General features: G+C 42.4%; 4 protein-coding genes across 10 annotated transcripts in view; 3 read left to right on the forward strand and 1 right to left on the reverse strand.

The window, feature by feature from the left end:
* Nucleotides 1-44,571: 44,571 nt before the first annotated feature.
* wdr25 (WD repeat domain 25) lies at nt 44,572-110,327 on the reverse strand. 7 transcript variants are annotated; one of them, XM_082955610.1, is made up of 7 exons: nt 89,431-89,597; nt 88,601-89,251; nt 76,764-76,911; nt 72,641-72,771; nt 70,556-70,726; nt 69,035-69,175; nt 44,572-46,788 (listed from the first exon to the last, which is right to left on the reverse strand). In XM_082955610.1, the coding sequence occupies exons 1-7, from the start codon at nt 89,476-89,478 to the stop codon at nt 46,747-46,749; spliced, it is 1,332 nt and encodes a 443-aa protein (XP_082811736.1). In that variant the 5' UTR covers nt 89,479-89,597; the 3' UTR covers nt 44,572-46,746. The 7 variants fall into 7 exon arrangements, with proteins under 7 accessions (XP_082811736.1, XP_014065445.3, XP_082811735.1 ...); XM_014209970.3 differs by lacking the exons at nt 44,572-46,788; nt 89,431-89,597 and adding exons at nt 67,647-68,256; nt 96,474-96,607; XM_082955609.1 differs by lacking the exons at nt 44,572-46,788; nt 89,431-89,597 and adding exons at nt 67,647-68,256; nt 89,643-90,569.
* On the forward strand, nt 51,692-60,305 carry LOC106610589 (brain-enriched guanylate kinase-associated protein-like). Its single transcript, XM_082956538.1, has 4 exons — nt 51,692-51,706; nt 52,708-52,815; nt 55,639-55,722; nt 58,474-60,305. Exons 1-4 carry the CDS (start codon nt 51,692-51,694, stop codon nt 60,019-60,021), a joined length of 1,755 nt encoding a protein of 584 aa, XP_082812664.1. The 3' UTR covers nt 60,022-60,305.
* On the forward strand, nt 102,925-113,275 carry LOC106610587 (tryptophanyl-tRNA synthetase 1). The gene is given in 13 exon segments (XM_045723343.2): nt 102,925-103,243; nt 103,858-104,138; nt 108,105-108,207; nt 108,469-108,585; nt 108,961-109,143; nt 109,818-109,918; nt 110,198-110,241; nt 110,243-110,305; nt 110,743-110,864; nt 110,866-110,914; nt 111,973-112,113; nt 112,755-112,792; nt 112,794-113,275. Coding segments are annotated over 12 exon segments (1,344 nt in total). The 5' UTR covers nt 102,925-103,243; nt 103,858-103,864; the 3' UTR covers nt 112,903-113,275.
* Nucleotides 113,276-135,348: 22,073 nt separating this feature from the next.
* Nucleotides 135,349-144,179, forward strand: part of LOC106610586 (mitochondrial basic amino acids transporter) — a 9,609-nt gene continuing 778 nt past the window's right edge. Inside the window, exons 1-4 of the mRNA XM_014209966.3 lie at nt 135,349-135,771; nt 137,266-137,309; nt 143,027-143,110; nt 143,902-144,179. The exon at nt 143,902-144,179 is cut by the window's right edge and continues 778 nt beyond it. Coding sequence (XP_014065441.3) covers nt 135,732-135,771; nt 137,266-137,309; nt 143,027-143,110; nt 143,902-144,179 — 446 coding nt within the window. The 5' untranslated portion in view covers nt 135,349-135,731. The remainder of the gene's footprint in view (nt 135,772-137,265; nt 137,310-143,026; nt 143,111-143,901) is intronic.

The following is a 144,179-nucleotide window of genomic DNA, read 5'->3' on the forward strand; positions in this document are numbered from 1 at the left end:
GGTAGGTTCATTTGAACAGTGAGAGACAGAATAACAACAACAAAAATCCAGAAAAATACATGTCAAAAATGTTTTAAAATGATTTGCATTTTAATGAGGGAAATAAGTATTTGACCCCTCTGCAAAACATGACTTAGTACTTGGTGGCAAAACCCTTGTTGGCAATCACAGAGGTCAGACGTTTCTTGTAGTTGGCCACCTGGTTTGCACACATCTCAGGAGGGATTTTGTCCCACTCCTCTTTGCAGATCTTCTCCAAGTCATTAAGGTTTTGAGGCTGATGTTTGGCAACTCAAACCTTCAGCTCCCTCCACAGATTTTCTTTGGGATTAAGGTCTGGAGACTGGCCAGGCCCCTCCAGGACCTTAATGTGCTTCTTCTTGAGCCACTCCTTTGTTGCCTTGGCTGTGTGTTTTGGGTCATTGTCATGCTGGAAAACCCATCCACGACCCATTTTCAATGCCCTGGCTGAGGGAAGGAGGTTCTCACCCAAGATTTGACGGTACATCGTCCCTTTGATGCGGTGAAGTTGTCCTGTCCCCTTAGCAGAAAAACACCCCCAAAGCATAATGTTTTCACCTCCATGTTTGACGGTGGGGATGGTGTTCTTGGGGTCATTCCTCCTCCTCCAAACACGGAGAGTTGAGTTGATGCCAAAGAGCTCCATTTTGGTCTCATCTGACCACAACACTTTCACCCAGTTGTCCTCTGAATCATTCAGATGTTCATTGGCAAACTTCAGACGGGCATGTATATGTGCTTTCTTGAGCTGGGGGACCTTGCGGGCGCTGCAGGATTTCAGTCCTTCACGGCATAGTGTTACCAATTGTTTTCTTGGTGACTATGGTCCCAGCTTTCTTGAGATCATTGACAAGATCCTCCTGTGTAGTTCTGGGCTGATTCCTCACCTTTCTCATGATCATTGCAACTCCACGAGGTGAGCTCTTGCATGGAGCCCCAGGCTGAGGGAGATTGACAGTTCTTTTGTGTTTCTTCCATTTGCGAATAATCGCACCAACTGTTGTCGCCTTCTCACCAAGCTGCTTGGCGATGGTCTTGTAGCCCATTCCAGCCTTGTGTAGGTCTACAATCTTGTCCCTGACATCCTTGGAGAGCTCTTTGGTCTTGGCCATGGTGGAGAGTTTGTAATCTGATTGATTGATTGCTTCTGTGGACAGGTGTCTTTTATACAAGTAATCTCAGCTCGTTACCTGTATAAAATGATGGAGCACTCCCTTTAGGAGTGTGCTCCTAATCTCAGCTCGTTACCTGTATGTAAGACAACTGGGAGCCAGAAATCTTTCTGATTGAGAGGGGGTCAAATACTTATTTCCCTCATTAAAATGCAAATCAATTTATAACATTTTTGACATGTGTTTTTCTGGATTTCTTTGTTGTTATTCTGTCTCTCACTGTTCAAATAAACCTACCATTAAAATTATAGACTGATCATTTCTTTGTCAGTGGGCAAACGTACAAAATCAGCAGGGATCAAATACACTTACAGTAAGGGAAAAAAGTATGTAAACTTCAGACTTCAACAGTAGATGAAGATCAGATCAAATTTGATGACCAATTTATGCAGAAATCCAGGTAATTCCAAAGGGTACACATAGTTTTTCTAGCCACTGTAGCAAAAAAGTCTCTCATTTTTTTATAGACTTTTCCGTTTTAGCTATTAGCTATCCGACTCTTCGAACGCTTTTAAAACACGGAAGCCAAACGTAAAAACTATGGATACAACTTACTCTGCGCTCACGCAGTATTGTAACATTATCGAAAAGTCCTGACAAAATACAACATATTACTGGCCTGCTAATATGCCTTGTCCTTGTAGACTAAACTGCAGAGAAATAACACATAACTGATCAAAAATGGTTGCCCAATCAGGTAGGCCAGATGCAGTTATTTAGAAATTAATGCAAGGATACATTCAAAACGCCAGGCTTTTGAGTGGAAATTCAAAGGACATAGGCTATTCACTGTAGTTTAAAGCCTAGACTAGAGTGTTGTGCTCACTTGAAAACAATAACATTGTTGACTGCATTGTGTTGTTGTAGCCTAGGTAGGATACATTTCTTGTCCCTAAAAAAATGTAAACATATGGTAGCTTTTCCAGATGCATACCAGGGGACTAGATATAGATACAGTCAGAAGTTTAAATACACTTAGGTTGGAGTCATTAAAACTAATTTTTCAACCACTCCACAAATTTCTTGTTAATTAACAAACTATAGTTTTGGCAAGTCAGTTAGGACATCTACTTTGTGCATGACACAGATTTTTTTTACAACAATTTTTACAACAATTGTTTACAGACAGATTATTTCACTTATAACTCACTGTTTCCCAATTCCAGTGGGTCAGAAGTGTACATACACTAAGTTTACTTTGCCTTTAAACAGCTTGGAAAATTCCAGAAAATTATGTAATGGCTTTAGAAGCTTCTGGTAGGCTAATTGGCATAATTTGAGTCAATTGGAGGTGTACCTGTGGATGTATTTCAAGGCCTACCTTCAAACTCAGTGCCTCTTTGCTTGACATCATGGGAAAATCAAAATAAATCAGCCAAGACCTCAGAAAAATAATTGTAGACCTCCACAAGTCTGGTTGATCCTTGGGAGCAATACCCAAATGCCTGAAGGTACCACGTTCACCTGTACAAACAATAGTACACAAGTATAAACACATTTTACATTTACATTTTAGTCATTTAGCAGACGCTCTTATCCAGAGCAACTTACAGGAGTGAATGCATACATTTCATAATTTAATTTTTTTCCCGCACTGGTCCCCATGGGAATCGAACCCACAACCCTGGCGTTGCAAACACCATGCTCTACCAACTGAGCCACCAAACACCATGGGACCAAGCAGCCGTCATACCGCTCAGGAAGGAGAAGCGTTCTGTCTCCTAGAGATGAACGTACTTTGGTGCGAAAAGTGCAAATCAATCCCAGAACAACAGTAAAGGACCTCGTGAAGATGCTGGAGTAAACAGGTACAAAAGTATCTATATCCACAGTAAAACGAGTCCTATATCGACATAACCTGAAAGGCCACTCAGCAAGGAAGAAGCCACTGCTCCAAAACCAATCATAAAAAAGCCAGACTACAGTTTGCAACTGCACATGGGGACAAATATCGTACTTTTTGGAGAAATGTCCTCTGGTCTGAAGAAGCAAGAATAGCACTGTTTTGCCATAATGACCATCGTTATGTTTGGAGGGAAAATGCGGAGGCTTGCAAGCCGAAGAACACCAAAGTTGTGGCAAAATGGCTTAAGGACAACAAAGTCAAGGTATTGGAGCGGCCATCGCAAAGCCCTGAGTTCAATCATATAGAAAATGTGTGGGCAGCACTGAAAAAGCGTGTGCGAGCAAGGAGGCCTACAAACCTGACTCAGTTACACCAGCTCTGTCAGGAGGAATGGGCCAACATTCACCCAACGTATTGTGGGAAGCTTGTAGAAGGCTACCCGAAACGTTTGACCCAAGTTAAACAATTTAAAGGCAATGCTACCAAATACTAATTGAGTGTATGTAAATGTCTGACCCACTAGGAATGTGATGAAAGAAATAAAAGCTGGAATAAATCATTCTCTTTACTTTTATTTCACAATCTTAAAATAAAGTGGTGATCCTAACTGACCAAAGACAGGTAATTGTTACTAGGATTAAATGTCAGGAATTGTGAAAAACAGAGTTTAAATGTATTTGGCTAAGGTGTATGTAAACTTCCGATTTCAACTGTATACATTCACTGCAGTATTAAGCCTAACATTGAACTGATGAATTGTGGTTTAATATAATATGCCTACGCTTCAACTTACGCTATAAGCTACATCTTGAGCCATCTTGAGCAAACCGCCATTGGAGGTCATCCATATTATTATCAAGTAACTGTAGAATGGATGTAAGAGGTGGCTGGTTTTCCCTTCGCCTTGATCTCACCAGGATCCCCTCTCTCTTGCCTCCGTAACACCGGCATTTCCTCTTGGGTGGCCCGAAAATTGGGTTGGAATTACAGAGAAAGCCCAGGGCAGATGAGTCGAAGTAGAAGCCGGAATTGGGGTAAGTAACTGACGATGTTATGTTCAAGCGTTCTTGTCAGCTGTAAAAAATAATAGCGGATATATTTAATGAAAATAGAGTAAAAATAACCAACAAAATAGATAAGTTGGGTCGGAGCTTGCAAAACAGCGGCCATCCAGTACGGCGCCATCTTGTTCATTTATTTTCCTATAGTAAGTCTTAACACCGGGCTACATTCTGACAAAATACCTTTCTTGTCCTTCTAAACTGTTGAGAATGGACCCAAACTGATCCAAATGGTTGCATAATCAGGCCTAGGCTGTAGGCCTATGCGGTTATTTCTGCATTTAACAAAACAGGACGTTTGAGCAGTTATTCAAATTGGCCTAAATCACTGCAGTTTACAGCCTATGGAAAATAATTGTGTACTCACTTGATAACAATAATACATTCCTCGTTGCACTGTGTTGTCGTTGCCCAGAAATAATAACTGTCTTGTCTAAAATGTTGATATGTCTAATCAATAGTGGAACTTTGTGTCCCCGGGGACCACAGAGCGCAGCCTGTTGGAACACACTACAGATTTGCCATTTCATAACCTGTTAACTATTTTTCTTGCACTTTGACAGGTACAATTTTTGCCTATAACTCTAATATTTAGCCAATGAATGGCCTAATATCTAGCTAATATTTAGCTTCTTACTTCAGCGCGACGTATGTTTGTTGTTGTTGAACGCTGTCGAACGCCGAAACTGAAACCTGTCGAATGCTGAAACCTGAACTATAAACCTTGGTTTAAAAGCTGACCGTGTTTATATATACTTTTATTTTATCTTGAATCCTGCAGGTCTGTTGGGCTAAATTGCTGTGAGCGCTGCTATCTGTCCCGGGATCCAGACAGATTCCGTATAGGGGGAGAGACGTGAAAGCCCAGCTAGCCTAGCTGGCTCGGCAGACTCAAATGGAGGCCGCTATTGAACGTTTCCAGCGTTGCAGGAGCTGTGTTTATTTTGCTTTGTTCCGGGACAATGTGGACCGCGCTGACATTCAATGTAGCAACTGCTTGCTTGCGGAGGACTACAGGAGCGAAGTAGCTACTCTTAGCAAGCAAGTAGCAAAAAAAGCTACTAGGAAACCCATGCCCACCAACGTTTTATTTTTCTTCCACCCAAGTAGCCGGACGCCGCTCTGGTCTGGTCGGCTCTCCACAGCCGACTGGCCGGTGCTAGGCAGGGTTCCATCCCCAAAGGGGTCTCCCCCTTCCCTGGAGAACGGAGCTGATCTCGACCCAACCAACCAGCCGTGGAGGTACGCCACTCGCCATGGAAGTCGAAGAAGGCGTCCTCTGGCAACAGGGTTCTCCATGGAGATGTTGAGCCCGGAACTGACACAGACCAGAGGTTCAGGCGCCTTCGTCCTTGGTGGCTTCCTAATCAAGATCGGATCCGGAGGTACCTGCGTCTTCGTCCTCGGCCATGTCTCCCTCTCCGGTGGCTTCTACCTCGGGTTTAGATCCTCTGAGCTCCAGTCCGTGAGGCTGCCTGAGAGACCGGCCCATTTAACATCACCAGCTGTCATCATAGGCAGCTCTATGGTGAGAAACATCTCGGTCCCCAAGGCAAAAACCTTTTGCTACACAGGAGCACAAGTACAAGGACATAACAAGGCTGCTTCCGACTGTTCTACCACAGATGCCGGGAGATGACACTATCGTAGTCCATGTGGGGGTCAAACGACATCAGGCGGGCTAGCTCAGAACTGATTTTAGCATTAAAAGACTAAAAAAAAACTGCCAATAATTTCAGGTCCAGTACCATTGTTGGATCGCGGGCGTGACAGATTCAGCAGACTGATGGCATTACACATCTGGCTAAAATACTACTGTAGGTCTGCTGGAGTCACTTTTATTGATAACTTTGACACCTTCTGGAAACAGAAGATACTCTACCGGAATGATGGATAAATCATCTTGGCTCCTGGACTCTGTCCACGCATTTCAATGCTGCGTTGAAACAATGACTGGTAAATGATCTAAGACCAGCTCTGTTAATCCCTACCATTGTGACAATGAGTCATCATAATGCTGCATCAAATGTACATGATCCTTGGGGCATTGGCAAACACAAAGTAAGTCATTTAATGTATGTACCCCAAATTGCACCGAATACATCTGTTAAACCTACAGCTATTGTAAGCAGTAATCATGAGCCTATAAACCAGAGTTACACCATTAGCACTGAGGCGGTGTGCAACAGCAGGAAGACCGCTTTATGCAGCTCACCCTGCACTATCAGCTCCAATGTAAATTTCATGAGTAAGTCTACCTCTGATAAGCTTCACAGTAAAGCATTAAAAACAATCAAGCAACACAGAAAAGTTCTAAAAATAGCCCATATTAACATATGTAGCCTAAGAAACAAGGTTTCTGATCTTAGGGGCATTGGCAATAACAATGTAAGTCATTTAATTTATGTACCCCTAATTGCACCGAATACATCTGTTTATCCTACAGCTTTCTAACCTTGATCAGGTTGTCAGTCAACCTACCAGGGTAGTTACAAACAGCACAGGAATTAAATCAACATGTACTGATCACATCTTTACTAACGCTGCAGATATTTTGTTTTAAAGCAGTATCCAAATCCATAGGATGTAGTCATCACAATATAATAGCCATATCTATGAAAACCAAAGTTCCAATGGCTGGGCCTAATATAGTGTATAAGAGGTCATACAAGAAGTTTTGTAGTGATTCATATGTTGATTATGTAAATAATATTTGCTGGTCTGTGGTGTGTAATGAGGAGCAACCAGATGCTGCACTTGACACATTTACGAAACTACTTATTCCAGTTACTAACAAGCATGCACCCATTAAGAAAATGACTGTAAAACCTGTTAAATCCCCTTGGGAAATTTTGGGGGAAAAAGCCAACTCGGCTCCTTCATTCATTGAATCAGACGGCTCATTCATCACGAAGCCCACTGATATTGCAAACTACTTTAATGACTTTTTCATTGGCAAGAGAAGTAAACTTAGGCATGACATGCCAGCAACAAACGCTGACACTACACATCCAAGTATATCGGACCAAATTATGAAAGACAAGAATTGTACTTTTGAATTCTATAAAGTCAGTGTGGAAGAGGTGAAACAAATCAACAACGACAAACCAACGGGGTCTGACAATCTGGATGGAAAATTACTGAGGACAATAGCAGACAATATTGCCACTCCTATTTGCCACATCTTCAATTTAAGCCTACTAGAGAGCGTGTGCCCTCAGGCCTGGAGGAAAGCTAAAGTCATTCTGCTACCCAAGAATAGTAAAGCCCATTTTACTGGCTCAAATAGCCAACCAATCAGCCTGTTACCAACCCTTAGTAAACTTCTGTAAAAAATGGTGTTTGACCAGATACAATGCTATTTCACAGTAAACATATTGACAACAGAATTTCAGCAAAGACACTCAACAAGCACAGCACTTACACAAATGACTGATGTTTGGCTGAGAGAAATTGATGATACAATGATTGTGGGGGCTGTCTTGTTAGACTTCAGTGCGGCTTTTGACATTGTCGATCATAGTCTGCTGCTGGAAAAACGTATGTGTTATGGCTTTACACCCCCTACTATAATGTGGATAAAGAGTTACTTGTCTAACAGAACACAGAGGGTGCTTTTTTTCAATTTTTACTAACAACATGCCACTGACTTTGAGTAAAGCCAGAGTGTCTATGTATGCGGATGACTCAACACTATACACATCAGCTACTACAGAAACTGAAATGACTGCAACACTCAACAAAGAGCTGCAGTTAGTTTCAGAGTGGGTGGCAAGGAATAAGATAGCCATAAATATGTCTAAAACTAAAAGCATTGTACTTAGAACAAAACACTCACTAAACCCTAAACCTCAACTAAATCTTGTAATAAATACTGTGGGAATTGAGCAAGTTGAGATGAGTAACACTAGATTGTAAACTGTCATGGTCAAAACATATTGATGCAGTAGTGGCTAAGATGGGGAGAAATCTGTCTATAATAAAGTGATGCTCTGCCTTCTTAACAACACTATCAACAAGGCACGTCCTACAGGCCTTAGTTTTGTCCTTGACTACTGTTCAGTCGTGTGGTCAGGTGCCACAAAAAAGGACTTGCAATTAGCTCAGAACAGGGCAGCACGGCTGGCCCTTGGATGTACACAGAGAGCTAATATCAATAATATGCATGTCAATCTCTCCTGGCTGAAAGTGGAGGAGAGATTGACTTCATCACTACTTTTAATTATGAGAGGTATTGACATGTTGAATGCACAGAGCTGTCTGTCTACACTACTGGTACACAGCTCGGACACCCATGCATACCCCACAAGACATGCCGCAAGAGGTCTCTTCACAGTCCCCAAGTCCAGAACAGACTATGGGAGGCACACAGTACTACATAGAGCCATGACTACATGGAACTCTATGCCACATCAAGTATCTTGAGCAAGCAGTAAAATTACATTTAAAATAACATAAAAAAACACCTTATGGAACAGCAGGGACCGTGAAGCAACACAAACATTGGCACAGACACATGCATACATACACACATACACACACACACACACACACACACACACACACACACACACACACACACACACACACACACACACACACACACACACACACACACACACACACGGATTTAGTACTGTAGATATGTGGTAGTGGTGGAGTAGGGGCCTGAGGGCACACAGTGTGTTGTGAAATCTGTGAATGTACTGTAATGTTTTTAAAATTGTATAAACTGCATAACTTTTTCTGGACCCCAGGAAGAGTAGATGCTGCTTTGGCAGCAAATCAAATCAAATGTATTTATATAGCCCTTCAGCACCTAATGGGGATCCATAATAAATACAAATACTAGCCTCTCTTTTCCAGCTGTTCCTGTGCGCAACAGGCTATAGACTAAGGAAGCCTCTCCGCAATAGGCTATTCCTCTTTTCGTGAAATCCCAGGAACGCTATAGGCTACAAAAGTTATAGGACATTTATTTGTATCCTTTTTTTATCCTAAGCCTAATAGCCAATCCGGTGAAAGAAGCAAGCTTGCTTTTACTAATTGCTCATGTAAAACAGTCCTAGAGTATAGAAAATGCATTTAGGGAAAGTTGAGGAGAGAAAGTGCATTGGTGTTATAATTTCTGGCCGGTTATGATAACATTGTTGCACTGATGTATTGTAAATAGTTGCACAGGACAGACAGAGAGATGAGAACAGTGAAAAAGAACAACCAAAGGAATTGAAAACCACTAGAAAAATGGAAATCACATACTTGCAAACTACTTGAGCAACACTAAACAGTGTTGTTGAATTGCTACATTTAAATACAAGTTACTATACTATTTTTCATTAGGCCTACATTGAAGTATTATTTGCAGTTGTCACTATGACAATGAACACACCCTGAAAGCACTGAATGGTCTGAACTAGTATTTGTGTGTTAGAGACCTCATGAATGGTCTTGTGTTACCACCTTAATAGGCAGCCTGTAGTAGGATGGGTTGATCAGTTGATTGACAGGTGCAGGACTGTAGAACGATAAACTATCCTCTAGTGTGGATGCTCACCAACTTTTTATAGTTATGTAGCCTATAGTTTATAGTTATCGTTATAGTTATTGGTTTGGTGGATGGCCTTAACTCTTACACGACACAACTAATGTAATTATCACAACAGAACTACTAGTATGTCTGGCTAACGTTAGCGAACTTGAATGAAATACATATAAATTACACTTACACTTGTTTATTTGACTTTTATACTTTAGAAATTGACTCCTTCAAATAATTTACTCTATCAAGTTTACCACAGGCACGATGTAGTAGGTAAGTAAAGCAGCAGTTGAATCCATCCCTTCCGTTATTTGGCTGTGCCCATAGCAACATTCAAAAATTAGGTGGATAGCTAGCTTAAAAACAAAAAATTGATTGGTGATGCTATGGTAACAATGGCAGCTTGCTAGCAAATCTATTGATAAACTCAGCAAAAAAAGAAACGTCCTCTCACTGTCAACTGCATTTATTTTCAGCAAACTTAACATGTGTAAATATTTGTACGAACATAACAAGATTCAGAAACTGAGACATGAACTGAACAAGTTCCACAGACATGTGACTAACAGAAATTGAATAATGTGTCCCTGAACAAAGGGGGGGGGGGTCAAAATCAAAATTAACAGTCAGTATCTGGTGTGGCCACTAGCTGCATTAAGTACTGCAATGCAGCTCCTCCTCATGGACTGCACCAGATTTGCCAGTTCTTGCTGTGAGATGTTAACCCACTCTTACAACAAGGCACCTGCAAGTTCCCGGACATTTCTGGGGGGAATGGCCCTAGCCCTCACCCTCCAATCCAACAGGTCCCAGTGTAATGCTAATTTCTTCGACGATAAACGCGAATCCGACCATCACCCCTGGTGAGACAAAACCGCGACTCGTCAGTGAAGAGCACTTCTTGCCAGTCCTGTCTGGTCCAGCGACGATGGTTTTGTGCCCATAGGCGACGTTGTTACCGGTGATGTCTGGTGAGGACCTGCCATACAAACAGGCCTACAAGCTCAGTCCAGCATCTCTCAGCCTATTGCGGACAGTCTGAGAACTGATGGAGGGACTGTGTGTCCCTGGTATAACTCGGGCAGTTGTTGTTGTCATCCTGTACCTGTCCCGCAGGTGTGATGTTCGGATGTACCGATCCTGTGCAGGTGTTGTTACACGTGGTCTGCCACTGCGAGGACGATCAGCTGTCCTTCCTGTCTCCCTGTAGCACTGTCTTAGGCATCTCACAGTACAGACATTGCAATTTATTGCCCTGGCCACATCTGCAGTCCTCATGCATCCTTGCAGCATGCCTAAGGCACATTCACATTCACCCTGGGCATCTTTCTCTTGGTGTTTTTCAGAGTGAGTAGAAAGGCCTCTTTAGTGTCCAAAGTTTTCATAACTGTGACCTTAATTGCCTACCGTCTCTAAGCTGTTGGTGTCTTAACGACCGTTCCACAGTTGCATGTTCATTAATTGTTTATGGTTCATTGAACAAGCATGGGAAACAGTGTTTAAACCCTTTACAATGAAGATCTGTGAAGTTATTTGGATTTTTACGAAGGGACGTTTCTTTTTTCCTAAGTTTATATATTTTCCTTTGAGTTTGTTTTTGTATTAACTCAATGTTAGACAAATATTTTCAAAAAATGTGACACTTTCATCAGGAACTCTGCTGTTGCGGTTGTTGCTGCTTCAAAATTCAGGAAACTCTCTCTCTGTCTGTCTGTCTCTCTCTGATGGGAATGCTGACTCCTCCATTGACAGAAGTACAGAGGCTTCCCTTTACCACAACCTCCTCCCCCCTTTCCCCAGCCCAGCACAGGGCTCGTGTAGGGGGATTTATCCAGCTGTGGATACCCGACCTCTGGATTGGGCTGATAAAGGTAAACAGGCTTTTAGGTAAAAGCCAAGCTTTTTCTGAGGAGCCAAATCTGAATGTTATGCACCTCCGCTGTGCTGTGCACAGGAGATACTGGATGCCCCCACTGTGGTTGTTAGCTAAAGCGTGCATAGCTGTCTCTCTTTAGGTTTTCAGTATCTTTCTTTTGTTATTGGTGTGCAGTAAGTGTAATTGCCAGCAACAATGCAGGCTCGATTTGGGTGGTCCATTGACAGGACTTTTGCTGCGAGCAAAGGTATGACACGACTGGTGTTGTCTTGGCAACCTCAAGATCAGGAAGAATTTTACACAGCATCAAATCTCTCAGGTTAGTCCGCATACAGAGGCAAGTAAAATTTTCACCTTTCTCCAAACCTGGGTATGAAATGAATTACCGTATTTATACAGAATATGTTGTGATGTTTACAGGGGTTTAAGCTTGCTTGACTAAGGTGTTGTCTTTTTAAGCCTGCTTATTTGAGATATTGTGTTGTAAAGGTAAAGAGGGCAGGGAAGGATGAACTAAGGCATCATTGTACTCTTTTGGCATACTGTAATCTGCTCCCCCACTTACATAAACCAGCACTCATGTGGAAAAAGTGCATCCAAGACAAAGAGAGAGAGAGAGAGAGAGAGCGCTAGCAAGGTGATCCACTATGCTATCAGGTAGACTCTCATTAAAAACAGCCTAATCAGAGCATACCCCAATACCATTCACCTTCTCTGCACCTACCACCACAAAACACCAGACTGTAGAATGGGACATTCAACAGGGATACAACAGGGATATATATATATATATATATATATACACACAGTGCATTCGGAAAGTATTCAGACCCCTTGACTTTTTCCACATTTTGTTATGTTACAGACTTATTCTAAAATTGATTAAAAAAAACATTTCCAACATCAATCTACACCCAATACCCCATAATGACGAAGCAAAAACAGGTTTTTGGAAATGTTTGCAAATGTATAAAAAAACTAACAGAAATATCACATTTACTTAAGTATTCAGACACTTTACTCAGTACTTTCTTGAAGCACCTTTTACAGCCTCAAGTCTTATTAGGTATGGTGCTACAAGCCTGGCACAACTGTATTTGGGGAGTTTCTCCCATTCTTCTCTGCAGATCCTCTCAAGCTCTCAAGCTGCACCGCTATTTTCAGGTCTCCAGAGATGTTCGATTGGGTTCAAGTCCGGGCTCCACTCCTGCTTTGTCTTGGCTGTGAGCTTAGGGTTGTTGTCCTGTTGGAAGGTGAACCTTCACCCCAGTCTGAGGTCCTGAGAGCTCTGGAGCAGGTTGTCATCAAGGATCTCTCTGTTCTTTGCTCCGTTCATCTTTCCCTCAATGCTGACTAGTCTCCCAATCCCTGCCGCTGAAAAACATCCCCACAGCATGATGCTGCCACCACCATGCTTCAACGTAGGGATGGTGCCAGGTTTCCTCCAGACGTGACGCTTGGCATTCAGTCCAAAGAGTTCAATCTTGGTTTCATCAGACCAGATAATCTTGTTTCTCATGGTCTGAGAGTCCTTTAGGTGCCTCCAAGCAGGCTGTCATGTGCATTTAACTGAGGAGTGGCTTACGTCTGACCACTCTACCATAAAGGCCTGATTGGTGGAGTTCTGCAGAGATGGTTGTCCTTCTGGAAGGTTCTCCCATCTCCACAGAGGAACTCGAGAGATCTGTCAGTGACTATCGGGTTAATGGTAACCTCCCTGACCAAGGCCCTTCTCCCCCAATTGCTCAATTTGGCCGGACATCCAGCTCTAGGAAGAGACTTGGTGGTTCCAAACTTCTTCCATTTAATAATGATGAAGGCCACTGTGTTCTTGGGTACCTTCAATGCTGCAGAAATGTTTTGGTACCCTTCCCCAGATCTGTGCCTTGACACAATCCTGTCTTTGCGCTCTATGGACAATTCCTTTGACCTCGTGGCCTGGTTTTTGCTCTGACATGCACTGTCAACTGTGGGACCTTAAAAAGACAGGTGAGTGCCTTTCCAAATCATGTCCAATCAATTTAATTTACCACAGGTGGACTCCAATCAAGTTGTAGAAACATCAAAGATGATCAATGGAAACATGAAAAAACCAAACCTGAGCTAAATTTCTAGTCTCATAGGGTCTGAATACTTTTTTTTATTAATACATTTGCAAAAAATTCTAAAAACCTGTTTTCACTGTCATTGTGGGGTATTGTGTGTAGATTGCTGAGGATTTCTTTTTATTTAATCAATTTTAGAATAAGGCTATAACGTAACAGAATGTGGAAAAAGTCTGCATACTTTCCGAAGTCACTGTATGTGTTCTTCTTTACAAATTGTGCTTCGATATGAATATTCTAAAGGGTCAGATGCTCAGAATATCACTGAATACACTGCATGACAAAGTGCTTTGAAATGTCACTATGTGATACTATAGTGCTGCAAGTAGCTCCAAGGCTCAACACTCAATCTGTGCCTAGTCATATGGAGATGATGGCTCCAGGCAAAATGTTAAATTCTGAGTAGACAAACTAATCTTGATGCTGTTGGAACGTTGAAACCTCGTTTGGGACCAGTACTTTAAAAGCTAACCAATCTCAGAGTCACAAGCTCCCTCAGGAGAGGTCTCAGAGACTGATCCTTTCTACGATCTGCTTGTCACGTAAACACTGTATTGAAGTAGTGTAGGAGCAGAGTATGGCACACACATGAACGTACACACACATACACACTATGCTGTGTATACAGGGTCCCCAAGGCTTCTTCTCATGTGGCTCCCTGGCGTGATCCGATCAGAGCGAGATTTGTGACTCACCTGGAATAAGGCCAATGTTGATTGAATTTCTGTTTTTCCCTCCTGTGGAGGCCAACACACACACACACACACACACACACACACACACACACACACACACACACACACACACACACACACTTTCACCTCGCCTCAATCTGACAGACATGCTGTTCCAAGGCCAAGGATGAGGCATGAGGGAGTAGAAGTGAGTTTAGTGATGAGTCATCTCACAACAGGGGAGAACTATTCATTATGAGCTAAATAATGTAAATAGTCCTGGTGGCCATTTAATGAATTGTTCAGCAGTCTTATAGCTTGGGGGTAGAAGCCTTTTGAACCTAGATTTTGTGCTCCAATAAATGCTTGCCATGCGGTAAAAGCGAGAACAGTCAATGACTTGAATGACTGGAGTCTTTGACAACTTTTGCGCCCTTCCTCTGACACCGCGTAGTATATAGGTCCTGGATGGCAGGAAGCTTGAACCCAGTGATGTACTGGGCTGTTCGCACAACCCTCTGTAGCGCCTTATGGTCAGATGCCGAGCAGTTGCCATATCAGGCAGTGAGGCAATGGGTCAGGATGCTCTCTATTGTGCAGCTGTAGAACTTTTTGAGGATCTGGGGAATAATGCCAAATCTTTTCAGTCTCCCGAGGGGGAAAAGGCATTGTCGTGCCCTCTTCACGACTTTCTTGGTGTGTTTGGACCACGATAGTTTGTTGGTGATGTGAACACCAAGAAACTGGAAACTCTCAACCCGCTCCACTACAGCCCCGTCGATGTGAATGGGGGTGTGTTTGGCCCTCCTTTTCCTGTAGTTCACGATCATCTCCTTTGTCTTGCTCACGTTGAGGGAGAGGTTATTGTCCTGGCACCACACTGCCAGGTCTCTGACTTCCTCCCTATAGGCCGTCTCATCGTTGTCGGTGATCAGGTCTACCACCGTTGTGTTGTCAGCAAACGTAATGATGGTGTTGGAGTCGTGCTTGGCCACGTAGTCGTGGGTGAACAGGGAGTACAGGAGGGTGCTAAGCATGCACCCCTGAGGGGCCCCCATGTTGAGGATCAGCGTGGCAGATGTGTTGTTTCCTACCCTTACCACCTGGGGGTGGCCCGTCAGGAAGTCCAGGATCCAGTTGCAAAGGGAGATGTTTAGTCCCAGGGTCCTTAGCTTAGTGATGAGCTTTGTGGGCACTATGGTGTTGAACGCTGAGCTGTAGTCAATGAACAGCATTCTCACATAGGAGTTCCTTTTGTCCAGATGGGAAAGTACAGGTGGAGGGCAGTACTTCCTCATTAGTAGTTATGGTATGCAGATGCTCATCAAGCATAATCATCGTCCAGCTGATGCACAAGTAACTAAAGTTTAAACATGGCCAATAAACTTGGCCAGGTGTGTCTGGTGGGTGGGGTTTGCACTTTTGGAACTATGCCATTGGTTCCATTGCATTCGACAAGCTCAATCAAGCACAGCTAAAGAATTAGAAATATTTAAAATACCATTTGAACCCAGGTTTGCAATTGGCAAATCAAGGACCATGATCAGATAAGACAGATGATGCTGGCTGCTTGTCTTTGCTACACAAAATAACATTATGTTCTTCTTCTCTACCTCCGGACTAGAGCTTTCTGTGAAGATATCATTTCCTCAGAAAAACAGATAATTTAAGAAAAAAAGAGACCTTTTGGGATTTGATTTTTGGGTTTGATTTTCCCCTGTAACTGCACGGTTCCCTAGTCTCATTTTGTTGATTAGTAATTTACTCTGCTTACAAAATAAAATTGTTTGGGTTATGGGCATTTCTATGTAAAAGGATCCATTAGCACCAACATTTTGTCCTAAATACAAAGAATTATGTTTGGGAAAATTCAACAAATCCATCACTGAGTAGAACTCTTCATATTTTCAAGCATGGGGTAGTTGCATCATGTTATGGTTGTGCTTGTCATCGGCAAGGACTAGGGAGTTTTTTTTAGGATTAAAAGAAACAGAATACAGCTAAGCACAGGCATAATCCTAGAGGAAAACCTGGTCCAGTCTGCTTTCCAACAGACTGATAAATTCACCTTTCAGCAAGCAGATGAAAGGCACAACAGTGGGCCCCAGGATCTTGTCACGGTATCTCTGTGCATTCAAATTGCAAATACCTTCGTTGTCCTTAGTTTATGCCTGCTTATACCTAAACCCCACCGCAACCATGGGGCATCAGCTCTGGTGGACATTCCAGCGGTCAGCATGCCAATTGCACACTCCCTCAAAACTTGAGACATCTGTGGCATTGTGTTATGTGACAAAACTGCACATTTTAGAGTGGCCTTTTATTGGCCCCAGCACAAGGTGCACCTGTGTACTGATCATGCTGTTTAAGCAGTTTCTTGATATGCCACACCTGTCAGGTACCTTTGTGTGTGTCTCTTCACAGTCCCTGTTGTTCCATAAGGTGTATTTTTACCTGTTTTATTCATCTGATTCTACTGCTTGCATCAGTTACCTAATGTGGAATAGAGTTCCATGTAGTCATGGCTCTATGTAGTACTGTGCACCTCCAATAGTCTTTTCTGGACTTGGGGATTGTGAAGAGACCTCTGGTGGCATGTCTTGTGGGGTATGCATGGATGTCGGAGCTGTGCAGTTTAAACAGACAGCTCGGTACATTCAGCTTGTCAACACTTCGTACAAAAACATGTAGTGATGACGTCAATCTCTCTTCCACTTTGAGCCATGAGAGATTGACATGTATATCATTATTATTAGCTTTCTGTGTACTTTTAAGGGCCAGCCACGCTGCCCTGTTCTGAGCCAACTGCAATTTTCCTTCTTTGTGGCACCTGACCGCACAAGAGTAGTCTAGAAGCGACAAAACTAAAGCCTGTAGGACCTGTCTTCTTGATAGTGTTGTTAAGAAGGCAGAGTAGCGCTTTATTATGGACAGACTTCTACCCATCTTAGCTACTGTTGTATCAATATGTTTTGACGACGACATACAATCCAGGGTTACTCCAAGCAGTTTAGTCACCTCAACTTGCTCAATTTCTACATTATTCATTACGAGATGTAGTTGAGGTTTAGGGTTTAGTGAATGATTTGTCCCAAATACAATGCTTTTAGTTTTGTAAATATTTAGGACTAACTTATTCCTTGCAACCCATTCTGAAACTAACTGCAGCTCTTTGTTAAGTGTTGCAGTTATTTCAGTTGCTGTAGTAGTTGACGTGTATAGTGTTGAGTCATCCACATACATAGACACACTGGCTTTACTCAAAGCCAGTCGCGTGTCGTTACTAAAAATTGAAAAAAGTAAGGGGCCTAAACAGCCACCCTGGGGAATTCCTGATTCTTCCTGGACTATGTTGGAGAGGCTTCCATTAAAGAGCACCCTCTGTGTTCTGTTAGACAAGTAACTCTTAATCCACAACATAGCAGGCGGTGTAAAGCCATAACACATACGTTTTTCCAGCAGCAGACTATGATCGATAATGTCAAAAGCTGCACTGAAGTCTACCAAAACAACCCCATCAATTTCTCTTAGCCAATCATCAGTCATTTGTGTAAGTGCTGTGCTTGTTGAATAACCTTCCCTATAAGCGTGCTGAATGTCTGTTGTAAGTTTGTTTACTGTAAAATAGCATTGTATCTGGTCAAACACAATTTTTTCCAGAAGTTTACTAATGTTTGGTAACAGGCTGATTGGTTGGCTATTTGAGCCAGTACAGAGGGCTTTACTATTCTTGGGTAGCGGAATACATTTTGCTTCCCTCCAGGCCTGAGGGCACACACTTTCTAGTGGGCTTAAATTGAAGATATGGCAAGTAGGAGAGGCAACATCGTCCACTATTATTCTCAGTAATCTTCCATCCAGATTGTCAGACCCTGGTGGCTTGTCATTGTTGATAGACAACAATATTTTTTTCACCTCTTTCACACTCATTGTACTAGAGGTTGACCGAATATGATTTTTCAACGCCGATACCAATACCGATTATTGGATGGCCAAAAAGGCCGATACCGATTACTCTGCCAAATTTTATTTATTTATTTATTTGTAATAATGACAATTACAACAATACTGAATTCATTTAACTTAATATAATACATCAATAAAATCAATTTAGCCTCAAATAAATAATGAAACATGTTCAATTTGGTTTTAATAATGCAAAAACAAAGTGTTGGAGAAGAAAGTAAAAGTTCAATATGTGCCATGTAAGAAAGCTAACGTTTAAGTTCCTTGCTCAGAACATGAGAACATATGAAAGCTGGTGGTTCCTTTTAACATGAGTCTTCAATATTCCCAGATAAGATGTTTTAGGTTGTAGTTATTATAGGAATTATAGGACTATTTCTCTCTATACCATTTATATTTCATATACCTTTCACTATTGGATGTTCTTATAGGCACTTTAGTATTGCCAGTGTAACAGTATAGCTTCCGTCCCTCTCCTCGCTCCTACCTGGGCTCATAAGACGCATTGAATACGTCCATAAAACCACAATGAGGACATAGCAAATTTTCATTAATCATTGGGTACATCATACGAAAAACATCAGAGTAATCTTAAATAGGGACATATTTCAAATTCACAACAAACATACATAGGCATTTCATCATTAAGTCCTTTAGGAAATAATGTCTGGAGGGTGAAAATCCAAAAACATTCTCTTTTGCTCAGAATATCACCTCCCCTGTCTGATATCTTAACTTTCTCTATGCCACAAAATCTAAAAAGGTAGAAATGTCATGCTTTAGGTCATTAAAATGATGAAATGCCTATGTATGTAATGTTGTGAATTTGAAATATGTCCCTATTTAAGATTACTCTGATGTTTTTCGTATGATGTACCCAATGATTAATGAAAACTTGCTATGTCCTCATTGTGGTTTTATGGACGTATTCAACGCGTCTTATTTATACACTTTTGTAGTATTTGTGAAATGCATATTGTTATGTTTGGTAGCACTTAGTTATTTTTCCTTTGCCTCCAACCCCTTTCCATGCATGGAACGGATGTGGGTGGAGCTAGGTCTACATAGAGGTGCTGTTTTCAGAAAATTCACAAAAGCTCTGACGAAGGCCGTTAGGCCGATACGTAAGCTTATTAAATATCAGTGATACTATCAAGAGCAGTGTGCGGTTTCCTTTTTTCCTTCATCATGTCATAATTACGAAAAATTCTGGCAAATTAGTTCGCAACGAGCCAGGCGGCCCAAACTGTTGCATATACCCTGACTGCGTGCAATGAATGCAAAATTACACAATTTCACCTGGTTAATATTGCCTGCTAACCTTTTAGCTAAATATGCAGGTTTAAAAATATATACTTCTGTGTATTGATTTTAAGAAAGGCATTGATGTTTATGGTTAGGTACAGTCGTGCAACGATTGTGCTTTTTTCGTAAATGCGCTTTTGTTAAATCATCCCCGTTTGGCGAAGTCGGGTGTCTTTGTTAGGAAGAAATAGTCTTCACAGTTCGCAATGAGCCAGGCGGCCCAAACTGCTGCATATACCCTGACTCTGTTTGCAAGAGAAGTGACACATTTTCCCTAGTTAAAAGATATTAATGTTAGCAGGCAATATTAACTAAATATGCAGGTTTAAAAATATATACTTCTGTATTGATTTTAAGAAAGGCATTGATGTTTATGGTTGGAGCAACGTGTACCTAAGCGATTATATGCAACGCAGGACAGGCTAGATAAACTAGTAATATCATCAACCATGTGTAGTTAACTAGTGATTATGATTGATTGATTGTTTTTTATAAGATAAGTTTAATGCTAGCTAGCAACTTACCTTGGCTTCTTACTGCATTTGCGTAACAGGCAGGCTCCTCGTGGAGTGCAATGTAAAGCAGGTGGTTAGAGCGTTGGACTAGTTAACCGTAAGGTTGCAAGATTGAATCCCCGAGCTGACAACGTAAAAATCTGTTGTTCTGCCCATGAACAAGGCAGTTAACCCACCGTTCCTAGGCCGTCTGTCACGTCCTGACCAGTAAAGGGGTTATTTGTTATTATAGTTTGGTCAGGACGTGGCAGGGGGTATTTGTTTTATATGGTTTTGAGTGTGTGTTTATGTAGAGGGGTGTTTGATTTATGTATTCCGGGGTTTTGGTCATTGTTCTATGTTTGTATATTTCTATGTCTATTCTAGGGTGTTTAGAGCTTTGTTTAAGTAATTGGGATTGGGGCCTTCAATTGGAGGCAGCTGTTTATTGTTGCCTCTGATTGAAGGTCCTATAATTAGGAGTATGTTTGTTTTGGGTATTGTGGGAGGTTGTTCTTTGTACTGCTGTGTGAGCCTACAAGACTATTCGTTCGTTTATTGTTTTGTTTATTAGTCGTGTTCACAATAAAAGTTAAGATGAGCACTCAACCCGCTGCGCCTTGGTCCAATAACTACGACGTCCGTTACAGAACCTCCCACCACAAACGGACCAAGCAGAGGGGAAAGGCGCAGCAGGTGGACTATCGGGAGTTTTGGACTTGGGAGGAGATATTAGCCGGAGAGGGACCGTGGAGAAAGGCCGAAGAGGACCGGGAACGCTACAGGGGAACACGGCTGCCAAGGAAGCCGGAGAGGCAGCCCCAATGATTTTTTTTTGGGGGGGGCACACGGGTAGTTTGGCTGGGCCAAGGGTGAGCCCTAAGCCAACTCCCCGTGCTTATTATGGGGAGCGTGTGGTGAAGAGAGCGCCGGTGTATGCGGAAGTGCGCACGATCTCGCCCATGCGCACGCACAGTCCAGTGCGAGTGATCCCAGCCCCTCGCAAGTGCCGTGCTAGAGTGGGCATCCAGCCTGGAAGGAGGATGCCTGCGCAGCGCATCTGGCCACCAGTGCGCCTCCTAGGCCCAGGCTACCCCAGGCCTGCTCTATGCCCGGCAACCATCAGGCCTTTGCACAGCCCAGTTCACCCTGTGCCAGCACTCCGCTCGTACAGGGCTACTATGACCATCCAGCCAGGACGGGTTGTGCAGGAGGTGCGCTCGAGACCGCCAGTGCGCCTCCACGGCCCGGTATATCCAGGTCCCGCTCCACGCACTAGCCCTGAGGTGCGTGTTTCCAGTCTGGCACATCCACAGCCAGCACCACACACCAGGCTTCCAGTGCGTCAGCCCAGTCCAACTCGTCCTGTTCCTGCTCCTCGCACTTGCTTTGGGGTGCGTGTCTCCAGTCTGGTACATCCACTACCAGCCCCACGCATCAGGCTTTCGGTGCGCAGTCCCCGTCCAGAGCTTCCGACGACAGTACCCCGTCCAGAGCTTCCGACGACAGTACCCCGTCCAGAGCTTCCGATGACAGTACCCCGTCCAGAGCTTCCGGCAACAGTACCCCGTCCAGAGTGTCCGGAAACAGTGCCCCGTCCAGAGATGGCCCAAAGTCCGGAACCAAGAGAGACGGCCCACAGTCCGGAACCCAGAGAGACGGCCCACAGTCCGGAACCGAGTGAGACGGCCTACAGTCCGGAACCGAGTGAGACGGCCCACTGTCCGGAACTGAGTGAGACGGCCTACAGTCCGGAGCTCCCAGAGTCGTCCTACAGTCCGGAGCTCCCAGAGTCGTCCTACAGTCCGGAGCTCCCAGAGTCGTCCTACAGTCCGGAGCTCCCAGAGTCGTCCTACAGTCCGGAGCTCCCAGAGTCGTCCTACAGTCCGGAGCTCCCAGAGTCGTCCTACAGTCCGAAGCTCCCAGAGTCGCCCTACAGTCCGGAGCTCCTAGAGTCGTCCTACAGTCCGGAGCTCCTAGAGTCCTCCTACAGTCCGGAGCTCCCAGAGTCCAGTCCAGGGTCTACAGTGACAGGCTTCAGGCCGAGGTATTCAGTGGGGGTGGACTGGTCAGGTAGGGAACTAAGGCCTGAGCCTAAGCCACCTCCACTGTAGGAGGTTTGGGGAGGGGGGGGGGTGTAGCCACCCTCCCTTCCCTCCCTTTAGTAAGGGGTTTATTTTTGTAGATTTTTTTGGTTGTCAGGTGCATCCGGGGTCTGCACCTTTGGGGGAGGGGGTACTGTCACATCCTGACCAGTAAAGGGGTTATTTGTAATTAGAGTTTGGTCAGGATGTGGCAGGGGGTATTTGTTTTATATGGTTTTGAGTGTGTGTTTATGTAGAGGGGCGTTTGATTTATGTTTCCGGAGTTTTTGGTTTAGTTCTATGTGGTATAGTTCTATGTCTGTTTCTAGGGTGTTTATTTCTATGTTTAGTAATTGGGATTGGGGCCTTCAATTGGAGGCAGCTGGTTATCGTTGCCTCTGATTGAAGGTCCTATAATTAGGAGTATGTTTGTTTTGGGAATTGTGGGAGGTTGTTTTGCACTGCTAGGGTTAGCCTGCAAACTGTTATGTTGTCGTCCATTTTCTTGTTTTCTTGTTTTTGTGAAGTGTTCGTGGTTATTTATAATAAACGTCAAAATGAGCACTCAACCCGCTGCGCCTTGGTCCAATACCTACGAAAGAAGTGACAACTGGAGAGTAAAGAGAAAAGAGGGGGGCAGCTAGCTACAAGCACAATTCCTCACTCCAGCAACTTTTCTCTGCAGGTTAGAGAGAAGACCACAGCTAGCGACCGTGTTCAGTGTGTATCCTGGCTCCTTTTTGTTTTCTAGCAGGCAGTGTGAAAGGGAGATTAAAAAATAATAAGTAGTGGTGTCTTTGGAGCGAAAGAGACAGGCGACGAACATTAATTTTGCTGCCTCACTGTTGTACAGCAACTCTGTTCTGCAGGGCCCCGATGAAGTGTTACTGCAGCTCTTTTGGTATTTACATTGAGGCTTTGGCTCTTAAAGCACAGTGATAATGCTTCCCCACAGATATGTATAACTTCCTTGTCATGTTTTTATGAGGTTAATAGGTGCCTACAGCTGGCAGGAGGACCGTTTATAGGGTAAATTGCTAGACATTTACAGTATCTTTGCCTATTTTGTTTGTGCCGGTCTTTCAATAAGATGCTATCTGAATGATGTTGAATACTCTGTGGAGTCACAAATTGACACTTGAACTGTTCATCTAAAAGAGTTTGTTGTATGATTAATGGGATTGAAAGTTTGTTTAGTATTTCAAATTCATTTATGCTCTCAACCACTTTAAAAGCGATCATTAGTGGAGAGATTTTCTGTAAAATCTGTCAAAGCATGCAAAGGCGAAACGTTCCTTTTGACTAATCACTCAGCATAGGCTAGATCCTTGGAGTGAGGACAAGCCTGCACATAAAGGCCTCTAATCCCTTTCAACTGTTGCCATAGTGAATTATTGACAGCCTGAAGTTTCTCTTTCATTTTAGAGGATGTTTAGGAGCCAATTGCTAAGATGTGTCTGAACTCTGTGGGGAATTAGAGTTGGTACAGATTCATCACGGTCTCCTATGAGTTTGAATGAGAGAAATCAGTGTTAAGTGAATCAGTTACGGAGAAATCAGTGTTAGAAAAAAATATGTGTTAGATTAGTGTTGGAGAAATTAATGTTAGGGAAATCAGTGTTGGAGAAATCAGTGTTAAGAAAGTCAGTGTTAAGAAAATCAGTGTTGGAGAAATCAGTGGATATGAGATGTCTGATCACCTCCCACCCTTCAAGCTTTTCTTTTTCCTTTTTTCTCAAGAGCTCTGATAGAGCTCTAGAGTTCCTCTGCAGCACTCCACCAATCAGACCTTTATTGTAGTGTCAGACAGAAGCCACTCCTCAGTAAAAAGGCATAAGACAGGCCGCTTGGAGTTTGCCAAAAGACACCTAAAGTCTCTCAAACCATGAGAAACAAGATTCTCTGGTCTGATGAAATCAAGATTGAACTCTTTGGACTGAATGCCAAGCGTTATGTCTGGAGGAAACATGGCCCCATCCCTACGTTGAAGCATGGTGGTGGCAGCATCATGCTGTGGGGATGTTTTTCAGCGACAGGGACGGTGAGACTAGTCAGGATTGTACAGAGAAATCCTTGATGAAAACCTGCGCCAGAGCGCTCAGAACCTCAGACTGTGGAGAAGGTTCGCCTTCCAGGACAATGACTTTAAGCACACAGCTCCCCATCCAACCTGACAGAGCTTGAGAGGATCTGCAGAGAAGAAATGGGAGAAACTCCCCAAATACAGGTGTGCCATACCCAAGGAGACTCAATGCTGTAAATGCTGCCAAAGGTGCTTCAAGAAAGTACTGAGTAAAGGGTCTGAATACTTATGTAAATGTTATTTCATTCTTTTATTTTTGTTTTAATATAAATTAGCAAAAATTCTAAAAACTTGTTTTTGCTTTGTCATTAAAAAGTCAAGGGGTCTGAATACATTCCGAAGGCACCGTACATTTGTAACGTCCCTCAGTCAAGTATTGAATTTCAAGCACAGATTCAACTACAAAGACCAGGAAGCTTTTCGAAAAGCCTCATAAAGAAGGGCAGTAATTAGTAGATGGGTAACAATAAAAAATCCTCTTTAAGCATTGTCAAGTTAATGCATCATCCACAGCATAATTATTAAACCTCCCAGACACATAAAAGATGAAGGTTTCCTTCTGAACTGAGCTGCAGGACAGGAAGGAAACCACTTAGAGATGTCACCATGAGGTCATTTTAAAGTGATTTTAAAACAGCTACAGAGTTCAATGGCTCTGAATGGAGAAAACTTAGGATGGATCAACAACATTGTAGTGACTACAATAATGACCTAAATGACTGAGTGAAAAGAAGACAAATATACAGAATAAAACTATTCCAAAACATGCTTCTTGAATGCACTGACGTAATACTTTAAAAAAGCAAAAGGAATACACTTTTGAGCCTAAATGCAAAGTAAAAATTGTCTGTCTTCGGTTGCAACACTCACTACTGAGTTCCAAACTGCCTCTGGAAGCAATGTCAGCACAAGAACTGTTCGCTGTGGGCTTCATGAAATGGTTTCCATGGCCGAGCAGCCGTTTCAGCATGATAATGCCCCATGCACAAAGCAAGGTCCATACATAAATGGTTTGTCGAGATTTCCTTCAATGGCGCCGGAGGAGATGGCTGCCGTTTTATGGGCTCTTAACCAATTGTGCGCGTTTTTTGTAACTTATTTTGTACATAATGTTTCTGCCACTGTCTCTTAAGACGGAAAAGAGCTTCTGGATATCAGGACAGAATGACTCACCTAGTACTGGACGAAGATTTTTTCTTTAACGAGTTGGACGCAAAGGATTTACTTCAGACACCCGACAAGGCCCACATCCCTGTCATTCGCAGGAGAAAGAGACGGAGATATCGGGGACATATGTTTGGGTGCCTTGTAAGGATCCGACATCGAGTGAGAAATCTGCCTCTACCATCAGTCCTATTAGCCAAAGTACAATCATTGGATAACAAAATAGACGAGCTATGATCACGAATATCCTACCAACAGGAATTAAAAACGAATATTTTATGTTTCACCAAGTTGTGGCTGAACGACGACGTGGGAAAAATACAGCTGGCGGGGTTTACACTGCATCGGCAGGATAGAAAAGCTGCCTCCGGTAAGACAAGGGGTGGTGGTCTGTTTTTTTTGTAAACAACAGCTGGTGCATGAAATCTAAAATGAAGGAAGTCTCGTGGTTTTGTTTGCCTGAGGTAGAGTATCTCATGATAAGCTGTAGACCACACTATTTACCAAGATAGTTTTCATCTATATTTTTTGTAGCTGTCTATTTACCACCACAAACCGATGCTGGCACTAAGTCCGCACTCAATGATCTGTATAAGGCCATAAGCAAACAGGAAAACGCTCATCCAGAGGCGGCGCTCCTAGTGGCCAGGGACTTTAATGCAGGGAAACTTAAATCAGTTCTACCTAATTTCTACCAGCATGCAACCAGAGGAAAATAAACTCTAGACCACCTTTAATCCATACACAGACATGCACACAAAGCTCTCCCTCGCCCTCCATTTGGCAAATCTGACCATAACTCTATCCTATCCTGCTTACAAGCAAAAACTAAAGCAGGAAGCACCAGTGACTCGGTCAATAAAGAAGTGGTCAGATGACGCAGATACTAAGCTACAGGACTGTTTTGCTAGCACAGACTGGAAAATGTTCCGGGATTCTTCCGGTGGCATTGAGGAGTAAATCACATCAGTGACTGGCTTCATCAATAAGTGCATCAATGACGTCGTCCCCACAGTGAACGTACGTACATACCCCAACCCGAAGCCATGAATTACAGGGAACATCCGCAGTGAGCTAAAGGGTAGAGCTGCCGCTTTCAAAGAGCGGGACTCTAACCCGGACGCTTATAAGAAATCCCACTTTGCTCTCAGACGAACCATCAAACAAGCAAGCGTCGATACAGGACTAAGATTGAACCGTACTACATCAGCTCCAATGCTCGTCGGATGTGGCAGGGCTAGCAAACTATTACAGACTACAAAGGGAAGACCATCAACACCATTATCCCAGAAACTCTAGACCCACTCCAATTTGCATACCGCCCCGACAGATCCACAGATGATGCAATCTCTATTGCACTCCACACTGCCCTTTCCCACCTGAACAAAAGGAACACCGATGTGAGAAAGCTATTCATTGACTACAGCTCAGCGTTCAACACCAAAGCTCATCACAAAGCTAAGGACCCTGGGACTAAACACCTCCCTCTGCAACTGGATCCTGGACTTCCTGATGGGCCTCCCCAGGTGGTAAGGGTAGGTATCAACACATTTGCCACGCTGATCTTCAACACAGGGGCACCTCAGGGGTGCGTGCTCAGTCCCCTCCTGTACTCCCTGTTCACTTATGACTGCATGACCAGGCACAACTCCAACACCATCATTAAGTTTGCCGACAACACAACAGTGGTAGGCCTGATCACCGACAATGACGAGACAGCCTATAGGGAGGAGGTCAGAGATCTGGCTGTGTGGTGCCAGGATAACAACCTCTCCCTCAACGTGATCAAGACAAAGGAGATAATTGTGGACTACAGGAAAAGGAGGACTGTGCATTTGACGGGGCTGTAGTGGAGCAGGTTGAGAGCTTCAAGTTCCTTGGTGTCCACATCACCAACAAACTATCATGGTCCAAACACACCAAGACAGTCTTGAAGAGGGCATGACAAAGCCTATTCCCACTCAGGTGACTGAAAAGATTTGGCATGGGTCCTCAGATCCTCAAAAAGTTATACAGCACCACCATCGAGAGCATCCTGACTGGTTGCATCACCGCCTGGTATTGCAACTGCTTGGCCTCCGACCGCAAGGCACTACAGAGGGTAGTGCGTACGGCCCAGTACATCACTGGGGCCAAGCTTCCTGACATCCAGGACCTCTATACCAGGTGGTGTCAGAGGAAGGCCCTATACATTGTCGAAGACTCCAGCCAGCCTAGTCATAGACTGTTCTCTCTGCTACCGCATGGCAAGCGGTACCGGAGCGCCAAGTCTAGGTCCAAAAGGCTTCATAACAGCTTCTACCCCCAAGCCATAAGAATCCTGAACAGCTAATCAAATGGCTACCCAGACTATTTGCATTGTCCCACATTGCCTCAACTAACACCTAGCCAATATCCAATGGAACAGCATGGCGCGAAATACAAAACCTCAAAAATCCAATAATTTCAATTTCTCAAACATACGATTATTTTACACCATTTTAAAGATACACTTCTCCTTAATCCAACCACATTGTCCGATTTCAAAAAGGCTTTACAGCGAAAGCAAAACATTAGATTATGTTAGGAGAGTACATAGACCAAAATAACCACCCAGCCATTTTCCAAGCAAGGATATATGTCACAAAAACCCAAAACACAGCTAAATGAAGCACTAACCTTTGACGATCTTCATCAGATGACACTCCTAGGACATCATGTTACACAATACATGTATGTTTTGTTCGATAAAGTTCATATTTATATCCAAAAATAGCATTTTACATTGGCGCATGATGTTCAGAAAATGTATTCCCACCAAAAACTTCTGGTGAATTTACAAAAATACTCATCATAAACGTTGACAAAATACATAACAATTATTTTAAGAATTATAGATACAGTACTCCTTTATGCAACCGCTGTGTCAGATTTTAAAATAGCTTTAAGGAGAAAGCACCTTTTTCAATATTCTGAGTACATAGCTCGCCATCACAGCAAGCTATACAGACACCCGCCAAGTTTGGGGCCACCTAAACTCAGAATTAGTATTATAAATATGCTCTTACCTTTGCTGATCTTCGTCAGAATGCACTCCCAGGACTGCTACTTCCACAAGAAATGTTGTTTTTCTTCGAAATAATCCATATTTATGTCCAAATACCTCCGTTTTGTTCATGCGTTCAGGTCACTATCCAAAAGCATGATGCGCGAGCGCAATTCGAGACACAAAAAGTCAAAATGTTCCATTACCGTACTTAGAAGCATGTCAAACGTTGTTTAAAATCAATCTTTATGGTATTTTTAACATAAAATTGCGATAATATTCCAACCGGACAATAGCGTATTCATTCAAAGAGAAAAAGAAGGAACAGTGTGCTCGCAGGACCGCGCATATCCAATCCCTTTGTCCCCAGGCAGTCCACTCAGTGAATGAGCTCCTATACTCTGCCCAGTGACCGGAGAATGCTCAAACCACTTTCTGAAGGCTTTTGACAACCAATGGAAGCCTTAGGAAGTGCATCGTGACCCCACAAATACTGTAGTTTCGAAAGGGACTAGAAAGAAGAACTAGAATTCTCAGAACCTCCACTTCCTGGTTGAATTTTCTCAGGTTTTTGCCTGCCATATGAGTTCTGTTATACTCACAGACACCATTCAAACAGTTTTAGAAACTTCAGAGTGTTTTCTATCCAAATCGACTAATAGTATGCATATTCTAGTTTCTGGGCCAGAGTAGTAACCTGTTTAAATTGGGTACGTTTTTCATCCGGCCGTGAAAATACTGCCCCCTAGCCTTAACAGTCTGATGGCCTTGAGATAGAAGCTGTTTTTCAGTCTCTCGTTCCCTGCTTTGATGCACCTGTACTGACCTCGCCTTCTGGATGATAGCGGGGTGAACAGGCAGTGGCTTGGGTGGTTGTTGTCCTTGATGATCTTTTTGGCCTTCCTGTGACATCGGGTGGTGTAGGTGTTCTGGAGGGCAGGTAGTTTGCCCCCGGTGATGCGTTGTACAGACCTCACTACCCTCTGGAGAGCCTTATGGGCGGAGCAGTTGCCGTACCAGGCGGTGATACAGCCTGACAGGATGCTCTCGATTGTGCATCTGTAAAAGTTTGGGAGTGTTTTTGGTGACAAGCCGAATTTCTTCAGCCTCCTGAGGTTGAAGAGGCGCTGCTGCGCCTTCTTCACCACGCTGTCTGTGTGGTTGGACCATTTCAGTTTGTCGGTGATGTTTACGCCGAGGAACTTAAAACGTTCTACCCTCTCCATTACTGTCCCATCGATGTGGAAAGGGGGTTATGTTTCCTCTGCTGTTTCCTGAAGTCCACGATCATCATTTTCAACCAGCACAGGCGTCACAAAATCACAAATAGCAATTAAATAAATCACTTACCTTTGAAGATCTTCCTCTGTTTGCAATCCTGTAACGCCCTGGCCATAGAGAGGGGTTTTTGTTCTTTATTTTGGTTAGGCCAGGGTGTTACATTGGGTGGGCGTTCTATGTGCATTTTTCTATGTTGGTTTGTTTCATTGATTTTGACCGTGTGGCTTCCAATCAGGCACAGCTGTAGAGTGTTGTTGCTGATTGGGAGTCACACATAAGTGCCTGTTTTTCCATTGGGGTTTTGTGGGTAATTGTTTCTGTTAGTGTTTGCACCTGACAGGACTGTTTGGCTGTCAGTTTTCTCGTTTTGTTTTGTATAGTGTTCTTTCTGCTATTAAATATTCAATGATGAACACTAACTCCGCTGCACCTTGGTCTACTCTCTCTCACGACAGCCCTTACAAATCCCAAGGGTCCTAGTTACACAATGAATGGTTGTATATCCAAAAAAGCCAAGCCAATGATCTCAGTAATCCACTCGTTCAACTTCCATACAAACGAATCCAAAAGGTTACCAGTAAAGTTTGTCCAAACAAGTCAAAGGATGTTTCTAATTAATCCTCAGGTACTCTAATATCTAAATAAACGATAATATTTAAGACGGAGAATAGTATGTTCAATAGGGAAGATAAATAACAAAGAGTGCGCACCTCATTCACGCACCAACAAGACTACTTTTCTAATGAGAGACACCTTGTAGTTTTTCCAACTACTACAACTACCACGATTTCTTTTTAAACAAGCCTGAAACCCTTTCTAAAGACTGTTGACATCTAGTGGAAGCCATAGTAACTGCAATCTGGGTCCTATCTATTTGTATTTCCCATAGGCTAGCACTGAAATGGCCTGTGACCTCAAAAGAACATTTCCGGATGGATTTTTGCCTGCCATATCAGTTCTGTTATACTCACAGACATTAATTTAACAGTTTTAGAAACTTCAGAGTTTTCTATCCAATACTACCAATTATATGCATATCCTAGCGTCTGGGCCTGAGTAGCAGGCAGTTTACTTTGGGCACATCAGTCATCCGAAATTCTGAACAATAACCAGTCTCCCAAAGAAGTTTTAATGGGGAAAAGTCTGTCTATAATAAAGCGATGCTCTGCCTTCTTAACAACACTATCAACAAGTCAGGTCCTACAGGCCCTAGTTTTGTCCTTGACTACTGTTCAGTCGTGTGGTCAGGTGCCACAAAAAAGGACTTTGCAATTGAATTTGGACTTTGAAAATTGCAATTGGCTCAGAACAGGGCAGCACGGCTGGCCCTTGGATGTACACAGAGAGCTAATATTAATAATATGCATGTCAATCTCTCCTTGCTGAAAGTGGAGGAGAGATTGACTTCATCACTACTTTTATTTATGAGAGGTATTGACATGGTATTGACATGCACCAAGCTGTCTGTTTAAACTACTGGCACACAGCTCAGACACCCATGCATACCCCACAAGACGTCTCTTCACAGTCCCCAAGTCCAGAACAGACTATGGGAGGCACACAGTACTACATAGAGCCATGAGTACATGGAACTCTACTCCACATCAAGTAACTGACGCAAACAGTAAAATTAGATTAAAAAACAGATTAAGAAAACACCTTATGGAACAGCGAGGACTTTGAAGCAACACAAACATTGGCACAGACACATGCACACACGATAACATACGCACTATACATACACATGGATTTAGTACTGTAGATATGTGGTAGTGGTGGTGGAGTAGGGGCCTGAGGGCACACAGTGTGTTGTGAAATCTGTGAATGTATTGTAATGTTTTAAAATTGTATAAACTGCCTTAATTTTGCTGGACCCCAGGAAGAGTAGCTAATGGGGAACCATAATAAATACAAATGGCCATGATTTTGGAATGAGATGTTTGACAAGCAGGTGTCCACATACTTTTGGTCATGTAGTGTAATTAAACATTTTAGGAAGAGAAAGTATTTCACTCATAATGTAATTAATTACAAGTCATATTTCATATAAATGTGTAAACACATGACAGTTACTTTAAATGGGACAAATGGAGAGATATGAAAGGGGAGCTCATTAAGTGACCTATTGGGTCTACTGGAGAAAATCTTAGTGTATGACTGTACTGTAGCATAGGCCATCTGATGGTGTTCATCGATATCATCCATGAAGAATGTGGTTTTGTTCATTAAGAGCAAATGATTGCATAAATTCACAGCACATACCATAGTAGTAATGTATTACATATGTACACTTGAATCTGCAAAGCTGTTTTTTCTGTGCTCTGTTAGCAGGGTCAACAGTCAACCCAGATAGACAACTGCTTGCTGCCTGACTCCACAGGCAAGACTTACGGCTTGAGTGGTTGGTGTTAGAGATCACACTCTACATCAGCGTCATCAGCAACTAGAAAACAAATGAAAGTGAATGCACAGCGAAAAATATGAAAAAGATATATATTGGGAAAACAGCACTCAAAGCCCAGAGAAATGGTTGCAAGCATCAGAAAAGAAGGTAAGAGCGGTGGTTTAACTTATACATGCCATTGATATCATGTGAATCAATCATATTCATTGGAGAACCCATTCCAAAAGATTTTGTCTCAATACTACCAAAATAATCAAAATGTCATTTCAACTATATACCACCTGTACGACCATCTCACGGTACCAATTTCTCAGTTATTCTCAGTCATCAGTATTCTATTTAAACTTTTAGACATATAATATAACCTTCAAAACCTGATGTATTATACAGTACCAGTCCAGGGTTTTTCAGAATTTTTACTATTTTCTACATTGTAGAATAATAGTGAAGACATCAAAACTATGAAATAACACATATGGAATCATGTAGTAACCAACAAAGTGTTAATCAAATCAAAATATACTTTAAATAGCCACCCTTTGCCTTGATGATAGCTTTGCACACTCTTGGCATTCTCTCAATCAGATTCTTTTGGAATGCTTTTCCAATCAAACACCCCTCTACATAGAGACACACCCCGAACCACATAATACCCCCTGCCACGTCCTGACCAAACTACAATAACAAATAACCCCTAAACTGGTCAGGACGTGACAGTACCCCCCCCCCCCCCCCCAAAAGGTGCAGACCCCGGATGCACCTCACACAAATAAAACAAAAATCACCCCAAAACAAAAATAAAAATAAATCCCCTAAACTAAACGGAGGGAAGGGAGGGAAGGGAGGGTGGCTGCCGTCACCGACGGCACACGTGCAACACCCCCCCTCCCCAAACCTCCTACAGTGGAGGTGGCTCAGGCTCAGGTCTTAGTCCCCTCCCTGACCAGTCCACCCCTGCTGAATGCTCAGGGCTGTAGAGCGTCTCTGGGAGCTCCGGACTGTAAGCCGACTCTGGAAGCTCCAGACTGTAAGCCGACTCTGGAAGCTCCAGACTGTAGGCAGCCTCACTCGGTTCCGGACTTTAGGCAGCCTCACTCAGACTCACTCGGCTCCGGACCGCAGGCAGACTCACTCGGCTCCGGACCGCAGGCAGACTCACTCGGTTCCGGACCGCAGGCAGACTCACTCGTTCCGGACCGTAGGCAGACTCACTCGGTTCCGGACCGTAGGCCATCTCACTCGGTTCCGGACCGTAGGGCGACTCACTCGGTTACGGACCGTAGGGCGACTCACTCGGTTACGGACCGTAGGGCGACTCACTCGGTTCCGGACCGTAGGGCGACTCACTCGGTTCTGGACCGTAGGGCGACTCACTCGGTTCCGGACAGTGGGCAGACTCACTCGGCTCCGGACAGTGGGTCGTCTCTCTTGGTTCCGGACAGTGGGCCGTCTCTCTTGGTTCCGGACAGTGGGCCGTCTCTCTTGGTTCCGGACACTCTGGACGCGGCACTGTTGCCGGACACTCTGGACGAGGCACTGTTGCCGGACGCTCTGGACGAGACACTGTTGCCGGAAGTTCTGGACGAGGCACTGTTGCCGGAAGTTCTGGACGAGGCACTGTTGCCGGAAGTTCTGGACGAGGCACTGTTGCCGGAAGTTCTGGACGAGGCACTGTTGCCGGAAGTTCTGGACGAGGCACTGTTGCCGGAAGTTCTGGACGAGGCACTGTCATCGGAAGCTCAGGACTGAGCTGACGCACTGGAAGCCTGATGCGTGGGGCTGGTAGTGGAGGTACCAGACTGAGGACACGCACCTCAGGGCTAGTGCGGGGAGCCGGAACAGGACGTACTGGACTGGGCTGATGCACTGGAAGCCTAGTGCGTGGGGCTGGTACTGGAGGTATCAGACTAGAGACACGCACCCCAAGGCTAGTGCGATGAGCGGGAACAGGACATACTGGACTGGGCTGACGCACTGGAAGCTTAGTGCGTGGGGCTGGTACTGGAGGTATCAGACTGGAGACACACACCTCAGGGCTAGTGCGTGGAGCGGGAACAGGACATACTGAACTGGGCTGATGTACTGGAGGCCTGGTGCGTGGTGCTGGTACTGTCTCCACCAGCCAGCTAGCACGCACCTCAGGACACGTATGTAGAGCTGACTCAGGTGCCATCAATTTACGGACACGCTCTGTAGGGCGAATGTCGTGCCTAATACACCAACACAGTAGCTCTCTCATAGTTTTCATCTCCAATTTTCCCATCAACTCCTTAATAGTCTCTGCTTCGCTCCCCTCCAATTTTACCCCGACTGGCTCTGGTTCCATCCTCGACTCCGCCGATCTGTCCGTGTGCCCCCCCCAAAAAATGTTTGGGGGGGGCTGCCTCTCCGGTTTGAACGCTATCCGTTTTCCCCGGTAGCGTTCCCGGTCCTCACCAGACTTGGGCCCTCTCCGGCCAAAATCTCCTCCCACGTCCAAAACTCCCTATTGTCCATATAATTATCCCGTTGCTCCTTACCCCGCTGCTTGGTCCTTGGTTGGTGGGAGATTCTGTCACGGGTGTCGTAGGTTAAAGCGGACCAAGACGCAGCGGGGAAATGTGCACTCATCTTCTTTATTAAATGGACAAGAAGGTGAACCAAAACAACACGTACACAAAAAAACACAACGACTAATAACAGGTCGGTAAGGCAACAAAGCTATACCCAGCACAATCTCCCACAAAAAACCCATGAAAACAAACTCCTACTTATAGGACCTTCAATCAGAAGCAACGATAACCAGCTGCTTCCAATTGAAGGTCCAACCCCAATAAACTAAACATATAAATAGACTAGACAGAACATAGAAATACACTAACATAGAACAGTGCCCAAAAACCCTGGAATACATAAATCAAACACCCCTCTACATAGACCACACCCCGAACCACATAAACCAAATACCCCCTGCCACGTCCTGACCAAACTACAATAACAAATAACCCCTATACTGGTCAGGACGTGACATATATTATATGTCTAAAAGTTTAAATAGAATACTGATGACTGAGAATGACTGAGAAATTGGTACCGTGAGTAAGTAGCCTAGTGGTTAGAGCGTTGGACTAGTAACCGAAAGGTTGCAAGATTGAATCCCCGAGCAGACAAGGTAAAAAAATCTGTCGTTCTGCCCCTGAACAAGGCAGGGGCAGAACCTTGGCCGTCATTGAAAATAACAATTTGTTCTTAACTGACTTGCCTAGTTAAATAAAGGTAAAAAAAAATAATAATAACCTTGTCAAGCTGTTTCTGCACTAGCCAACCAGGCTGTGAGAAAGTCACATGGTCTGTCCTCGGACTGTCATGACATGAGATCAGTGTGCCACTGGCAGCTTGATATTGAACCTCTACAGGGGTACTGTCTCGGAGTCAGAATCTATAATGCCTTGCAAAAGTATTCAGACCCCTTGGATTTCTTCACATTTTATTGTGTTACAAAGTGGGATCAAAATTGATTTAATTGTATTTTTTTTGGTCAATCTACACAAAATATGTCAAACAGCACGTTTTTTTAATTTATTTTTAGATAAGATTAATACAAATGTAATAACTAAAATATAGTTGTTGCATAAGTATTCAGCTCCCTGCGTCAATACACGTTACAAACACCTTTGGCATTGATTACAGCTGTGAGTCTTCTTGGTTAAGTCTGTAGGAGCTTTGCACACCTGTATTGTGCAATTTTTGCCCATTATTCTTTTCAAAATTATTGATGCTCTGTCAAGATGTTGGGGATCATGGCTAGACAGCCATTTTCAAGTCTTGCCATAGATTTTCAAGCAGATTTAAATCAAAACTGTAACTTGGCCACTCAGGAACATTCACTGTCTTCTTGGTAAGTATCCAATGTAGATGTGTCCTTCTGAAAGGTGAATTCCTCTCCCAGTCTGGTGTAAAGCAGATCAAAACAGGTTTTTCTCTAGGATTTTGCCTGTGCTTAGCTCCATCCCGTTACTTTTTATCCTGAAAAACTGCAGTGTTTGCTGATGTTAAGCATGATGCAGCCACCACCATACTTGAAAATAAGGAGGCGGTTACTCAGTGATGTGTTGTGTAGGATTTTTCCGAAACATAAGGCTTTGCATGTAGATCAAAAACTGTATTCCTTTCTTCTTCTTTTTTTGCAGTATTACTTTAGTGCCTTGTTGCATAAAATAAGCATGTTTTGGAATAGTTTTATTCTGTATATTCGTATTCTTCTTTTCACTGTCATTTAGGTCATTATTGTGGAGTCACTACAATGTTGTTGATCAATCCATCAGTTTTCTCCCATCACAGCCATTGAATTCTGTAGCTGTTTTAAAATCACCAATGGCCTCATGGTAACATTCCTGAGCAGTTTCATTCCTGTCCTGCAGCTCAGAAGGAGTATTGTATCTTTGATGTGTCTGGGTGGATTAATACATCATCCACAGCATAATTATTAACTTGACCATGCTTTAAGAAATATCCAATATCTGATTTGTTATTGTTACCCATCTACCAATCACTGCCCTTCTTTACTTGACTGAGGGACCTTACAGATGTTGTATGTATGGGAGACATCACACAAAGTGAGTCCATGTAACTTATTATGTGATTTGTTAAGCCACATTTTACTAATGAACTAATTTAGGCTTGCCTAAACAAAGGGACTGAATAATTAAGCAAACAACTATATTTACTTTGTAACACAATAAAATCCAAGGGGTCTGAATACTTTTGCAAGGCGCTGTATCAGTCTCCTCTAAATCCCCAGAGCAAACTGCTCCCTGTCCTTCGCTCCCTTTCCGACCTACTTTATTTCCAGCCTCTCTCTTTTTTTGTCTGTGTATGTCTTTCTCTCTCACACACACGCAAGCACTCATGCACACATTCTCTCTATCATTTACCAAAGAAACACGTTTGCACGTTAGAGAAACTCTCCAGATACATTTTGTCAGTATTCTCCTGTATAATACAGTACTTTATAAGACCAAACTTATTCACCAACTGAGCAACCCCAGTCACATCCCTCTTCCCACAAACCCCTTATGGCATTGTATCTTGATAGAATCAGAATCTCTTTCTGGTTTGCCAGAGATGTCACGCTGGAGACGTGTGCCATGGGACTCACCATTACATTGTGAGCTGCCCTAGTTCCCTATAGCTTTCAATGGAAAATTATTACTGCTCGAGCCTCCATCTATCAATACATACCCACGATCCTTCATTGGCTGGGACTTTTCACACCATGCTGAATTAGATTTAATCTCCATTTCATACCTCTCTCTTTTGCTCTTATCTAAGTCTGACTGTGTTCAGGTTATGCAACTGTACAGTGAACAATTAGTACCTTTTGAGAATTTAGTATCTTTAACACAATTCAGAAGATAGTTGATATGTAGATTACATATTGTATATGGATACATGCGTAGATAATAAATAATTTATTATTTTTAACGACTAAACGACTGTGAAATGTTGTTTAGTTCATTAATATCTAATGTGCATTATGTCTAGTCATGCACTTCAATTACCTCAAAGAATATTCAGCAGTTTGCACACAGCCTAAATGAAGACCTCATGATGCCATGAGTTGTTTTGACCCTGTCTGTCTGCCCGTCACTCTACTTCCTGTCTAGTTCTCTACATGATCACAAGGATGATTTTCACAAGCGTCTGTCCTACACCACCCACAAACTAGAGATGGTGGAGTCTGAGTTTGACTCCACCCGACAGTACCTGGAGACGGAACTCCGTCGAGCCCAGGAAGAGTTGGAGAAATTCACTGACAAACTACGCAGGTATGTCAGCCCCGTTACATGATGTCAGTCCCGGTACACCATGTCAGTTCCTTTACTCCATGTCAGCCCCGTTACTCCATGTCAGCCCCGTTACTCCATGTCAGCCCCGTTACTCCATGTCAGTCCCGTTACTCCATGTCAGCCCCGTTACGCCATCTTTATTCTCTTACCAGAGCTCCTGTGTCTAACAAAGCGTGACTATGCCATCTTTCACTTCAATCTAATGAGTCAATGGATTTACAATCGACTAATTCAACTGAGTCTGCATTGGGAATAATCTAATGCGAGGTTCAACAACTATTGTCTATGATCCTATCCCTGCAGAAACATTGCCTGGCTACCCTTCCACATTGCTCTGGCCAACTGATTTTTCTTCTTCCAAGATTAGTCTGGATTTGTCTCCCTCCCCAACAATTTCTAGAATGCGAACCCATTCTGACATTCTGATTGGTCCCAGAAACCAATGGGTTGCTACATAATGAAGTTATGAACTTTGATACTCTGATTGGTTAGATTTGTTAGAGACGATCCAATCGCTGATGAATTTGTTTTGTACAATGCCCCTCACACAGGATGGCAGTTTCAGACTTAATGTATGGAGCAATCGATAGAGCAGCAAAATTAAATTCAGGGTGAGTCGTCTGGCAGGCAGGAACACACCTTGATTCAACTAATCAATGTCTTCAGTCCGAACCATAATTAGCTGAATCATCTGTGTTACTGCAGGGCAAGATGATCGAAAGCCAGTAATAATTAAAATGTAAGTAATTTACAACAGAAGTACATATGTAGCCTGTGGCTTTTCCTTTCGCCAGAGACAAAGAAAAATGTTTTTTTTTCAATTTAGAGATCACATTTTCTGACTTAAAGTAATTGATATTCCCAATTAATAAGGTGAGACGGGAGAATTGTAACACATTTTGGAGTTGTTTTAAAAATCACATTTACTTTAACACTGTGATGTAGAGATTTCAAAATGTACATTTGTCTGCTAACTAATAGTAACATTCAGAGAACTATGCTAAATGTAGCTTTTTCACAATTCTGTCTTAAGTCTGAAAAAATCCTGATGTTACAATTAACCCCAATAGCAGGGTTAGTTGAAACAGTATATGGGACATTGTCTTTAATAGTAAAAATTTGTAGTAATTCAACAATGTTAAGATTTGAAACTGATATTTGGATGAAAATACACTAAATTGACACAAAATATTTTTATTTGATATTTTAGGCATGCTATATTTAAATATTATATTTTGTATTCGCTATCAACATTATTTTTTCTAAGGTGTAATCTTAGTTGCTGTCATGTCCTGACCAGTAAAGGGGTTGTTTGTTATTGTAGTTTGGTCAGGGTGTGGCAGGGGGTGTTTGTTTAGTGTGGCAGGGGTTTTTGGTTTATGTTCTGTTTTCTATTTCTATGTGGTTTTCTAGTTTTTCTATGTATATGTTAGTTTTGTCAATGACCTCCAATCAGAGGCAGCTGTTTGCACCAGGTTGGGGAGTACCAGCGCCCAAAGGAGGAGCTGGAGGCAGCAAAGGCTGAGCGTCGGAGGTATGAGGCACTATATCCTCCATTTCAGGAGGTGAGGAGGCAGCCCCTCCCCAAAGAAATTGGGGGGGGGCACACGGGGAGTTGGAGTAAGTCAGGCAATAGGCCTGAACCAACTCCTCGTGCTTATTATGGGGAGCGTTTGGCATTGAGAGCACCGTGCTATGCGGAAGTGCGCATGGTCTTGCCCATCCGCACGCACAGTCCGGTACGGGTGATACCAGCCCCCCATAAGTGCCATGCTAGAGTGGGCATCCAGCCAGGGAGAAGTGCACCGGCACAGCACATCTGGCCACCAGTGCATCTCCTAGGCCCAGGCTACCCTGCGCCTGCTCTACGCATGGCAGTTATCATTCATCAGCACAGCGCAGGTCGCCCTGTGCCAGCACTCCGCCCGTGCAGGGCTACAGTGACAATCCAGCCAGGACGGGTTGTGCAGGCTGTGCGCTCCAGATCTCCAGTACGTATTCAAGGCCCAGGGTATCCTGTTCCTGCTCCTCGCACTAGCCCTATGGTGCGTGTTACTGTTCTGGCGCCTCCAAAGCCAGCCCCACGCATCAGGCCTCTAGTGCGCCTGCCCAGTACAGTGCGTCCTGTTCCTGCTCCTCGCACTAGTCCTGAGGTGCATGTCATTAGTCTGGCGCCTCCAAAGCCAGCCCCACGCATCAGGCCTCTAGTGCGCCTGCCCATCCCAGTACGTCCTGTTCCTGCTCCTCGCACTAGCGTTGTGGTGCGTGTCACTAGTCTGGCGCCTCCAAAGCCAGCCCCACACATCAGGCCTTCAGTGCGCAGTCCCCGTCCAGAGCTTCCGGCGACAGTTCCCCGTCCAGAGCTTCCGGCGACAGTGCCCCGTCCGGAGCCTGCAGAGACGGCCCACAGTCCGGAGCCTGCAGAGACGGCCCACAGTCCGGAGCCTGCAGAGACGGCCCACAGTCCGGAGCCTGCAGAGACGGCCCACAGTCCGGAGCCTGCAGAGACGGCCCACAGTCCGGAGCCTGCAGCGACGCCCCACAGTCCGGAGCCTGCAGCGACGCTCCTCAGCCCGGAGTCTCCAGCGACGCACCTCAGCCCGAGGTCTCCAGTGACGCACCTTAGCCCACAGCCTTCAGCAGTGGTCTACAGCCATGAGCCTTCAAGGGGGGTGGGCAGGTTAGAATGGGGACTAAAGCCGGAGCCTGAGCCACCTCCGTAGTTGGAGGATTGGGGAAGGGGGGGGGGGTGTAGCACGGGAGCCGTCGGTGACGGTGGCCACCCTCCCTTCCCTCCCTTTTTTTTACATTTTAGTCATTTAGCAGACGCTCTTGTCCAGAGCGACTTACAGTAAGTGAATGCATACATTTCATACATTTTTTCCCCGTACTGTTCCCCAGTGGGAATCGAACCCACAACCCTGGCGTTGCAAACACCATGCTCTACCAACTGATCCACACGGGACCATTAGTTTGGGATTATTTTTGTGGTGGGTTTTGTGTTTCGGTGCATCCGGCGTCTGCACCTTTGGGGGGGGGGGGGGGGGGTACTGTCACGTCCTGACCAGTAAAGGGGTTGTTTGTTATTGTAGTTTGGTCAGGGCGTGGCAGAGGGTGTTTGTTTAGTTTGTTTCGGGGTTTTTGGTTTATGTTCTATGTTTTCTATTTCTATGTGGTTTTCTAGTTTTTCTATGTTTATGTTAGTTTTGTCAATGACCTCCAATCAGAGGCTGCTGTTTGTTGTTATCTCTGATTGGAGGCCATATTTAAGTGTGTTTGTTTTCACTTGTGTTTGTGGGTGGTTGTTTCCCTGTATAGTCTGAGCACCTTACGGGACTGTTTTTGTCGTTTGTTTTGTATGAGTATTTTTTCCCTTCTAATAAAAAGATGAGCATTCTAACCGCTGCATATCGGTCCGATGATTTCACCTCTTCAGACGACGAAGTATATGACAGTTGCACTGCCAACATTTATGTAAAAATCTTAATTTGTCTATATACTACATCATTTTAGGTAAGGGGTAAGTTGTAACACGGTGTTACAACTAACCCCAAATATACTAATTAAAGGCTTGTAAGAAGAAAAATATATATATTATTGTCATGAACTATATTCATCAAAATACCTTATCTTACTGATAACAAGTATATATTGTATGTTAGATATATGGAGAATGTTCCACAGATCAATAATCACTTGATTCATGAATTTCAAAATCTTCATAGGCATGTTTGTAAAGACAGTAACCAAGCATCGGCTCATTGAATAACACCTTTCTAAGTGGCTTCTAATTGGAGTTGTTTATTCTGTAACCCGTGTTACAATTGTCCCCGGTCTCTCCCTGTAATACCAATGTTTTTTGGCCTACAATTTAATTTGACAGGAAACAAAGAAAAATATATATAAAAAATATAGAACGTGTTATGAGATCAATCATTGTTGAGCAGCCTGAAATATAACCTCCAAATCCACTTCTAAAGCATCGTCTTCTTCTTTAACAGACATTTTTTACAATGAATCTCCAAATGCTTGTATCCAAACCCCCATGAGACCGGGGCCAGTGATAACAACGTGCAGCAAGCACTGTGTGCTGAAAGAGATAGTAGCCTAATGCTGGTAATGATTTAACTAATGGAAGGTGAAGGTGGAAGAACAACTTATTCCATTAAGCCCACTAATGTTTTGGAAGCCGACCAGACAGTGTTTTGTGCTGGGAAACACACCTCGAGCAGCGCTGAAATGTTGCCAAAATCCTCAGCTCATTCATGAGTCATGCATAAGTCCTATGCATTTTCCGTCACCTTTTCTCTCCTAAAAATTTTTTATTCTGCTTTCATCACATGAAATGGGTTTTTCCATGCTTCAATTGTGAGGATTCACATCTAAAAAAAGTATTACTGTACAGTATAGTACAGTAAATCAGATATATCCATTGAATGATCTTGAAATTCAAATAACAGTTTTGGATTTTCATATTCATCATCTTGAATTAAAGTCAATGAATTATTGCTTTTGAAAGCATATTCATACTCAAGAATATGTTTCACCAATGTGTACTCTTTCCTGTCCTGCAGGATCCAGAGCAGTTATGCAGCTCAACAGAGGATCAATCAAGACCTGGAGGACAAGGTGCACAGGACAGTAAGACACCTGATCAGCCATACACTCTGCTGACACCCACTCCAATACCACACAGTGTTTTCACTTCTGACACTTCGATTGGTTCCGCCAGTTAAGCTCAATCAAGCAGAACTGAAGTAACATCCTCCTTCACATTTGACTCCACTGAGCTGATGTACAGTGAAATGACCTAAAAACAACTATATTGTTCCTGGCAGTTTGTTGCAAGACTCCAACAGCATTGTGTCTGCCTCTGACAGTCTATACTGGTGTCAACTCAGAAACTCAGAAACAGCATCTCACCTCAGGTCTCCTGGAATCTTCCGAGACCTGCGAGAAGACCATTTGAATTGGCAACATTTCAACCTCAATTGGCATTCCTACCTTCATTACTCTGTGTTACAGTACATCACCTAGTGTGCCCATAAAGTCCTGTCCCTTAAGCACTTCTTCACTCCTAAGAGTCTCCACCTCTTCACAGTTGTGGCGGAGGTGCATTACCAAGATGTTGGTATTGACACTACAGGGATAGATTTGCTGTGTCCAAATGCTCCCTGTAAGTACCTCAGCTCTCACTTTGTTCTCATAAATAATGTAGGAGGTGGATGGAGGTTTGCTCTACGCTCCCCACCGGCCACTCCGGTGGTACCCTTGGGGCCCCTGGTGAATACAGCATCTAAGGAATAAGCTCTATTTAAGGCAGCCTGGCAGACAGGTTTATATGCGCCACACTCCAGTGAATTGAGAAATCATGTTTACTTTCCCTGCAACCATTCCAATTAGCTTTAGATTCCGTTTGATAAATACACAAGTCGATGTCTTCATAGTTACACCTCCGCCGTGCACCTTATGTTGCATTTACAATGGAGTTGTTTTAATATTTCATATCCTTTAAGATAAAAAGGCTTTAGAATATTAATGTTGCTGATAAGGCTGACCTGTTGGTCAGGGTCTGGTGTCAGTGCATGAAAGGGAAAACCCCAGCTCTGTTTCACTAAGCAACACACAGAGCATGGCATCACAAGCATCACACACGTACGTATGCATGCACGCTTGCATCACACACACCCTCTCATGGAGAGACTACATAACATAAATTGTAGCGTCACGTCTGTCAAAAGACTGCTGAAAGCAACGACTAATGAGCAACCGTAGTTCTGGTGCTTTGGTTTTCCTGTCACTGGTTATTTTGACTTATCAGGATTGGGTGAAGATGGTACTTAACGTGGGGGCGGGGATTTCAAGCAGAACGTTATTGGAAGGGGTGGGGCTTTGTTTGAGATCTTCCGTTTAGGGGGGGTTGAAACTTCGTTAGTCTCGTTAGTTTATTTCCCTTATACATTCCCCCCAGAACCTAATCGAGCATCTGACGCAATCTCACGCACACACTTACGCACGTGCACACACACATGGCTCTGAGGCACCTTGGCCCCTGTAATTGGAGCTTGGACAGATTGGCTCTAGGAGTGAGTGAGTGAGTGTGTTTGTTTGTTTTAAGAAGTGTTCTAAGAGGCTTACCAGCTTTGTTTTGTAAAATACAGCCAATATAACATAGGCCAAACAGTAAAAATGATAAGAACAAATATCATGAAAATATTTAAAGTAAGAACACCTAAGAATGGGTATATTGATTATTCCATACACCTCCTGAATTGAGGTGGAGCTGTCTGTCTTGGTGATCGGCTATGTGGTCTGTGGTTTGAGATCTTAGATGAGAACTCCAGTATAATTGATCCGAACATGCGGTCTCCCTTGGCGAGAGGCCCCTCTCACCACTCTAAAAGCAATTACATGATCAGAGACGGAGCGCAATCCATGTCCAAAGTGATAGAACCTGCCATAGGACCTTGTTAGAAAACTACTACAACTTCTTTTTCTGGGCATATCTCTCCCAATCTCCCCCGACAAGAGCTCCCCTTCCAATTCGTTCCTCCTTCAGACCCCAAAGACACTGTCATTACTGTTCAAGATGAGTCCATGGTCAGGCCTCAGGTCCATATTTAAGACATACTGTGTGACTGTATCATGTTTAAAAATAGATTTTTAATCTCATCAAAACACAAGTTTGAGTCAATGGCTGATTCTCCGTGTGGCCATTTTAATAGAATACGACTGTCTCAACATTGACCCTAGATATGCTTATTTGTGGGCTATATGTTTTGTAGGCCTATTATATCCATTGGTGCTGAGGTATAAGAAAATCAATAGCCTATCTATTACATGTCATTATATGACAATTTTCAAACATTGATCCAGACAAAGTACTGTATATTATTTACACCAGTTCTACAGTATTTGTGTATTATTCACTGTTTCTTCACCCATCGCTCTTTAGCACGTCTGAGTAATCAGAATTGCATTGTCACAACAGACAACAGACAAAAATATTTATCCCAAATCATATTCTGTCACACACTTCTACTGTATCCCAGTCATGTGAACATTTGTTTTGAAGTGGTTGGCTTTTCAAAGGAATTAGCTTCCATGGACCTTGGTGTCACCATTCATGACAGGAAGTAGTACAGGATTGCTTCAGAAGCATGCCTCATTGTGATTGCCATTCCTTTTGATGTCTCGAAATGGCATTTTAAGGGGAAAATATTTCTCGAGCAGGAAATGGTCTTAGATAGACACACGGTGACAAAGAGGTTCAATCAAATCATGCAATTAAAAAGTTCTGGAGGAGAAACTACGGGGAAGGTCATTAGAAAAAAACTACAAACCAAACGATTAACACAACCAAGAGAATAGAGTGGGAGGATTTCCAAAAGGGTTTCTATTATTTTGCATAGGGACAAGAGTTGTTTCAGACCATGTTACCCAACTAGGGCCCAGAGTTTAACCTGGTCAGGTCACATGGTCAGTGAAAAACTCCTGGCCCAATTTTTGGGGAATTGAGTCCTCCCTGGACCCTGGCTGTGGCAACTCCAGTGTTGACAGAGCTGTGGAGCTGTCTGCCTGGTCAGTGCTGAAAAGCTCATAGAACAAAATAGTATTTCGTAAAAGACCATTTTGAACTGTATATGGATTGGTAGAATGCAAGGCCCCCAGAACAAATGTGTACTCTAATGACTACTTTAATTAGCCCATCAGAATAGAGTGGAAAGCTTAATGAAGCCTTGGTTCTATGAGGAAGGGTTAGCTTGCTTCTTCATGACACCAGTGAACAAGGTAATTAGTGGGGCTGAGGCCCCTGGAGTGGTTGTTGTTTTTGTTAGTGTTGTTGTTGTCCAAAGCCACCACACACGATCTGGGGGCGAAATAGCTAACAGCTAATGAATGATTCACATACAGTATGGCACCTTGAGGGTAATATTGCCCTTGTGATCAAGGAGATGTTTGTGTTTGCACACAAGCAGGGGTGTGTGTGCCTTTCAAGATCCTGGCTAAGCAGGCAGCTCCCGGCCCTACTGGCACTGCAGTGAGCGGTGCTGACACTCTTCATCTAATTAGAGTTCTCATCAGGGTGTGCTCCCTTTCTGCCGTGCTCACCAGTGTGCCAGAAGAGCCTGTTTTCTGAGCCGTACATTTCTCAATGTGCTATTCGCAGTGCACTCATTAGTCAATGCTTTTCAATGAAAAGTGCAAATTACACCCAGGGGATAGGCATCACAGAACATACAGCTCACCAAATTGGGTTATTGTTGCCACCGTTCTGCTTTTTTTTTGTTTACCAAGCTTCTTCAAATCAAATGTATTTATAAAGCCCTTCTTACATCAGCTGATCTCTGAAAGCACTGTACAGAAACCCAGCCTAAAACCCCAAACAGCAAGCAATGCAGGTGTAGAAGCACGGTGGCTAGGAAAAACTCTCTAGAAAGGCCAGAACCTAGGAAGAAACCTAGAGAGGAACCAGGCTATGAGGGGTGGCCAGTCCTCTTCTGGCGGTGCCGGGTGGAGATTATAACAGAACATGGCCAAGATGTTCAAATGTTCATAGATGACCAGCAGGGTCAAATAATAATAATCACAGTGGTTGTCGAGGATGCAACAGGTCAGCAACTCAGGAGTAAATGTCAGTTGGCTTTTCATAGCTGATCATTCAGAGTATCTCTACTGCTCCTGCTGTCTCTAGAGAGTGGAAAACAGCAGGTCTGGGACAGGTAGCACATCCGGTGAACAGGTCAGGGTTCCATAGCCACAGGCAGAACAGTTGAAACTGGAGCAGCAGCACGGCCGGGTGGACAGCAAAGAGTCATCAGGCCAGGTAGTCCTGAGGCATGGTCCTAGGGCTCAGGTCCTGAGAGAGAGCGAGCGAGAGAGATAAAGAATTAGAGAGAGGATACTTAAATTCACACAGGACACCGGATAAGACAAGATAAATACTCCAGATAAAACAGACTGAACCTAGCCCCCCGACAAATAAACTACTGCAGCATAAATACTGGAGGCTGAGACAGGAGGGGTCGGGAGACACTGTGCCCCATCCGACGATACCCCCGGACAGGGCCAAACAGGCAGGATATAACCCCACCCACTTTGCCAAAACACAGCCCCCACACCATTAGAGGGATATCTTCAACCACCAACTTACCGTCCTAAGACAAGGCCGAGTATAGCCCACAATGATCTCCGCCATGGCACAACCCAAGGGGGGGTGCCAACCCAGACAGGAAGATCACGTCAGTGACGCACCACTCCTAGGGACGGCATGGAAGAGCACCAGTAAGCCAGTGACTCAGCCCCTGTAATAGGGTTAGAGGCAGAGAATCCCAGTGGAGAGAGGGGAACCGGCCAGGCAGAGACAGCAAGGGCGGTTCGTTGCTCCAGTGCCTTTCCAATCACCTTCACACTCCTGGGCCAGACTACACTCAATCATAGGACCTACTGAAGAGATGAGTCTTCAATAAAGACTTAAAGGTTGAGACCGAGTCTGCGTCTCTCACATGGTATGCAGACCATTCCATAAAAATGGAGCTCTATAGGAGAAAGCTCTGCCTCCAGAAATTCTAGGGACAGTTAGGAGGCCTGCGTCTTGTGACCGTAGCGTACGTGTAGGTATGTACGGCAGGACCAAATCGGAAAGACAGGTAGGAGCAAGCCCATGTAATGCTTTGTAGGTTAGTAGTGAAACCTTGAAATCAGCCCTTGCCTTAACAGGAAGCCAGTGTAGGGAGGCTAACACTGGAGTAATATGATCAAATTGTTTGGTTCTAGTCAAGATTCTAGCAGCCGTGTTTAGGACTAACTGAAGTTTATTTAGTGCTTTATCCGGGTAGCCGGAAAGTAGAGCATTGCAGTAGTCTAACCTAGAAGTGACAAATGCATGGATTAATTTTTCTGCATCATTTTTGGACAGAAAGTTTCTGATTTTTGCAATGTTATGTAGATGGAAAAAAGCTGTCCTTGAAACAGTCTTGATATGTTCATCAAAAGAGAGATCAGGGTCCAGAGTAACACCGAGGTCCTTCACAGTTTTATTTGAGACGACTGTACAACCATCAAGAGTAATTGTCAGATTCAACAGAAGATCTCGTTGTTTCTTGAGACCTAGAACAAGCATCTCTGTTTTGTCCGAGTTTAAAAGTAGAACATTTGCAGCCATCCACTTCCTTATGTCTGAAACACAGGCTTCCAGCAAGGGCAATTTTGGGGCTTCACCATGTTTCATCGAAATGTACAGCTGTGTGTCATCCGCATAGCAGTGAAAGTTAACATTATGTTTCCGAATGACATCACCAAGAGGTAAAATATATAGTGAAAACAATAGTGGTCCTAAAACGGAACCTTGAGGAACAAGGTTTACAGTTGATTTGTCAAAGGACAAACCATCCACAGAGACAAACTGATATCTTTCCGACAGATAAGATCTAAACCAGGCCAGAACTTGTCCGTGTAGAGCAATTTGGGTTTCCAATCTCTCCAAAAGAATGTGGTGATCGATGGTATCAAAAGCAGCACTAAGGTCTAGGAGCACGAGGACAGATGCAGAGCCTCGATCTGACGCCATTAAAAGGTAATTTACCACCATCACAAGTGCAGTCTCAGTGCTATTGTAACTGATGTGAAATGGCTAGTTAGTTAGCGGTGGTGCGCGCTAATAGCGTTTTAAATCGGGTGACGTCACTTGCTCTGAGACCTGAAGTAGTTGTTCCCCTTGCTCTGCAAGAGCCGCAGCTTTTGTGGCACGATGGGTAACGATGCTTCGTGGGTGTCAGTTGTTGATGTGTGCAGAGGGTCCCTGGTTCAAGCCCAGGTTGGGGCGAAGAGAGGGACGGAAGCAATACTGTTACACTATGATGGGGTCTAAAACCATACTGAAGCGTTTCGTATACATTGTTTGTCTTCGGGAAGGCAGTGAGTTGCTGCGCAACAGCTTTTTCTACAATTTTTGAGAGTAATGGGAGATTCGATATTGGCTGATTTAATTTATTCATACATTTTTTATATTTTCTGGGTCAAGGTTTGGCTTTTTCAAGAGAGGCTTGCTTTATTAATGCCACTTTTAGTGAGTTTGGTACACATCCGGTGTATAGAGAGCCGTTTATTATGTTCTTGCTAGTTTTCTCAGCATTTGACGTACCCAACATGCATTACCCCTTAACCATTAGCCAGGCTTGTCATGGATTGACGGAAAAAATCTCAAACAGCTATCAAACTTGACCTAGATAAAGACATGAACTAAAGCTCCTTCAAAAGATACTCTTTCACACCCTAAGAATTGAACTGGGGCCAGAAGGGAAAAGGAGCTAAAGAAAACCTAAAAGATTTAGTTGAAGCACATCAAACTTTAGATTAATTGGCTTTCAAGTCACATATGGCCAGCCCTATCCTTTAGAGACTTGTAGGCATTTCAGAGAATTTTACACCGATTGATCATTTAAAACTTTTGAGCAGGTAGTTATTTCTTGAGAGGCTGATATCCTTTTTTTCCCAGGTTACAAATTGTATTTTTTCTCAGAAGCCTGTAAATCTTGTATTTTTCTCTCCCCTTCCCCAACTCTAGTATACAGTAATTGCGTCTCGGGGGGGGGGGGGGTTCAGTGGAGACAGACAGGCAGGGGGATATAAAAAATAATAAAAAATTTAAAACACTGCAAAACACAATTTAGCACAATTTAGCTCTAAAGTGAGGGACAAGGATGGCATCTGCATGTACAAATATGATTTTTCAATATTCACATAAGCCCAGTAGTATTCTGCAGTCTATGATAAAAAAAAGTACTCTACCTCTGTAAATGTCCTTTCTGCCCCATTGTGTGAGGCATTGGTACATCAAATTATCAAACTTTGGCTGGATGTGGATGAAAGTACAGTAGGCTACACTGTCGACTCTATGGGGAACAAAAAAAGTACTCAAGTCAGTCACTGGATGCCCATGACTAGGTCTGTTGGGGTGACCATATTACCACCACAATGGCAGTCATGAGTCATGACTGCAGTAAAATTCTACTTGACCATTGATGGTAATCTCCTCTTACGCACTCTGGACATGCGTTAGTAAAACCAAACTCGCTAATGACCATCAGGTCGCTAATGGATGGTACTCAGGGCTCTATTGTCCCTCTAACCACTCTGACATCAATGCAAATGCAATCGAAAATCACATCAAACACTTCTCAAAACAGTACGTGCTTTTAAAACGCACCTCACTGTGATTGATCAATTTGAAGAATTGAAACTGAGTGGAAAACATGGTAGATGTTTTCAAAGCCTTACAACAAAATGGACAGCGCTTTCTAAGGTGATTCAAAACATGCATATGCATAGGCCTATATACAGTATGAGCCCAAGCCAGAAAAAAAACCTAAATTAAAATGATTGTGCGGTTATACAATATATAGCCTACCACATATTACACACTGCAGCCTACAATTATAGTGAATTGTATTTGAATAGCCTAGTAATAGGGAATTTTTTATAGTTTCATAATTAATAGGTTGACATCACCTTTATCCACAGAATCTCACCACCTGCGTTTCCATCTCCTCCCCTCTGTCCTTCATTGCTTTCTCCAGCACACAGAGAGAGGGGATCATTTTTACAGTCAACATAGCCACTTCCAGTGGTGTAAAGAACTTAAGTAAAAAATACTTTAAAGTACTACTTACGTAGTTTGAGGTATCTGTACTTTACTAAAGCTTCCCTGTAGCTCAGTTGGTAGAGCATGGTGTTTGCAATGCCAGGGTTGTGGGTTCGATTCCCACGGGGGGCCAGCACAGAAAAAAAACACAAAAAAATGTATGCATTCACTACTATAAGTCGCTCTGGATAAGAGCGTCTGCTAAATGACGTAAATGTACTATTTATATTTTTGACTACTTTTACTCCGCTACATTTCTGAAGAAATTAACGTACTTTTTACTTTCACTGACACCCAAAAGTACTTGTTACATTTTGAATGCTTAGCAGGGCAGGAAATTGTCCCAATTCACGCACTTATCAAGAGAACACCTGGTCATCCCTACTGCCTCTGATCTGGGGGACTCACTAAACACACATGCTTTGTTTGTAAATTATGCTTGAGTGTTGGAGTATGACCCTGGCTATCCATAAATAAATAAAAACAAGAAAATGGTGCAGTCTGGTTTGCTTAATATAAGGAACTTGAAATGATTTATACTTTTACTTTTGATACTTAAGTATATTTAAAACCAAATACTTTTAGACTTTTACTCAAGTAGTATTTTACTGAGTGACTCACTTTTACTTGAGTAATTTTCTATTAAGGTATCTTTACTTTTACTCATGTATGACAATTGGGTACTTTTTCCACTACTGGCCACTTCATATGCACACACTCACTCCAGACTGGGAAAAAAATTGCCTTTCTATTTTATTCAGCTAAGTTCAATTATATTCTTCTTACTATAAAAGCATATAGTATAAAATAATGGCACGGGACTTATAAACATATCTTGTCTGCTAAATGAACAAGCCTACAGCCTATGGCATGGCACATAGCCAGATAATGTACAGTAAGACAACTCGTATTGTTCTTCTGAAATAAATGTTCTTCATATCATAATGTTTCTTTAAACTTGCCTAAAATAAATCATGGATTTATTTGTGATGGTGTATATTTAATTGATTTAGACTTTTTAAATGTAGATGTTCCAAATGTATTTATATGTGTGGAGGCCATTACTCACTCTCTACCCCAACAATTGTAATTAAATAAAGCCTCAAACTGTACTGCCAAGATGGAATATGACCATGTCAGTCATCATATGCAAATCTATAATATCCTTCACTCTTTTAATCTACGGGCAACCTCTAGACGATTTCCAATATTCGGATGTTAATCAGCCCTCGGCTGAATGTCAATCCAAACCGTTTGCAGATTAGATAAGGGTATTCAACAAACCCAAGAAACAGTTGGAGTCATTCAAATTCAAGCTAAATGTAATGGCTACAACTCACATTTTTACAATTTCCACCTTCCCTGGAGTGGACATGCTCAATACCTTTCTGGCAACTTTACAAACCCATTCCACGTTAGGAAGGGCTAGTTTTGTGAGAGGGGGTTTTGGGATGTGAAAATCTCTGAAAAAAGCTGGGGACAAGGCGTTAGCAGCTTTGGAGACTCATGTCAGGAGGAGACTCATGTCAGTCTCTTATGTAGGAGGCCTATAGCAAGACCCACCTTCCCCCAGAGTGAAATATGATTACAATGTGGAACATAATGTGCCTGAATGAGACCGCCAAAGCAACATGCCAGAGCAGATTAATGAGAGACTTACAGAATGGATTTGAATATCAATGCCAACCCGTTGCTTAAACTGACCTCTAATTGACTTCTATTAAACTGCTCCCCCACCCCGTATTTCAAAACAATCGTGACCCTTGTGCGGTGGAGACTCAACGATGCATCCTTTGTCAAATCCTAATCACACAACAGAGGATTAACAATTATTGGGTGAGGGGGAAAGGATCTTGTTGGCATGTATTGTTTGAGGTTAAATCTCAGGAAATACTAAGGTGTCAAAGATTGACCATTGCTTTAACCGCTTTCATTTCTCAGGACTATGATTGATGCTTTCTCATCCTGGCAGAGTAATTGGTTTTATATGGGCACTGGCCAGTGAAATCTTATTTTAATTAAGACCTGCTACTGGCCTAGAGAGCAGGAACACTGACTGACTGGCTGCTCTCCTCTTCTCCCTCTCCTTTCTCTTCCTGGTCTTTCAATTCCTCCTCCCTCTCTTCCCTCCTTTAGTCCCAGCACCATGAGGACGAGAAAAGAGCGCTGAGTCGGGAGATCATCGTCCTCAACAATCACCTCCTGGAGGCCAAGATCACAATTGAAAAGCTCAGAGAGGACAATGTGAGTAACCTGTATAGCCGCCAGTCATTGTGCATCAGTGAATCACTGAAACAACTGAACAGCCAGTTAGACGACCAATGCCTGGTGGTGGCCTTGCCACTTGTGCCACCTATAACATGAACCCAACATAAAAACCTGCGCTGATAGTACATTCTTTGAAGTGCTATTGTGTGGAGAGAGACACGTGAAAAAGTATTTGCCCCCTTCTCAAATTCTCTATTTTTGATACTGAATGTTATCAGATCTTCAGCCAAAACCTAATATTAGATAAAGTGAACCTGTTTACAAATAAAACATGTTTTGTACTTATTTTACTTATTGAATTAACAAAGTTATGTAACACCCAATTCCCCTATGTGAAAAGGTAATTGCCCCCTTACACTCAATAACTGGTTGAGTGAAAAAGTAATTTCCCCCTTACATTCAATAACTGGTTGAGTGCAACCTTTAGATGCAATGACTGCAACCAAATGCTTCCTGTAGTTGTTGATCAATCTCTCACACTGCTGTGGAGGAATTTTGGCCCACTCTTACATGCAGAACTGCTTCAACTCATTTATGGATAACATGGGTCCCATTGTGCCTGGCGAAAACCAAACACTGCATTCCACAGTAAGAACCTTCTACCAACGGTCAAGCATGGTGGTGGTAATCCCAGACCTAATCCCAACTGAGATGTAGTGGCAGGACATGAAACGAGTAGTTCATGCTTGAAAACTCACAAATGTTGCTGAGTTAAAGCTGTTCTGCATGGAAGAGTGGGCCAAAATTTCTCCACAGCGACGTGAAAGACTAATCAACAACTACAGGAAGCGTTTGGTTGGAGTCATTGCAGCTAAATGGTGACACAACCAGTTAAGGGTGCAATTACTTTTTCACACATGGGCATTGGGTGTTGCATAACTTTGTTGATGAAATTAGAAAGGCGACAAATACTTTTTCACAGCATAAAGTATTTGCTCTTTCCTTGACATAGACAGACTAGGTGAATTCAGGTGAAAGCTATGATCTCTTATTGATGTGACTTGTTAAATCCACTTCAAATCAGTGTAGCTAAATGGGAGACCAGGTTAAAATAATGATTTTTAAGCCTTGAGACAATTGAGACATGAATTGTGTATGTGTGCCATTCAGAGGGTGAATGGGCAAGATAAGTGCCTTTGAACGGGGTATGGTAGTAGGTGCCAGGTGCACTGTTTTGAGTGTGTCAAGAACTGCAATGCTGCTGGGTTTTTCCACACTCAACATTTTCTTGTGTGTATCAAAAATGGTCTACCACCCAAAGGACTTCCAGCCAACTTGACACAACTGTGGAAAGCATTAGAGTCAACATGGGCCAGCATCCCTGTGGAACGCACCTTGTAGAGTTCATGCCCCGACAAATTGAAGCTGTTCTGAGGGCAAAAGGGGGTGCAACTCAATATTAGGAAGGTGTTCCTAATGTTTTGTATTGTGTACAGTAGTTACTCCTAAATCAATAGGGGATTTGAGACTGAAAGCAGGTTTAAAGCTAGAGTCTGGATTTAGCCCTGGGGACCTACTGTGTCAATCTACGGTCTTAGTCTCATTGATGTGAACGCCCAAGCATCTGCCTAGCTTCGCGCTCTACCTAGCTCTTTGCAGGGCTGCTGTGCTAGCTAGACATATCTGAGCCATTGGGCATGATGAGAATCCCCTTGAATCCAGGGAGGCTGATTGGGGTCAGAATTGGGTCTTACAGGAGAACTTTATCTGTTAGGAGGAGAAGGCAGAAATTTTGTCTTAAGGGAATGCTTTGAATTAATTGGAGATGGCAGAATGATTCTAATGTGAGGAAGACCAAATAAGCCATTAGGTTGACTCTGGCTGCATTTACAGATGTGGAAGGAAGAGTTGGGTGGTAGCTACTTCTGTTAGCAACAGCTTTCACAGCTAGCCATTTTCCTCTGGTTGCAACCAAAAGCTATTCTCTCAGTTAGCATGGAACTTCTTCACATCAGAGTCCTGAGAGAAAAAACATGGCTGACATTGAGACATCAATGACTGGACGAGACAGGTCTTTGTGTTGCCTTCAAACTACCACAGTCCCAATTGTTCTGTATGTGAGAAAAAAACAATGCCCACAGTTAACTAGAAGGAGAATAGAAGCTGTCAAAGAAATGCCGTTGATGTTTGTGAGAGGGCTGTCAGATTTTGCTGTGTCACAGAGGAGTTGCAGTGGAAAAGCGAGAGCATGGATACAGACTGACAGAGAGGGAGCTTACTAGCCTAGCCTCTAGATCAGAGGAGAAGAGCCCATTTCAGAAGCCCCGTAATGAAATTAAATAGTGAAGAGCTGTATTGCAATTGAAAAAAGTTCCTCAGAGTTAATACGATTTTGCGGATCATTAATGCCATTGTCAGCGCCACAGGGGCCTGATGAGAAAAACAAGCACTATTTTCTGGGTGGATGGATTTGTTCCGTGGCCAATGACGCGTTTGTTACTTCGATTGGGTTCTCCCAAAGTGTTAGACCCTCAGAGCTTTAAATTGTAGTAAACTTTTGGGGTTGTCACAAGAGGGTTGAGGGGGAAAAACAGCTTCAGGATGTAGCAATCACTCTGGAATATTTTTTTCGGGGGGCATTCTTTTTTGTTTGTCAAGCATTGGTAGGTTAGCAACGCCACATGCTGAAATGACTGTTTGGTCCCATTCTACTTTGTTGTATTAATACCATGTCATTACATGTAGTAACCTATTTGAAACAAATGTCGGTCAGTTACTCCCATTACAATTTATACAGTTCTTAGTCTGCATGGCATCCCAACCTATGACTCAACAGTGTTTATCTTTCCCATTTCCCAGGACCTTTACAGGAAGGACTGTAACCTGGCAGCCCAGCTCCTCCAGTGCTCCAAGTCACACCACAGAGCCCACAAGCTATCTGAGGTGAGTTCTGCTCTCCACTCACACTAACAAATAGCCCCACGTATTATTTTCCCTGTTGATTTCACCGTGCAAACCGTCTAAGACAACATCTAGTCCACTCGAAGGGGAGTAGGAAGTGAGGTATGAGAGAAAATCCTCACAGTTCCTCATAAAAATTCCTCAAAGACATGGGACTATCTTTTAAATGTAAGGTCATGCATATATGGACGAAGTAGTAATGCAGCTGGGGTATGAAATTGACAGAGTTATTGAGGTACTGTAGGATATCAGCATCCACAGCTGTTGACTCATTCGGCTCCCCATACTCCGATGAAATAACAGTGATTGGCTTTTGAAAACACATTCCTCCTTTCGAGTCGACAAAGTGACCAATTCCAGAGCATTGACGAATCCATCAAAAATGCAGCAATGAATATAGCTGAGTGCGATCAAAGGGATGCTGTATGATTTTCATTGGGACTTAACTCTGCTACCAGCCAGAGAAATGTATCGTGTACAGAGGAGCCCCTCGGGGAAAGCTGCTGAAAACGGCGTGTTGGAGTTACGCATTAACCCTGCAGTCTCACCTACTTTTCCACTCAATTCTCAAATGGGGAAAGCAGGCTGCTAAAAATAGCTCCATACTTTAAACACTGGTATTTTTCTGCTGGGTGTCTATTTTCAATAAAAAAACAACAGTGGCTATTTTATATTTTTTATTCTCAGCTGGAGACCTTGAGCACTGGTCTAATTTAAATCTAAGCTGCTCCCAGTGATTTTTTTTTATTTATTACTGGCCTACACACAATACACCATAATATCAGAGTGTAATTGTTTTTCGAAATGTTTACAAATTAATAAAAAATTAAAAGCTGAAATGTGTTGAGCCAATAAGTATTCAACCACTTTGTTATGGCAAGCCTAAATACGTTCAGGAATAAAAAATGTGCTCAACAAGACACATAATGCATTGCATGGACACAATAATAGCGTTGAACATGTTTTTTTTTTTATTGACTACCTCATCTCTCTACCCCACACATCTGTAAGGTCCCTCAGTCGAGCATTTCATTTCAAACACAGCTCAACCACAAAGACCAGGGAGGTTATTTAAAAAGGGCACATATTTGCAGATAGCCCAAAAAATAAGCAGACATTGAATATCCCTTTGAGCATTGTGAAGTTATTAATTACACTTTGGATGGTTTATCAATACACCCAGTCACTACAAAGATACAGGCGTTTTTCCTCAGTTGCTCGAGAGGAAGGAAACCGCGCAGGGATTTCACTGAGGCCAATGGTGACTTTAAAACCGTTAGAGTTTAATGGCTGTGATAGGAGAAATCTGAAAATGGATCAACAACATTGTAGATACGCCACAATACTAACCTAAATGACAGATTGAAAAGGAGCCTGTACTAATGAAAATATTTCAAAACATGCATCCTGTTTGCAATTAGACTCTAAAGTAATATTGCAAAAAATGTGGCAAAGCAATTAACTCTGTCTTGAATACAAAGTGTTATGTTTGGGGCAAATCTAACACATTACTGAGTACCACTCTCCATATATTTGAGGATAGTGGTGGTTGCATCATGTTATGGGTATGATGGTAATGGTTAAAAAAATAAACAGAATGTATCTAAGCACAGGCAAATCCTAGAGGAAAATCTGGTTCAGTCTGCTTTCCACCAAACACTGGGAGATTAATTCACCTTTCAGCAGGGCAATAACCTAAACACAAGGGCAAATCTACACTGGAGTTGCTTACCAAGAAGACAGTTAATGTTCCTGAGTGGCCGAGTTACATTTTCAACTTAAATCTACAGCAAGAATTGATTGGTTGTCTAGCAATGATGAACAACCAATTTGACAGAGCTTGAACATTTTAAAGAATAGTGGGCAAATGTTGCACAATCCAGATGTGGAAAGCCCAGAAAGAGACACAGCAGTAATCTCTGCCAAAGGTGCTTCTACAAAGTATCGACTCAGGTGGGGGTAAAACTTATGTAAATTAGATATTTTTGTATTTCATTTTCAATAAATGTACAAACCTTTGGTGTGGTGTATTATGTGTTGATGGGTGAGAACAATTTTTTTTAACCATTTTGAATTCAGGCTGTGACAACAAAATGTGGAATAAGTCAAAGAGCATGAATACTTTGAAGGCATTGTACAAGTGTGTATTGATGAAAGTGTGTGTCTTGATGTACCTCTGTCCATGCTGATGTACGTATCCTTCAACTTAGCGATTGTAAACTGAGAAATTAGAAAAAGAAGGGCCAAAGCACAGCAATGGAGGGGTTGTGGTCAGCAAAGTTCTGACAAGTTCATTGGAGAGGGTAGTGAAAGTCCCAACGGGTGTCCGAGCTGGTCTGAGTAAACACACAATAATAAATTACTTCTCTAAACTCAAACTCTAGATTGGAGTCTAGGGAACAGCATTGACAAAAACAGCTGTGTGGATGTGGCAAGCATTCGATAATGGCGTGGTTGTGAATATGAATGGGGAGATTTGATAGTGGTTGTCAGCATTGTATGAATCTATATGCAGTCTATTTTTAGGAATGCTTTGTTGTCGACAACGTTATGCTGGTAAAATAGCTAAAACATTACTTTGTTAGAGCAGTAGTAGTCCTCCATTATTTATTGCTGTAATTTCTGAATCCATCTTTTAAATTCAGTCCCATTTCTTCCTTTATGTTTGGCTATCCAGGTTTCTTTCCTTCCTCTCTTAGAATTTCTCCTCACCATCCCGCTCTCTCTTTCCAGCTGCCCATTGACTTCCAGGAGCGGGTGAGCTCCCACATAGAGAAGCACGGATGCGGCGTCACAATGGCGCTGTGCCACTCATCCTACTCCGATGCTGTGCCCACCGCCGTCATCGCCAAGGTGCTAGAGAAGCCCGAGCCGGGCAGCAGCTGCCCAGTCACCCGCTCAACCAGCCCCCAGCCATTGGTGGACGAGGGGCATGACCATGACTTCGTGACCAATAGCGTGGGCAGTGAAATTCTTCAGCGCCGTACCGCCTACCGGACTGCCGACCTGTACTGCAGCGACACGGCCCTCTACTGCCCTGAGCGCTGGCAGGAGCGCAGGCAGAGCGTAGAGGTCCATGGCCTTCCCAAGGGTCTCTTCCTCCAGGCCCAGAACTCCAACCCTCAGGAGGTGGCCTTCCATTCAGGTACATTCTCCCAACACAGGCCCCCCTCCTTCCACGGAGAGTTTACGGTGGGCTCCTTGCCAGCCTCTAGCTCCTACTCCAGCTTCAGCCAGGCGTCCGAGGAGGAGAAGGGAGGGGAAGGCTGCGGTGGCGGCCCCAGCAGCACCATGTCCTCCTCCCACCAGGCGCTCTACATGGACTGGCGTGATGGGGGGTACGGTGAGTGCAAGAGCACCTCTTCTTATGAGAAGGACAGCCCTCCCAGCCACAGCCACAGCCTCTTCCCCAAGTCCCACAGCTTCCAGCACATGGCGATGCCGCCTTCCCCCAACCCAGCGAAAGGCGGTGGCGGCTCTTCGCCAGCGTACGTGCACACGCCGTCCTGCAGCTACAGTGAGCCGTACCACTCGCCCCACCTAGCATCTTCGCACAGCGTGGGCTTGGCCCAGGGTGGAGGAGGACCCCGGGCGGTGGAGCGCTCTGACAGCCAGGCCAGCATAGATGTCCCCACCGAAGAAGAACTGTCTGGAAGCTGGAGGCAGCTGAGTGTAGAGGACATCAACTCGTACTCCTACAACTGCAATCCGGGGCGCATGTCTCCCTACAGCTTTTCCGAGCAGCACTTCACCATAGGCCCAGCCAAGCTCAAACTGGGGCTGCTCTACAGTAGCTTCCAGGAGGGGGACGACAACGTCGCTCTCCACAGCCATGTGCAGGATCAGTGCTTGGCCGCTGCTGTCGGTGGTGGCGGACTCTCACCCAGTCCCAAACACCCCAGCATGGGCCTACGGGGCAAGCCCCAGCACCTTTACAGAGCCAAGGAGGACAGCCAGGACTCAGAGTGCAGCCAGTTCCTCTCAGGAAGCTTGACAGACAAGGAGAGCGGGGCGGCTGGAGCGGCACGGGGGACCATGAACAAGGAACATGTGGATGTGAGCCCCAACAGCTTGGCCGAGTCCTTACACCACCAAAGCTCCCTGGAAGCCTCCGGTCTGCAGCAGCAACACTACCAGAGGGAGAGAGTGAGGCCCAGCCTGAGCCTAGCTGTTCCCAGGAAGAGTTCTCAACACCACCAAAAATTTGGAAGCACAGGAACAGGACTTAACAGGAAGGACAGTCTTACCAAGGCCCAGCTGTACGGCACCCTCCTGAACTGAACAGCTTGGTAACACTTAGACTTGACAGGTATAATGCATTATGATGCGGTTATAATTAATTGTAAGACTTGTCATAAGCACGTATGACCCCTTCTAAAAAGTCTTAACATTATCTCAATGACCAAATAACAGCAATTTTGAGCAAGTTGAAAATATGCTTCATAAAAGGACGTAACATATTGTAACCCTTGTAATAAGAAATAAAAGCTCATGCGTGCTTATAACAAGTAATAAAAAAAGACAATTATACCGGTCAGCTTGAAGTAGCGTTACCAGCTCTTCCTTTTATGCATGATTATGTACATCTCCATGTTTTCTGTGGCAAATACACAGTTGGTGTGGATTTGAGATGTTTTTGTAATCCGGTGAAGGCAAGTTTCAAGCTGTCAGATGCTACACAGCTGTTGTTTTTTGGCTGTTTATGTCATGATATGGTGTAGTTATCAGAGAGACTAGACACCAGATTTCCGACAGTATATCATCCCTTATTCTCTGAGACAGCCATTCAGCAAGCTCAAAGCTACTTCGGAGAAGGCTCACAAGACGAATTATCCCTTAACAATTATGACAGTATTGAGGCAGTAACTATTGTACTAAATACATAAGCTATTAGCATTTGAAGTATGTCAGTAACACAATATAATTTAGTACAAGCATAATGTGTACCATTCATTTCGGCAGACAGACAGACTTATGCTATGAGAGCTGAGCACTCCATTACAAGTTCCCATCAAACCCCTGCTATTGAGAATTTCATTACCATGGCATAACACCAACTAAAGGCTACATAAACTCCTCAGCAAAAACAAAAGAAACGTCCTTTCACTGTCAACTGCGTTTATTTTCAGCAAACTTAACATGTGTAAATATTTGTATGAACATAACACAATTCAACAATTGAGACAAACTGAACATGTTCCACAGACATGTGATTAACAGAAATGGAATAATGTGTCCCTGAACAAAGGGGGAGTCAAAATCAAAAGTAACAGTCAGTATATGGTGTGGCCACCAGCTGCATTAAGTACTGCAGTGCATCTCTACCTCATGGACTGCACCAGATTTGCCAGTTCTTGCTGTGAGATGTTACCCCACTCTTCCACCAAGGCACCTGCAAGTTCCCAGACATTTTTGGGGGGAATGGCCCTAGCCCTCACCCTCCGATCCAACAGGTCCCAGACGTGCTCAATGGGATTGAGATCTGGGCTCTTTGCTGGCCATGGCAGAACACTGACATTACTGTCTTGCAGGAAATCACGCACAAAACGAGCAGTATGGCTGGTGGCATTGTCATGCTGGAGGGTCATGTCAGGATGAGCCTGCAGGAAGGGTACCACATGAGGGAGGAGGATGTCTTCCCTGTAACGCACAGCATTGAGATTGGACTGAGCTTGTCATTGCAGGCAATGATGCTGTGAAACACCGCCTCAGACCATGACGGACCCTCCACCTCCAAATCGTTCCCGCTCCAGAGTACAGGTCCTGGTGTAACGCTCATTCATTTGACGATAAATGCGAATCCGACCATCACCCCTGGTGAGACAAAACCACGACTCGTCAGTGAAGAGCACTTTTTGCCAGTCCTGTCTGGTCCAGCGACGGTGGGTTTGTGCCCATAGGCTATGTTGTTACCGGTGATGTCTGGTGAGGGCCTGCCTTACAACAGGCCTACAAGCCCTCAATCCAGCCGCTCTCAGCCTATTGCGGACAGTCTGAGCACTGGAGGGATTGTGCGTTCCTGGTGTAACTCGGGCAGTTGTTGCTGCCATCCTGTACCTGTCCCGCAGGTGTGATGTTTGGCTGTACCAACCATGTGCAGGTGTTGTTACACGTGGTCTGCCACTGCGAAGACGATCAGCTGTCTGTCCTGTCTCCCTGTAGCTCTGTCTTGGGTGTCTCACAGTACGGACATTGCAATTTATTGCCCTGGCCACATCTGCAGTTCTCATGCCTCCTTGCAGCATGCCTAAGGCACGTTCACGCAGATGAGCATGATGACGCCCTGGGCGTCTTTCTTTTGGTGTTTTTCAGAGTCAGTAGAAAGGCCTCTTTAGTGTCCAAAGTTTTCATAACTGTGACCTTAATTGCCTACCGTCTGTAAGCTGTTAATATCTTAACGACCGTTCCACAGGTGCATGTTCATTAATTGTTTATGGTTCATTGAACAAGCATGGGAAACAGTGTTTAAACCCTTTACAATGAAGATCTGTGAAGTTATTTGGATTTTTACGAATTATCTTTGAAAGACAGGGTCCTGAAAAAGGGACGTTTCCTTTTTTGCTGAGTTTATGTATCCTGCTGACTCGAAAGCTGTTAACTTCTAAGGCCTCATTTTCTCATGTACAAACTGCATGTTATGCATATACAGTGCATTTGGAAAGTGTTCAGACCCCTTGACTTTTTCCACATTTTGTTACGTTACAGCCTTATTCTAAAATGGATTCAATTGTTTTTTTCCCCTCATCTACACACAATACCCCATAATGACAAAGCAAAAAGTGTTTTTTTAGAAATGTTCGCAAAAGTATAAAAACATTTAAACTGAAATATTACATTTATATAAGTATTCAGACCCTTTACTCAGTACTTTGCTGAAGCACTTTGGATAGCGATAACAGCCTGACCAAGGCCCTTCTCCCACGATTGCTCAGTTTGGCCGGGAGTCCAGCTCTAGGAAGAGTTTTGGCGGTTCCAAACTTCTTCCATTTAAGAATGATGGAGGTCACTGTGTTCTTGGGGACTTTCAATGCTGCAGACATTTTTTGGTACCCTTCCCCAGATCTGTGCCTCGACACAATCCTGTCTCGGAGCTCTACGGACAATTCCTTCAACCTCATGGCCTGGTTTTTGCTCTGACATGCAGTGTCAACTGTGGGACCTTATATAAACAGGTATGTGCCTTTCCAGATTATGTCCAATCAATTGAATTTACCACAGGTGAACTCCAATCAAGTTGTAGAAACATCAAGGACGGTCAATGGAAACAGGATGCACCTGAGCTCAATTTCGAGTCTCATAGCAAAGGGTCTGAAAAGGTGTATAAATAAGGTATAGTTATTTTACTTTTTATAAATTTGCACACCGAGAAAAGTTGTTTTTGCTTTGTGTAGATTGATGAGGAAAAACAATAATTTAATCAATTTTAGAATAAGACTGTAATGTAACAAAATGTGGAAAAGGGGAAGGAATACTTTACGAATGCACTGTATGAAAAGTGTTTAACCTTTTGAACCCTAGAGTGATTTCTTCTAGGCAGCAACTCATGGTTAGCACCTGAACATTGGGGAGAAACTACAGAAATAATTGTTAAATGTCTCTTATCCAATTTACATGCATATTGATAGTTAGGAGGAAGACGTCTGAAAAATACATTTGTCATGCACTGGAATTCGATGAATCAAAAGGCAGCTTTAAAAAGAATAGACTGTTAAATAACAATTTCAAAGACATACTATACATTGTAATACAACTAACAATTTTCCTTCCAATAATACTGAAAATAAGGAATATATGTACAATATTATTTCTAGGAAAATATCCCCACAGAACAGAGGTTGACAACCCTTTTGATAAAAAGTGAGATACTGATAAAGGATTTTAAAAAGTTACACAGCAGGGTGTAAAATATTCCATGTACCTGGGCTGATTTTACTCTGTCTAAATATTACATGTAGGAATTTGCCCCGAGCACCTAATGTATCAACTAAGCAGTTTTGATTGTCCAAATTGGAAAAGATAATGAATTCAATGCTGTTGCATGAATACCCAACCAGTAGCTAGTACATTTTGCCTTAATTCTGTTCAGTAGCAGGTCTTCTCCTTTTCTACACTTCTGACAGTGGTGTGTGTATATGTTGTTAATGTTAATTAATATACCAGCCAGGTTTCCTACTCTAGAATCTTGAACATTGTTGGCATCAGCCTTATTGATCTCTAACCAAAACAAAGCATTTCTTTCTCTGACAAGTCCTCTCACTGTGGCGTTATTTATTTTTATAAACTTTCCCCAAAACTTTAAGACCAGGACACGTTGTTCATGCCCTGGTCTCAGGATACCATCTGGGGGAGGTGGACACCTGCAAAATGCTGCTAAAGCCAGGGATAGAGAGATCACAGAGGCAGTTGCGCCCCTCTGTGCACTGGCATCACTGTACCTCTTCCACCAGGCAGCCATTTTGGTACTTTCTGTCCATTTTTTGCAGACCTGATGGTTTCCCTAAATCTAAACTACTGTACAGGAGGGGCCTAAATTCTGATCCCCCATAGACAGAGTATTTTTTATTGTGGATGTAATAAGAAAATATAAATATATATAATCGTTACCATTTATATTTTTATCCTGGTTATGTTGATGTTCTTTACTTTGACCCCTGAATAAATTGTCCTCCTGTCCTGTTCTACCTCAGACTATGTACGACAAATAACTTTTCAAGGACCAACAGGCCAGCTGGTTGTTTGATGCATGTTTCTATATGTTTATTTACTTATTAATAAAGGAGGTTTCTGCATTATGATGCATTAACATGACACTACACAATTATTTGGCAGCCATGTCAAATCAATCCAAATGTTATTGGTCACGTACACATATTTACCAGATGTTATTGCAGGTTTAGTGAAATGCTTGTGTTCCTAGCTCCAACAGTGCAGTAGTATCTAACAATTCACAACAATACACACAAATCAAAAATAATGGAATTAAGAAATATATAAATATTAGGACGAGCAATGTCAGTGGCAATGACTAAAATACAGTACAATAGAATACAGTATACACATATGAGATGAGTAAAGCAGTATGTAAACATTATTAAAGTGACTAGTGTTCCATTATAAAAGTGGCCAGTGATACCATGTATATAGGGCAGCAGCCTCTAAGGTGCAGGGTTGAGTAGCCGGCTAGTGATGGCTATTTAACAGTCGGATGGCCTTGTCTCTCGGTCCCAGCTTTGACGCACCTGTACTGACCTCAATGATAGCGGGGTGAACATGCCGTGGCTCAGGAAGTTGATGATCTTTTTGGCCTTCCTGTGCTGTAGGTGTCCTGGAGGGCAGGCCCTGCGGTTGTGGGCGGTGCAGTTGCTGTACCAGGCGGTGATACAGCCCGTCAGGATGCTATCAATTGTGCATCTGTAAAAAGTGTGTGAGGGTCTTAGGGGCCAAGCCCAATTTGTTCAGCCTCCTGAGGTTGAAGAGGCGCTGTTGTGACTTCTTCACCACACTGTCTGTGGGGGTGGATCATTTCAGTTTGTCAGTGATGTGTACGCAGAGGAACTTGAAGCTTTTCACCTTCTCCACTGCGGTCCCATCGATGTGAATAGGGGTGTGCTCACTCTGCTATTTCCTGAAGTCCATGATCAGCTCCTTTGTTTTGTTGACATTTAGGGAGGTTATTTTCTTGCCAACACTCCGCCAGGGCCCTCACCTCCTCGCTGTAGGCTGTCTCGTCATTGTTAGCTCCACCTTAACATTACATGGGCAATATAATGTCTAGAAGAGAATGAGCATTATGATGCATTCACAGTTGAAGTCGGAAGTTTACAAACACTTAGGTTGGAGTCATTAAAACTCGTTTTTCAACCACTCCACAAATGTCTTGTTAACAAACTATAGTTTTGGCAAGTCGGTTAGGACATCTACTTTGTGCATGACACGAGTCATTTTTCCAACAATTGTTTACAGACAGATTATTTCACTGTATCAGAAGTTTACATACACTAAGTTGACTGTGCCTTTAAACAGCTTAGAATATTCCAGAAAATTGTGTCACGGCTTTAGAAGCTTCTGATTGACTCAAGTGATGTCAATTAGCCTAACTCAGTGCAAATCAATCCCAGAACAGCAGCAAAGAATCTTGTGAAGATGCTGGAGGAAACAGGTACAAAAGTATCTATATCCACAGTAAAACCAGTCCTATATCGACATAACCTGAAAGGCCGCTCAGCAAGGAAGAAGCCACTGCTCCAAAACCGCCATAAAAAAGCCAGACTACAGTTTGCAAATGCACATCTGATGAAACAAAAAAATATAGTTTTTTGGCCATAATGACCATCGTTATGTTTGGAGGAAAAACGGGGAGACTTGCAAGCCAAATAACACCATCCCAACCGTGAAGCACGGGGCTGGCAGCATCATGTTGTGGGGGTGCTTTGCTGCAGGAGGGACTGGTGCACTTCACAAAAGAGATGGCATCACGAGGAAGGAAAATTATGTGGATATATTGAAGCAACATCAAGACATCAGTCAGGAAGTTAAAGCTTGGTCACAAATGGGTCTTCCAAATGGACAATGACCTCAAGCATACTTCCAAAGCTGTGGTAAAATGGCTTAAGGAGAACCAAGTCAAGGTATTGGCCATCACAAAGCCCTGACCTCAATCCTATAGAAAGTGTGTGTGAACAAGGAGGACTACAAACCTGACTCAGTTACCACAGCTCTGTCAGGAGGAATGGGCCAAAATTCACGCAACTTATTGTGGGAAGCTTGTGCAAGGCTACCTGAACCATTTGACCCAAGTTAAACAACTCAAAGGCAATGCTACCAAATACTAATTGAGTGTATGTAAACTTCTGACCCACTGGGAATGTGATGAAAGAAATAAAAGCCAAAATGAATAATTCTCTACTATTATTGACATTTCACATTCTTAAAATAAAGTGGTGATCCTAACTGACCTAGGACAGGGAATTTCTACTAGGATTAAATGTCAGGAATTGTGAAACACTGTATATAACACTTCAAAATTATATGGCAGCCATGTTAGCTCCCCCATTAATATTACATGGGGGAATATTAAAACAATGCTTAGAATTAGAACAATATTCAACATTTTAAAAGTTGTCTGTACTCTTCTAAATATATGGCTCTGATCCATTATATTTGCAATAACTGTTCCGTTCTGGTCGTCCTGCCCTCAAAGCCAATTTCTCGTCCTAGATTGGTCCTAGCACATCTAGGATCGGTCCTAGATCGGTGGCTTGTCCAGGATCGGCCCCAAATTAAGGGAAGTAAACTGGGTGGCAGGTCGACCAGACTGAACAGTTTGGAGTTCGAGCCTTGCCTCGTTCAGACATACACAGGTGAGAAAAGGAGGACAAAAGAAATATCAGCGGTTAAGATGGAGGTAATCTAAAGTAAAATACACTATAATCTTGTAAAATTTCATTGTTGCATTTAATCTTAGGTATTTAGATGTCACTCACTACCAACAGCTAGATGTATTTAGGCACACAAATATAAAAAATATTTACACGTTCAGTTGATTTAATCATTGTTACCTGGCCTTAGGGAATACTTATGATTGACAGGCATGGACATTCCTTTGAAAAGTTTCTTTAATTACCAAATTACTATTGGTAGAGGAAATATACAAGTTGCTGAATTTAGAGAATAGTTCTGACTTGCTTCGCAATTCGGTCAGTGACTTAATATGGCAGACAGGCTAGAGCTGCATCCATACCCACTACTGCCTGATGATAATAAACTCACAAAGCTTTTAAAAATGTACCCTTTGAAATGTTAATTAAGAAAACCTGTCTTTGATCCTCGGCATTATAATGTGCCCCTGACTGCAAATTATTATCTTCTACAAAGACCACACACAGTACAATACATGACAATGAATGTAGAATAGGTTAGTACTTTTATTATAGCTGTGACAAACAGGGTCATCACGTCATTCATTTACAATGCGAGTGAGAATCCTGTACACTAATTCCTGAGTATGGTATGGTACAATTTTATTTTTATTTTTTTAATTCAATTTTACATTTTTGCCTAGACATTTGATTGAAGTTATGATATAAGCTAAGCAATAGACAACTGCCAGCAGTTTGGTCAACAGGTATGTATTTCAATGGAAGCGAAGTTCAGTATGAAGAGTAAATTGCCACACAATTGGCCTTATGGAAACATTCCTTAGCAGTTTCCTTTCTCTCCGGCAGCTCGGATAGGAAGGATGCCTGGATGTTTGTAGTGTCTGGGTGTTATAATTCCTCCCCATCTTTGTGCCAATCACTGCCAGATCCTGAGCTCGCCACCCCAGTCGCACGTTGCCACCACAGCGGGCAGCACAGGGTGCAGAGACACACACATGCATGCCTGCTGGTGTGCGAGCAGAGTGTGCAGCGTCCGAGCACTCTGCTGGTCGTAGAAGTGGACGGAGCCTGTGGAGCTGCCCGTGGCCAGTATGGACCCATCCGGAGAGAAGCCACACCTCACCGCATAGCCCTCTACCTAAACCATCACACCTTACATTAGCAATGAAATCAATTTACACACTATACACACTGCAAAATGACCCAGGCCCACATTTTCCACTTCTATTCGGACACTTGCAGTGCAAAAAATTATCAAAATGCAGATAGGAATTGGCTATTCATGAAAAACAAGTTTACAATAATGCAGCTCGAGATTGCAATCCTCTGCTGTCTGCTTGAGACTTGCTGCTTGAGACCTGCTTGAGACTTGAGACTGAGTAAACCCTATAGTTTACTTTCTTACCTCCATCATGCCATCTCACGCACATGAGAGGATTTAAGATAAAGACCACCTATGTCTATTGTTAGTAACACACATATCAGTACTGTTTAGCATATCATTCCCAAATAGGGGAAATAACATGCATAAACAAATAAATTACATGTTTATTCTAATTGAAATGTAAAAAAATATATATATTAGCACCGTTTAGCAGACAGACCATGTTTTTACACCAAGGACCAACGTTGAAACTACACTAAAGTTACAGCTGCTTTCTATAGCTAGCCGAAGGCTACTCACTCGTAAGGCAAATATTGACAGCAAAAGCTCAGCAGGTCCCTTTAATATTTGTATAACATATCTGAATGTCACGTTCTATATGTGACTCATTGGTGTATTTGTAATTGTTTAACCATGTGTTTGTGTAGAGGACTGTAAATGACAGACCAGAGGGACTACTGCTTTTAGCTATAGAGCGGTTTGTAGAGTGTATGGATCTCCCATGCAACCGCACGGCCTCATCACCACTGACCTTGTGTCCTTCATACCGCCTCCTCTTGTTCATTCTGTATGGCCGCTGGGCAGAAAATAGGGCCATGTAGTTGCCATTGCTCTGCGCTACAAAGGAGTCCTGCTGGGGGTGAAGGGCTAGGCTGGGGCACGTGTACCGCTCCTGGATTCAATCAAGTGAATGGGAGAAGGTCAGAAAACATTCAACTGGGTTGGCATTCATACTCAAATGATACTATCTGTATTTTCTGCCATAAAAACAACCCACTGTTTTAGTGAAAAGCTGAAGGATAGAGGCTAGAAAAATGTAACCACTCAAATTCATAAATATAGCTATGGACTTACCATCCATGATATCAACATTATATACTGAACAAAAATATAAAACACAACATATTAAGTGTTGGTCCCATGTTTCACGAGCTAAAATAAAAATACATTTTCCCAAAAAGCTTATTTCTCAAAAATGTTGTGCATTTCTCCTTTGTCAAGATAATCCATCCACCTGACAGGTGTGACATATCAAGAAAGCCGATTAAACAGCATTATCATTACACAGGTGCACCTTGTGCTGGGGACAAAAGACCACCTAAATGTGCAGTTGTGTCACACAACCCAATGCCATAGATGTCTCAAGAAGAAGGAGTGTGCAATTGGCATGCTGACTGCAAGAATGTCCACTAGAGCTGTTGTCAGAGAATTGAATGTTCATTTCTAAGCCGCCTCCAATGTCATTTTAGAGAGTTTGGCAGTAAGTCCAACCGTGTAACCACGCCAGCACAGGACCACCTTATCCGGCTTCTTCACCTGTGGGATCATCAGAGACCAGCCACCAGGAAGGCTGATGAAAATGAGGATTTCTTTCTGTAATAAAGCCCTTGTGGAGAAAAACTCATTCTGATTGGCTAGGCCTGGCTCCCCAGTGGGTGGGCCTATGCCCTTCTAGGCCCCACCCATGGCTCCCTGACCAGTCATGTGAAATCCATAGATTAGAGCTTAATAAATGTATTTCAATTGATTGATTTCCTTATATGAATTGTAACTCAGTAAAATCGTTGAATGTTGCATTTATATTTTTGTACAGTATAATATTATTCATGCTTTGAGGCTATATTGTGTTTATTTACATTTACGACCAACATTGTTTTACTCCAATCTAATATTTTCAGTTCTGATGGGGTATGACAAATAAACTAAGCTGCATTTCTGTTATATTCTTCAAGAACCAATGGATATTTATATATAATTAATTTAAAAGTAAAAAAATGATTTACCAATCGAAGATTGATAAAGTACTTTATGACTAGTTAAGAGATTTTCTTTGCTCCTTACAGGCACAGTATGTTTGCAATAGCAGGGACAACATGGCTGGGATGAGACAAGCTATCTAGACCTTGTCCCGTAGGGAGACAACAATTTGAAACGGAGATGACTAGGGAGGTACTAACTGAAATTGTCCAATAAGAAACTACCATATACATTTTCTGTTGCAAATAGTTTTGATACCGTATGCCCTACTGAACACGACCCTGGTCTTACTTACATGGTAGATCTGATTGGAGACCTTAGCGGTGGTTTGGAAGTCCCAGGCAATGAGCGTGCGCTCGGCAGAGTCCCGGCTTACCGAGTCACTGCTGGTCACAAACTCCCTGCCCCCAGTCAGGAACAGGATGGCCAGAGTCTGCTGGATCCGTGCCCTGTACACCCTCTCCACCTCGGAACACAGAGAAGATGGGGCATAAATTCAAGGTTGAATAAATACTGCATGTTGTGAAGCTTGGCTCCTCTAGCAGATATGACTATTCCAATTCCTCTGCAACATACACTACCGTTCAAAAGTTTGGGATCACTTAGAAATATCCTAGTTTTTGAAAGAAAAGTACATTTTTTGCCCATTTAAAATAACATCAAATTGATCAGAAATACAGTGTAGACATTGTTAATGTTGTAAATGACTGTTGTAGCTGGAAAAGGCTGATGGAATATCTAGATAGGCGTACAGAGGCCCATAATTTGCAACCATCACACCTGTGTTCCAATGGTAAATTGTGTTAGCTAATCCAAGTTGATCATTAGAAAAACCTTTTGCAATTATGTTAGCACAGCTGAAAACTGTTGTTCTGATTAAAGAAGCAATAAAACTAGCCTTCTTTATACTAGTTGAGTATCTGGAGCATCAGCATTTGTGGGTTCGATTACACGCTCAAAATGGCCAGAAACAAATAACTTTCTTCGGAAATTCATCAGTCTATTCTTGTTCCGAGAAATGAAGGATATTTCATGCAAGAAATTGCCAAGAAACTGAAGATCTCGTACAATGATGTGTACTACTCCCTTCACAGAACGCCGCAAACTGGCTCTAACCAGAATAGAAAGAGGAGTGGGAGGCCCCGGTGCACAACTGAGCAAGAGGACGAGTACATTAGAGTAGTACACCAGTCTCAACGTCAACAGTGAAGAGGCGACTCCGGGATGCTGGCCTTCTAGGCAGAGTTGCAAAGAAAAAGCCATATCTAAGACTGGCCAATAAAAATAAAAGATTAAGATGGACAAAAGGACACTGGACCTCTGCCCAGAAGGCCAGCATCCCGGAGTCGCCTCTTCACTGTTGACGTTGAGACTGGTGTTTTGCGAGACTTGCAGGTACTATTTAATTTAACTATTTAATGACGTTGCCAGCTGAGGACTTGTAAGGCGTCGGTTTCTCAAACTAGACACTAATGTACTTGTCCTCTTGCTCAGATGTGCACCGGGGCCTCCCACTCCTTTCTTTTCTGGTTAGAGACAGTTTGCACTGTTCTGTGAAGGGAGTAGTACACAGCATTGTAGGAGATCTTCAGTTTCTTGGCAATTTCTCAGCCTGTAATCGAACCCACAAATGCTGATGCTCCAGATACTCAAATAGTCTAAATAAGGCCAGTTTTATTGGTTCTTTCATCAGAACAGTTTCCAGCTGTGCTAACATAATTGCAAAATATTTTTCTAATGATCAAGCAGCCTTTTAAAATGATAAACTTGGATTAGCTAACACAATGTGCCATTGGAACACAGGAGTGATGGTTGCTGATAAATGTAGATATTCCATTAAAAAAATGTTAAAAAAATAAAAATCTGCCGTTTCCAGCTACAATAGTCACTATCAACATTAACAATATCTACATTGTATTTCTGATCAATTTGAATTTTCTTTCAAAAAACAAGGACATTTCTAAGTGACCCCAAATGTTTGAACGGTAGTGTACATTGACAACTACTGGCAGAAAAAATTACTTTGGCATTAAAATGTACTAGTGGCTAGGCAATTGGGAACATGCCAGTCTGAACTCATGCCAGAAGGGGTGCAGTGCACCACAGTGTAGATTAGCACGCCTTGACAGTGCTGTTAGCTCAGATGACTCTCGGTGACGGACAGCCACAGAGAGAGATCAGATCTGGGAACAAATATCAAATTGAGTGTTTGACAGAGCCTGCCTAGAGTGCCAGATGGGGTGAGGTTTACACTTTTGGGACAATTCTATTGTTTCCATTATGAAAGTATTTCAAAGAAAACAAATACTATTTGAATCCAGGTCTAACAGGGATAGGCCTACAGTGCTGGAGAGAAGAGAGTGTTAATGATGCAGCTGACCTTGCAGGTACGGGCATCCCAGGCCTTGACCTCTGCGCTGTAACCCCCACACAGGAACACTTCAGGGTTGTCGGGCTGCACTGCCAAGCACATCACCTTGAACTGGTTCCCCACCTTCACGATCTGCTGTCCTGAGGAACCAAACACAGAAGCCACCATCACAAACCTCTAGCAAACAGGAGATGAGTATAGAAAAATAACGGCTTGGATAAAGCATACATGACAGAGAAATTGGACACAGAGCCACTTCAAAGTCAAAGGAGCCCTCAGATCAAGAAGGTCCTGCACCACCCCAGGAAATGTTTGGTCCTGTGCCACCCCATAATGCAACATTATGTACCATATATGACAAACCCAGTTAGCACAATGCATCAGTGATATCCAAATAAAGTATGAGACATTTGGGAAAGTCCTGTGATATTTTTGGAACTATGCAGAACAAATTAGTATTTGAAAACCAAAAGCAGCTTCTCTCACACACACGTAAAAAAGAAGTCCAGATAAAAAGCTAATTTAAAACTGACAAAAAAAGAATCCACTGTTTTGGCCAGCAAGTGTCAACAAGCTTTTTCTTATTAAATTATAGTGATGTTGAGCTTGAAAACAAACATTGCAGGGCTTAAATATAATTAAGCCTGAAAAGGGTGCAACAGCCCAATGTTTCCGTCGGAACGTACAGCACAAACCTGCAAGGGGACCGCTCCAGACTATACCCAGGCAGCAGACCTGTCAAAGGCTATGTAAAATGTACCTCAGGGCCATGCGACTCCTCATTAATCAATCCCACACACAACCAAGACTTCTATAAGCAGTGTTAAAGACTCCCTCAAAAGTGTTAAATTCTAGTAAGCTCCCGACAAAAGAACACCTCATAATTAAAATGTGTATTTCCACACAAATTTGTTTAAATGAGAAAGTGTCACCACAAATAACCACAGACAAGGGACTCGCTTATTTATTGGGGGGGGGAGCGAGTCCCCGTCCTATTGATCAGCAACGTTTGTGGAATATTTCTTCAGGCGTGTGGCCAGGCGGGGTGCATTTCACATCTTTGCCTTTAATGGTTGTGATTTGGGAGGGATCTGAGATCTGTCATCGAGATTCAAAGCTAATGTTTGGGGAGACTATGAGAAACCAGCCTCATTTGCATAATAAATAAGGCCTTTCGCGTTTTAATTAAGAAACATTGATTAGCTTAGCGGAGTTTGAAGATAAGGGGAGGCGACTGATCTCTGTGCTAGAGCTGGTCTCTGAACTCCTAGCCATATGATCCACAGCGCTGGCCTACATGATACGAGAGAGAGAGGACATTGAAGATAGATGGAGCACAAAAAAATAATCTTTCTTCATTAGAGAAACTACAAAAAGCAGGACACTAGTGGTTGATCCACATAGGATATTATGACCACTTCACATACATTCCTCCCAGAAGGAAGAATCGTCCAAAAACACGATGGCTGGCTGAAGGCAAAAGCATAATGTATGAAAGTGGACACTTATGACTTGGGGGGGTTACAGCTTCTGTTGTAAACCACTACCTGTGAATATTCTGCCAGTGGCTTCCAATCACACTGGCCCGAGAACAGGCTTGAAAAAGACCAAAAAGTAGCTGCCACTTCTCACTAATGCCCTTCAAATAAAATGTATTTAATCCATCCCTCCAACTCTCGATTGCTACTGAACTGTGACGGTCATTCTGTAGGCCAAATACGACTGCTTTAGGACTCAACAAATTTTATGAATTGGACCGAGCTTCTTGAGACAAACACTTAAGATGTCCTTGAAAAGGTGAAAACATGGTACCATTGAATGCAAACAAATGGCCAGAGCATTTGTTGTGGTACCTTAATCTGGACCGTTGAGGTCAAGGGGTCAGATAATGTACAGTGCCTTCGAAAACCATTCAGACCCCTAGACTTTTCCAAGATTTTGTTGTGTTACTGCCCGAATAAAAAAATTGATAAAATTGAAAATGTTTACAAATTAATTAAAAATTAAAATGTGAAATATCTTGAGTCAATAAGTATTCAACCCCTTTGTTATGGCAAGCCTAGAGAGGTTTAGGAGTAGAAATGAGCTTACAAAGTCAAATAATAAGTTGCATGGACTCCCTCTGTGTGCAATAATAGTGTTTAACATGATTTTTGAATGACTACCTCATCTCTGTACGCCACACTTATCTGTAAGGTCCCTCAGTCGAGCAGTGAATATTTAACACAGATTCAACCACAAAGACCATAGAGGTTTTCCAATGCCTTGCAAATGATTATTATTATTATTATTATTATTATTATTATTATTATTATTATTATTATACCCATAAAAAGAAATTCACAAAACGTGTTTACATCCCTATTAGTGAGCATTTCTCCTTTTCCAAGATAATCCATCCACCGGCCACGTGTGGCATAATCAAGAAGCTAATTAAACAGAATGATCATTACACAGGTGCACCTTGTGCTGGGGACAATAAAAGGCCATTCTAAAATGTGCAGTTGTCTCACAGAACACAATGCCACAGATGTGGCTGGCTCTCCAAAAGCTAGCCAGACAGCCAAGAGCTGTGCTGTTTACATTGACAGACCATCATCTAAAGAACCCAGCCTTTCTCGTTGCAGCTGAGAGCCTCTGCTTTATTGAAGAGCATCAAGAGCCATTGAATCACATCTATTGATTACGAGCTGATGCTACAAACACAAGCACACCACTCCAACTCCTCAGTCCACTTGCTATTAACATATATATGAATTTGTGACTGTCAGCGCAGACATAAATGCTGCTGCATTGATATTCTAATTATCTCAATATGTCGGGTCTGGGCCATTCACCAAAATGCGCCATCCGGAGGGCTATAAATCTAGTCATGGCAGTAAGGGAGCAAGGGAGCCTAGTCTCCCAGCCTGCCAGATAAAGAAGCACAGCATACTGGTATTCATGAGTACTGGCCTGCCAGTGTAAAAGTTGACTGATGGAGCCCAACTGTCATTCCAAATGGTCATCAAGAGTCCTTACTGTAATGTTATTTTGCAACCAAACTGAGCTAAACATGTAACTTTTCAAGAACGCTCTGTGGGATATTGTTCCGATAAAATCCTAAAGGGAGCCCAACGGGAGCATCCTCTTATGTCCTAAGGACATCCCCTGTTTGCTGGGTCAGTCCTCCATTGAGTCAACACACTCTGTGACCAACGACAGGAAGGGGTAAACAGGAGATAATGTCACAGCAATCTGGTGACTGAGGGTTGGTGGTGTGTGGGCATGCTGGATTCTGCCTGTGGATCTGCTATCGATCACTTACCCCGAGCTGCCAGGGTATTTAATGGGCGGGTGAAGCAATTATCCAAGGGCTTTATTGGCAGAATTGACAGCCACACGGGGAGAGGAAGCGCACACTGCAACGACTAATCATGTGGTGACCTAAAAGATGGAGAGCCACTGAGAGCTTACTTACATTACATGTGTTACATTACATTACTTACATGTGTTTACAGTTGAAAAAAAACACTTAAGAAAATAGGATATGCATTACAGGAGGATTTAAGGGGACGGACTTTACAAGATTTTCTACTTACGTTGGCTATGCCAGTTTAAGTGCACAATCAGTCTTATATCAAAATGTCATTTGTCTCAACGATTATCCATAGTTGTTTTCTACATATGGCATTTTTCAATGGTCTAATGTTAGATCTTGGAGAAGTCACTTTAAATAATGGCACTTTAATAATGTTTACATATCTTACATTACTCATCTCATATGTATATACTGTATTTTATACCATCCATTGCATCTTTCCTATGCCGCTCGGTCATCGCTCATCCATATATTTATATGTACATGTTCTTATTTCATCCCTTTAGATGTGGTGTATTAGGTAGTTGTTGTGGAATTGTTAGATTACTTGTTAGATATTACTGCACTGTCGGAACTAGAAGCACAAGCATTTCGCTACACACTCGCATTAACATCTGCTAACCATGTGTATGTGGCCAATAAAAGTTGATTTGAAATACATGTAAAAAGGGATACTAGTAGACCTAAACTAATCAAGAAAATACACAAAACATTTTTGGTCACCAATATGAAAAACAAGTGACTTGGATTGTTCCAGAGCGTGTTGCTCACCTGTCTCCACGTCCGTCACCATGGCCGTGTTGTCAAAGGAGCCGGTGAGGAGGCGTCGCCCACAGGGAGACCAACAGGCATCTCGCACCGCCCCCGAGTGGGAGGAGTATACCTGCAGGCACTGCCCACTCTCTGCACCATCCCAAATCTGCAAAACAGGGTGTATTCATTAGTGCAAACTAGTGATGCGGGTTGACTCAGAACCCACAGTTCCAGTGGGGCGGACAGGTTTAGGGTCATTAAATATTAGGTGGATGAAAGGTGGCATGCGGGTTGAATAAAAGAGAGAACAATATCTTAAAATCCAAATATATTGTATATCTATAGGCTATATTGAGGTTTTTAAATTTCATTATTTTGAGCTATCTGGCATTAGCACATAAGCCTAAGCTTCATGGCCTAACTGTACATGCGTCAATTGCCAAATGCTTTTGGGAACAGGAAGAAAACCTTAAATGTCAATCCACGGAGGCAAAAAGGACAATGTCGGAGTTGAATTTGTAAGTCGCTCTGGATAAGAGCGTCTGCTAAATGACTTAAATGTAAATGTAAATTCAGTAAGAGGAAAGGCGCGAAAGGAGAGTTGAAAATAAGGAGAAGGATGGCAAGAAAAGTAATGTTTTGAAAAAAAAATGGTGAAGTGGTAAATGAGGATGACAGCAGTTATGTGAAGATCTATACAAATTTGACAGTCACAAGATGAGGTCTTCAAATAGGCCTATTGCACGTCAAGGGCACTGTAGCCTCCTGTTCAGATGGGTTAAATGGAAACTGAAATCTGGACACTGACTATAGGTCTATAACCTCTCACATTGCCTTAATATTAACTCCTGCAAAATTAAGCATTTCATGCAGTAAAATCATACACCAAATGTAGGCAAAGTGTGGAGAAATACGATGACTTTCTTTCAGCATCTTGAGAGAATGCAAATGCTCAGTTAGATACCATCTGTAGAGGTGCCATCATTATTAGCATCAAAGCTGATAGTATTTAAACCACAAAATATGCATCCACATCCAAGCCGAACTGAAATCTTAACAGAAACATGTTGGGTTGTTTTCAAAGCTTTCTACTTCCTTACAACTGGTCAAAACAATATTATATCTCTGTTTTTTTTTTTTCTTGTTGCACTTTCCTCCGTCCCTAAATGTCTTTGCGAACGCGAAAGAAGAGATGAAACTTTACCGATGTCAAATAGATTGAAGCATTCATTCTATCGATTTATGATATTTTGATGAGCAAGTGTTAATTTAGTCTTTTAGGGCAACATATAATGACAGAAGAGAAGCTGCATGTACAGTGCTGTGAAAAAGTATTTGCCCCCTTTCTGATTCTCTATTTTTACATATATTTTTTTAATACTGAATGTTATCAGATCTTCAACAGAAACATAATATTAGATTAAAAGGGAACCCGAGTTTACAAATGTAATCTTATTGTTTTTACTTATTCTATTTATTTTATTAACAAAGTTATGCAACACCCAATTCCCCTGTGTGAAAAAGCAATTGCCCCCTTTACATTCAATAACTGGTTGTGCAACCTTTAGATACAATGACTCCAACCAAATGCTTCCTGTCATTTTGATTAGTATCACATCCCTGTGGAGGAATTCTTGCCCACTCTTGCATGCAAAACTGCTTTAACGCAGCAAAATTTGTGGGTTTTCAAGCATGAACTGCTAATTTCAAGTTTTTCCACAACATCTCAATTGCAATTAGGTGTGGACTTTGACTAGGCCATTCCAAAACTTCAAATTTGTTACTTTTACGCCATTTTCATGACTTGATTATGTGTTTCGGATCCTTGTCTTGCTGCATGACCCAGCTGCACTGGAGCTTCAGCTCACAAAAAAAAAAATCTAGTCGATAGTGCATTTTCTATATTTGCGGGTCAGGTGCGGGCCTCAGATTTTCACATAGTCAGGTGGTTGCGGATGGGTTATTAGCAATTGCAGGTGAACAAACAGCTGACCTGCGCACCCCTAGCGCAAACCGCAGAGTTTCTTATTGAACAAATTCAGGTAGTTTGCTCCCCATTTGCTTCTGTTTGGTTCCTAGTGAATACACCCCTGGACACAGTGCAGCGGTTAATTAGAGACAGTCATGTTTTGAGGAACTTTATCAGTTGTAATGGGAATTCTCATACACCACAGAGAGAGCACAAAGAGGCTTTTTAAATCACACACATTATTCTGTATCAGAAAAAAGTATGGCTCTTTAAGAGGGTGCTACATTCACACTTTGCCTAAGTAAATCAGTAATATGGGGGATTTCAACCTTGACAATTTCCCTATAAATTATAGGAAAAAAGATACTCATCGGTTTCTTTCACGGTTCTTCAATTCAAATAAATTAGCCAAAATAAAAAAAGTAGCCTGCCCCACTATATTGCTAAGTGTATGCAGGAGGGATAACATTTTTTTTTTTTTAACTCCACTGTTGATCAAAGATCTTTAATTAAAAAAGTATTTTGCTTACAATAGCACATTGGATCAAGGGTTTGTGCTAAATTTAGTCCACAAGCAAACACTCAAACTAACTACAAAACATGTCCGCCTAGATCAATGGCTTTGGAGGAGAACTAGAGCTATTTGTGAAGGATATTTCACTGTCCTGAGTGAGACAGAGCCTGTGACATGATGACAGGGCCACTGGTCGAATACATCCTGGTGCTCTACTGTCACCTCCAGAGCCATCAGGAATGCCATTTTCAGACTGTGTGAATGAATGTCAATGTGACAAGGCAATTGAGGTAAAGCCGGCAAGCCATATCTACTAGTAGGATCACGCTGAGATAATGATCTGGCGGCGAAATTGAAACCAGAGTAAAATCCCTGGGCTGCTGTACGTGTAAACAATCTCACATACTATTTGCTGCCTCCCACAATGGGGCCCCAGGCGGCCACAGGTCCTTTAGGATGGCATTGAATTACTTTTGACAGGGATAAAGGGTAATCTGAGCCTCTGTGTTCACCTCTCACTTTGGCTGGGAAACAAGTGCATATGCACCAAAAACTGATATGCTTATATTAATTTGGGCATAGAACTTAGAACATACTAACAACTTTAGCAGTTGATGACAGTGTCTAGGTTAACACAGAAAATGCATGGATTGCAACAGACCTGGGGTCAAAAACTATTTGAAATCATTTCAAAAAGTTTAGTTGGGATTGATTGAGCTTCCCTAGCAAAATGGAACCAATAGATTAGTTGCAAAAATGCAAACTCCTCCCATAGAGGAGCCCCTGCAGACTAAAGCAAACACCAAAAGTACTATGGAAGTAAAGATTTAAAATGGTACTCGTCATGAACGCAGGTCTGGATTGCAGTCTCTCCGTGTTACTAGATTTTTTACATTTTGGTCAACTATCCCTTTAAAAAGTCCCAGTGCGGTAAAATACATGACTTTTCTGTCTTTTATATATACAGTACCTGTCAATAGTTTGGACACACCTACTCATTCCAGGGTTTTTCTTTATTTTTTACTATTTTCTACATTATAGAATAGTGAAGAAAACAAAACTACAAAATAACACATGAAATCATGTAGTAACCAAAAAAAAGTGTTAAACAAAATCTAAATAAATTGTATATGTGAGATTCTTCAAAGTAGCCCTTTGCCTTGATGACAGCTTTGCACACGCTTGGCATTCTCAAAACTGCACATTCTATAGTGGCCTTATAATTTTCCCCAGCACAAGGTGCACCTGTGTAAGGATCATGCTGTTTAAATCAGCTTATTGATATGCCACACCTATCAAGTTGATGGATTATCTTGGAAAAGGAGAAATGCTCACTAACAGGGATAAGCAAATTTGTGCAAACTGAGAGAAATAAGCTTTTGTGCATATGGAAAAATGTCTTGCTCTTATTTGAGCTCATGAAACCAACACTTTACGTGTTGCATTAATATTTTTGCTCCGCGTATATTTCCACACTGAGGTTGGAATAATACTGTGAAATTGTGAAAATGATGCCTTTTTAGCGTAATAGCTGTGTGGCTCAGTTGGTAGAGCATGGTGTTTGCAACGCCAGGGTTGTGGGTTCGATTCCCACGGGGGATCAGTACGGGGAAAAAATTATGAAATGTATGCATTCACTACTGTAAGTCGCTCTGGATAAGAGCGTCTGCTAAATGACTAAAATGTAAATGTCTGAAAAGGCCGCCAGAATTGTTAGCCTGTTTTGTTGGGAGGGAGTTTTGGCCTCCCTGGTGACATCACCAGGCAGTCAATTGGTTCATAGACCAATAAGAGAGAGAGTTCCAAACCTCTTTGGCAATAACAGGTAGTTTTCAGTTGTCCCCCTCTCAGGCCACTCCCTGACAGCACTAGCGAAATTGTTGAGAAATTGCTCTTTGCTCATTTTTTTACCATTTTCATTGAAAACAAATCACTATAAAAAGGTACTTAATTGTCACCCACAAATTATTTGATCCTGTATTGGACCTTTAAAGGTGTTTTATTTTATTTGTTGACAAATTGGCTTAATTCAGTTGTAAATTAGGGCTTATTTTGAGGGTTTAAAAAAGCAAGACAGCACTCGCTAATTCATTTATCTAGCTAATTAACTTTGGGTGCCATAAATCAATCTCAAGCCAGAAATAGCTGAATGATTATGTGGTTTGAATGCAGGCTTCTCTAATCCTAGTCGTGAAGAAACAAAGGAAAAGAGTGCACCAGCCTGTCACGAGTGTGATTAGGTAGTTCAATGCTTCGCTGCTTTGTGTTTCTACTACTTGACAAGAGGAAGGCTGCAAAAACAGCCCAATGACAACAGAAGTGGCGCTGGTTCAAATAAGTTAATTTCACCCTTTGGAGATTAGAGGCTTGCTGAACCTGACAAACCCCGATTCAAGTAGGTGGCAATGGGGCCAACTGTCGGTGCCATGGGAGACATCTCGGTGTCAAAAGAAAGCGTCTGCCAGCCCCTTTGGAAAAGTCTCCTCGGGAAATGTCTGAAATTGAGTGGGTGGTCTCGTGTGAAGGCCAAAACTAATGAGAAGTTTCTATGCCGTAGCATATCCAGACCCACAGAGGGTCTTTGAAGATCTGTGAGCCAGATCCGTCTCCCTCTATTTCATTATTGAACACTGTACTGCACGGAGCATGAAAGTGCATGGAGAAGTATGACAGCCCCCATACTCCACAGAGAGTCGACAGGAATGTGTGACATGTCAATTCAGGAACAAGCTCCTTCTTCGCTGCTCTGTACCAAACAGAATCCCCTAGAAGCTTAGAGGAAAATATTTTGGAAATGTAAAGCAGTGAAGACATTGAGGGAATGCCAGAGCAACACACACAAAAAAAAAGCTGAAAATGAAACATACTGGAGTAGGTGAACTGTACAATACTATTTCCGTCTATCATGAACAACAGCAACATCTAAACAAGTTCAGCTAAATAATCATTGTAAGAGAAACACTGCCCTCTAAAGGAAGAATTCTGACAGTGGGCTATAAAAGGTGTAGGCCTAATGTAGACCAGGGCTGGCCAGGGACATAGGGTCCTCTTGTGACCTGTCCCCCCTTCCTCAGCTTGGCACTCATTTTTATTTGGGTTTCCCCCTGGATTCACGTTGCATTGCATATTCCAGTTGGGTGACCCATTCAAATGATTTGTGAGATTGATCGACTTTAGACAGTTTATTATACAAACAATAAATATTGATATAAGGGCTCAATTAATTTGCATCCTCAAATAGGTTTTATTTATGTAATTGGACGAGGAAAACAATTATGAATCTAGTGTTACTAACTGATGTAATCCCCAGCAACAGACAACTACCTCACAAACCCTGCCGTCTGAGTTAGTCTGCCAGGTGACAGAGGGAGCCTAGCAGCAGTACACTTGCACTCCTGCATGAATAGGCAAATTTCATCATGAATATTTAAATTGTTAATTATACCGAGCCCATTGGGTAGCTAATGCTCTCTGGGGCTGTGCAGGAAATGCACTTTTGCTCTGGATCAAAATATTTAGCTTTCTGCACCAATTGACCTATGGATGAGATGAATAGCTAGCTCGTGGTTCTATTTACAATCATTCTTTCGGTGTCTCACTTTGGGTAACGCCTTGTTAGGGGCGGAGTCTAGGAAGATCCAGTCACACAACGTCGGTCATAGACGGGTGCAACCGCCAATAGAGAAACAACCGACGTCCCATATAAGGTGCCGTAGTATCTTCACTTCCTTCGTCTTCCTCACGGGTTCAAATTAAGGTCCTCTACTCAGCATCGACTTGGACCTCTGCTTAACTGTTAAACTGTTCACAGGTGGACCGTCAAGAACTCAGCCGCCAAGCGCAGGACAGAAGCTTCTTGTGCTGAGGATTGACCTCACACGACAGCTACACCAGACAGCAAGCTCTCGCCTTACCAGCCCAGATACCTGCTTCGTGTTGCTTATTCCCACCAAAGTGGAAGAAAGGAAAGAGACTTGAGATTCGGTTAGCCAGACTCTAAGCTAACCTAGCTAGCTAAGAAAGAACGCACATTCTTCAGTTAGTGGTGTTCTTGCTATAGCTAGGCTACTAGTCTCGCGTTCCCATACCTCAAATCACGTAGTAGTCATGCCTCCCTTGGAGGCCTGGAGATTTTGATTGGATGTTACATTTCAAGACCCCCCAAAAAATAGCTAGCCACAATGAGGTTCGTTTTGAGAAGTAGCTAGCTAGTTATAACTAGGTAGCCTTCAAGGTTAGCTGACTTCTCAAAACAAACCTCATTGTGGCTAGCTATGTTTTTGGCCTTCATGCTAGCCTTCACAGGCAAATATAATTTTAGAAACATCAACAATATTGATATGGCCAGCATTGTAGACCATTTCTCACCTCTTGCTGCATCTTTAGCTCATCTCGAAATATTAGGGAAATGCTGTGAAGACCGTTGTGCTGCAAACGTTCTAAAATGTCACCAGTGCTCGTTTTGTTGACGTTTTCAGTCCTCGCGCACTGTTGCGCCTATGGCACTAATCTGGTGAGCACCTTTGGAGCTCCAGCCAAGCCAAGCAAGGCACATCACTGACTTACAGCGGTTTCCGACCCCTCTTCAGCCGATTTCTGCCATGGAACTTCCCCAGGCTTCCTATTTTAGGGACGAGGCTACTAACCCTCGACGTGAACACTAAGTTAGCTAGCTAAACGCCAGGGAACACTGGCTGCACAGCTAAGCATTGGTGAAACACACGACTAGATCTCCCTCCCCGGGAAGTATGCTTGATATAGCTAGACTACTGACCCACTGGGAGAACGGACTCGATAGCTATACAGCTAAGCTTCGAATAGCAGACATATAGCCCGGGTCTCCATACCAGAGATATGGCTACTTTTACCGCTGCACAGGGCGAGTCCCCTGCTGTGATGCAGTTAGCCCACACCACACTACTAGGCGAAGCTAAACAGCTAGCTCATTTAAGACGTATGCCATTCACCATCTTCAGCTAGCAGTGTACAAGCAATAGCTAGGCAATTGGCCCATGGGGCAATTTCCAGCCAACTAATGCCAGGGCTAGCACCACAGCTACCGTCCGCCAGTACACACTTTGAGCTAGCTCTTATGAGCTAGCTCTTACACTGGGTAGTGTTACTTTCCCCCTTATTTAGCTTACCAGCGCCCTCGCTGGCTAGGTTGACCAGTTGTGCCTTGGTACTATGGTCGTAGGAGATGTTTCAGCCTGTAAAGAGCAATAGTGTTCTCCGGCTAACTACAGCTATGCGTTTAGACCACTAGAGGCTACTATTAGCTTGACGAGTTGTACAGACCCCACGGTCAGGCTTTGAAGCACGAACCCAACGATCAGGCTTTGAGTAGCTCACATACAAACCAGCTGGCAGAACCTTCTCTCTCGGAGTTATGGCTACTGTTTTCCCCGTACTGGACAAACTAAACCAAGCACTCAGATTCCTGGAATTACTAGCAAGCTACGGCTAAAACTGACCACTTACACCGCACAGCACTACGGTCAAATGAGGCGCAACACTGCTCCCCCCGGCTAACATGGTGCAAGCCTGAGCCAGAATAGTAACCCCCTGGGTGAACAGTGACTAGTTGATCCCAAGTATGACAACCTCACATCTTAGCGTAGTCTACGCTCAGTACCCAAACAGCTAGACCCATCCTGCAATCTTTGTGGTGCTTGAGTCCATTTCACAGCTGCAGTTCGAGCCACTGGAAAGCATGAAAATTAGATTGCTTGCTTGAAACTGCTTTACCTTTAGCCATTGCATCAGCAAAACAGGTTGGAGAGCTGCATGCACCGTCAGGCCACAACTACCTATGATTTGCCCAGGGGTTATCCAAGGTTTGTCCCTTATGTTAGTAGTGCTTATAAATCGCTTCACTTTAGAGCTGTTGGCCTTTCACCCACCGCCCTTCTCCATGGAGGACTGTCTCCACCGCTTACGCCAGGCACACACTGGAAACATCTGTATGGACAGGACGAGAGCCCTTTGTCTCTTGGGCACCTCCCCACGCAGGGAGGACCACTTCTCAACAGCGTTTATCCCATTGTATAGTGGAAGCTATGTCTACATCATGGACATTGTTCAAGGCATCTCTGTTCAAGATATATATAATGTGGCATGCTGGGGTACCCCCCCCCCCCCACCACCCCCCCATACATTCGTGAGGTTCTACGAACTGGACGTCACTACAGCCTCATTAGCGCATATAGTGCTTATTGTCGGGACTTCTGAGGGTTGATCAGATCCAGACATGGCTTCGGAGAGTATATGAGTGCTACTCGAGTTGGCGATATCCCCAAAGTGACCTAACGAGTAATTGAAATAGAACTTTAGGTTACCTAATGTAACCCCGGTTCTATGATATGAGTCAGGTCTCTCACCGCATTACTCTTCATGCTTTGCGTAAGGAAGATGAACGTACTTAGAAGTGAAGATGGGAGCAGACTACGGCTCCTTATATGGAAAGTGGGTTGGTCCACTATTGGTCGTTGCTCCTGTCCGACAGACGTTGTGTGATTGGACCTTCCTAGACTCCATCCCTAAGAGGCGTTACCCAAAGTGAGAGACATCACTCATATCATAAAACCTAGGTTACATTAGGTAAACTTAAGTCTTCCTGGGTCGTATTAATTGGGGCACACAGTAGCAAAACATTTTGCAACAGAAAATTAAAACAACTTATCTGGCAAGTTAAGGTAGTCCCTCCCAGTTTCATTCCATTTTCTTCCATTTGGTGCCATACGACCCTGGTGAAATGTGGTAGGTAGTAGCGTCGCATGGTATACAGAGACGTCAGTACATTCTCGGTACTAGAACATACTTTCGGGTAGTTCTGTCAAATGTGTCCCACATCATCTACTGATTGAGGGAGGATCAAGTCTGTCTATCAGCACAGCTAATATTCCCATAGCGCACTCATTGCTAGCTCTAGCCTGCCATGAGGAAACTGAGAACGGTTACATACAAATGTTCCATCTAAGCTGTGTGCAGGTGCGCAGCTCCGCCAGGACTGCCTTGCAGAAGAAATATCAGCCAGCACAGAGAAGCACGAGATTAGAAAGTTGAGTGGAGTTTTCCCCCGGTAGTTAACACTATCAACGTTTCCCTTTACTGTGGGATTATGTGATCGAATCAACGCAATATTAACCACTTTCAATGCAACATACCGAAACAAAACTAACTATGCAAGACTTTGTATACAAAACTATGCAAGAGATTTTGTTGTAGGCAGAGCTCATCGGATTTTATTGCATTGACAGGCATGACTCAGGCCCATACTCTACACAGAGTACAGACCGGTAAGCCATAACCAATCAGAGCTGCAGTAGAACTATATGCAAATAGACCCTTGCCATATATGGATGTGCCATTCACTTTGAACAGGACTATTTTACAGCATGAGCATTCACGGTTATTACACAATTGTTTTGAGAACAAAGCGAGCGCTGCATGTAGCCACGTGTGCACATTTGTTCATATTCTTTGCTAGTTAGTGCGTTATTGGCCGAGTTATAGCAACTTTGTAGTCAGCAATGTGGGAGTGATTGCTTCCTACAAGAGCAAAGTGTGTACATTTGAAGCGATCTTTGAAAAGCAAGTCTGGTACAGAGCTTCTTTTTTTTTTATGTCTTAAAAAAAGGGCAGTGTTGTATTTTGAGGCAGGCTTGAATAAGCTAAGTAGCCAATAGGCAGAGGGTATTATAATTTGTCTGATTCTCTGTAATAATGGTATGGGAATAATAATGAAAGTGGTTTCTTACATTAAACACCACAACAAAATGTTCAGTCACCTCCTTGTCTGAAGGACAAGTGGATAAACAGGTTAATGTCAAGCCCTGCATGTTTTTTCCCCCCCAAAAGTCTCATGGAATGTAGGCCTACATTGAACACCACACAATGGCCGCTACTGTAGACAATGATAGAATTGCTATTTTCATGTTAAAATGTTATGTGATGCATTTTCTCATGGTAGGCCTACATTTTAATCAAATAGCCACAGTAGCCTAGTTGGCCACTGTTAAAACAGTAAATTGAAGCGGGTACAGCTTCAGTGTTCACAGTAAAACGCGCGCCTGAAGTTGCACAGAATGAATATAAATAGTTTAAAAACATTTTCCCTAATAATCCTGTTTACATCTGAAATCAGGCCATAAAAATAAACATTTTACCACAGTGACCATGTCATTTTTGCGAAGCCTATTTGATTCGGAATTCGGACATATAAAGTTTGTATGCGAAAACTATTTCTAAGATGCATACTTACAGGTTTTTACGAACTCTTCACTCGGCATAACAGGGAGGCTTGCTTCTGGCACACGCGCAGATTAAGCCACTTACATGTCCTAATAACTTGAAAGCTTGCTCTGAAAACCAGGGGTTTTAATTGGTGTATGCCTACTTCGACTTTGACCTTAAGATAACCAGAGTAAGATGTTTACATGACAATTTCCATACTCTGCTTACTGCCGTAAATCAATGTAATATCAAATTATTTACGTGCATGCAAATGTGCTCACCACTGGGAGTTTCTTTGTGTGTGAATGACATCATGGCACTTTAATAAAAGAAGAGACTGCTTCTATGTAAATGTTGTTGATCAGTACAATAAAATATGTCCCAAATGGAAGGTAAACAGATTGCTTTCCATCTGTAGCCTCATGAAATCAGCCAAAACAAGCTCAATGCATTCACATGTATTGTGAACAGGCCTATCAATAGAGATTTACCATTCAAATAAATGATTACCATTATGCTGTTACGTAGTTAGACTGGTAAAAAAAAACTAATTGAAATTGATTGGATGATTTATTAATTGATGCATACATTCAAAAATCTATGGAATTATATTGAACTCAAAAGATATCTGGATCAAGTGCCACCCTGTGACTTTGGCTAATACGCATTCTTTTTGTTGTTGTTGCTATGGTATCATTTGGGTATTGTTTTGGTATGTAGTATCGTGATGGTATCGAGTATTGTGATACTGAACATGGCATCTAAGTCAAAATTCGGGTATCATCACAACACTAGTAGGTAGTAGTGGAGGAAAGGAAATCCCATGGGTCCTGACACACATTGCTCTGACAGTGACACAGGTGTTTCTAAAGGCAGCATGTCTTGCTCCGTCTCCATCTCACTGCAAGATGGTTATCATCCGTCTTACCGTCTAACCTGGTGAGCCACTTACATTGAATGTCAGATAATCTGTACACTAATTACCCACTTCCATATCCCTAGGACTGACAAGTGTAAAATGATGCTGTGTGTAGGCTATGATTTACGCTACCACATGTATGACCGAAAACATGGAGCACTCAATGGCTCACACACACCATTTACCACATCCATTCAAAATGGCATCATCATGGTTACCTTAACAGTCTTGTCCATGGAGGCAGACAGTAGGAGATGGCTGAGCTGGGGCACTGGGCACCACTGGATCATGTTGATTGGAGCCTGGTGGGCCTGGAGGCTGAGCTGCATGCACCTGGGCACCACTGCCCTGCCAGGCTTGGGCCCCAGGTACGGACGCACCCGCTCAGAGACCTCGCTCAGCAGCCTGGAGACAGTGGACTTATCATTCGTTTCCAAAGAGGTTGGTTCTTCTCTCTTTGCTGGTGTGGCCAACCTCTGTCTCTTAGGAATGTATGGCGAGACACCAGGTGGTACAGCCTGAAGCCTCTTCGCAGTGGTCAAATTAACACAGTATTGTGGAGTAGAGTATGGTTTTGAGTTTGAGCTGTTCTCCACAATCCCTGAGAGACCCAATGGAAGGGGATAAATCTCCCTGTGAGGTTCTGACACTGTCCTACCATCAACACATTGTCCTATTTCAAGTGGTTTGTAATGGGGACTGGGTAATAATGGTCCATAGAAGTTAGAATCCAACCATTTCTGGTTTCCTTGGGACTGCCTAATATCATCCATGGGACAGTTGGCAAGATGAGGGAGTGCTCCGTCATCATCCTCCTGGTCAGAATCATCATAGGCCACTAACGAGGTCATTGTCCTTTCCCCAGAACCCTGTGGGATGTCAATTAAATATGTTTTATTGAGACAGGTTTAAAGCAGTGTTAAATAATCCTGGGTTGTGTTCAGTTCAACAGAACATTTGACAAAAGTGTACAACGTTGAATTTAACAGAAACAGTACTGAATTACCAGCTGAAAAAAGTTGATTATGGTGGCCCAAACGGTGCTTACCGTATAATGTGCTGCACAAGTTTTGCGATTTAAAATGGCCACACACATATTGATTCAGGCCACAATTCACCACACCCACCAAACTGGAGCAAGCGTACGTACCTCAATATAGACACATTCACTCTTAAATTTAAGCTAGACAAGCTAAGGAAGTTTAGAAGAGGTGAAGTAGACTACAGAGATGGCAAGGTCTTTTCCTGTAGAAAACCAACCTGCAAGAATTCAAATCACACCCACAGAGGAAGCCCAGATCTGTTTCTTTCAACTTTACGAGCCGTGACGATGAGGATCATCCAAGACACTCCGCGAGGCCGGCTCCTCCCAAGATTTTTTTGACCAGAAAGACGAGCCACACAGGTTCTCAAAGAGAAGAGGATGCGGAAGAGGCCAACTCAGAGGGGGAGGAAGAAAGCAAGATTATCCAACCACATGGAGCAGGACCAGAACAAGGCTGTGATCAACAATTCTGGAGAACCCCTTTCTGATGACGGTGTAAGGGTCTTGTCTAAAGGACTGTCATTTGCTCCCACATACTCAACTAATGAACTTAACTCAAAGATTGACCTATTTTGTTTCTACATCTGAAGGCCTGGTACAAGCAAAACACCTTTCCAACTACAGACACCAGTGTCAGGTCAGTCAGTTTCTGTGCCCTCAAAACACATTTTAAGCCTAAATCCACTTTGTCCCATTGTCCAGAATACGACACAAAACATATTTGCACATTTTGATGTAGAGAACCTGGTTAAAGGGTAAAAGTGACACAAACCAAACAATGTCTTAACACTATCAACAAGGCAGGTCCTACAGACCCTCGTTTTGGTCGCACCTTAACTACTGTTCAGTTGTGTGGTCAGGTGCCACAAAAAGGGACTTAGGAAAATTGCAATTGTCTCAGAACAGGGCAGGACAGCTGGCCCTTGGATGTACACAGATGGCTAATATTAATAATATGCATGTCAATCTCTCCTGGCTGAAAGTGGAGGAGAGATTGACTTCATCACTACTTTTATTTATGAGAGGTATGTTGAATGCACCGAGCTGTCTGTCTAAACTACTGGATAATGGCACACAGCTCAGACACCCATGCATACCCCACAAGACATGCCACAAGAGGTGTCTTCACAGTCCCCAAGACCAGAACAGACTATGGGAGGCACAGAGTACTACATAGAGCCATGACTACATGGAAGTCTTTTCCACATCAAGTAACTTGAGCAAGCAGTAAAATTAGATTTAATTTTTTTTAAAACATTTAACATTGGCACAAAGCAACACAAACATTGGCACAGACATGCAGACACACAGAATAACATACGTGGTAGTGGTGGAGTAGGGGCCTGAGGGCACACAGTAGGTTGTGAAATCTGAATGTATTGTAATGTTTTAAAATTGTATAAACTGCCTTAGTTTTGCTGGACCCCAGGAAGAGTAGCTGCTATCCATAATAAATACAAAATGTAACCTTTCAAAGACAGAGGGATGTAATTGAATCCTTGTCCAAAAATGAACAGAATGTGGTTAAAAAAGCAGGCAAAAGGTGGCACTACAGTAGCGTGGGGTAAGAACAAAATGTGACAGAAATCTACCGTCAATTATACAATGATGAATTCTACCAATCTCTTACTTTCAACCTTAGAGGCCCTAAAAACGGATTTATTTTTATTACAATTATTTAACTAGGCAAGTCAATGATGGCAGTTAACCCACTGTTCCTAGGCCTTGTTCAGGGGGAGAAGGACAGATTTTTACCTTGTCAGCTCAGAGATTTGATCTTGCAACCTTTCGGTTACTAGCCCAACACTAACCACTAGGCTACCAGCCGCCCCAATTGAAAGGGATCCTCACAGACGCTAAGGAGAAAAGTTATATTTCAGATAAGATAGCCCCCCCAAGCAGACCAGTCATTAGCAGTAATGAAAGCCTGATAGAACCCATCTCAAAGTACATTGATTACTTTATTAAGCCTTTTCTGCCATCACTCCCAGCCTTTCTTCAAGACACCACAGATGTGTTGAATAAAATGAAAGAATTGAACAGAGGCACAGCTTCCTTTTCAGTCACCTTGGATGTGGAGTCTTTGAACACCACCATTGAATATGAAGGGTTGGCAGCTATGCACCATTCTTGAGTACTCGGCCTGACACGCCTCCCTCAGAATTCATTCTCCCTGACTGAATGGACTCTAAATAATACAATGTTTTGTCTTCCAGAACCTCGTCTTTAAACAAGTCAAAGGATGTGCCATTGGAGCTTGCTACAGCCCTTCCTACGTTGGATTGTACTTCGGTAAATGGGAAAATTACTTATTTCTGGATCCTTCAAAAAAATATATATATATGTTATTTGACCAGATTATATGGTGGGGGTGCTATATTGATGTCTGCCTGTTCTGGTCTGGCTCAGAAGATTCACTTATTTCCTTCCACCAATACCTTAACAGCATTAACCCTAACATCAAACTGACTATTGAGTACACCAAAGAGAACCTACATTTTTTGGATCTTGACATCAGTAAAAATGACAAAGGCTTTTTGCACACATACAACTTTAAGAAGCCTACAGATGGGAATACCATTCTGAAGGCACACAGTTTCCATCCCAAAAGGCTAAAATAGAAAATTCATTATAGCCAATTCTAAAGAGTCTGCAGAATTTGCGATCAGGAAAGAGACTACAGTGTCACATCTGCTGAATTGGAGAATCACTTCTTGAGCCGGGGTTAAGCAATCAAATTCTGAAAGGGCCGGACGACTTGACAGAGAGGACTTGTTGCGGAGGGGAGCTCCTCGTGATGCACAAGAGAGCGTGTACTTTGTTACAAATTATAAACTGGGTGGTTCGAGCCCTGAATGCTGATTGGCTGAAAGCCGTGGTATATCAGACCGTATACCAAGGGTATGATAAAACATTTCTTTTTACTCTTCTAATTACATTAGCAACCTGTTTATAATAGCAATAAGGCACCTCGGGTTTGTGGTATATTTCCAACATACCACGGCTAAGGGCTGTATCCAAGCACTCCTCGTTGCGTTGTGTTTAAGAACAGTCCTTAGCCGTGGTATATTGAACATATACCACACCCCTTCGGGCCTTGTTGATTAAATATAGCAAAGAACATCAAAATGATCTTTAAAAGAGAATTGGGGAATCATCCAAAGGGATACGCAAAGTCTTCCCAGAGCCACCAGTCATAAGCTTTAGTCCACAGCTACCTTCCTGGTGACTCTCAAAAGACTAAACCACAAACCCAGCTGGGTCTTTCAAATGCAACCATTGCAGACAATATTGCACAGAAAAGTATTTTGTTGACACAGAGTATCAAGTCAAATATTTCATTAACTGTAAAACTACCAGCTTAGTAGAACATAAGTGCCCCAAAGGAGTAGGCAACTAAGACTACCCCATGGCAAGGAACTACAAGTCCTTACACCATGGTAACCCTGCCTCCCTTCAAGCTATGGGTATTGATTATGTTCCGGCCTCAATCAGAAGAGGGGACCGCCTTAAACCACTAAACGAAAGGGAACGTTTTTGGTTTTACAAAGTACAGGCCACTAAGTACCCTGGTTTAAAATGAAGATATAGATTTCTATTCCTGTAAGTCGCTCTGGATAAGAGCGTCTGCTAAATGACTAAAATGTAAAATGTAAAATGTACCCATTCCTGTAGGGTCTTAGTGGTCCCTTTGCTGTCATCTAGTGGACATATTGCCCAATTACCCTCTGTTTGGAATGCTGTGGTCCATGTTTGCTGTCATCTAGTGCACTATGAAATGTATAGCTCTACTACACTCACTCCTATTCAAGGCTAGCACTACTTTGTCTTTTCTAATACTTCTAACTTTAATATTCATTTTTATAACTTATCCATTTCACTTTTGAATGTACAGTATTGTTACTAGGTGATGTCTCATGAATATTGACTAACTATTCTGTAACCACCCCCTCTTCAATCCACATTGATTGGGAAAATACTTTGTTCAAAAGACATTGTATCTTTGTACTCCCTGACAAATGCCATGCAGCCGAAATGCAACCGTTTTAAAATATGTGTTCAATTGAACATGCCATACAAATAAAGACATTAGTTAATTATATGAAGAGTGCATTGGTCCTCCTTTCTTTTTGATGACCAATTTACCAAAGAGCTCCTTCTATCGACAAAGACCTATTGTGTACCTTAGGAGTGCTTCCCTTCCTTTTTTCTAATGCGTACCTCAAAGGCTGTTGAAGAACGGTGCCAGTTTCAGTAAAAACCATCATGCTACATAACAAACATTGTCGCGAACTGAACACACCCTTTGTCTATTACACTGAGGCTTAAGCTCTGTCCATATGCAATTCCCTCTCCACTTCCATCCACTCTGCATAACAATTTACTTCATAAGAGATACTAGTGACACCTGCTGTATTGAAGTACTGCAGGCCACACTACAATCTACATAATTTGCAGACAGTTTCCTCCACAATCTACTCCTGGGCTAAAGAAAACTTTCAATAGAGATTGAACATTTTTTTGTCCATGAGTAGGCATAACATGGGCCAACCAGACAACCGCGTGCTATAAAAAAATAAAATAAAACATGTGTTTAAGGGATTAGAGAGAAGATGACAGCGGTTGTTGGCCGGATTCGAACCTATGACAACACTGCAGACACGTGCCGGAGGCTGCAGCAATACCGCTAGACCAGCCAGGCCACAAGAATAACTCTTACTTTATATTTCAGTCATTTAGCAGACGCTCTTATCCAGCGTGAACAACAAGAGCAATTAGAGTTAAGTGCCTTGCTCAAGGACACAGACTGATGATTTCTCACCTAGACAGCTTAGAGACTCAAACCAGTGACCTTTCGGTTACTGGCCCAACACTCTTACCCACTAGGCTACCATCCAATGTAACTTTTTATTTAGACCTTTTTTGGAAGTACACCGACAGCAGTAATGACCACAGTTGCTCAGGGAAACTTCATTATTTGTTAAGTACCTAACGTATTCTGACATTATTAAGCTTGAAAAGTTGGTGAATGGCAAGTTGAATGGATGCTTCCTGGGCTAAAAGTAGAATCGGCATATTCAACGTCTCCTGTAAGGACAAATTCTGGTTCAGGGTGGACCCATCTGTCTCAATCAATGAAAGAAGACTTGAAATAGACAAGATGGCAGCATAATTGTTGGATTACTTCATTGAGCAAATACAATTATTTTAATAACGGAGCATTTTCTAAATTCAAACGGAACCCCTGCAACTGGACAAGTCAATTTTATGAGACTCCGGTTTCCACAAATCAAGGAAGAATAGGGTATCGCCAAGCTTAAGGTTGGTCGTAAAATTATCTGTGCTATGGCAAACAGTACCTAATGGAAACCTGTAACTTTTTAACCTTTATTTAACTAGGCAAGTCAGCTAAGAACAAATTGTTATTTACAATGACGGCCTCCACGGGCCAAACCCGGACGACGCTGTGCCAATTGTGTGCCGCCCTATGGGACTCCCAATCGGGAGTGATACAGCCTGGACTTTCAACAAGGGTGTCTGTAGTGACACCTCTAGCACTGAGATTCAGTGCCTTAGACCGCTGCGCCACTCGAGAGTAACTCCCAGTATAATGGATATTTAAAAAAATGTTGGTCAAATAACATTACTTGGTGTTACAATCTGTAGCTATCTTGACAGCTGAAAAGATGCTAGCCTAACAGGGCTCTACACTGAACTTTGTTACATGGAGCACATGTGCGTTTAAATTGAAAAATGTAGGAGCACACAAAGACATGTAGGAGCACAATGACAAATTTAACGTAACAAGCAGTTATTTTTAGTAACAGTGCAAGCATGGCGGTCATGATTCTGTACTCTAAGTGCAGTGGTGCTCCTAAATGTAAATACCTAAAAGTGCACAACAGTTCTAGTAATTGGTCCTCTTATAGACATTATTAGCAACAGATATTATAATAGCTTTCTGTCAGAGTAGGTCTAATCATAATGTCACTGGTAGCAATTATCTGCTTTCAGAAACTAGAATACCCAAAATGTTTCAAATGTTGCTTTGTTACAAATCCTGCCAACACATTGGGCCCTGTGATCAATGAGGAAAGGGTGGGTATAATTTGGGGAACGTTCCAACAGGAATCTGTTCCCAAAACTACGTAAATAACAAGGATGTCAACACACAATGCAGACAACGTAGCATGATCAATTCACCTAGCTAACTAGCTGCCGAATAGGCATCAACTCACCACGTAGTTTATTCTTAATGTTTTGCACCATCTACCCTACTCAGTTTACTAGATGGCCATTAGCCCAATAACGGACTAAAGGAGCCTAACGTTAGTGTCCTCCTTTTAGTCCAAGGACCTTACATGTTCTGTTTAAAAGGATCATTTTCTCTGGAAACCAAAACATACTCCATCTAAAACGTGAAACGATTGTCAATTGCGGTTCTAGAAACATAAATCCCTCTACTTTCATATCACAAATGCAAAATACACACTTACAGTACACTGGGTGAGCCGGTTAACACAGTTGCAGCCTACAGTCATTTTTAGGGGCAACCCTTTTGTGTCTTCGGTCTTCGTTTGTCTGTAAACAAGCGCTGTAACATGGACATATGGCGGTGTGGGAACCTTAAGAGCCCCGAAGCTTGCTCTAAACTTTAAGACGCGTCCCTTACGGTATGGTTTTGGAAACACAAGGAACGTATCATTCATATCAGATAAATACTTTAAAAAAAGAATAAGTAAAATTACTACACCTTTAAGTGGTTAAAACTGCCCCGGTCAGAAGGTACTATCGTATCGTCAATAGGCGCTAAAGCAGTTATCGTCAATGAATGTTGTAACTGGCTATTAGTCCATTACATGGGCAAATTGGATAGCTATGTGCTGAAGTCTGGGACAATCGCATAACATTAGTCACACAGTCATTAACTAGCTAGCAACTCCAGCAAGAAGCTGCCTAGCAATATCCATCTTCCTGTGTCTATAACAGATATGCCACTAGAGTTAACCGTTACGCGAATGGTTGCTGTAGCTAACGTTACTTACGATTCAGTGAAGTGGTTAAGGAGAAAGTAGAGTATATGCATGTAACCAATGCGTCCAGCTAAAAATGTTGGATGCCTTCTTCTTCGATGGAGTTGAACTTCTTCTTCGATGAGGTTTAACAGCGGTTGACATCCAATATGTTGCATTACCGCCACCTACTAGACTGGAGTACAACTCCCTTATACTTTGCTTGAAAAAATAAATACAATAACATATACTCCACCATCTGACACTACACTAACACACACATACATTCATACATTCATACATTCATACATGCATACATACATACATACATACATACATACATACATACATACATACATACATACATACATACATACATAAATAACACCACCCTATTCCACTATTTAAATATATTGAATCCTACATCATGCCAACAACCTGAAAGGATGGGACATCATCACTTAACACACCCTGTAACTCTTCTGATGTCAAGTCTCACACACCTAAATATCTCTCTGTAGCTGCCACCACAACCTAAATTTTCTGCGACTTACGTTCCATCCCTGCAGTACAGTTGATAACCATTGCTATAAATGCTAAAAATCCATTACTGACACATATATCACTTGTTGGCCTACCCCTCTGTGCTGGTACAGATCGACTATTCACACCACTCCTCTCAGGATCCCTCCCCCTTGACCTGTCTTCCTCTACTTTCTTCACTGTCTCAGCAAATGACAACTTCTGACTTACTCTAACCCTGGAAACCTCAACCTGCCTCTCTGATCCCAGAGAGCAAATGCAGCTAGCTAGTTTAGCCTACTCAAACACCCTGCTCAAACAGAGGGATGCTATGTTAGCTAGCTGGCTATGACTATCCAACACAACACTGGATGTCTTCCAAGTCAAGGTAAGCTTTTGGTTTTACAAATGTATTGCCACCGGGGCCCGCCGTGCTAAACTGTTTACTGACTGTGTCCTAACGTTACTGCATGACTGCAGCGGGTATACTAACGTGTTAGTTTTATTAGCTATGTTGACTATGAAGTTACTTTAGCTAATGTGGTGACAACGATGTAGGCTATGTGTTGCGGTTATGATATGGTTTGGCTTGGAAAGGTTTTTTCACCTAGTCACACATAGTTGATGTGTTGTGCATTGAAGTCCACAAGCAAAAGGTGAGAGGAGGAGAGCCCATAGATGCGAGAAGGAATACAACATGGCTGCTATGAAAGTGAAATATATGTACACATGATCAGGGGAGTATTCATTCCGCCGATTCTATTGAAAAACTTTTCTTAAACAGAAGCAAACGGAACAAAACATCTTAAACGGCACCTACGCCACTGGTTTGGTGGATGCCAGGAGAACCTGCCACATGCATAATCAATCAAATGTATTTATAAAGCCCTTTTTAACATCAGCTGGTGTCACAAAGTGCTATACAGAAACCCAGCCTAAAACCCCAAACAGCAAGCAATGCAGATGTAGAAGCACGGTGGCTAGGAAAAACTCCCTAGAAAGGCAGGAACCTAGGAAGAAACCTAGAGAGTAACCAGTCTCTGAGGGGTGGCCAGTCCTCTTCTGGCTTTGTCAGGTGGAGAATATAACAGTACTTGGCAAAGATGTTCAAACATTTATAGATGACCAGCATGGTCAAATAATAATAATCACAGTGGTTGTAGAGGGTGCAACAGGTCAGCACCTCAGGAGTAAATGTCAGTTGGCTTTTCATAGCCATGCATTCAGTTCGAGACAGCAGGTGCGGTAGAGAGAGAGAGAGAGAGTCGAAAACAGCAGGTCTGGGACAAGGTAGCACGTCCGGTGAACAGGTCAGGGTTCCATAGCCGCAGGCAGAACAGTTGAAACTGGAGCAGCAGCATGACCAGGTGGACTGGGGACAGCAAGGAGTCATCAGGCCAGGTAGTGTTGAGATATGGTCCCAGGGCTCAGGTCCTCCAGGGGGAGGGAGATGGAGAGAGAGAGAATTAGAGGGAGCATACTTAAATTCATGGATAAGACAGGAGAATTACTCCAGATATGACAGACTGACCCTTGCCCCCCGACAAAAACTATTGCAGCATAGATACTGGAGGCTGAGACCGGAGGGGTCGGGAGACACTGTGGCCCCGTCCGATGATACCCCCGGATTGGGTCAACCAGGCAGGATATAACCCCACCCACTTTGCCAAAGCACAGCCCCCACACCACTAGAGGGATATCTGAAAACCACCAGCTTACTACCCTGATACAAGGCTGAGTATAGCCCATAAAGTTTTCCCCCACGGCACAAACCCAAGGGGGCGCCAACCCGGACAGGAAGATCAAGTCAGTGACTCAACCCACTCAAGTGACGCACCCCTCCTGGGGACGGCATGGAAGAGCACCAGTAAGCCAGTGACTCAGCCCCCATAATAGGGTCAAAGGCAGTGATTTTTTTTTTTACCTTTATTTAGCTAGGCAAGTCAGTTAAGGACAAATTCTTATTTTCAATGATGGCCTAGGAACAGTGGGTTAACTGCCTTGTTCAGGGGCAGAATGACAGATTTGTTTTACCTTGTCAGCTCAGCGATTCAATCTTGCAACCTTTCAGTTACTAGTCCAATGTTCTAACCACTAGGCTACCTGCCGCACCAGTGGAGAGGGGAGAACTGGCCAGGCAGAGACAGCAAGGGCGATTCGTCGCTCCAGTGCCTTTCTGTTCACCTTCGCACCCCTGGGCCAGACCACACTCCCTCATAGGACCTACTGAAGAGATGAGTCTATAATTTAGACTTAAATGTTGAGACCGAGTTTGCGTCTCTCACATGACAGGCAGACCATTTCATAAAAATGTAGCTCTACAGGATAAAATCCTGCCTCTAGCTGTTTGCTTAGAAATTCTAGGGACGATAAGGAGGCCTGCATCTTGTGACCGTAGCATATATGTAGGTATGTACGGCAGGATCAAATCGGAGAGATAGGTAGGAGCAAGCCCATGTAATGCTTTGTAGGTTAGCAGTAAAACCTTGAAATCAGCCCTAGCCTTAACAGGAAGCCAGCGTAGAGAGGCTAGCGCTGGAGTAATATGATAAACATTTTTGGTTCTAGTCAAGATTCTAGCAGCCGTGTTTAGCACTAACTGAAGAACATTTCGTGCTTTATCCGGGTAGCCGGAAAGTAGAGCATTGCAGTAGTCTAATCTATAAGTGACAAAAGCATGGATTAGCTTTTCTGCATCATTTTTGGACAAAAAGTTCGATTTTTGCAATGTTACAAAGAAATATTCTTGATATGTTCGTCAAAAGAGAGATCAGGGTCCAGAGTAACACCGACTGTGAAGTTTGGTGGAGGAGGAATAATGTTCTGGGGCTGTTTTTCATAGTTCGAGCTAGGCCCCTTAGTTCCAGTGAAGGGAAATCTCAACGCTACAGCATACAATGACAATCTAGACAATTCTGTGCTTCCAACTTTGTGGCAACAGTTTGGGGAAGTCCCTTTCCTGTTTCAGCATGACAATGCCCGGTGGACAAAGCGAAGTCCATACAGAAATGGTTTGTCGAGATCGGTGTGGAAGAACTTGACTGGCCTGCATAGAGCCCTGACCTCAACCCCATCGAACACCTTTAGTATGAATTGGAACGCCGACTGCGAGCCAGGCCTAATCGCCCAACATCAGTGCCTAACCTCACTAATGCTCGTGGCTGAAGCAAGTCCCCGCAGCAATGTTTCAACATCTAGTGGTAAGCCTTCCCAGAAGAGTGGAGGCTGTTATAGCAGCAAAGGGGGCACCAACTCCATATTAACGGCCATGATTTTGTAATGAGATGTTCAACGAGCAGGTGTCCACATACTTTTGATCATGTAGTGTATCACTCATTGGCCTATCCCTAGTTTGTCTACTATTCACAGGGATCCTTTCAGGATCCTCACCTTTGGTCCACCCTCCTCTACTTTCTTCAATGCCTCAGGATACAGCATCTTCCTCACTACTCTGACACTGGCCACCTCAACCTGCTTCTCTTGCACCGGACACCTCTGATCCCCAGCAACATGGGCACTCCTACAGTTGACAACTTTTCCCACTAAAACTACACATTCCTCTGTCCCATGTCCTCCTGCACACTTCCCACATCTTGGAATCTCCCTCCTACACACTGCTGCGACAGGCCCATAAAGGTGACACCTATAACACTGCAGTGTATTCAGCACAAAACTCTATTAGAATAAGTAATGTATCCTAACGTTACTTTCTCAGGTAAAGACTCTGAATCAAAGCTCAAAAGAACAGACTGTGTCACCTTTGTTTCACTACGCTCCCCACCGGATCTGCGTCGCAGTAAACGGCGAGCATCACAAACACCAGGAATCTTCAACTTAAATTGCTCCACCTCCACACTTAACGATACCCCAGAAATGACTCATTCAATGGTGCCCTGTTCCTAAGAGCAAAGCAAGAAACAGATATTGACCCAAGATGCATGACACAGAGCGCCCGCTCCACTCTGGTCAGAAGAAACACAAACAAATATCACAAGTCCACTACAGGTTACCTTCGCTGATTCAACTGCACCCAACTCCTTTCTCACCCACCCTGAAACCACAAATGGATCCACCAAAAGGCGAGAATTCCTGGTGTGATTGGTGCCCGGCGTTTGACCCGCTGGGTGAATGGAGAAAAATAAGAAAGTCTGTCAGTCCTGTTGTTTTTGTTAGTGTTTTATTTTTTATTTTTGTACTCCTTTTTCTCCCCAATACAGTCTTGTCTCATCGCTGAAACTCCCGTACTGACTCGGGAGAGGCGAAGGTCGAGAGCCGTGTGTCCTCCAAAACAAAACCCAACCAAGCCGCACTGCTTCTTAACACAATGCCCACGTAACCCGGAAGCCAGCCACACCAATGTGCCGGAGGAAACACGGTATACCTGGCAACCGTGTCAGCGTGCACTGCGCCCAGCCCGCCACAGGAGTCGCTAGTGCGCGATGGGACAAGGACATCCCTGCCGGCCAAACCCTCCCCCAACCCGGATGACGCTGGGCCAATTGTACGCCGCCCCATGGGTCTCCCAGTCGCGGCCTGCTGTGTCCTGTTGTTTTTTGATAAAGAGCAAATGCCAACGCATGTGAAGCTTGGTTATGTAAGACACGCTGTAAAAGCTTTCGTTCCCAAACTATTGCAGTGTAAGAATTGTAAAGGATTTGGACATGTTTTCAAGTGTGTGCAGATGGACAAAATATATTGAAGAATGGTGTGTAGAAGGATGACAATGTTGCAATTCTGGTGTGAACAGTGGTGTAAAGTACTTAAGTAAAAATACTTTAAAGTACTACTTAAGTAGTTTTTTGGGGTATCTGTACTTCACTATACTATTTATATTTTTGACAACTTACTTTTACTTCACTACATTCCTGACGAAAATATTGTACTTTTTACTCCACACATTTTCCCTGTCAACCCAAAGTACTCATTTTGAATGCTTAGCAGGACAGGAAAATGGTGAAATTCACCCACTTATCAAGAGAATCCCTACTGCCTATGGTCTGGCGGACTCACTAAACACAAATGCATCTTTCGTAAATAATGTCTGAGTGTTGGAGTGTGCCCCTGGCTATCCGTAAAGTTTTAAAACAAGAAAATGGTGCCGTCTGCTTTGCTTAATGTAAGGAATTTGAAATGATTTATACTTTTACTTCTAATTTTGATACTTAAGTATATTTTAGCAATTACATTTACTTTTGATACTTAAGTATATTTAAAACCAAATACTTTTAGACTTGTACTCAAGTTGTATTTTACTGGGTGACTTTCACTTTTACTTGAGTAACTTTCTATTAAAGGTATCTATACTTTTACTCAAGGATGACAATTGGGTACTTTTTCCACACCTGGGTGGGGATCATGATCCCGATTTCCTGGAGTGCCCTGTAAGGGTGAAGGAGATTGAGGTGGCAAAAGTTATAGCGGTCAATCGAATCTCCTATGCGGAGGCGATTAAAAGAATTGAGAAAACAAGTGATGCTCGTGAAGATATGGTAGTGAATGCATCACAGTCTGTAGTAAATGTTTGCTGCCAGCCAAGGTGGATTTTGTGGCATTCATTGCCACAGTTATGAACTGTACGGCAAAAGTTTCAAAGAAATCTAAGAAACTGGACATTATTGTGGATGCGTCAGAAAAGTTTTTGGGACTTAATGATTTTACATCTGAAGACTTGCAAGGGGTACTGGTGCTGGAAGACCCGCCCTCCCAGGTTCCCCTTGAGCCTTTGTAGGGATCAGATCTGTTTTATTTTTTTTACAGAAAAGTTGTTTGATTAATTTGTTTTATTTTTTATTATTATTATTTTATTTTTTGGTATTGGTAGTTGTTTTGGTATTTAGTTCAATTTTGGGAAATCCTGTTTACATCCCGCACAGTAGGTGGCGGAAGGCACATTAAATTGTGCAATCGCCAATATACCGAAGAAGACGGAAGAAGAAGGAAGGAAAAAGGAGGAAGCCGGAAGAAGGAGGAACAAAGAACAAGGAAGACGAAATAATAATAATAATAATAATAATACATTTCCGGCTGGCAACGTTGACGTTTTGAACAAACTTGCATTGTCGTTTATGCGTTTCTTATTATGACCTTCTCATTTGATGAGACTGGTTTTTCTCTAACGTGTAAATATTATAACTTATCTTTTTAAGATAATACATAAATCCATAGTGGAACTATATAGATCAAGTACTTGTTTCTCAGTGGATACATTTCCCCCAACACGAAAGCTGATGCAAATTGAATGACTGGATTGGCAGCGCCGGCGGCTTCATACAATTTGAACAGTACGTGTATGTGAATTATTTGTAAACATTTGGCATATTTCCTTTGATGTACCCGTGTTTATTTGATAAACATGTCCGGTCAACCGAAAGCCACTGTCATGGAGTTGTAGATCAGATCAGAACAGAGGCAACGCTATGGGGAAACTATGGCATAACCACCCAGGCGAGCTAATACAGTAGAGATTGGTTCTTGAATCACAGCATACAATATGCGCCTTGAACCATCCTTTCTGTTAAGGTGGCCTCATTTACCATAACAAAACCAGACAGCTAGACATTGCTGTTCATTAGCTATGTAAGTGAACTTAAAAAACAATCCTTGACAGCCACGTGTGTTTTGTTGATATACATGGCTCATACATTAGCTCGCTAGCTACTTTCCCGAGGCAAAGAAACTAAAAAACCTGGACTATATTTTACCAGGCAAAATGCAGTCTTATGGCATACTAGTAACTATGCACTCCTTACGACGTTATGTATCAGCTAGACATGCTATCTAGCTAGATAGCATATATGCGATTGCATTGGGTAAAAAGCTAACGTTCATGAAGTAAGCTACTGCATGTCAAATTGTGTCACATAGCCTTGTATCTCTCCAAATGGGTCTTGACTAGGTTGAAGATGACAAACTGTCAGGGAGACGAGGCAGGGGATATGACCACAATGGACCTATATGAGAATCTAACAATCGATGCTGCTGTACAGTTGTTGCTGAAGCTCAAAGTCGACGACAAGCAGGCAACGGGTCAGGACTATAAGGCTGGGTGTCCACCCTCGGAAAGCGACGTTTCAAAAGACAATGGGCCAGCAGCAACTGCTAATGGGGAGGACATGGTTGACCCCTGGAATGTAATTACCACCAGCGCCAAAGGAATGGTCTACGACAAGCTGATAGGTCAGAGGGAAAATCATAATGTTAGATCTCTGGGGGCGGAATCCCAGGGCTCTACAGTGGGACCATATTACTCGCATATGCGCCTAAATATTTTGCTGTGCGACCTGGAATTTAAATTTAGGAGCACCAGTGTGCCTAGAAAAAAATCACCCTGATGATAATTGTTGCGACGATTACTTCACTGTACCACGGCCCCTGTGTGCCATGGAGAATACACTGAGCGCAGATGCATGACAGTCGTGCTTGCACCATTACTACAAAGAAAACGGCCTGTTGCCTCATATTTTTCATTGTGCTCCTTCATTTCTTTGGGCTTCTACATTTTTCAATTTAGGCATACACATGCTCATTGTAAAAAAAAGGTCAGTGTAGAGCCCTGAATCCTAACTTGCACGGCGCACACTTCACTCGACAATCGCACAGAACCTTTATTTTGAAACTTGGTGACTGCTATGGTGTGTGGTCATCCACACCCCCTCCCAAAATGGCTGCTGTGCCATTTCTTCCCCTTGCATTACTTGACATAGATCCAGATCAGAACAAAAAAACATTTCCGGGCAGGCACCGTTGACATTTTGACCAGACTTGCATCGTCATTTATGCATTTCTCTTTATGAACTTCTCATTTGATGAGACTGGCTTTTCTCTAACGTTTTGACATAAACCGTAATTTCCGGACTATTAAGCGCACCTGAATATAAGCCGCACCCACTGAATTAAAAAATATATATTATTTTGAACATAAATAAGCCGCACATGTCTATAAGCCGCAGGTGCCTACCGGTACATTGAAACAAATGAACTTTACATAGGCTTTAACGAAACACGGCTTGTAACAAAAATAAATAGGCTTTAACGAAACACGGCTTGTAACAAAAATAAATAGGCTTTAACGAAACACGGCTTGTAACAAAAAATAAAAAATTTGCAGTAAGCTTTAGTTGTCTTTTTGCACTGAGTCAATTCCTCACGCTGCTGTTTCCAACGTCTTATCATCGACTCATTAAGACCAAGCTCCCGTGCAGCAGCTCTATTTCTTTTTCTAACAGCCAGATCAATCGCCTTCAACTTGAAAGCTGCATCATATGGATTTCTCCGTGTCTTTGCCATGATGAAGGTGACAAAATGACTACCGTAATCAGAATGATGGGAAGTTTGAGAGCACTCGATTTAATCTAAACAGTAAACGAAAAAGTTGTTTGACGTAACCCGTTCGGCAATTTCATTGGTCTAATGAAAGCTTCATGCCGCCAAAAAACTGAGCACGTCACAGAATGTGTTTTTTTTTTTTTTAATTGAAAGCGGGAAAAATCCATATATTAGCCGCGTGGTTCAAAGCCTGGGAAAAAAGTTGCGGCTTATAGTCCGGAATTTACGGTAAATATTATAACTTCTCTTATTACGGTAATAAATAAAATGCATAGTAGAACTATATAGATCAAGCACTTGTTTCTCAGGAGATACATTTCCCCCGAACACTTCCCCCAACACGCAAGTTGAATGAGTAGATTGGCAGCTATGCCATAAAATCTGAATGGTGCGTGTATGTGAATTATTGTTAAACATTTTGAATATTTCCTTTGATGTACCCGTGTTTATTTGATAAACATGTCCTTTTAACCAAAATCCACTGTCATGGCGTGGTATAGTAGATCAGAACAGAGGCAACACTATGGGAAACATACAGTGCATTCGGAAAGTATTCAGACCCCTTGACTTTTTCCACATTTTGTTTTGTTACAGCCTTATTCTAAAATTAATTACATAAAAAATGTCCTCATCAATCTACGCACAATACCCCATTATGACAAAGTGAAAATGTATTTAAAAAAAACAGAAATACCTTATTTACATCAGTTTTCAGAACCTTTGCTATGAGACTTGAAATTTAGCTCAGGTGCATTGTGTTTCCATTGATCATCCTGTCTATATAAGGTCCCACAGTTGACAGTGCATGTCAGAGCAAAAACCAAGCCATGAGGTTGAAGGAATTGTCCCTAGAGCTCTGAGACAGGATTGTGTCGAAACACAGATCTGGGGAAGGGTACCAAGAATGTCTGCAGCATTGAAGGTCCCCAAGAACACAGTGGCCTCCCATCATTCCTAAACGGAAGAAGTTTGGAACCACCAAGACTGACCAATCGGGGAAGAAGGGCCTTGGTCAGGTAGGTGACCAAGAAACCAATGGTCACTCTGACAGAGCTCAAGAGTTCCTCAGTGGAGATGGGAGAACCTTCCAGAAGGACAGCCATCTCTGCAGCACTCTACCAATCAGGCCATTATGGTAGAGTGGCCAGAGGGAAGCAACTCCTCAGTAAAAGGCACAAACAGCCCGCTTGGAGTTTGCCAAAAGACACATAAAGGACTCTCAGACCATGAGAAACAAGATTATCTGGTCTGATGAAACCAAGATTGAACTCTTTGGCCTGAATGCCAAGCATCACGTCTGGAAGAAACATGGCACCATCCCTATGGTGAAGCATGGTGGTGGCAGCATCATGCTGTGGGGAAGTTTTTCAGTGGCAGGGACTGGGAGACTGGATCGAGGGAAAGATGATCGGAGAAAAGTACAGAGATATCCTTGATGAAAACCTGCACCAGAGTGCTCAGGACCTCAGACTGGGGCGAAGGTTCACCTTCCAACAGGACAACGACCCTAAGCACACAGCCAAGACAACGCAGAAGTGGCTTCGGGACAAGTCTCTGAATGTCCTTGAGTGGTCCAGCCAGAGCCCGGACTTGAACCCGATCGAACATTTCTGGAGAGACCTGAAAATAGCTGTGTAGCAACACTCCCCATCCAACCTGACAGAGCTTGAGAGGATCTGCAGAGATGAATGGTAAAAATACAGGTGTGCCAAGCTTGTAGCGTGATACCCAAGAAGTCTCAAGGCTGTAATCGCTGCCAAAGGTGCTTCAACAAAGGGTCTGAATACTTATGTAAATGTTTTTGTATATAAATTAGCTACAATTTCTAAAAACCTGTTTTTCTTTGTCATTATGGGGTATTGTGTGTAGATTGATGAGGAAAAAAAGAATGTAATACATTTTAGAACAAAATGAGGAAAAAGTCAAGGGGTTTGAATACTTTTCCGAATGACTAAATAGAAGACTTGTTACAATGATGCATGTTACGGATACAGGTATCCTGTGTGTGTATTTATTTTCTCTCCTTCTCCCCTACTCACAGGTGGCAATCATCATTCCCTAATCTGTCGCTAATCAGTCGCCAATCGGAAGACACACCTGCTCCTTTTCCCTTACCCGATCACATCCCCTTTCCCTTGGTTTAAAAGTATCCCAATCAGTTCTCTCTGGAGATCTCTCTTTTGTTTTTGCAACTACATGTCACTTTGTCCATTATCCTGTGAGTATTGTTTTGTTGTTTGATGGTGGGAAAAGGGGGTACCAAGACAAGTCGCCCATGGGAATACACTACCCGTAGGTAAATATTGTCTAAAGAACACTAGTTAGAACTGGGTGGACCACCCGCTGTATTTTATTGGTTAGTGAGCTAGCTGTTGTTGAAGCAGGTAGTCTAGCTTAGGGGTGTTTTTGAGTACTTATTATTTCTTTCCTTGGGTCCAGCTCAGCCCCTTTTCCCGCCCCCCTTTACCGTGTGTTTAAAAATAAACCATGAGTGTTTGACGGTAGACATAAGTTGTCTGTGGTTTTTGTTCTCACTGTTCCTTTTCACTGTTTTATAATTTGCATAAGTTATGTTACGGGTCTCATTTCCATCCCCCCTAGACTGCAGGGCCAAAGGGATTCGTAACAATGCATATCAAGCAACAATTATCTTTTAAATAGTATGAATCATATAATTACTAAATAAATATCATATATAATGACTCCACCCAAAATAAGAGGAAATAATACTAACCGTGTACACTTGAAGGGAAGAGGGGACTACCAGAATTTACACAGGAAAGGAAGAGGGGACTGCTGTAACATGTTTTTTTCCAGTGAGGTTTGGCAGTAGGAAGATTGACCGGGAGCTGGTGAACAGAATAGTCTCGGGACAGAAGGCACACCGGTTTTTACGCAGAGGAATATTCTTCTCTCACAGGTCAGTGGCACTAGTCAATACAGTCACCAGATTGTTCACTTCTCTAGTATGACAGCTGTGCTTGTCATCACCGAGTTCCTCATTCCTATTCATTTATTTGAATGTACTCTAGAGGGTGGCGTGTCTGTCTATCTGGGATTGAGCATGAGCAATTGATACCAAATTGTATTAAGAATCCAGTCTTAATCTGCTCTCATTTTACCTTGTGGGCATTTTAGGATATGTTATATGCTGTAACTGTGTGCTGTTGCTCTTTTTCAGAGATATGCACCAGGTTCTGGACGCGTATGAGAAGAACAAGTCTTTCTACCTCTACACGGGCAGATGACCCTCAGAGGCCATGCATGTGGGCCACCTCATCCCTTTCATCTTCACAAAGTGAGGCGCCTCGCCGCTATTATACTGTTTCTCTATTCATTTTAGTATCTATTATTGAGATGGATGGAGTTGACTCTATGAAGAACCACCGAAAGTTCAATATTTTTTGTAGACTCCATCTATTAACCCTACACTATTAACCCTACACTATTAACCCTACACATCCCAGACCTTGTCCTGGTTAGGTCCCGCTGTCAGGAAACACGAAGCCCTACTTAGTGTATAACACACTGCCTATATAACACACTGCATAATGTCAAAAACACCTAAGCCCTAGCGTTTTCAGTCAGGCTTGTAGAAGAAGGCTTAAGGCCAGTTGGTATCGTAGTGGATTCAGTTGAGAGTAAAAGGTTGTGCTCCTCCATCTGTTCCCAGATGGCTGCAGGACACGTTTGACATCCCGCTGGTGATCCAGCTGACGGATGATGAGAAGTAAATGTGGAAGGACCTGTCCCTGGAGGACTGTCACCGCTACGCTGTGGAGAATGCCAAGGACATCATCGCCTGCGGCTTCGACGTCAACAAGACCTTCATTTTCTCTGACCTGGACTACATGGGGTAACTAACCAACCACTATGTCTCTGGGCCCGTATCGACAAAGTGTCTCAGTGTAGGAGTGCTGATCTAGGATCAGATCCCCTCTGTCCATGTAATGTTACTCGTTATGATCTAAAAGTCAAAAACATATCCTAGATCAGCACTCAGACTGAGGAGATTTGTGGATACGAGCCCTGGTCCTCGTTTACTTTAGAGGTGCAGGGACTGTACGTATTCCATTTTAGTACAATTAGATATTCTGCCTGTTTCAGAATCCCCTCATCAAGCTCTTTGGTGTTTGAGCATTCATACATCATGGGAATACTAAAAATGGGTTTCTTTCACAAGACTTTGGATTTATCCCATGTCTGTTCACTGATCTCACAGAAGGTGGTGTTGTACTGCAATAATTTGAAAGTAGTGAATACAGATAGAAGACTACATTTTTCTCTCTCACTCTCTCTCCTCTAGCCTTCTGTCATCATAACTCTTAGCTGTGGGTGGTAGGCTAAACAGCTTGATGTGACTGGGAGATATTACAAAGCCAATGTTTATCATTCAATAGAAGGAGCTCACAGTGACAAATAATTGACCTATTCAAAGTTCACCCATGTCTGGCTAGTGGTACGAGGCTGTCATGTCTGCTACAGTATTTTGCTGATTGTTCTTAACTCTTAATTGTTTTTTCTCTACAGGGCGTCCCCAGAATTCTACAGGAATGTGGTGAAAATACAGAAGCATGTGACTTTCAACCAGGTCAAAGGCATCTTTGGATTTGGCGAAAGTGTCTGCATCAGTAAGAGATTGCAGGAAAATCGTCAACACCTGTTGAGCAATTATACAAACTTTATCAATTCTTTCTGATCTGCATAGTGGGTGCTACAATGTAATCAGTACAGTTCACATTGAAGCACTAGACACCAAACAGGAGAAAACAGACAGAAAAAAACAAGGACCAACTGTCCAATAAGAAACACTCATTTTCATTTTCTGTAGCAAAACGTTTTGCTAATGAATGCGAACCAGGTGAATGCTTTTTAACAGCTAAGTATTCCTCTTATCTCTCCTACCCAAGGAAAGATCGCCATCCAGGCCGCTCCGTCGTTCAGGAACTCTTTCCCTCCCTCAGATCTTCAAGGGCAGAAAAGACGTCCAGTGTCTCATTCCCTGCGCCATAGACCAGGTCAGTCATGCCTCACAGCACAACTAGGACGCACAGTGTCTGCTAACCTTTAACAGAGAAAGATATCTGGAAGAAAGTTTTACCAGCTCATTTTACAAATGGGATGCTTTGACTGACAATCTTCAATGCGCTGAACTAGTGGCAACTAATTAACCTTAGAATCAGCCTTTCTTTCTACACACTATGCTTGTGACTGTATATTTTAATTTAGCCAGAATAATATCATGTGAAGTTAAACATTTATTTTTTTGAGAGAAACAGAAGGATCTGATTAGTAGGGTCTGACAGCATGTTACTGAGACGGTAAAGAACTCAGTAAAGTTCAATCTGAAATGTTTACAGGAACTCAAGTAATTTAGCATCACATCTAGTGCACTATAATGGTTTTGAAGACATATCCTTCCACTTACCCATGCCCGACTCCTCCACCCCTGTAGGATCCCTACTTCCGGATGACCCGGGATGTGGCCCTCAGGATCGGCTACCCCAAGCCTGCCCTACTGCACTCAACCTTCTTCCCCGCACTGCAGGGGGCCCAGACCAAGATGTCCGCCAGCGACCAACTCCTCCATCTTCCTCACAGACACGCCCAAGCAGATCAAAAATAAGGTGACACTGAAGCTTTCTAATACCCTTTTTACACTATCTTGCCAACCCAAAATTTACCCGTGCTTGCTCTGATATTTTCTCTTCACCTCGTCCTTTCCAGCATGGTTCCAGCAATAGTGAATGCATAACCAGACTGGTACAGCTCAGCTTATTAGTGTGAAAGAGGTCACTTTGTGACAACTTCTGATGTAAATGGGGCTTTGTAGATACACTTACCTTACTTTATTAGTTCCACATACAGTTAACTGAAATAGAAATTACACTGAAGAAAAATATAAACGCAACATGTAAAGTGTTGGTCCCATGTTTCATGAGCTGAAATAAAAGATTAATGAATGTTTTCATAAGCATAAAAAGAATATTTCTCTCAAATGATGTACACATTTGTTTACATCCCTGTTAGTGAGCAATTCTCCTTTGCCAAGATAATCCATCCACTAGGTGTGGCATATCAAGAAGCTGATTAAACGGCATGATCATTACACAGGTGCACCTTGTGTTGGGGACAATAAGACTATCCTAAAATGTGCAGTTTTGTCACCCAACGCCACAGATGTCTCAAGTTTTGTGGGAGCGTGCAATTGCTGTGGCCAGAGAATTTAAAGTAAATTTCTCTACCATAAGCCCCGTTTAACGTTGTTTTAGAGAATTTGGCAGTACGTCCAACCGGCCTCACAACCGCAGACCACGGGTATGGCGTCGTGTGGGTGAGCGGTTTGCTGACGTCAACATTGTGAACAGAGTGGCGGTGGGTTTATGGAATGGGCAGGCATAAGCTATGGACAACCAACACAATTGGCATTTTTATAGATCCTGAGGCCCATTGTGAGGCACTTTTTTTTTAAGTATCTGACCAACAGATGCATATCTGTATTCCCAGTTATGTGAAAGCCATAGATTAGGGCCTAATGGATTTATTGCAATTGACTGATGTCCTCATATGAACTGTAAAATCAATGAAATTGCTGCGTTCATTTTTGTTCAGTATACATTATTCTATTGATTGATATCACAACTGTATTTCATATCGTGTTGTCATTGTAGCTATCATCTCCAAGGTGAACAAGCACGACTTCTCTGGGGGAAAGGACACGGTAGAGGAGCACCGGAAATATGGCGGCAACCCTGACGTGGATGTGTCCTTCATGTACCTGACCTTCTTCCTGGAGGACGACGAGCAGCTGGAGAAAATCCGACAGGTGGGGGAGCGTGCTGCTCGACAGCTGTCAGAGACCCTATTGAACCTGGACTTGAGCAATGGACAGAACTGACTCAACATGTATTGCGGCCCAGGGTTAGGGTCTGGTGTTTTCTTAACCCACAGTCACACTATTTGTAAGAAAAAATGTTACCTTCATAGCCCTACATTTTAATTGGTGTATTGTTTTTACCCACACAACCATACTATCCATGACTAACCACAGGTAGAGAATAACTGACCTTTATCAGAAATAAGCACAGTAATAGTTTTCTAATTGGTATCAACACTCTTGGACAGAGCAGGATATTTGACTGTCCTAGTCAGATAACATTAATTTCTGTTCATGAAATCTCCCCAAATGGACACTATGCTGCTTTCTGTGTGTCAGAAAATCTTATCAGAATGATAAACTGTAGATTTCTTGGAAACAAAGCTAGATTCCTGGTGCCTCTCCTTTTATGTGCTGTAGCCGTCTATTCTATCGATGCCATGTTTGGCCTGGCAAAGAATTAAAAGAGGAGTGGCTAAAACAGACTGGTCAACCATGCTAATGATTTCCTGGAAATGAAGGCAGTTCTTTGCTGTGTTGTGTCCTAAGTAATCATCTCACTCATTGCTGTACCGTATCTCTCTCTCCAGGACTAAACCAGTGGGGCCCTGCTTACCGGCGAGTTGAAGTCTGATAGAGACCCTGCAGCCAATCATCACAGCCCATCAGGAGAGACGCAAGCCGGTCTCAGAAGAGACAGTCAAGCAGTTCATGACCCCGAGACCTCTTGATTTCTAGCCAGTGCGCGTTAGTCATGTGCTAAGTCTCAATGCAATGTTGGTCGTCCATGTCAAAACTCAGCAGGACTGCGTTCAGCAGAGCACAAGTTGTGGAACGTTCAGATAGAAAAAAAATTGTAGAACAGATATGCCTCTGACGTGTAGAATAAAGGAATCATGTCTGATCTATTCCCCAACCTTTACCTACTGAATGTGGCAGGTCTTGTCACATGCGGCATTAACTTAAATGTGTCAACTACACATCCCTATGCTGCATAATTCATGTCTAATTATTAACCAACTATATGGCTTCACATCAAGCTTACTAAGCATGGTCAAATAAGTCTTAACACCAATACTATTTGATGAATAAAATAACCTTGGTCTTGTGATTGGACACATTTTTATTCAATAATTAAATCATTTATATATTTCCTTCACTTTACACTGCAGAAATGTTTATGTTAAAAAGCCCTTTTTTAAATTACACCAAAATCGGATACATTACTTGGAAGTTCATTTTTCTCAAACACTACCAAAGAACAGGATTGTCATTCAAAATCAAATTACAGTATTACTACATGAGGTATACAGAGAATGTATTTTGAGAACTGGGAGTTAAGGCAGTACTATTAAATAATCTATGTCAACATCTCAGAATTGAAACTGCTTGGATCCAGTAACAGAGCAATGTTTTTCCAATTGTATTTTCAAAGCAAAGTTGATCAATTCCTAGCCTCGGCTCCAAGGCTTCACTCACGTTCATACCGAACGGGAGGTGAAAGCCTATGGCAGAAGTGAATCAATTCCTAAATACTGCAGTTTGCTGGCTGGCTAGTAGCCCTATTTCAGAGACTTGTTTCCTGAGCTGTAACAGGAGTGATATGAACAACGGGATAATTCTAAGGGCAGGATCAACAAGTAACTTTCCTTAATACAGTATTCAGAAATAACAAGCACCATACATTTGTATTCATTAGGAAGATACAATAAACTGTTACTAACCCACTTAAGCTTCATTTATAAACCAGTAAACTCAAGTAATCCTGCTGTGTAAAATACAACCCTGTATTAAGGTCAGTGAGGGAAAGTTGTGTAAACAGTAAGCCTCCCTTCAAATAAATAAAAATGATGTGCAATAAGAAGCAAGGTACTGTAGTGCTATTCCCAAAAGGTCTAAGAACTATTAGACCCTATTCCTAAACTGTCTGATAAATCTACCATAACTGTTTTAGCTCAGTATTCATTTTCAATTCACATTTTCACTTGAAATACTTTGTAGGAATATTGAAATGTTACTGAGGAATCGTAGTTTCCCTTATAGTGCAGTATGGCATTATTGAACAATCGCATATAGCAGCAACTGAGGCAAAGGTGAATGGTGATATAGCATACACGCTCACTGGATTGTGTGTTATTCCAGTCATGAAAAACTGCATGAGAAACATTAAAATGGAATCACATATTGTTTAAAGATGTAAATCAAAAAAGGTTGACACCCAAGTCTTCAAAAACAGGGTTGTGTTCATTAAGACACAAAAAAACAAAAATTAGCATTTCTTGGACAGTATTTCAGACTGTTTTGTTCCATTTAATGCCTAATGAATTCAACCCAGACCTATAGATTCACAGTCGGAGGAGGCGCTCATCCACCTCGTACATGGCGAACACAGACATGTTGACGGGGAAGGCACATATGCAATTGAGGCCCAGGCCTTTGAAGAGAACACCCAGCCCCTCAGTGCCTATACTCTGTAGTGGAAGAAACCCTTGTATCGCCTCTTGCCTATGCCGCCCACCTGCAAACAGGATTTAATTACGTCTATGGATGTCCCTATGCACGGGGGGTGGTTATTCTCATGATGAATGAATAATGACCGATGGTAAAAGGAACCTTTTACATGACATGAGCGGAGTTACAGAAGCATATGCTTTGGGAGATTCTTCCAGAGTGATGATGTGTGTTTACCTGGCTGCGTCTTCCCAGGTGGTGACAGTTGCTCATAACTTGATAAATAGTGAAGTAGGCGGCGAAAGAAGGGCTTTCTCACAGGGCGAGTGCACTAGCTCCCTTGTACAGCCTGAGGAAGCTGTCATGAGCGATGGTCTTCAGACCGGGCATTGGGTTGCGGTACTTGGGTTGCCTTGACGCCTTGACGCTTGGGTTGCCTTGACGCTCAGCAACCCATAGTGAAAGTACGGATGCAGATGTCGTCACTATTATTATACAATGTAGAAAATAGTAAAAATAACGAAAAGGACCTAGGCTTGGTGCTCCAGTACCGCTTGCCGTGCGGTAGCAGTCTATGACCAGGGTGGCTGGAGTCTTTGGCAATTTTTAGGGCCTTCCTCTGACACCGCCTGGTATAGAGGTCCTGGATGGCAGGAAGCTTGGCCCTAGTGATGTACTGGGTCGTTCGCACTACCCTCTGTAGTGCCTTGCGGTCGGAGGACGAGCAGTTTCCATACCAGGCGGTGATGCAACCAGTCAGGATGCTCTCGATGGTGCAGCTGTAGAATTTTTTGAGGATCTGAGGACACATGCCAAATCTTCTCAGTCTCCTGAGGGGGCCCTCTTCACGACTATCTTGGTGTGTTTGGACCATGCCAGTTCATTGGTGATGTGGAAACCAAGGAACTTGAAGCTCTCGACCCGCTCCACTACAGCCCTGTCGATGAGAAGTCCACGATCATCTCCTTTGTCTTGATCACGTTGAGGGAGAGGTTGTTATCCTGGCACCACACTGCCAGGTCTCTGACCTCCTTCCTATATATAGGATCCTACAAACCTGATTCAGTTACACCAGCTCTGTCAGGAAGAATGGGACAAAATTCACCCAACTTATTGTGGGAAGCTTGTGGAAGGCTACCCGAAACATTTGACCCAAGTTAAACAATTTAAAGGTAATGCTACTGAATACTAATTGAGTGTATGTCAACTTCTGATCCACTGGGAATGTGATGAAAGAAATAAAAGATGAAATAAATCATTCTCTCTACTATTATTCTGACATTTCACATTCTTAAAATAAAGTGGTGATTCTAACTGACCTAAGACAGGGAATTCTTACTAGGATTAAATGTCAGGAATTGTGAAAAACTGAGTTTAAATGTATTTGGCTAAGGTGTATGTAAACTTCCAACTTCAACTGTATACAGTGCATTCGGAAAGTCTTTTTAAATATTTTGTATTTATTTAACTAGGCAAGTCAGTTAAGATCGTGGAGGCCCCTTACACTTCAATGTTGTGATGGAAAAATACTAGCAAAATGCATAGCACTCAGAATTAAAAGGGTTTTACCAGGTCTTGTTCAGCCTGATCAGACAGGTTTTTTACATGGACGATACATTGGAGATAATATACGACAACTACTAGAAATAATAGAACATCATGAAACATCTAAGAAGCCAGGCTTTGGTATTTATAGCGGATTTTGAAAAGGCATTTGATAAAGACTGGATTTTATTTATAAATGCCTGGATTTTTTCAATTTTGGTAATTCTCTTATAAAATGGGTAAAAATAATGTATAGCAACCCCAGGTGTAAAATAGTAAATAAGGAATGGCTGAAAATGCATAGCATTGATCTAAAATTGACCCTAGAAATAGTACTGTTAGAAGAGAGAGACCGGGTCAGTCAATTACTAATATACTAATACTCTTAGTAAAAGTATTTATCTTCCACTCGCAATCTGTGGATTCTATTCGATTAGATAGATTGAAATTGTACATTAAACATCACAGCATAGTTGAAAGATATGTGTTGCGTAGAAACCCAAAGTGGGTGGCCAGCAGAGATAGATGGGATGGGCTGAGGGAAGCTGAGGGTTGGGATGTGGAATTGGAGACAAGTGGGAGTGGAGTTGCTGTGCGGGAGATAGAATGATGGTCAAAGATAAAAGTTTTTTTTTTAAAAGAGTAAAAATAAAACATAATAAAAAGTATGTTTGAATGACACTGAGGGGCACTGTTTTTACAATTAATGCCAGTTTGCCTGAGGCTGATGCTGTACACACACTCTCATTCAAATAAATGCATACAAGAACACACACATACCATACACTAACCATGTATATGTGACAAATAACATTTGATTTGATTTTGATTTGAATAGTGCCAGACATGCACACAAACATATACAGTTGGCATTGCTGTTGTGATTTTAGTTGTCCTTGATGTCCTTTGTTTTACATTTATTTATTTTATTATTATTTTTTGCATTGCTGTTTGCTGTTTTCTTCTGTCTTTCTTTTTTCTCTTTAGTTCATTATCTTGGTTGTTGGTGCATTGGGGGTGGGGAATGGAATTAATAGTAAAAAAAAAATCTTCTGGGGGGGCTGTGGGAGGGGTCTCGAATGGTTGAGGGACAGCTATTGGGGAACTGTGGGGGGGATCTTGGTGGGTTCGGGTTCATGTTTTTTTTGCCTGGTGGGAGATCTGTCAACGTGGCCTTGAGCAGGGCATTGACCCTGGATGCTTCTGTGTGTCGCTCTGAATGGGAGTCTGTTGGATGACTGGTATGATGTAGTTGTTGAGCGGCTTCACTGCAAGTATATTTTTTTGACAACAGGACTTCCATGTCCTAGAAGCTCAGGGGCGGTGGCAAACTACTCATCCGGTATAGAAAATGGCTTGCAAGCTAGCCATTTTAAATATCAACAGATCTGCCACAGCAGCATAACATTTAATTCACACTTAATTTACATCTTCATCAATATTCGGTCTGGTTGGCAGCACATCATTATTTATTTCCTTATGGAATCATAGCAGCGGGAAGGGTTCCTGACAAACGCTACGCCCACTGATGAATTGAAATACATTTGCAAAAATTATAGATGTCACGACACCGACGGATGGTGGCGCCCCTCCTTGACCGGGCGGCGCTCGGCGGTCGTCGTCGCCGGCCTACTAGCTGCCATCGATCCTTTTTGTTTCACTTTCTGTTGGTTAGGTCTAGGTAGGCACGCACCTGTTTTGGGTTAGTTATTAGTAGGGGGGGTTATTTAGTTTAGCGAGTTATGTCTGTGTTTGTGCGTGATTATGTTCCTTGTCAGGTTTTGTGGTTCTTGAGGAACGTGTTTTTTTTTCCCTCTGTCTGTGGTTGGTTTTGTGTTTTATCACCGCATAGGTATTTATGGGCTGCGTCCCATTTTGTGACGTCTACAAGGGTTTTGGAGCGCGATACTGTTTGACGCCCTACCTTACCGTGTTTGGACTATCTTTATTTTTGTACATACGGATTAAAGTGTGTTCAAGAATTTACTGTCTCCTGCGCTTGACTCTACCTCTCCTGCTTCCTTGAGCCACCCTTGACAATAGAATTACTGCTGCATGTTCAGAAAGAAATGAAATAATTCAGAATAGCCTACTACACCATGAGTAGGCCTATAATTTAGCCACAGAGGATCAATAACTTATTTTTAAAAAGTGCCTAGCTATGAAATGTGTGTAGCACAATAACAAGGCTTATCCTACAGTCAGGAATGCGCTGCAAATCTGTCAGTGAAGACAAAACAGGCCTTTCACAATATTTCAAATACAGTCACAGAAAACAGGCGGACTGGCCATCTGGCATTTCGGTCAAATGCCAGCTGGGCTGGTCAATGTTTTGCCTAGTGGGCCTGTCTAACTTCTGTTTTTTTGTTCCAAATTATAATTATCTGGCTAATAATGGGGGCCTCAAGGGCAAAAAAGGGCTGGTGTGGGGGCCTCGAGGGAAAAAATGGGCCGGTGGAAAAAAAATTGGTTGGTGTGTTAGAAATGCCAAGGCCGATTTCTGGTCCCAGTCCACCCCTGCAGAAAAACACAGGCTGGAAAGCAAATGGCTCCTGCTGAAAAGAAGACTAATCTGTCTGCTGTAGGTTACTAAAATATTTGATCAACTTCCAAATAAGCCTATTGAGAGAACATTGTTTTACAAAGTAAAATAAGATAGAGATTATTATGGGATTATAATGATGATGGAACTATGTGAGTTTGTATTTAGAATTTTGTGGTTGCAAGTATGATTCACAAGTGTTTCATTTAATTTTGCAAACTTGTGTCATAATGTGTGAAAGATTTAACAACGGTTGCAAACTTGTAACTTCACATTTGAATACATTCAATAAGATTTGCAAGCATAATTATTAGAAGTCCATTTACAACTATGAATATTCTGCTGTGAATCAAGAATATACTTGCACATTTTAAATCTGCGCACGCTCTGAGTTCTGTCACTGCTGTCACATTACCAAGAGATTGGTAAACTTGTAGAAAGTTTTGTATGTTTGTAGAGAGAGATTCACAAGTAAAAATTTGATTTGAGCAGCTCTGGGGGCAGGACCTTTTACCAACCCTCTGCCAAAACCACAGCCGCCTAACCATTGGCTGGATTGTTCCATCAATCAAATCTCAGGAAGTAGTTGCCCACATGAGTAACAAAGGATGAGTTAAATAAAACCAAAAGAATCTACTTGAAGGTGATTGTCTCTTATCTGTGTACATCAATGTTTTTTGCAAAAAGGTTGGTCTCATGTTTCATAAACTGAAATAAGAGATCCCAGACATTTTCCAAAAAGCTTATTTCGATCAAAAAATGGGTGCTGAGGATTATTTCCATCTGTAATTTCAAAAAAAGTAAACTCATTCTGATTGTCTGGGCCTGGCTCCCAATGGCTGCGCCCCCACCGATGGCTGCGCCCCTGCTCAGTCATGTGAAATCCATAGATTCGGGCCTAATGAATTTATTTCAGTTGACTGATTTCCTTCATTGAACTCAGTAAAGTATTTTAAATTGTTGCATGTTGTGTTTATATTTTTGTTCAGTATATATATCACAGGAGGTTGGTGTCACCATAATTGGGGAGGATGGGGCTCCTGGTAATGGCTGGAGCAGAATTGGTGGAATGGTATCAAATACAACAAACACATGGTTTCCATATGTTTAATGCAATTCCATCCGCTCCGTCCAGTCATTATTGTGAGCTGTCCTCCCCTCAGTAGCCTCCACTGATACATACAATGCATTCGGAAAGTATTCAGACCCCTTGACTTTTTCCACATTTTGTTACGTTACAGCCCTATTCTAAAATTGATTAAATAATTGTTTTCCCTCATCACAATACCCCATAATGACAAAGCAAAGACAGGTTTTTAGAAATGTTTGCAAATGTGTTAAATATAAAAAACTGAAATACCTTTTTACATAAGTATTCAGACCCTTTGTTATGAGACTCGAAATTGAGCTCAGGTGCATCCTGTTTCCATTGATCATCCTTGAGATGTTTCTAGTACTTGATTGGAGTCTACCTGTGGTATATTCAATTGATTAGAAATGGATTTGGAAAGGCACCCACCTGTCTATATAAAGGTCCCAGGGTTGATAGTGCATGTCAGTGCAAAAACCAAGCCATGAGGTCGAAGGAATTGTCCGTAGAGCTCCGAGACAGGATTGTGTCGAGGCACAGATCTGGGGAAAGGTACCAAAACATTTCTGCAGCATTGAAGGTCTCCAAGAACACAGTGGCCTCCATCATTCTTAAATGGAAGATGTTTGGAACCACCAAGACTCCTAGAGCTAGCCGCCTGGCCAAACTGAGCAATCAGAGAAGGGCCTTGGTTAGGGAGGTGACCAAGAACCTGATGATCACTCTGACAGAGCTCCGGAGTTCCTTTTTTGGAGATGGTTGTCCTTCCGGAAGGTTCTCCCATCTCTGCAGCACTCCAGCAATCAGGCCTTTATGGTAGAGTGGCCAGATGGAAGCCACTCTTCAGTAAAAGGCACATGACAGTCTGATTGGAGTTTGCCAAAAGGCACGTAAAGGACTCTGACCATGAGAAACAAGATTCTCTGGTCTGATGAAACCAAGATTGAACTCTTTGGCCTGATGCCAAGTGTCACGTCTGGAGGAAACTTGGTACCACCTCTACGATGAAGCATGGTGGTGGCAGCATCATGCTGTGGGGATATTTTTCAGCGGCAAGGACTGGGAGACTAGTCAGGCTTGAGGGAAAGATGAACGGATTAAAGTACAGAGAGATCCTTGATGAAAATCTGGTCCAGAGCGCTCAGGACCTCAGACTAGAGCAAAGGTTCAACTTCCAACAGGACAACAACCCTAAGCACACTTTGCAAAAATGTCTAAAAACATACTTTTTTTTGTCATTATGGGGTATTGTGTGTAGATTGATGAGGACATTTTTTTATTTAATCCATTTTAGAATAAGGCTGTAATGTAACAAAATGTGGGAAAAGGGAAGGGGTCTGAATACTTTCCGAATGCACTGTGTGTATATATATATATATATATATATATATATACACAGTACCAGTCAAAAGTTTGGAGACACTTACTCATTCAAGGGTTTTTCTTTATTTTACTATTTTCTACATTGTAGAATAATAGTGAAGACATCAAAACTATGAAATAACACATATGGAATCATGTAGTAACCAAAAAAGTGTTATACAAATCAAAATATATTTTATATTTGATATTCTTCAAAGTTGCCACCCTTTGCCTTGATGACAGCTTGGCATTCTCTCAACCAGCTTCATGAGGTAGTCACCTGGAATGCATTTCAATTAACAGGTGTGCCTGGTTAAACATTCATTTGCATTTGAGCCAATCAGTTGTGTTGTAACAAGGTAGGGGTAGCATACAGAAGATGGTATTTTACCAAATAGGTAAATAAGGTAGGTAAATAAGTCCAAATTATGACAAGAACAGCTCAAATAAACAATGAGAAACGACAGTCCAACATTACTTTAAGACATGAAGGTCAGTCAATCCGAAACATTTCAAGAACTTTTAGTTTCTTCAAGTGCAGTCACAAAAACCATCAAGCGCTATGATTTTACATTTACATTTACATTTAAGTCATTTAGCAGACGCTCTTATCCAGAGCGACTTACAAATTGGTGCATTCACCTTATGATATCCAGTGGAACAACCACTTTACAATAGTGCATCTAAATCTTTTAAGGGGGGTTAGAAGGATTACTTTCAGGTGTCTCCGGAAGGTGGTGATTGACTCCGCTGTCCTGGCGTCGTGAGGGAGCTTGTTCCACCATTGGGGTGCCAGAGCAGCGAACAGTTTTGACTGGGCTGAGCGGGAACTGTGCTTCCTCAGAGGTAGGGGGGCCAGCAGGCCAGAGGTGGATGAACGCAGTGCCCTTGTTTGGGTGTAGGGCCTGATCAGAGCCTGAAGGTATGGAGGTGCCGTTCCCTTCACAGCTCCGTAGGCAATCACCATGGTCTTGTAGCGGATGCGAGCTTCAACTGGAAGCCAGTGGAGAGAGCGGAGGAGCGGGGTGACGTGAGAGAACTTGGGAAGGTTGAACACCAGACGGGCTGCGGCGTTCTGGATGAGTTGTAGGGGTTTAATGGCACAGGCAGGGAGCCCAGCCAACAGCGAGTTGCAGTAATCCAGACGGGAGATGACAAGTGCCTGGATTAGGACCTGCGCCGCTTCCTGTGTGAGGCAGGGTCGTACTCTGCGAATGTTGTAGAGCATGAACCTACAGGATCGGGTCACCGCCTTGATGTTAGTGGAGAACGACAGGGTGTTGTCCAGGAACACGCCAAGGTTCTTAGCACTCTGGGAGGAGGACACAAGGGAGTTGTCCAAATCGAAATTACGGATTGCCTCTTATCCGCTTTGTACATCTCAATTGTCAGTAGAAACCGCATTTATACAGTCTAGCAAACATCTGCAATTGCGGTCAGGATACTTGAAATTAGTTGAATTTTGAGAGAAAATTAATGAGCGAGCAAGGACAGATGTAGTCAATATAACTATTTGTTCAGCACTTTTGAAATGTACACCGACAGAATTCAGCGTCAGAAGACTATCTTTAAAAACACTTTCAATTATGTTGAACCTGTGCCCTTGTATTTAGGCACTAATGAATCTGGGAAAGAGTGCTTTGCCCAGTATGTCCCTATAAATAAAACACTTTTTGAGTCAAAGACATTCAAGACACAATATGAGAAAGATATTTGGGATGGATAGAATATTGCAGACAATGCTTTATTATTTAGCCTTAAGCATCATCTTTAGCCTTAATACTAAACTCAGCAAATAAAGAAACATCCCTTTTTCAGGACCCTGTCTTTCAAAGATAATTCGTAAAAATCCAAATAACTTCACAGATCTTCATTGTTTAAACATTGTTTCCCATGCTTGTTCAATGAACCACAAACAATTAATGAACATGCACCTGTGAAACGGTCGTTAAGACACTAATAGCTTACAGACGGTAGGCAATTAAGGTCACAGTTATGAAAACTTAGGACACTAAAGAGGCCTTTCTACCAACTCTGAAAAACACAGGGTCCCTGCTCATCTGCGTGAACGAGCCTTAGGCATGCTGCAAGGAGGCATGAGGACTGCAGATGTGGCCAGGGCAATAATTTGCAATGTCCGTACTGTGAGACACCTAAGACAGTGCTACAGGGAGACAGGACGGACAGCTGATCGTCCTCGCAGTGGCAGACCACATGTAACAACACCTGCACAGGATCGGTACATCCGAACATCACACCTGCGGGACAGGTACAGGATGGCAACAACAACTGCCTGAGTTACACCAGGAACGCACAATCCCTCCGTCAGTGCTCAGACTGTCCGCAATAGGCTGAGAGAGGCTGGGCTGAGGGCTTGTAGGCCTGTTGTAAGGCAAATCCTCACCAGACATCACCGGCAACAACGTCGCCTATGGGCACAAACCCACTGTCGCTGGACCAGACAGGACTGGCAAAAAGTGCTCTTCACTGACGAGTCGCGGTTTTGTCTCACCAGGGGTGATGGTCGGATTTGCGTTTATCGTCAAATGAATGAGCGTTACACCGAGGCCTGTACTCTGGAATGAGGATCGATTTAGAGGTGGAGGGTCCGTCATGGTCTGGGGCGGTGTGTCACAGCATCATCGGACTGAGCTTGTTGTCATTCCAGGCAATCTCAAAGCTGTGCATTACAGGGAAGACATCCTCCTCCCTCATGTGGTACCCTTCCTGCAGGCTCATCCTGACATGACCCTCCAGCATGACAATGCCACCAGACATACAGCTCGTTCTGTGTGTGATTTCCTGCAAGACAGGAATGTCAGTGTTCTGCCATGGCCAGCGAAGAGCCCGGACCTCAATCCCATTGAGCACGTCTGGGACCTGTTGGATCGGAGGGTGAGGGCTAGGGCCATTCCTCCAAAAAATGTCTGTGAACTTGCAGGTGCCTTGGTGGAAGAGTGGGGTAACATCTCACAGCAAGAACTGGCAAATCTGGTGCAGTCTGTGTGGAGATGCACTGCAGTACTTAATGCAGCTGGTGGCTACACCAGATACTGACTGTTACTTTTGATTTTTACCCTCGCTTTGTTCAGGGACACATTATTCAATTTCTGTTAGTCACATGTCTGTGGAACTTGTTCAGTTTATGTGTCAATTGTTGAATCGTGTTATGTTCATACAAATATTTACACATGTTAAGTTTGCTGAAAATAAATGCAGTTGACAGTGAGAGGACGTTTCTTTTTTTTGCTGAGGAGTTTATATCAAGATGCATTTGCGGTTGCAAATCCTTCGGGACCAGGGAAAAAGAAACACAAGGTGCTTTCTTTCAATCTTACTGATCACATATTGATCACATGCAACTAGTCCTTCTGTGCAGAAAGCAAGATTTTAAGCATTTTGGACAGGAATTCGTTCTTAACCCATTGCTAAGAGATCTTAAGGAGCTAGAGGATGGTGGTATTCTTTTGGCAGATGGACGCGTTTTGAGAGGTGCTTTATGTGCCATAGCTGGAGATAATCTGGAATCTCGCAGTATTGGGGGCTTTGTGGAAAATTTCAGCCGGAGTACATATTTTTGTTGATATTGTGACATTGACAGAGCAACATTTGAGTCGAATCCACTGTCAACTGGTTCAACAAGAACTGCCCAGTCCTATAAAGAACATGTAAAGTACATAGAAGCTAATGACAAAGACAGTGCATGGGGTGTCAAATTTGATTCTCTATTTAATAAGCTTAGGTACTTCCACATTTGCCGGCCTGGACTGCCTCCTTGCCTCTCAGAGGGCATTGTCTCTTTTGACCTTACACTGTTCATTAATCATTTGGTCAGTCAACAGAAACATTTTACATATTTTGAATTTAACAGATGCATCAGGCAATTTAAATACCTTGGGAGTGATGGTAATGACAAACGTCCTGAGATAAGCACTGGCAGTGAGAAGCTAAGTGAACATTCTGTACAAAACAGAGGTAATGCAGCACGCTTCAGACACTATTGAAGACACTATTGAAGACATAATCATCTTTCAAAAATGTTGTCTGGATGTGCTCTTTGTTTTCACAGATGTTTTGCTGGAATCAATCCATCCACTGGCTCGAAGACCGCCACAGCAGAGGTCATCAGCAAGAAAAGTGGAAAGGTAGTGGAGAAGAACAGAAACACAATTAATGTATATGTCTGTATATGTCAGGAAGATAATGGACTTTGTGTTTTACACCTTAAGTGTTTGAAAATGATCTCGTATGCACTGAAATTGACACATTGTTGAGGAAGTAATGCTACTTTGGATGTTTGGAAATGTCTGGCATTTACTCAAAACTTGAGAGGGCAAACCTTATTAAAGCTTGAGTGCATAATTAGACATCTGGGAATAGGAGAAAAATATCCATTGAGATCTTTTCTAACCATAATCTCACATAATTAAAAAGTCAAATTACCCTTCCCAAAATGACATACTCTGCATTTAACCTGGGAGTAAAGGTAATGACAAACCTAAGATAAGGCCAGGCAGACATGTTGAGAGTACGCTTACCCATCTTAGTAGAAAACATGTTCTTTTTTGCAGCTCAATGCGAGGCAATGCAATTTTTGAGTTACCTGTGTCTGAAAGGTTATTTTTTTTTTCAAAGCTAAGATACATACAGTATACCAGCGCCTTTCTTAACTGTAATGCTGTCACTTTCTATGCTGGAACAGTTATAAACATGCACCTTATTCATGACGTTGATCTATTTTGAAAATTGATACATTTGAAACCTTTTTGTGGAAAAAAATGGCTTTGCATCTGATTGCATTTTTTTTGTCACATACAAGCTAGAATATCATTAAACATAATTTTGCGCAATTTTTCAATTTGTAAAGGAAGATGCTTGTATTTTCAGATTTACACTTTGATAGGGGAAAGGTGTAACGATGTACGCTGAGAGTCGGGAAGCAAGTTCAGGGAGCGAGTGTTTTAATAAATAAAACGGGACATAATACAAAACAAGAAATATGAACAACGCACAGACAAGAAACAGAAACAATGACGCCTGGGGAAGGAACCAAAGGGAGTGACATATAAAGGGCAGGTAATCAAGGAGGTGATGGAGTCCAGGTGAGGGTCATTATGCATGTAACGCTGGTGACAGGTGTGCACCATAACAAGCAGCCTGGTGACCTAGAGGCCGGAGAGGCAGCATTCGTGACAGTACCCCCTCCCCGGCACGTTCAGCTTCAGCCGCAGGACGCCAACCAAAGGGACGATCCCAGGGGTCCGGAGCGGACCGGTCACCGCCGCTGAGGCGCAGAAACCTGATGAATCGGCTGAGGCGTGAGAGCCTGATGAGCCGGCTGAGACCTCCCCGGTTGCCTCAGTCGAGGCAAGGGAGCCTATCGAGCACGCTGAGGCATGGGAGCCTATTGAACCCGCTGAGGCATGGCAGCCTGTCGAGCCAGCTGAGGCATGGGAACCTATCGATCCCGCTGAGGTATGGAAACCCGTCGGGCCAGCTGAGGCAGGGGAACCCGACAAACTGGCTGGGGCCTCCCAGGTAGATCCGGTTCGGACACCCGGACCCGACATCACCTCCAACAGCAAAACAAACAAAAAAACACTCCCTGATGCTTCCCTTTGTTGAGTCGTCATTCTGTAATGATGTACGCTGAGAGTCAGGAAGCAAGTTCAGGGAGTGAATACATTTAATAAATAAATGAACAAACCAAGAAACACGAAGAGTGCACCGACATGAAACAGATACTGGAAACAATGACGACTGGGGAAGAAACCAAAGGGAGTGACATATAAAGGGCAGGTAATCAAGGAGGTGATGGAGTCCAAGTGAGTGTCATTATGCGCGTAATGCTGGTGACAGGTGTGAGTCATAACGAGCAGCCTGGTGACCTAGAGGCCGGAGAGGGAGCACACGTGACAAAAGGTGTACAGTAGGTTTGTAATTGAGGCGTTTGTGATGCAGCCCATTTAGCTACAGTTTATTGGCATTTCAGTTGTACGATGGGAGCTTATTGAATGTGTTTGTCACTTTTTTGGTTTGTTTACATTAAACCATGCTTAAGAACATATTATTTGTATTATGTTTACTTGTTTTGGTAATGCAAATGTTTTAGACGTTTACAGTACTATTGGCATATTTTATATGTAACTGTAATATGTTACTGTAAAAGCACATACAACAGATAACTGTGGTTTTACAGCAAAAATACTAAAATACATTACAGTAATTTAATGGTAATTCGAGTAAATCCTGTACATTTTGTAGATACAAGTAATTACTGTAAAATAAAAGCACAATAATATATTCTAATTAGAAAGGTGTACAGGTACTGTAAAAATACAGAAAATTGCTGTTATTTATAAACAATAAGTTATTGTAGTACATCTACAGCAACATGTTGTAATTCTAATTTACAGTAATTCACTGTTGTTTTACAGTACTTTTACTGGCAACTTTTTTGCCGTTAATTTACTGTAATTTCTACAGTAAATGTTTTACAGTGCAGCCAACAAGTGCTCAGCATATGTGGGAACTCCTTCAAGACTGTTGGAAAAACATTCCAGGTGAAGCTGGTTGAGAGAATGCCAAGCGTGTGCAAAGCTGTCATCAAGGCTTTGCAAAGTGGCTACTTTGAAGAATATAAAATATATTTAGATTTGTTTAACACTTTTTTGGTTACTACATGATTCTATATGTGTTATTTCATAGTTTTCATGTCTTCACTATTATTCTACAATGCAGAAAATAGTAAAAATAAAGAAAAACCCTTGAAAAAGTAAGGGTTAGGGTTAATGCTCTAATTACATTGGTAACCAGTTTATGACAGCAATATGGCACCTCAGGGGTTTGTGGTATGTATTTGGCCAATATACCATGGTGCATAAGTACAGTCCTTAGCCGTGGTATATTGGCCATATACCACACCTCCTCGTGCCTTATTTCTTAAATATAATGGTTTGTATATACTGTATATAATGGTGTGTATAGACATTATAGACACTACATGAATAGAAAAGGTGTGCACAGCAGTAGTTATATAGGACGAACCATGACTAGAATACAGTATGTAACTACATATAAAGTGGGTAAAACAGTATGTAAACACATTTCCTAACTAATGTCAATGCACTTTTATGACTCAAAGAAGAGTCTTCAACTATAAGTTGCATTTTTTTAGCTCTCCTAGCTGTGCTGTTGAGGAACTAGAGCAAGCACACTTGTAGTTGTTTTGTTTGGAATTACAACCCTGCATTCCTGCCATCACACAATTACTGTTGTTGTTTACGCAATACAAAAACGACCCATTTATAAATCTCCGTATACGGGTAGGAGTGTAAAGGGCTACATGAAATTATATATATTTTTATTATTATTATTATTGGCCCAATGTAGTCAAAAATGTGATTTTCTTGTGTTTTATATATTTCCACTCTATGAGGTTGGAATAATAATGTGAAACTGTGAAAATGATAATTCCCTTTTAGTGTAAGAACTGTTTGAAAAGATGCCTGAAATTTCAGCCTGTTCTGGTGAGATGAATTTTTGTTTCTCTTTGACAATTTTAATTGAAAACAATCACAGTAGGGTTCTTAATTTACACAGAAATTATTTAATGTTGAGATAAAAACGACTCAATGGGACCTCAATTGAACTATTTTTCAGAAAATCACAGAATAGTTTGATAACCCTGTTTGTAAGCTTTCAAATGACATGACAACTCAACTGTTTATCTTTTTCAGCGATGAAGACATGGATGTCTATAGCCCAAAATTCTCAACTCCACGATACCCGGTGCAGTTGAGAGGCGAGGAGATGGGTTTTGGCAAAGTGTAGTCTACCTCTCACTACTTCGAGTCGGTATCAGTCGATACTTATAAAAATGTCCATTCTTTCATGCATACCTTCTAACTATGTTTGTCCTGTGCAGTGGCGACCCGTCATTCAGGGCAGGTGGGGAAGAGCCCCACCTGTTTTGAGCCACATATTTTTTGCAAAAATATATTTTTGGGGGCTTGCCTGTTTTGCATGTTATTTTGGCATTAATACATGTCACGTATCAGTTTGCAAACAATGTAAAAAAGAATATATATAATTGAGTTAATAAAGCCACATACAAACATGGCCTTTTTTTCTTTTTTCTTGAGTAAGGCAGCTCCAATATGCAAGTGTTTCAGCCTAGTTCAGCGCTTTCTATGGTGGTGGGGCAAGCCAGCAGAAAATACGGAGCGTTGCGCCGTGATTGGCTCAGTGTTCTGTCACTCATGGGGACTTTACATCACTACCAAGTGTAAGAGGAGACCTTGACAATTTTAGCCCTTCGGCTGTTGCCATAGAAGTGCCCATTCAAGAAGGCTCAAAGTCATTGGCCACAGATAAAATTACGTCAAATCACGTTATATGTACAGTAGCTTTGATTGGACTGATCATGTCGACGTCATACTTTCACAATCTTAGCTAGCAGTCATCATCATGAATCAAGTCGACAATCTACTGGAATATCCTTTTTAATCCTTGTCATAATATGAAAGAACTATATTTCGGTGATATTTCTGCTGTGTGCAGCCTTGACAGATCCTATGGGATGACGCGGTGCACTCTACGCTGATAAGCCTATCCTTTGCCATGTTATAGCCCTATTCGGACAGGTATAACTAGAGATGCTGGTTTTGTAATTATTATCCGAGCTTGTGCATTCTTCCAGAGGAGAAGATGATTCACACAGGATTAGTTTTTCCAAACTTAACTGTAATTCTTAATTTTTTTAAAATTGCATTGACTCTTATGACGGAAGCCTGGAGGTTTTTATTGTAGGCGTGAAGATATTTCAAAGTTATGTCTCGACAATAATAGGCGACACCGATAACTCGTGCTTGCTTGTCAAAGGTGTAGGTCTCCCCATAATATTTACATTGATGAAGTGTGATCTTAATCATTATTTTAGCACAATGTTCGGCGCATGTGTTCGGCACATGTGCCCGCATGTTCTGAACATGGTGAACCAGTTACCAAAACCTGCGCAGAACATTGTGAAACAGGTCATTCATGTTTACCTAAGTAGTTAGATGGTTTGTCATTAAATGTATCAGATAGACATGCTTCTAATAACCGTACATTATTGACCCGTGACTGACAATTTTGAAGTACATTAGCTAAAACCCTAAAACGAGGTGACGTCAGACCGTCTACTTACAGTTGAAGTCGGAAGTTTACATACACCTTAGCCAAATACATTTAAACTCAGTTTTTCACAATTCCTGACATTTAATCCTAGTAAAAATTCCCTGTCTTAGGTCAGTTAGGATCACCACTTTATTTTAAGAATGTGAAATGTCAGAATAATAGTAGAGAGAATTAATTATTTTATTTATTTCATCACATTCCCAGTGGGTCAGAAGTTTACATACACTCAATTAGTATTTGGTAGCATTACCTTTAAATTGTTTAACTTGGGTCAAACGTTTTGGGTAGCCTTCCACAAGCTTCCCACAATAAGTTGGGTGAATTTCGGCCCATTTCTCCTGACAGAGCTGGTGACACTGAGTCAGGTTGTAGGCCTCCTTGCTCGCACACACTTTTTCAGTTCTGCCCACAAATGTTCTAGAGGTTTGAGGTCAGGCTTTGTGATGGCCACTCCAATACCTTGACTTTGTTGTCCTTAAGCCATTTTGCCACAACTTTGGAAGTATGCTTGGGGTCATTGTCCATTTGGAAGACACATTTCATTAAGTCACGATTCCTATTTGACTCAGCCATGCCTCCTTGCCCATCCAACATTTCCTCATCTCCCACCCCTTCTAATGAAACTATTCCCGATGCTTCTCCCTCTTTTTCCCCAGCCCCGCTACAAAGTTTCTCCCTGCAGGCAGTCACTGAGTCCGAGCAGCTAAAGGAGCTCCTGAAACTTGACCCCCAGAAATATCTGGGTCAGATGGTTTAGACCCTTTCATCTTTATGGTTGCTGCCCCTATCTCCTTTCTGGGGAGGTTCCCATTGCTTGGAAGGCAGTCATTGTTTGATCTCCCCCTTTATTTAAAGGGGGAGATCAAGCTGATCCTAACGGTTATAGGCCTATTTCTATTTTGCCCTGTTTATCAAAAGTGTTGGAAAAACGTGTCAATAATCAACTGACTGGTATGCAATCTGGTTTCCACTCAGGTTATGGATGTGTCACTGCAACCTTAAAGGTCCTCAATGATGTCACCATTGCCCTTGATTCTAAGCAATGTCGTGCTGCTATCTTTAGTGACTTGGCCAAAGATTTTGATACGGTAGACCATTCCATTCTTGTGGGAATATTGGTGTCTCTGAAGGGGTCTTTGGTCTGGTTTGCTAACTACCTCTCTCAAAGAATGCAGTGTATAAAGTCAGAAAATCTGCTGTCTCAGCCACTGCCTGTCAGCCACTGCCAAGGGAGTACCCCAAGGCTCAATCCTAGGCCACACGCTCTCCCCAATTTACATCAACAACATAGCTCAGGCAGTAGGAAGCACTCTCATCCATTTAAATGCAAAAGATACAGTCTTATACTTAGCTGGTCCCTCCCCGGATGTTGTGTTAAATGCTCTACAACAAAACTCTCTTAGTGCCCAACAAGCTTTCTCTACCCTTAACCTTGTTCTGAACACCTCCAAAACAAAGGTCATGTGGTTTGGTAAGAAGAATGCCCCTCTCCCCACAGGTGTTATTACTACTTTTGAGGGTTTAGAGCTTGAGGTAGTCACCTCATACAAATACTTGGGAGTATGGCTAGACGGTACACTGTCCTTCTCTCAGCACATATCAAAGCTGCAGGCTAAAGTTAAATCTAGACCTGGTTTCCTCTATCGTAATCTCTCCTCTTTCACCCCAGCTGCCAAACTAACCCTGATTCAGATAACCACCCTACACATGCTAGATTACGGAGACATAATTTATAGATCGGCAGGTAAGGGTGCTCTCGAACGGCCAAATGTTCTTTACCATTAGGCCATCAGATTTGCCACCAATGCTCCTTATAGGACACATCACTGCACTCTATACTCTTCTGTAAACTGGTCATCTCTGTATACCTGTCGCAAAACCCACTTGTTGATGCTTATTTATAAAACCATTTTAGGCCTCACTCCCTCCCCCCTATCTGAGATATCTACGGCAGCCCTCATCCTCCACATACAACACCCGTTCTGCCAGTTACATTCTGTTAAAGGTCCCCAAAGCACACACATCCCTTGGTTGCTCGTCTTTTCAGTTCGCTACAGCTAGCGACTGGAACGAGCTGCAACAAACACTCAAACTGGACAGTTTTATCTCAATCTCTTCATTCAAAGACTCAATCATGGACACACTTACTGACAGTTGTGGCTGCTTTGCGTGATGTATTGTTGTCTTTACCTTCTTGCCCTTTGTGCTGTTGTCTGTACCCAATAATGTTTGTACCATGTTGTGTTGCTACCATGTTGTTGTCATGTTGTGTTGTCATGTGTTGCTGCCTTGCTATGTTGTTGTCTTGGGTATCTCTTTATATAATGTTGTGTTGTCTCTCTTGTCGTGATGTGTGTTTTGTCCTATATTTATATTTTATTTATTTTTAATCCCAGCCCCGTCCCCGCAGGAGTTCTTTTGACTTTTGGTAGGCCGTCATTGAAAATAAGAATTTGTTCTTAACTGACTTGCCTAGTTAAATAAAGGTTAAATAAAATAAATAAAATAAAACCAAAAGGTAGTACATGCAGGCAAGAGCATAGGGAAAATGTATTCAATAGGATTGGTTGCTGGGAAAGTTAACCGAAAACGATTTTTGCATTCGTTTTCAAATATTTCTTTTAACCATTTGTCATAGTTTTGCTCTCACTTTAAAATGATTTGCTTACAAGTTTTTGGGTTTTGATGTCTTATTTTTGTTTACAATTCTATACATTTTACTTTCAATTGTTTGGTTTTTGATCACAACATCCATCATTTCACCCGTCCTCGAAAATATGTTTACATTCTCAACTTTATTTTACATGTTCACGATTTATTTTATTTTGAATTCAATACATATGGCGTGAAATTGACCCCACACCTATAGTCTACATATTTTGATTACCGATGCACCGTTCTGACTGTCTGCCTGGTGGGCGACATGCCTACCTATGCCTGGCTGTGCCCCTCCCATCTCCTTCTCGCTCTTTCTTTGCTGTGAAAGATGCGAGAGTTTGTGTTCTCGAAATAGACTACGGAAAATTGTTTCCTCCGTTGCAAAAATACTTAATTTTAGGAGTCGATTCCTAGCGGAATTGAAGCTTGACACCCAGAAATGGGAGTTGGCACCGGGCAAGGAGTCGAGGAATCGATCATTTTGGAGTCGGCTTCCCACCACTATTCAGAAGCGGCGTTCATTTGCAGACAAGTTAAATGCCCGTTCATTGGCTCTTCGAAACTACAGTATCTCCAGAGAAGGTTTCGTGGCGGCATTTAAAAAGCCGTAGTTGTACCCTTTCAGACAAACCAAGGCGCCACATTCCATATGTCTGAAAGAGGTAGGCTATATGCATGGAGTAGGCTAGTTGAGGATCAGCTACGATGGGGCAAATCGTTCTTCTTGAAAATCGTTCTTCTTGCAAAGCATGTACACGTTTTAATCGAACTATTATATTAATCTGACAGTCCACAACAATCACATTATTGTGTGCATGTAACCATACAGCAACAAACATCGTAAGCCACGTTGTGGATTCGAGAAAACAGCAATCATTGGAAAATATATATGTAGTGTATTATTAAAACATAGATTGTAATAATTATATAAATAATGTTTTAACTGTGTCTGAATTAAGACTAATCAGAGATTGTTTGTGGATGACATGCAGTGACTGACCAAATCACTACAGTATCAAAAAAGAGTGATCAAAAAGCAGGACTCATGCCAAAGATGCCATGATAATAATACAGTACAATTGTTACTCAACAGGCAAGGATATAGCGCATCAGTGTTCCCAGTACGATAAACACATAATATGATACATCATATTATGACTTTCTAAAGTGGAGGTGAGGTATATAAATATAAATATTAGAGAAATATATAAATATTAGGACGAGCAATGTTGGAGTGGCATTGACTAAAAAAACAGTAGAATAGAATACAGTATATACATATGAAATGAGTAAAGCAGTACAGTATGTAAACATTATCTAAGTGACTAGTGTTCCACTATTAAAGTGACCGGGGATTCCATGTCTATGTATATAGGGCAGCAGCCTCTAAGGTGCAGGGTTGAGTAACCGAGTGGTAGCCGGCTAGTGATGGCTATTTAACAATCTGATGGCCTGGAGATAGAAGCTGTTTTTCAGTCTCGTGGTCCCGGCTTTGGTGGATCTGTACTGACCTCGCCTTCTGGATGGTAGCAGGGTGAACAGGCCTTGACTCGGTTGGGCAAAGACACATTTCTTCAGCCTCCTGAGGTTGAAGAGGCACTGTTCACCACACTGTCTGTGTGGGTTGACCATTTCAAATTGTCAGTGATGTGTTCGCAGAGGGACTTGACATTTTTCACCTTCTCCACTGCGGTCCGGTTGATGTGTATAGGGGCATGCTCCATCTGCTGTCTCACGAAGTCCACGATTTGTTTTGTTGACGTTGAGGGAGAGGTTATATTCCTGGCACCACTCCGCCAGGGCCCTCACCTCCTCCCTGTAGGCAGCCTCGTCATTGTTGGTAATTTGCCACTTAAAAAAATGAAATGCTTCTAAAACTGCATTGCTTGCTGTTTGGGGTTTTAGGCTGGGTTTCTGCACAGCACTTTGAGATACCAGCTGATGTAAGAAGGGTTTTATAAATACATTTGATTTGATTATACAATGTTTGGTTTGACCATACAGTGAGTGTTTTTCAGAATGTCTAATATGCTATAAACGTTGCAATCTTGAATGTGTCTTGGTCAACAATTTACCATATTTGACCCTTAACATCTGGTCCAAGGTCTGTTTTGTTACTTGTGTCCTATACTAAAGGTAAAGGGTTAGACTAGGTTGGGGAGAGCTGATCATAAATCAGTTGTTTGGAGTCGAAAGTACTGTAATCACCGTTTTTGAACAGAACCCCATGCAAAATCACATCGAGTCAATGAGTGTGGGGGCGGTAGGGGTGTTGTCTTCGTCACAGTAATCCGATTGGGCTAAATGCTTCCTCAAAATGGGCTTTGAACTTCACACGGTATACAGAAATAGAAGACACAGCTGGTGGAAGTATGCTAACTGTGGGAGAACCTCAATTCAATTATTAAATTAAAGCATGCACACTAAGCTACTTATCTAGCTTATTCACGAGCTCGCTTGGGTAGCCAGTGATATCACCAAAGCACTTCGCTAACTGTTCTATATCAAAAGGAGACTCGATCAGGCTAGCAATTCAACTAGCAGATAGCTAACGTTACAGATGCAGCCATCAAACTACAGGTGGAAACGGACAGCTAGCTAAATTATTCGGCTAGCTTTGAAGCATTACAAGATTGCACCAAGCCAGACCTTTGAATTGGCTAGCCCCTTGTGCCACGAAGAAGAAATACAGGCTCACTGACCGCTAGCAATCTTTTGATTAATTCAAAGACTGAGGGAATGGACTTTACATTGGACTTTGCGGCAGGATGCATAGGAGGTAAGTTAAAAACTAATAGGAGGTAAGTTAAACTATAGCTAGCTAGCAAGCACACCCTTGGATATATTGCTTCAATGATTGCTACGTGGCAGCAGCACTGAGTCATGGAAAGGGTTTGCCAAATGCGTCGCGTTGGAATCGTTTTGAATTGACTTAATGATTCATGGCTAGCAATGTTAGTTAGCTAATGCAGAAATATGCCCAATGATGGCGCATGTTTACCAAAAAAGTAGGTTAATGAATGGAAAAATACTGAGAACTGTGTGTCTTGTCTACCAGTCTAGCACTTTCTTGCCCCCATTGTTGTTTAACTCGCCATATTACATGCACTTAGCTATAGAATATATCTTGTTGATAACCTTTAATTCTCACACAACCAAACAATTACATTCATTTCAATCCAAACTATGTGCTCATAGTTGGGAGTGGTACAATGGGCAGTCCCTCAAGCACCAACTTCACATGGTCAAAACTGGCGAATGTGAAGTGAACTAACGTTACGTACAATCTTCAGATTTTTCAGACGGGGGTACTCATTTTTTAACAGTACCCCCCCCCCAACACAAAATTAAACTAGACCTTAGAGGCGTTGTGAAATAGGACCTGTCTAGCTAAATTACATTGTTAAAATTATTCTCCACAGGAAGTTATTTTCTTGACTTCCTACAAAGATGTATAATTGCCTTTAACCCTACCTCTATCTCAAATTACATGAATGTTGTCCGGTTAGCCAGACAGACAGTTTTTGATTAATAAACTATATCATTGAGCATTATTGTGATACTGTCTCAGCTACAGATAATGTCTTGCAAGTGAGGGTCAGACGAATGTACCCTGATCTGAAACTGCCCTAGGCAGGTTTAGTCCTGTGACACTCACAGGTGGTGTCAGACAGTATTGCGTTTTCCTCTCTCTCTAGCAATAATGTCAAGGACAAGGGTACAGTGAACAACTGTTGATGGCAGTCCAGATAAGACTGTTTGTTCTTGTGTGTGATGCACTTGATATTCAAACATGCAGCCGCCAATGTTGCAACAATGCCTCAGTGGTTGCAACTTACATTTTTTATTTATTTATTTTACCTTTATTTAACCAGGTAGGCAAGTTGAGAACAAGTTCTCATTTACAATTGCGACCTGGCCAAGATAAAGCAAAGCAGTTTGACACATACAACAACACAGAGTTACACATGGAGTAAAACAAACATACAGTCAATAATAGAGTAGAAAAATACGTCTATAAACAATGTGAGCAAATGAGGTGAGATAAGGGAGGTAAAGGCAAATCATGGCTTGGCTCAAAGACTGATAAGCATCTCCATGCTCTCTACTGTAGAGTTATTCACCACTCTCTATGCTATCCTGTTTTGCAATTAAGGGTTTGTTTTTCCTATCAGTTTCACATGGCTTTAACTTAGTATAGCCTACATTACTTAGCAGAAATCAAATGCTTCCAACAAGCAAGTGCTGACTAACAGATCTTTGTCATTTTCAGGTGCTGCAGGTGTTTTGGTTGGTCATCCTTTTGATACTGTAAAGGTGGGTTTGTTTTCTCGTTGGCAAATGCCTGGCACGTGTTTATATTTTTCTTAGAAATCACACTGAAATGTTATTATCTTAGCTACTGTGGGGTTTATTAAGCCTCATCGAAAGGGTGAGTTAGAATACAAATGACCAAAAGCGTTTGATAGAGAATTAAATAAGCTATGCACGCTCTTTTCCAATTAAAACATTTTAGGAATCATATTTTCTCGGCTACTACTTAATAATAATAAACAGCACTTTTTTTCCACAGACCACACAAACGTGGGTATTTTGGCTGTTTTCTGAACTAGTGACATCTATGGAAATATAGACCACTGTTCCCGCTACCGAATTTTTTTTTTAATACGCGTCATTATTATGAGATAGTAAATCGTAATTATGAGATACGTTTAGGGGTCTGTATATCATGAATCCTATGTGCACTTTGCATCAGGCTCCCCTCAACTTTCAAGGATAACCTTATGTATATACCATTGTCAATGACACATATTAATGGATTGGAGAGTTTTGTTGATGTGAGTTGGTGCCTGTTTGATGACATCGATTTAATTAAATGCAGTCTATTAAAAGGGTCAATCTGGGATTGGTACATGCATTTTTGGATTTAAGTTAATATATACAGTTGAAGTCGGAAGTTTACATAAACTGAGATTAAATGTATTTGTCTTAGGTTTCACAATTCCTGACATTTAATCCTAGTAAAAATTCCCTGTCTTAGGTCAGTTAGGATCACCACTTTATTTTAAGAATGTGAAATGTCAGAATAATAGTAGAGAGAATGAATTATTTCAGCTTTTATTTATTTCATCACATTCCCAGTGGGTCAGAAGTTTAAATACATTTAATTAGTATTTGGTAGCATTGCCTTTAAATTATTGGGTCAAACGTTTCGGGTAGCCTTCCACAAGCTTCCCACAATAAGTTGGTTGAATTTTGGCCCATTCCTCCTGACAGAGCTGGTGTAACAGTCAGGTTTACAGGCCTCCTTGCTCGCAGACGCTTTTTCAGTTCTGCCCACAAATTGTCTATAGGATTGAGGTCAGGGCTTTGTGATGGCCACTCCAATACCTTGACTTTGTTGTCCTTAAGCCATTTTGCCACAACTTTGGAAGTATGCTTGGGGTCATTGTCCATTTGGAAGACCCATTTGCGACCAAGCTTTAACTTCCTGACTGATGTCTTGAGATGTTGCTTCAATATATCCACATCATTTTCCATCCTCATGATGCCATCTATTATGTGAAGTGCACCAGTCCCTCCTGCAGCAAAGCACCCCCACAACATGATGCTGCTACCCCCGTGCTTCACAGTTGGGATGGTGTGCTTCGGCTTGCAAGCCTCCCTTTTTCCTCCAAACATAACAATGGTCATTATGGCCAAACAGTTCTATTTTTGTTTCATCAGACCAGAGGACATTTCTCCAAAAAGTACGACCTTTGTCCCCATGTGCATTTGCAAACCGTAGTCTGGTTTATTAAGGCAGTGGCTTCTTCCTTGCTGAGCGGCCTTTCAGGTTGTGTGAATATAGATTTGTACCCGTTTCCTCCAGCATCTTCACAAGGTCCTTTGCTGTTGTTCTGGGATTGATTTGCACTTTTCGCACCAAAGTACGTTCATCTCTAGGAGACAGAACACGTCTCCTTCCTGAGCGGTATGACGGCTGCGTGGTCCCATGGTGTTTATACTTGCGTACTATTGTTTGTACAGATGAACGCGGTACCTTCAGGCGTTTGGAAATTGCTCCCAAGGATGAACCAGACTTGTGGAGGTCTACTATTCATTTTCTGAGGTCTTCGCTGATTTCTTTAGATTTTTCCCATGATGTCAAGCAAAGAGGCACTGAGTTTGAAGGTAGGTCTTGAAATACATCCACAGGTAGACCTCCAATTGACTCAAATGGTGTCAATTAGCCTATCAGAAGCTTCTAAAGCATGACATAATTTTCTGGAATTTTCCAAGCTGTTTAAAGGCACAGTCAACTTAGCTTATGTAAACTTCTGACCCACTGGAATTGTGATACAGTGAATTATAAGTGAAATAATCCGTCTGTAAACAATTATTGGAAAAATTACTTGTGTCATGCACGAAGTAGATGTCCTAACCGACTTGCCAAAACTATAGTTTGTTAACAAGAAATTTGTGGAGTGGTTGAAAAATGAGTTTTAATGACTCCAACCTAAGTGTATGTAAACTGTCGACTTCAACTGTAGCCATTGATTCTTGAATGTAACTTAGAAATTCCCCATGAGCATTGGTCTTACCAATGCCAGTGAGGGAAAAAAGTATTTGATCCCCTGCTGATTTTGTACGTTTGCCCACTGACAAAGAAATTATCAGTCTATAATTTTAATGGTAGGTTTATTTGAACAGTGAGAGACAGAATAACAACAAAAATATCCAGAAAAACGCATGTCAAAAATGTTAAATTGATTTGCATTTTAATGAGGGAAATAAGTATTTGACCCCCTCTCAATCAGAAAGATTTCTGACTCCCAGGTGTCTTTTTATACAGGTAACGAGCTGAGATTAGGAGCACACTCTTAAAGGGAGTGCTCCTAATCTCAGCTTGTTACCTGTATAAAAAGACACCTGTCCACAGAAGCAAGCAATCAATCAATCAGATTCCAAACTCTCCACAATGGCCAAGACCAAAGAGCTCTCCAAGGATGTCAGGGACAAGATTGTAGACCTACACAAGGCTGGAATGGGCTACAAGACCATCGCCAAGCAGCTTGGTGAGAAGGTGACAACAGTTGTTGCGATTATTCGCAAATGGAAGAAACACAAAAGAACTGTAAATCTCCCTCGGCCTGGGGCTCCATGCAAGATCTCACCTCGTGGAGTTGCAATGATCATGAGAACGGTGAGGAATCAGCCCAGAACTACACGGCAGGATCTTGTCAATGATCAAGGCAGCTGGGACCATAGTCACCAAGAAAACAATTGGTAACACACTACGCCGTGAAGGACTGAAATCCTGCAGCGCCCGCAAGGTCCCCCTGCTCAAGAAAGCACATATACATGCCCGTCTGAAGTTTGCCAATGAACATCTGAATGATTCAGAGGACAACTGTGTGAAAGTGTTGTGGTCAGATGAGACCAAAATGGAGCTCTTTGGCATCAACTCAACTCGCCGTGTTTGGAGGAGGAGGAATGCTGCCTATGACCCCAAGAAAACCATCCCCACCGTCAAACATGGAGGTGGAAACATTATGCTTTGGGGGTGTTTTTCTGCTAAGGGGACAGGACAACTTCACCGCATCAAGGGATGATGGACGGGGCCATGTACCGTCAGATCTTGGGTGAGAACCTCCTTCCCTCAGCCAGGGCATTGAAAATGGGTCGTGGATTGGTATTCCAGCATGACAATGACCCAAACCACACGGCCAAGGCAACAAAGGAGTGGCTCAAGAAGAAGCACATTAAGGTCCTGGAGTGGCCTAGCCAGTCTCCAGACCTTAATCCCATAGAAAATCTGGAGGGAGCTGAAGGTTTGAGTTGCCAAACGTCAGCCTCGAAACCTTAATGACTTGGAGAAGATCTGCAAAGAGGAGTGGGACAAAATCCCTCCTGAGATGTGTGCAAACCTGGTGGCCAACTACATGAAACGTCTGACCTCTGATTGCCAACAAGTACTAAGTCATGTTTTGCTGAGGGGTCAAATATAAATTTCCCTCATTTAAAATGCAAATAATTTAAAACATTTGACGTGTTTTTCTGGATTTTTTGTTGTTATTCTGTCTCGCACTGTTCAAATAAACCTACCATTAATTATAGACTGATAATTTCTTTGTCAGTGGGCAAACATACAAAATCAGCAGGGGATCAAATACCTTTTTCCCCTCACTGTATCAGAACCCAAAATATAACCTTTGTTTACAATTACATTACTTACAAATAATAAACCATCACTGTATAGTTTCAAAACATGGTTAAAACTATTATTCTTATCGCATTGGTGTTCAGTCTTTGCATCCATATGTGAGAGTCTGTGTCTATGTATTTGAGTGGTAAAATTGTTCTCCTGCCCCATTCCTCAGCTATTAAGCAAATTAAGTGGCTGGGAAAATGCTTAGTTATTGGTTGAATCCTAGATTGTCCTTTTTAAAAGCCTGCGCGACTATTCAATGTCCATGATCCAGACTTATTATCTCATAATTATGAAGGTCGTTCCGGTGCCTTTTGAGAAGTGTAACTTTGTTAAAATAAGGTGACACATATATTTTGTTTACTTGGTCATAAAAAGCACATTCTAAACTTCATAAACACTTTTTCCCATCTGAAGATGTTAAATGAAAATGACTACAGTAAGTGGTATTGGAAGCTTGTGTGCAACAGGGAATGGAAATTGAATGCAAGCTTCACAAAAAAAATGTAATTGCTAAAACATTTCTAGCCTGTCTATGGGTAACAGGGTTAACGTTATGCTTGACCTGCTCAGTTTCCCCCCACAAAACACTAGAAAATGCCCAAAAGGCATAGAACCAGCTGACCTGCTTTTACACTATGAATATACTTTGATGTTCAATGTTTCTTTTGAAAAACACATTTAAAAAGGAATAGTTTTACCATATTAAAACGATAGTTCACATAACAGGGCTGACCTTAAAATGAGGGGCAGATGTAAATAAATCACTAATCACATGAAATAAATAATCTCAGATATGAATTTGTTAAAGTAACTAGGGCTTTACAATTATGGTGAAACTTGGAGACATTGAGACATTTTTGGGGATAAGTAGGTTGAAATCTTCCTAGAATTGACACAGGGTTGGTTGACGGAGGGACATGTCAAGGCAGAGGGCAAAGTATTTTGTAAACACGGACTTTGTTCCATAAGGTAATTTCTAGTAAAGTTATACCAGTCATAGCAATAGTTATTTAGGCTCAAAATAGCCTCTCATGAAATGTATATTATATAGCTGTGGAAACTAAGAATCAGTAGGCTTAATTGTTATTATAAAAATGTCAGTACAAGCCTCATCGTATTTTCATACATGTAATTAGTCTAAGAGCTGTAATTTGCCGACACTGAATCTTCAAATATGTGTACTCAATCTCTAAGCAAGAAATTACAACACTGAATCTTCAGATGTGTACTCAATCTCTAAGCAAGAAATTACAACACTGAATCTTCAGATATGTGTACTCAATCTCTAAGCAAGAAATTACAACACTGAATCTTCAGATATGTGTACTCAATCTCTAAGCAAGAAATTACAACACCTATCAGGATATTTGTACTTTACACCTGTTTGATATGACTGAAACTTTTTTCCAAGTTGTGTATTCATACACTTAATTTTATTTTTCAATACAAAAGGCGCAGAGGGAGGGATACAATGTTGATTTTATCCCTGAACGGGGAGGGCTGTCTTTAACAGCATAAGTGTCACTTTGTTGTAGATGAGGGATAATCAACCTCTGCACGGATGGGTGACCTAGCTAGTAAGTACGGTCAAGGTCTTCTGTTTCTCCCCCGTGTTTTGTAAAAAATATTCTCCAGATGTACAAGCACAGAATACTTTTTTTTTTAATATATAATTTCACCACCACCACCCAAATTGCACCTGACCCAACTCCCATACCTTAGTACACTACATTTGCCAATAGTAACTTTTTAATGTATTGTCCCTTTTTCCTTTTGTATTATTAAATGTGGCAGTATTGTCTTTGCTTTTTTACTAACATTGAGGTGTCCATTTTTTTAGGTACGACTCCAAGTTCAGAGTGTGGACAGACCTCTGTACCGCGGCACGTATCACTGCTTCCAGTCTATCGTACGACAAGAGTCGGTGAGTACGACCACCACCGTGACCGACTCAAGTTCCTCACAGTACCAAGTCTGTAGAACTCAACTGATGTGGCCTACGGGCTGGAAGTGTGAGACTGCTGTAGTGGGGGAAACACTTTTTTTTAAAGTGAGAGTGGGTAGTCACCAGTGGTGAAATCTTTTCATATTTGAATTAATCAGTTTGAGGTGGTTGGCTCTGCATTGCCATGTGCTCTGTGCAGTGCCAACTACAGTCGTACCATTGGTTAGAACAGGGCTCTACTCAAGTGTCTCTCGTTACAGTCTTGTGCGTCAGCCTAGCAGAGAGCCTATCAGCCAGTCTGGAGGGAGGAGGTTGGGTGAGATATATCAGTAGCCAGGGTTAATCGGAGCGTTGTGCCTGCTGCGTGGCTAAATTAAGACAACCGCCTCATCACTCGCGCAGGTTGGGAGTTACGCCAGGTTTTAATGGGGGTAGATTCTGCTGGGCTGCCTGAACCTGTTTTTCATTGTGATTAGGAATTCCACAATTTTCTCAATGGTGGAGTACTAGTGTTAAGCTATATCATTATTAAAGGAGTAGAATAGCGGCATATACAGCACATTAGCATTATACCATTGCTTTATAAAGAGTCTGGCCTTGAACAGCATTTATTGTAGTGAAAGTGTGATTTGGCTTGCGTAAATAATAAATATGCCATGTAGCAGATACTTTTATCCAAAACGACTGTTTGTTCTAAGTTATTCAGCTTCATTAAACTTCATTACCTTATTACTGCTGTCCCTCTTTCTCTGTCTGCTGTGTGTCCACAGATGACAGGGCTCTACAAAGGCATCGGCTCCCCCATGATGGGCCTGACCTTCATCAACGCCATCGTGTTCGGTGTCCAGGGCAACGCCATGCGCAGGCTGGGCCACGACACGCCGCTCAACCAGTTCCTGGCTGGGGCGTCGGCGGGGGCATTGCAGAGCATCATTTGCTGCCCTATGGAGCTGGCCAAGACACGCATGCAGCTGCAGGGCTTGGGCGAGAGGAAGTCCAAGCAGAAGCTGTACAAGAACTCACTGGACTGCCTGGTGCGCATCTACAG

This window comes from Salmo salar, chromosome 09, assembly GCF_965601325.2.
Source record: "Salmo salar chromosome 09, fSalSal1, whole genome shotgun sequence".
Taxonomy (NCBI): Eukaryota; Metazoa; Chordata; class Actinopteri; order Salmoniformes; family Salmonidae; genus Salmo; species Salmo salar.

Excerpts from the sequence above, each read along its gene's own strand:
- wdr25 (XM_014209968.3), bottom strand. The coding sequence starts at position 89,478 with ATGTGTGTGGCCATTTTAAATCGCAAAACTTGTGCAGCACATTATACG. Across the intron at positions 89,252-89,430 it reads CTTGTGCAGCACATTATACG|GGTTCTGGGGAAAGGACAAT; the intron begins GTAAGCACCGTT and ends GACATCCCACAG. Across the intron at positions 70,727-72,640 it reads GGGATGCCCGTACCTGCAAG|GTGGAGAGGGTGTACAGGGC; the intron begins GTCAGCTGCATC and ends CTGTGTTCCGAG.
- LOC106610589 (XM_082956538.1), top strand. Across the intron at positions 52,816-55,638 it reads AAAAGCTCAGAGAGGACAAT|GACCTTTACAGGAAGGACTG; the intron begins GTGAGTAACCTG and ends CCCATTTCCCAG. Across the intron at positions 55,723-58,473 it reads GAGCCCACAAGCTATCTGAG|CTGCCCATTGACTTCCAGGA; the intron begins GTGAGTTCTGCT and ends CTCTCTTTCCAG.